The 144,179-nt window shown below is 45.5% G+C and overlaps 5 protein-coding genes across 5 annotated transcripts in view; all 5 read right to left on the reverse strand.

Annotated features, from left to right (window-relative positions):
- The window catches only part of LOC142055643 (uncharacterized), a 40,176-nt gene extending 19,433 nt beyond the window's left edge, over nucleotides 1-20,743 (reverse strand). The window contains exons 1-5 of the mRNA XM_075089760.1: nucleotides 20,657-20,743; nucleotides 17,054-17,221; nucleotides 16,727-16,872; nucleotides 2,249-2,299; nucleotides 1,105-1,254 (exon numbers count right to left, since the gene is read on the reverse strand). Coding sequence (XP_074945861.1) covers nucleotides 1,105-1,254; nucleotides 2,249-2,299; nucleotides 16,727-16,872; nucleotides 17,054-17,221; nucleotides 20,657-20,743 — 602 coding nt within the window. The remainder of the gene's footprint in view (nucleotides 1-1,104; nucleotides 1,255-2,248; nucleotides 2,300-16,726; nucleotides 16,873-17,053; nucleotides 17,222-20,656) is intronic.
- A 16,015-nt stretch (nucleotides 20,744-36,758) lies between these two features.
- On the reverse strand, nucleotides 36,759-54,773 carry LOC142055644 (syntabulin-like). Its single transcript, XM_075089761.1, is given in 8 exon segments — nucleotides 36,759-37,210; nucleotides 37,213-37,270; nucleotides 37,272-37,920; nucleotides 39,144-39,293; nucleotides 40,287-40,490; nucleotides 43,182-43,281; nucleotides 45,985-46,051; nucleotides 54,681-54,773. Coding segments are annotated over 8 exon segments (1,761 nt in total). The 3' UTR covers nucleotides 36,759-36,770.
- Nucleotides 54,774-55,602: 829 nt separating this feature from the next.
- On the reverse strand, nucleotides 55,603-109,836 carry LOC142055645 (uncharacterized). The gene is made up of 8 exons (XM_075089762.1): nucleotides 109,827-109,836; nucleotides 104,634-104,688; nucleotides 103,490-103,639; nucleotides 101,806-102,266; nucleotides 72,513-72,567; nucleotides 71,369-71,518; nucleotides 69,685-70,145; nucleotides 55,603-55,607 (listed from the first exon to the last, which is right to left on the reverse strand). The coding sequence occupies exons 1-8, from the start codon at nucleotides 109,834-109,836 to the stop codon at nucleotides 55,603-55,605; spliced, it is 1,347 nt and encodes a 448-aa protein (XP_074945863.1).
- A 6,216-nt stretch (nucleotides 109,837-116,052) lies between these two features.
- LOC142055646 (myelin and lymphocyte protein-like) lies at nucleotides 116,053-123,134 on the reverse strand. Its single transcript, XM_075089763.1, has 4 exons — nucleotides 123,048-123,134; nucleotides 119,445-119,612; nucleotides 119,129-119,263; nucleotides 116,053-116,115 (listed from the first exon to the last, which is right to left on the reverse strand). Exons 1-4 carry the CDS (start codon nucleotides 123,132-123,134, stop codon nucleotides 116,053-116,055), a joined length of 453 nt encoding a protein of 150 aa, XP_074945864.1.
- A 1,555-nt stretch (nucleotides 123,135-124,689) lies between these two features.
- LOC142055648 (syntabulin-like) overlaps nucleotides 124,690-144,179 on the reverse strand; it is a 76,125-nt gene continuing 56,635 nt past the window's right edge. The window contains 6 exon segments of the mRNA XM_075089764.1: nucleotides 124,690-124,721; nucleotides 139,318-139,608; nucleotides 139,611-139,668; nucleotides 139,670-140,318; nucleotides 141,542-141,691; nucleotides 142,685-142,888. Coding sequence (XP_074945865.1) covers nucleotides 124,690-124,721; nucleotides 139,318-139,608; nucleotides 139,611-139,668; nucleotides 139,670-140,318; nucleotides 141,542-141,691; nucleotides 142,685-142,888 — 1,384 coding nt within the window.

Here is a 144,179-nt window from a genome sequence, read left to right on the forward strand (position 1 = left end):
CCTCCATGCATCATTTGCTGCCACCTCTGAGAGAACTGGCAGAGATGTCAGCTGGCTGCCAAGACACACTGGCTGATTCCTAGCTGGAGTCATCAACCTTGCCACACAGCCAGCAGCCTTATGGGCTATGCTGTGATCCTGGACACTTTGAGGTGAAAGTGGTGGCCTCTGGGTTAGGTCCAACCAGTACAGCGCTTGACATCTCATCTACTGCCTCACCCTGGAGGAAATGACAAACAGCTGCCTGGATGTGTCCCCTGTGCCTGCCAGCAGCTCGTCACGTATAGCCAGAGCCAACAGTGGCCTCAGACAGCAGGATGGCTCAGGGCTGCAGGCACCTGGCTTGCTTTGCACCCGGCTTGCTTTGCACCCCCCCAGCCCAGCATGGATCCAGAGGCTTCTGCCTTCACTTGCAAGCAAGTGGGGAGAAAGGCCCCCTGCGTGAGATCCAGCCCTCACAGGTACAGATGTTGGGCCACCCAAAGCAGGACCAAGGGGTCCCTGGGACTCTACCTTGGGGCTCCATTCAAACAACCCGTTGTGCCAGCTTGGGTTGTGTGTGCTGGAAAGCCAGTTCTCAGAGCACAGCTTTAGTAAAAGAGAGAACATCTGTTGCTGTGTAATGTACATTGTTGCTTCTTCGCTTAGCATCCATACAAAGTGCTATTGCAAAAAAGTCCATATCTAAGCAACAAAACCACAAGCGGGCACACTAGTTTGTGTCAGAGCTTTTCTTTCATTAGGGGAAAAGGGGGACATTTGTCGTCATATTTTCTGAGTGAGGTGGAACTTTTTTTATGTATAAAAGGTCTCAGTGCTAAAGTAGGCTGGTGAAGAACTATCCTTTGAAAGTCTTCTATCGGGAAAGTTCAAAAAAAGGGAAAAAGAGACAGCCATATTTGTAACAAAAGTGCACGGTACATATTCACTGAGCACACAATGAAACCTTAAATACCTGAAAACAACCTAATCAGCCCGACCATATTTCAAATCTCTTAATGAAAACTTTACATGGTCAAGAAAAGAGTACAAATGATCAGGACTCCCATCCCTTAATGCTCCTGAATAAATCTTGTCCAGTCTTATTTCTGAAGTGAAATATACCTTTCTGTAACTTTGCACTCGGATTCCTTCAGCTTTTTTTTCAAATGCCGTATTGTAACTTCTTTCTGCTGCAGAGGAGTCAAATACCGCTCCGGATTTTCTGGCTTAGTGCTGCAATTGTGACCACAAGAAATAGATTTCCCTGATTGCCTGAAACGAAAAAAAACCATCACACCATCACATAACATCACTCCTACAGTTCTTCAGTCCTGGCAAAAAGGAACACATCCCATAGACTGATATGGCGCTTGACTCATTTTGGGCTCCTCAGTGTCCACACAAGTGACTCCCTCTGGCAAATCAAAGTACTTGAGAAAATGGCTGATTTGTGGCTATAGTACAAAATTTACTATTTATCATACTTGTTTTCAGTGCCATTACCTCAAATGAGACATTTAACTTTAAAACACCTAGCCATCTCCTCACCCAAAACGGTGCCCGAGAGCAGGCAGCTGGGCCATTGGCAAGGGCACCCAGCTGCAGACACAGCCAGGTAAGGAAGCGTACAGACTGAGTTCAGCTCCACATGTGAGTTAAGAAGCCGAGCACCCTGAAACCTACATTAATCCTGTCTAGCTTTAGGTGTGCATCTGACATGCTTGGCTGTTGAGTTGCCTGGGGTGGGAGGAAAGAGAGAGAAAGGGAGGGAGAGAAACAACAATTTCTTCTCTGCAATACGTGTCGCACGCTCCCGCAGGTATTAGTTTTCTTCCCTGTAGAGGAAACTGCACGCAGAGGTACCTAAGGCCGGGCAGGGTGAATTTTCACCCGAGCATACAATATTTTCTATACAACCCCACCCAACTCTCTCCAAAGGAGAAAGGACCTTTCTGTGAAAGAACCAGGAAAGCCACATGAGAACTGACAGCATAAAACCACGGAAAGGAGCCTGCCTTGGAGTGAAAACCAGCTACAAAGCGCTTTGACTAAAAGTAACCTTGAATTCTACAGTACTGAAACAGTAAAACTTTTACATGGGATAGAGCACACTGTTGATTGTCGAGCCACCAATATGAAGAGTCACACCCATGCTGAGGAGCAACACGACCCCTTTGGCAAGCCAGACAACCAGCTGATGCCCCATTTGCGTGCAGAGAAGGTAAGTCAGTGTGCTGAACACCAGGATGCTGAAATAAAGACTTGCCTCGTCACTTGGCTGCTGTCACTTCCTTTGTTTGAGCCTGAGTTGCTTCTGCTGGCTAAAGAAGCCCCATAATTCTGACGGGTGTTCGCAGGACTCGGCTGGTTTTTGCTCAGTGTTGACAAAGGGACCTTTTCACGGGAAGCAGGTGGGCTGGGTCTGGACTTGTTGGATAAGGATCCATTATTCTGACCATGAAGGCCACAACTGGAGGAGAACCAACATGGTTAAAGCATACTGGATTATCTTTATCACACAACTCATTATGTGTCTTATTTCACGCACAAAGTTGTCTACACACTAAAACAGGTAGATAACTGTGAGTGGCCGGGAAGAAAGTCCTGAAGTCATCAGCCACTGCACACTCTTTCACTGACTGTGGGGCTCTCAGTCTGAATTATGTGATCTAGGGAAACGGTGGCCATTTTCACGTTTCTCTGTGGCTAGCACGGTTCCCACTGACTCCACCAGATCATCCACATTCCCTGAACCTCTGACTCCATTAAGTAATGAGAGGACTGCAGCCTGGGCTAGTGCCAAAAGAACCACGCTTCAGCCTTCCCTGGCCAGACCTGCAGAGAGATGCCTGCTCGTGGAGGTTTGCTCTAAGACTGCTTTCATGCTCCTTGGCAAGCAGCCTGAGGGATCACAGTGTGTGATGAAAACAGATTTGTTTGAGCCACTGTTCCTTTCTCTCTTTGGCATAGAGGGTGCTTCTGCTGCCACTGTCAACTATTCATAGAATCATAGAAGAGAACCATAGAATCATTAAGGTTGGAAAAGACCCCTAGGATCATCAAGTCCAACTGTCAACCCAACATCACCAAGTCTCCTAAACCATGCCCTGAGGTGCCACATCTACACATCTTTTAAGTACCTCCAGGAATGGCGACTCTGCCTCCTCCCTGGGCAGCCTGTTCCAATGCCTGACCATTCATTTGCTTAGATATAGTTCAAACCCTACTGTGAGCAGGCTGAAATAGTATTAAAATAGACAAAGAAAACCACACATTTTTTTCTTCCTTCCTTCCTTCCTTCCAGTTTCCCTCATACGTATCTACCTTTCTTTTCCCACTCTTTATTAAATAACCTGACTGTCGACTGTGGGCTTGAAAGCAACTGGTATCTGTGCTGCTGGCAACTGCCAAAGGACTGAGGTGCTCTGAGCACAGCTTCCCAAGGTGGGTTCCTCGCTTGCTGACTTGGTTTGTCTTCCTGCACTGCTACACTGCTACCTACATCCTCTCATGGAATCTGTTCTTCTAAACTGTAATGAACGGGCTGGTTTCAGAAAAGAAAAAGGCAAATCCAGCCAACCAAAGAGGCTTGAACATAAAAATTTAAATACCACAGCACTATGAAGCAAGAACTCTCCTCAAGATTCCCTAACTTGGTTTCGTCCCTCCTCTGAAAATGGAACTGTTTATAAGGAAGGTGGCTGCTGCAAACCTTCATCACACTGCTGTGGTTTGGGTGATTTTATAATTATTTTACAATGAAGTGCTGGACTGTGGTTTGTGACAACACTGAGATTTTTCAGAGGAAGTTGAGTCAAACAGTTAAAAGAGAACATATCGCAAAGGAGACCTCTCCTTCCACTTCGTACAGTACAGCATCAACTCTTGGGTGAGGCAGAATTCACATAGACTGTGCGTAACGCAGCAATGCAATTGAAGGAGCATTATTACAGAGGACTTCTGTCTAATTAAGTGGGTCAGGATGCTCTAATTTAAAGTTACATTTAAATGCACAGAAATACATGCAATGATACAGAATCTTACTGCAAGTAAGGTGATTTTAGGGCTTCATATTATACTTAGTATTTTTCACACACACACACACACACCCCCCTGTCCAGTACCTTTACTGGTTAGATTTAATCTAGAGAGTGCTTAGGTAATGTTTATTTTTCTAACAGTCTCATGACACAGATAGGAAACTGCTCATTAAGCATCATTCTGCCGATCTCTGTGCACTGGGGCACACTCCGACCTCAGAGACATCTGTGTGACTTAAGCATAGAGGTATCCCACTGCCAGTCCCGGCCTACCTGCCAGCACTTCCACAAAGGGCAGGAAACCCGTCCTGTCAATCTGAACTCTTTGCACCTACTCCAACAAATGTAACCAGCAGGGATTTTGTGGGTGGAGCACAATGTGCGCTGCTCCACCCAAATGTCCTCACCCTCGCATTCACAAGCTCTCTGGATTTGCACTTCACAAATGATAGGGAGAAATCTTACAGAAATCTTTCTTGAAAGATTTGTTTAGATAGATAACTGATTTATATTTTTTTTTTTTATTTGCATATAGTTTTAGTTACAGAAAGGTTGGGCAAGGGTGTTGAATACAAAAGCATCAAAGGCAATATTGTCTACTTCTTCCTACAAAAAATAAGGTCATGACCTGGAAAGGGACATGCCAAGCTGACAGTTTATTACAAAGAGAAAACAGTGATAAGACCAAAAGGTTAAGGTTAACTTCTTAGAGGTACTGCTGTTAAGCAACATATACCCAGTTGTCTCCTCCTCCACTCCAGCTGAAGTCTTTTCTGTCTTACCTGAGGGTATCTCCCATACTTGTTATGAACAAACAACAAAAAAAATACCTGTCGGCTGATCTGGCCTACTGACATGTTTTGGTCTCAAAAAATATAGCTTTTTTTTCCCCTTTCTCATATTACAGTTCTCATCAGTGTAAGTGCTGCCCAAGAGCATAGTGTTAGCCAAATTGTTTCAAAACTCACACTAGTGGTATTTTATGTATTAGCTGCAAGGCCTTACATAGTAGTCTCTCTCTGCACTAGCAACTCTCTCACTCTTCAGGAAAAATTGCTTTGCTTACTTGTGAGAAAAAGACCTTTTGCTTCCAGCAGCCGACACACGGGCTTCAGGCACTGAGGTACAGCCTGTGTTGCTTGAAGAGCTAAAATTGGTTTTAATCCCTGGAAAAGAAAAGGGATGAGTAAAAACACAGTGGAAATCATAAGTCAAAGGCTGTTTTAAAAATCACAATGAACAACAGGCATCATCCCTTTGCCCATCCTGTGTGAATTTTAGCAGTTGCGTGAATTTTCCAACATCCCTGATGTCAAGCACGTGATTTGTTCTGGATTTGCAACATTTCTTCAGAAGTGGCACTTAAACAAGAGCAGAGAAAAACCATTTGGACACAAACCCCTCACACTAAAGAAGCCCTTTTAGGACACGGCTAGGAACATTTGTTGTGACAACCTGTTTGCTTTCTTACAGCCGTCAATACAAGAATCAGGCTGCTCACACGGCTCCTGCAGCAGCACACAACTGTAACTGCAGATTTCGCTTGCTTTAAACCATATGAAAAGACTACGCGCTGGGGGAAAAGCCGCTTCCATTTTGGTTTCTGAGACGATGTACACATACATGCATATGTACATATAAATGTGTATAGGCTAATAGGGTATATGTGTCTGCATATGTACACACATATGCAGGTTCTCGTGGCACACAGAAGGACAGTAAAGCAGCTCTAATAGCCTTAAATCAATCCAATAATCATGCGCGGCTCTCAAGTGCTTCTGGGGTGTTAAGCCATCTACCTGATTTCTGACTTTCTATGGATCACAGCTTTTATTTCCCAAGCCCTGGCATGTACAGGGAAAACTGCTTTCATTTTGCTACAATCAGTAGTAGGTAGAGCTACTAAGAAAGTCTTATCACCTGGAAAAATACCCACCCTAAAGTTAGGATTTTTTTCAGTCTGTCACTCAAATGGCAGATGTCCAAAGCCATATCTGGGCCTTACACTGCAAAGCCACAATATTGTACGATGACTTTATTCTGAGGGAATGGAAATAACTTTCCAACATCCTTTAAACAGCTGGTCAGGGGGAGCATCTCTCACCTGAGAATTTCTGGGCGCCGTCTCACGCACAGACACCCCCAGCCAGCAGCTGCAGACTTTCCATGAACCCCATTTTTGCTATATTTTCCATGATGCATCTGCAGATACCATCATCCCCCACTGGGGTGGATAAACCTTCAGCTGCACAGTCTTTCTTAAATCCTTTGCAGAACTGATGGTGATGTGCACGGCTTGTACCCCAGTTGACTAGGTTTGTCGCTGTGACAATGTGATTGCGAAAGCTCACACATCTAAGTCCCAGAACAACCCACCTAAGCAGCATTAACCATGAAAGAGGCTGCCATTTCTCAAAAACCATTTCTTTTGTCTGAACTGGCTATAACACTTGTTTTGCCCTGATCTGAGACTCCCCTGACTAAGAGGATTGTCTTACCCAACATTTCCCACAAAGGATACCACATATTGAGTCATCAGCTTAAGCGGTATCTCAGTTGAAATTCATTCATACCTATATTTCCATGCTGCAGCCACTCAGTGTCACAGTGCTGGCAGGCAAGACAACTTGGCACTATGCTCTGACGGAAACGCTCATGCCACGCGTAGTGGCATCCAACACTGAGAGGCCCGTCACTCTGGCCCCAGCCCACCTTGCAGCAGGCTACAAGCAGCAGCACACCCACTCCCTAGGAGCAGAGCTGTGCACCGCTCTGTGCAACGGGAAGAACAACACAGTGACGGCCAACAAAGTACTGCAACGTTTTCCAGGATTGCTTCTTGCCTGCAAGACACTGGAGTGAAATAGTGCAGTATCAAGTGCTGTCCCTGCACTTTATTGCTCAGTGGGCAACGGCACTGAGCTAAGAGAGTGCTGCAAACAGCATCATGCTTTCTGCACTGCCTTTTAGCCTCCTTGCTGCCCTGACAGCACCACTACAGTCACCTAGCTCTAGCTGACATGGAGGGGAGAGGGGAGCCTGCAACCCCACGACTGCATGCTGTGCTGCCCATGATGAGGAGTACAGGCAGTGCCAGCTGGCACAACCCAGGCAGAGGCAGAAAAGGCAGTGACGGTACGTCAGACGTGTGTGCACATCTGCCCCATGGGTTGGAGGACCACTGCTTAGGGAGCTAACACCGTCCTACCACAGCACTGCAATTGGCTGGGCAAGGTAGAACAGCTTAGGTATACTTGGTCTGCCAGGACAGTATGCAACCGCATCACATACGTACGTATGTATATGGAGCCAGTATATACATTTCTTACACAGGTCCACACAATAACCATACATGCATGCCTGGAGTATAGCATCCCAGTCTGCTATTTATAGCCATTAGAGATGGTTGGATACCTTGTGGCATGGTCTTCTGGCCTCAAAAGTCAAATTTTGCTTGCACTTGAGCATGTAATATTTTTCCTTCTATAAGAATAAAGCTCAAACTTTCCTGCGTGCATTTGATTGTCCATGTGCTATCTAAATGGTAAGGTTACAACATAGAAAAAAGGAAGAAGTGTCAGTAATACCTGTGACAGGAACACTGACAGCTGAGCAGAACTGGATTCCTAAAACTCAGGATGCATCTGAGTTTAGTAAATCTTTTAAGCTAATTTAGTCTTTTTGTGTAAGTCTTTCTTATTTGCAACTTCACCACTCTTTCATAGCTGCCAAAGTATAGAAACCACAGAACTACCTATCTTCTGACTCCATAAACATGACCTCTTAATATATATCTATGTGTGTGTATATATAGATATAAAAATCATTCTTGATGCTAGGTTTGCATATAGTCACCCAGTGAATCAGAGCTGTAAATGAAACAGCGCTGACAGAGACAGCTTGTCCTCAGAATGTAAAACACTTCAATTTGCTGAGCTTCCGTGCCTTCAAAAGCATCCTGTTACACAGCAAAGAGACAAAAACACAAAATAATATAAGTTCACCACTCCAGTGCAGCTGCTAGAGGAATAAGTAGCATGCTGTCCCTGTAGATAGCTTTATTTAGAGACCCCAAGGGAAGAGAGGGGGCCTGACTGCATAAGAACTTGCAGCAAAGCCATTAGAAACAGCTGGAAAAGTAGAGATAATTCAGTTGTAATGCCCTTTATTGAAAGAATCTGTATTTTTAAAAGACTAAGTTTAATTTATCTTAAAACTTTTAACTCACAGCTACATCTCCAGTTTCAATCTTTAACAGCGTAAGCAGTAATATTTCCAGGAAACATTAATGCTACTTCTTTTCTATTTAATACGGGGTTGTTCCTGCAAGATTGTTTTTGTACACCACAAGCAATCTAGGAAAGAAAACCAGACTGCTCACATGCACGAACAAATGTAAGAAAAAGAAGCTGCTCAGAAGTGATGAAGTCTTGCTTCAGCATTTCCGGCTTTTCTTCAGATAACACCCTTTAAAAAATGACCCATGTTGAGGGCAAAGGCTGCCAGCAGGGAATGTACTCAATTCACAGTGTCAAGCTCAGCTGACAGCGTGTTTTTGTTCCAGTCCCTGGCCTTTGACTTACTATGCGATTTACTATTACTATACATGAGACTCTTGCCTTGCACTTTGCTATAAATTTCACATCCAACAGTAACTGCGTAAATGCAGATATAATCCTGGGAGCAAGGATCAGGACTCTCCTCCACGTAGACTGCTCTATTCTTTGTGTGACAGAGAAGCTGCTCCCATGTGCTCTGCCTCTGCCCACGTCTGACGGATACCCTCTACTACCACGAGGTCTAAAGCCATTGGAGGAAGCTGATGATGCTCTGTAGGTTGCAGTGGTTGAGAACTCTTGTGAGAGGTGTGGATTTGAACTCCTTTGGTCTAAGGAGGGCACTGAACTCAGATCTTTTCCCCGAGCTCTACTTGCTCAGCTGCCACACAAAACAGGGTGGGTGGTAGCACCAGTGCTGGCCATAGTTCAAAGCAATGAAACGTGCTGGTTGCTGGCACTCACAGAGGTGGTCTGGCTCTGGTACAGAGGTTCAGAGTGAATGTGAGGCACGTGCATGGGTGCAAGCAGGGTACAAGTAGGTGGCCAAATCTGGGAGACGGGCACGCCTCTCTGGCCTCTCCTGTGGACTGGGAGAGGTGCGTTCCTGCCTGGCATGCTCTCTGCTGTGAATCTTGGATTGTAGTACCTAACCACCCCCTCTTATTTTATATGCAGTTTAGTCATCAAGCTCAGACTTGCAAGTTGTGCTCCCAGAATGACAGTGAGAACCTGAGCACAGCAATGCCTGGCATCAGCATCCCCTCCCCTATCCCACTGCGCTGGCCAAAGAAGCTATCGCTTGTCACTCTTGGGTGGACATCTACCTGACTGCTTGCCTGTGCTCTCTCATCAGACAGATCTGTTAATCATGTTGCAGCTGATTGCACAGCGCAGTAACAGCTGATAAATTGGCAGCTGGCAAACATGCAGTCAGAGAAGACGTGGAGCAAAACTTTCAGTGTGGGTGACCATCAACTGTTCAAACCTGCTGGGTGAGGAGACTTCCAGCTCAATACCAGGCAGAAGACTTTGGGGAAGAACTTCAACGCAGATCCTGCTTCCCTGCATTTAGATCTAAACTTGATTTTACTTGATCCCCTCAATTCATACTGCTGGTTGTGTGATCTAAACTAATTATGTATCTTGATTTTTGCTCATCTAGTTCACCTACTTTTCTTACTTTGGAAGAAAGTTTGTTATCAAATAATCAAAATTTATCTCATTAAGCAGTTTTCCAATCTCATCTAAATACTATAGCTTTGGTAGTAATCTGAACTGCATTCATGCAAAGTATAAGCACTGCAGATCTCAAAATAAATATGGAATGTGGCTTGTGCGTGCTGTGAAACCACAGTCAGTCAAGATCATCTCTAGAAACAGTCACTACAAACTAATTACTGAGATTGGCTGAGAGCCATCATGTAGACTCTGCATATCACTGTATCCTGAGCCAGCATTTTTCTTCATTGTTTTTAATTCATGGATTTGCAGAGCAGCCACGAGCAGATGTTGAAACAGACAAAGAGCATTACAAGGTGGGGTTTTTTTCCTGCTTTATATACCTTACAGAGATTCTTCGTACGGAAATTAGCCTGACCTAATTATTTTTTGTGATTCTATATGCAGTTTGAGCTCTTCTAACACCACTTTAGAACAGCTCCCAGCAATTTTCCCTTCTCATCCTGAAATGACCTTTGTTGGGGGAACACATGTTCACGGAGAAGAGAACAGTCTGGACAACTTATCGTTCTGTTCAAACCAAAAGGCTCTTTCGATCAGAGATGGAAGGATGCTACTTTGCTACTCCAACCTCATTAGAAACATTGAGACTGGAGGTTCAAGAAATACCAATAGATGTATAACATGATACTCAACTTGTATATGACAGTTTTGGAAAAACCTCCGTGATGTGTAAATCCACCTACAGACAAGTCTTTAATAAGGAAGCATGTGGTGTCACCTCAGGAGTTTTCTCATATGCCTGGCAGTACTACCTGGTCTGCTTGAATAGAAATGAATAGGCTGGTCAGAAGTACTTTTAGAAGCTGGAAAACATCATCTTTGGCAGGGATGACTTAACAGGACACAGAAAGGGAGTGAACTCCGTCATAGACTAGGTCAACATCCCAGCCGTCCCGTTATGTTGGTGGCAGAAGTTTAACAAAGGGCTTTCAGAGGCCTCTTCAACACATCTCCTAAATCTGGTTCCAATGCACAAGGAGGAGAGAGGCTGGCTGGTGCACAGCAACAAACCCCGCAGGCATGCATTCACAGCAGCAAATGCTGCAGGTATGTGTCCACAGCATATATGCAAACGCATTAAATCACATGCTAAACCTGATTCAGCTGAAAGCTTTTGCACAATCACCCTTAATATAAGGCACATGGTTTTCATTCTAATGTGCATAAAACATTTTAAATCAGTTTTACATGTTTTCAACAGGGAAGAGAAAACCACCAGAATGAGAAACATATCTGAGAGGTAACTAACTAAGCAGCCCTGCAATCCCAGGATCAAAAGCAAAATTTGTCATAAAGCTAGTCAAATATTTACTGTAACGCATACCTTGAAATTATTACAAAAAACTATTTAATAGAGATCAAGTGCCATCTACTGAAACGAACAGTAAAACCCTACCCAGTATATTGATAGGTTGCCTAAACTATATTTCTATAGTTATAAAGAAAGACAAGGTGGGTCTCAAAGCAATGAATGTCAAGTTACGACTGCTGTCATTTGCTTGTTTTTCCCCCCAGTAGCACTCTTAGCATTAAGGAACACTAAGGACAGACATGAAGCCTGTGCTTTTTCAGCCTATTAATCCTTGAGGGTTTGCGGTCACACCGTATTCTGCCAACTTGAGCAAAGACTCACAGCGTGCCAGGTGCCCAGACTTCGAAAGCCAACAACTTCCTATTACTTAGAGAATTTCAGAAGGGAGGAACAGACAACCTGTAATGAAATGCCTCAACATGGAAGCAAGACAAGGCTTGTAATCCAAATAAAATACAAAACAAACTCTGCAGAATTTTCATTTCCTTTAAACACAACTTACATAATACCGTATCTTAGGTGTACTGTTATAAGGTACATCTACTGTTTTGTTACAACACATTAAAAGTAATATATTTCAAGCTCCTTGGGGAAGCGATGTCCACCTTGCAGCGGCTGGAGCAGGATTTATGAAAGGATGCCAGGGCCCCAGCTCCACGGGGGGAATTTTGGAAGTAGCACTCTTCCTATCTGCCACCTCACTTGAGAAGTCCCGCTCTCAATCAGCAGAGTGTCTCAGCTATGTGAAACTCTTGTTTCTGGGCATGCCTAGAAGCAGGTCAGCTTTAAAAGAGCTCGGTGCCTGGCTCCTCTCCAAAGACCAGGGTGGGTGTTTCACACTACACAAAAGACATCAGGGTCCACACAAAAGCAGCCCAAGGAAAGCTCTCTTCTGCTCTCTGCTTTACTGGAGAAAGGATCCACCTGGGATTTGCAGGGCCAGATTTAGCTTTGAACTGGGAGGAGGCTGCACATCATCTCCCCATCACACCACCTGGGACACGCACTGCGTCCAGCTGTAAGAACCAGGGGAGGAGATGGGGTTCCTGTCCTCTCAGCTTATCAGGGCCTTCTCCAGCTCCTCCACAGATTCACCCAGTTTAGGGTGCCTGCACGTCTTTGTCACCCGTTGCTACATACATAGTGGAATCCAAACAGGCCTGAATTTCCCACAGCTCCCCTGCCTCCATCAGGAGACCCTGCCTAACCCCTGCACCCAACACACCTGAGAAAAGTAAGTTCTACAATCTAGAGTTTTGGGCAAAGTTGGGCAACCTCTGTCCAGTTGCTCTATCAGATGCTGGGTTTTATTTTCTTTTCATAATTGTGGTTTATTTATTGGAACAGGGACTGGGCATGCATTTCCCCCTTCTTCCAGGCTCTTCCTAATCTCGGAATCATAACGACAGGTGAGGACCAAAAGAGATTGAAGGCATCTAAAACACAGCTTCCCCAGGATTTATATAGCTAGGTACGTAAAAGCAAGCAAATGTTCAAAATGCCACCGCTATCTGCAAGGTCCTGCTTAGTTGTTTATGGCTGAGTTTCCACTGTTGAGCCCATTAACCACCAACTTCCCCAATGTCCATATACCACAGTGAAACCAAATCAGTCAGATTTGCATGGCTAAGATAAAGACATTCCCTTAGCTTTCTATGCCTGCATACAAATACAGATATATAAACAGAAGGAATATAGAGACATATCCACTCAACACTGATCAAAAAGGATTAAAAGATGTCACTCTAAAGCACAAAAAAAAAAAATTTCTGAGTGATTTGGTCACCAAAACACAAAGTTCAGAGAGCACTGAAACTATTTCTGATTTTAATTCAAACATGGCCAGATAGTGGAAAAACAGAATTTTCTACTTTCTGTCTGAAATGATGCTTTAATTTTGAGAACTGTCAAATTCCTTTCTTCTTTTAAAAAAGGGGTACAAATATTTTGATATTTTTATTGCTTTAATTTAACTAATTCCTAATTAAAACTAAATCCTTTCCGTTTTTTAATTTTTAAAAAAATTTACATTTAAAAATTAAAATTAAATAAATTAATTTAATTAAATAAATTTAAAATATAAAATTTAAAATTTAAAAATAAATTTTAAAATTATTGAATTAAATTAAGTACATTAATTAAAGCCTTAAAATATCTCTAAGCATTCTAAATATTTTAGATTGAAGATTGTCTTTGTTCAGCCTGAGAGAAAGGCTTTCTTTAATGTTTTGATTTGGTCAACAACAATGATGACAGGATTACAGGGCACTGTTTATGAAGGAAGATTAAGGGAATACAATTTGTGTATTCTAATCAGTCTGGCAACACTCTATCATGGGGAGGAGGAATACAGCTGGAAAACTGTAAAGAAAACCATTGAACAGCAACACAGGATTCTGGCTATGATGCATGTTATGTCATGAAAAATTACTTTAAATAAAAACGGATGTTTGGTGGAAGTGCTCATAGTAGAATGTAGCTGGAGGATGTTCAGAATATTTTAACCAGGGCATCAGAAAACTATTTTCAACATTGGCATAAATAATACGGATTGTAAATTACAAGCAGAGCACCAAGAAAAAAAAAAATCTCCTAAGAGAAGATTTATAATGGCCTTTCCATAGGCACAGTATTTCCTTCCGTACAGGTGAAGCGGGCTGAAAACCACGGAAAACAGCCAGAAAGAGCAGAACATTTGCTGCAGTAGATACACAAATTGCAAAGCCTGCTCCAGCTTGACCTCACACATATTTTAAAAAAAATACTTAAGAGCGTGCAGTGTGTATAGCATCGGTTTCTCTTATTTGACTCATATTCCATAACGAATGAGCAGAAGAGAGAAAAAAAGCTTCTTAAATATAAAAAAACTTTTTTTTTTTTTTACTAAAGATCACAGCTCTTGCCATCTTCCATACCTGCCTCAACTCTGACCTCTAAACCTCAGTGCCCTTCTTACGCCAGGAGCTCAGCCATCTTTTCCAGATGGAGGAGGAGCATGTCCCCACAGTCCCCAGGAGACCTGCATCTCTATCAAAAGGCATTTGGCACTAAAAGGTGAATTGGCTGGCACAGGTCTCACCTTGTCCAACAGCCCAGCGGCTGAGGCGCTCCCTGCAAAAGTCCCATATCTGCATCCCCTACTTACTCAGATTTGCAGTTGGAGCCGTGGCTTTCTCACGGACCACGTGCGAGGCTGAGCTTGAGGTTGCAGGCGTCCTGAGGCGAGAATCTCCCTTTAACAGTTGGCGTCCCACTTTCAGGAGATCTGGAGTGGTATCAGGACAATTAATGGGCCAGAGAGAGAGAGAGAGAGAGAGAGAGGAGAGTTATGGTGTGCCTGCTGGGTACTTGGCTTCAAACCCCCAGTACAAGAGTAACTAGATTATACAAAGTGGAAGAGCTTCCCTGGGAGCAGACTCCCTGCATCCCCTCAGCCTGCTCAGCGGCCTGCTACTAGGGCACTCGTCTCCTTTGTGCTCAAGTCCAGCCTCCAAAAGAGGCAAACAGACCTAAGCAGAAGTTTCTTTTCCCTTTACTGAACTAAGTAACAGGCATCTCCTTTTAATGTTCTTTTCCTTTGTGAGGAAGGACATAAGCACCTAAGTGCGCAAGATTTGTGCCCGAGACCCTGAATTGTAGGTGGCCTGTGCCACCAGCCCAGAGCTGAGCAGATCATTGCTTAGGACAGATGGGATTCAGGCTTTCGCCTTTTACTTGCCCATTCCTCCTTTGTAACTTGCTGACTTCTTTTCGGGATCCTCTATTATCTCTGTGATGTCTGGGTGCCTGCTGCAGCCCGAGAGTCTTCTGAACAAAAGGAGATATATGTCTTGAGGGGCCTCAGCCCAACCAAGCAACATCAACAATAATTTTTTAGAAAGGGTGGATCATACAATCTGTGACATTTTTCTAGAACACTTTAATTTAACAGGAACTTGCAGATTTGGGTTCAAAAATACAAAAACACTTGAAAGCCAAAACAGTCTTTGCAGGTGCTACTTTGTTTATTCTTCTTTGAAAGAAATACGTGGCCCTTTGAATATGTTATCCACACCAATTCAACTCAATTTGTTGAAATTCAAACTCTAAATCTAAAACATATAAAAATCCTAAATAAAAAACCATAGCGCTATGCTCATAATTTTTCAAAGATGCTTTTTCAGCATCTTTTGCTCAAAATATTTGTCTTCCAATTGTATTCCGTTCTTATCTCTTGGAAGTTATACAGCGCTTTTTTCACTTCAGTGCAATTCAGTTAGCTTATACCCTAAAAATTCTTCACTCCTGCTAACAAAATTCACGGTGCAACGGGAGATACAGGCTGTCCATGTGCAATGCTAGGTGCCTTGGGCAGCGGTCCTCAGAAACAGGACAAACGGACAGTGCCCAAGCCTGTGAGGGATGAACAGGAGAGGAAGAGGCATCTAATTAGACTTACTTGAAGATCCAAGCGTGATCTTCAAACACAAACTTTCTTCCACAAATGAATGTCTAAGACTGGGTTTCCTTTCTGTTAAACAAAACAAAAACAAAAACAAAAACAAAACAAAACAAAACAAAACAAAAAAAAGAAAAGAAAAAAAAAGAAAAAGAAAAGAGACAGAAACCGTACTTGGCTTCAGTAAAGGCTAACAGCAGAGCTGTCATAGACCTGATGAGGAGCACAGGAGATTGGGGTGGGATTCATCTGACTAAGCATGGATGTCTCTAATGTAGACACCCATGTCTGAGCCAGCCTCGGTCCCATATTTAGGCAACCGAGAGTTCGTCAATATAACCAGTGAGTTCAAGGTACTCCCTCACCCCCGAAACAGCTCCCACAACGGCCAGGAGAGAAATGGCAGATTCACCTGTTAAAGCTGTTCCACTTCTGACCAGCAATGGGACCAGTCACCGGAGCAGACAAGGGGGGCGCCCCCCCATCTGCAGCCCACAGCTCCTGAAGGTTGTCTAAGGAGACCCGTAGATTCGGTTTTCACCTCTTCTGAATCACAAATACCAAGGGATTTACCCCAGGCAGAGGAGCCCCAGCGGGATCCGCCGCCTGCGCTGGGTCCGTTGACCCAACTGGCAGGGACCGGTCAAAAACTGCCACAGGGGGGACCCAGGCGTTCCGATGCACGCGGAGGGGGCTGGGCTATGCAAATGAGGGAACCCCCCAGCAGCCGCTTCCCCCCTGCTGCCAGCCGCCAGACCTCACAGCACCAGCTGCTACAACACACCAAGCCTTCACAGGGTGACGCCTCTCTGTGCTCAACTCCGGGATGCAAGCTTCGAGGTTAGCGCGGGCTTCAGCCTGGGCACGGCATCCTCGCTCATGGAGGGCGACATGCGCGTGCTCATTTCCCTCTGAAAGAGTTAAAAATAACATTAGAAACCCTCAAGCTGACACAACAACATCTTCAACTCGTTTAAACTAGACACAGGAGATGTTTCTGTGATCCTAGTTTTTAAGAACAAAAATACATGCTTTTTTGAGCCTTCAGCCGTTTTAAAAACCATTAGGTGCTGCCACCTCCTGCACATCAGCCCTCCTGCATTGCTTTGCCCTCTCCTGCTGCGTTGCTTTGCCCTCTCCTTCCCCTGCTTGCCAGGCACTCACCACAGCAGCAACGTTCTCCTGGTAGACGGTCATCATCACGGCGTTGGCAGGACCAAAGCTGATATAGGTGGAGTAGGCTTCCAACACGGCCATACTGAGGTAGAACAGAGATGCTGTCTCCTGGCAGATGACAGCCTAAGAACCAAGGATGACACAGTCATTCCCAGGAGGGAGCACACTGCAAAGGGGGGAAAAAAGGAACCCACACAAGCAAGCCCCAGCCGGCAATTTGGTGTGCAGTAGCAGCAAAGGAGACCATTGTATACCAGTGGTACCAGGGAGGGGAGAGGCCCTGAGGTTTGTCCCATCCACTTACCAAGGTGACCCAGGAGCTACTGCCCCCATGTGCACCGCAGATGTAGAGGCACAGGAGGGTGATGGACATGACAAAGCAGAACACAGAGACAAACATCACCCAGCCTTGCAGCATGGGTAACTGGACCTTCGAGGATGCCACCAGGATCCAGACAAGGCCCCCAAAGATCTGCAAGTGAAAGTGGGAGAGAAAGCAAGCATGGGGTAAATCGGCTTATCCAGGGCAGAGCCAAAGGCCACGCACACCTCTGGCGCTAGCACTGCACATGGCAATAGCCCAGGGATACCTCTGAGTTCTTCCCAGCCTCCACTTGAAACTGGGTATTTAGCTGGGAGCACCTGCCTCTGATCTTGACCCAAAAAAAGCCTGCCTGTGGCCCTGCCTCCTGGTGTCACTGCCATTCATGCCCTCCCCACATCAGTGTGCTCAGGAGGCTGGTTCAGACATTTCTGAAGGCTGGTGTCAATGAACAGGGAAGCTTATCCCAGTAGGGCATGTTTGCTTCACACCCAGTGTGGCAGATACCTGAAAGGAGTGCTGTCAAAGGCAGCTCAGCTGCACAAACAGCACAGACATGGCCTTAATGAAGGCCACGTGAAAATGTTACCCTGAAAGGAGAGAGAACAAGCTGAAGAGAGAGAGGTAATACCGCCAGTTTTACTCTCTGATAGGGGAAATAAGGTTGGGGCTCCCAGCTTCTCCTGGGAAGGAGGACTTGTATTGCTGCTCCAGCTATTTGGGTCTTCCTTCGCTGGCTACACCAGAGCTGCACAATGCACCAGCTGCTGCTCCAGTAGCAGGTGGGACCCCATTCTTCTCACCCAGGCTTGGGAGTTTGCCTTGGGTTTTTTGGTGGGATGGGGAACACAAGGACAGCTACATCTAGGCTCTACCTTTTCTCCACCAGCAGATTCCTACACCAGAGGATGAGAGCACAATGTCCAATGCTGCAGAGTGTTGAGCTGCAAACGGTGTCTTTGCACTACAACACACTCAGCAGCTTTTCTCTGCCTCAAATCAGCCCAGTTGTTTCTTGAACCTGTGCAAAGTTTAGTCTATGCAGCATCCTATGATGAGGAGTTTCTCGGCTTAACGCACACTGCGTGGAGACTGGTGCTGCTGTGGGGACCTATCCCTCATCACTGGCTGGTCTTGGGCTCGCAGGCAAATCTCCAGAGGTAAGACAGCCTCACTGACTCTAAGAGCATTCTGATCGCCAGTGTATCCCAGGCCAGCCTTTGCCACCATCCAAGTGCCAACTCATACAGGTCACGGCATTTCCATTTCCTTGGAGGCTTTTTGCAAGTGGAGAAAAACGTTTCTGATTTACAATACTCAGAAAATGTTACATCATTTGTGTCACCCACATTTGTAGGAAAGTTCATTGGTTACATTACACAAATTGATACATTAAATCAAGGATGCGGTTGAGACCTTGCAAATATCTGAGTGCAAATAGGTTGTCCAAAGTGCTGCTGTTTTGCTGCCTCTAATAACAACCAAAGACTGACACTTGAAAACTAATCCAGTCCCTGTAATAAATCGTGCAATGACACCATGAGTGCGTTGCAGCTAAAGGTCCTGGAGAAAACCTCACCGCTGCTCCATTCAAATCCAACACAAGTGGGGTGAGATAAGAGGTTGGGGGAAGAAGTATCACTTCTCATTTCTTACCACTCCCCAACTCTCCTTTCTGCAGGATGCGATTTCTCACTCAGACAAGTATGTTTGCATGGTTTGATTACTGGCTTTGGTTCAGAAGAGTCATAAAACTGAGGAAAGGGTCAAGAGGCTTCCAATAAACACACAGCAGGTTGGGGACAACAGTCTAAGGAAAAAAAGTCTTTTAAATAGCCTTTACAAAGCAAACATATCTGCTTTCAGCTCGTTTCAGCTTTTCCACGTAGGCCTGGCTATCCAGATATGCAGAAGACTCTTCAAATGAAATAGATTACAAGAATGAAACCCAGCCTCACAGAATAAAAATGGTAGCTCTTAATCAGCGCACCCCGATGTGGCAATCGTATGAGCTGCGGGCAGGACCTTCTGGCTTTTTCGCATCTGTCTTAGCAATTGAAATGACAAATATTTTTGTGGTTACCATATTAGTCCACTGAAGGCAACCTTGGATTCCGCTACGGACTGAGAAACTCTTTGTCCTTCTGAATGCTGTGATATGAGGCAGCTGCCCCTTTTGTACACAGAGATAATACAGCTGGACGACCTAGAGTCATAACGCCTCCAGAGATGGAGAAATCCAGTTATGCAACATTCTTCTTTCCCAGGTGGTTCCTTAGCCTTTAGGATGCACATTTCCAGATCTTACCCAAACCAAAGGATAGGGTGCTTATTTTCGACTCATTAAGCAAGCTGCCTTGCCAAATCCCCTGGAGAAAGGGATTACAAACAGTTCAAGGCACAGCCACGACCGTAATATGCTGATGCCAACAGCATGTTCAGCACCAGGACCACCGTAACCCAGTGGTAGAGGTGGCTGGCAAGTGTCTGCCCCACCAGAACCTCCACAGGGACTTTGTACCCACCTTCATGCAGCTGCAGGAAACCTAGACCATGCTCTCAGGCCCTGGGCAGAGACCAAGTCCCCAGAGCGTATTTGGAGGAGCTGAGGCAAACTTCTCCTTATACATCAGTAACGCCTGCTTTACTCCAATTCTTCTTTGCTCGACAGCTAGGAGAATGAAGTAAGTGCTGTAAATCCCAGGAGTGTGGACTGACTTGGGTGGCAAGGAAGGATTTGGTCACAAAGGGCAAAGTTGAAGTTTTAGCATTAAGTGATCTGAGTGCCATTCTACAACCCTCAGCCAAGCCCCTCAGTGCTGGATGAAAGTACTCAGGCTTTGGAACAAGCCTCTCAAACTGTTGTGAGAAGAGCAGGCTTCATGGGCAGAAGACACAGGAAAAAGACTTTACTTGAAACTTTCCATCTTCTAGTCAGTGCTCGCAGCAACTGCTTTTAATCACCTGTGCCAAACCTATTAAGATTATGATCTTCTCCTGCTTAAGGAAACTACAATATGGGAAGAAGTTATAAGGTGTTTGTTCACTCTTTGCTCACCCACTGTTGCCCACACACCCAGGTCCAGCGCTCTGTGTCTTCAGCTCGGGAACACTGCAGCTGAGCAGAATGGCTTCAGCAGCCTTGAGTCTTTGCTGCTGTGAACAATTACTTCAGCTTGCCTTTAGCCCCTGCTTTAAGCAAACCGTTTATCTTCCGCCTGTTTCAGCTGCTAAAATCATCTTCCAATTAATTAATTGGCTCAAATTGGCAACCTAGTTTAAACCTACCAGCAACCCCTTCCATTTTGTTAGGCAGGAGATTACAAAATGTTTACAGATACACCACAAAAATCCCCTGCAGACTAAAGGAGAGCTTCAGAGCTCCCAGCTCAGGGCTTGTGCTTTTCTCTGAGAGTGATCTAGGCACCAGGGGCTGCCCTCAGACCCCTACGGCTCAGAGACCTGGCACGGGTCCTGAACCACATGCTTTGTATGAGGTCTCATCCCTCAGGCACCTGCAGCATGAAGCGTGCTGGATGCCCTGCAAACAGGATCTGCCCTCCCCAGGAAGAAGCCAGAACTCACGATTTCAGGAATGAAGAGCACATCTAGAAAAGTTGTCAGAACAGCCAGGCCGCTGGGCAAAGAAGTGGTGGAAGTTGCTGAGGACATTGTGAGCCTCTCCCACAGTGACTGTCAGCTGCTCTGGCTCTAGCTGCTGGAGGTAGCTGCCAAATGCAACCTTCTTCCCTCCCTCTTTTCCTTCCTTCTGTCCCTCCCCTTCTTCCTGCTCTTCCTCCTGCCCTCACTCCTTCCTGTTGGCAGATGAAGAAAGCTGTGAATGGCACGGGTGTGGCCAAACCCTGTGACCAGGGGCTACTTGGTGGCTGATGGGAGCCACATGGGAGGTTTTCAGGAGATGTGAGGAGCCCTGAGGCATTTTGAGCACAGCTGTCTGTACACAAGCTGAGCGTGTAGGGCAAGTCCCTGGGTGGTGGTGGGTGGCACTGCCTTATACCTGAGGGCAGTAGGGAAGACCTGTACACATCCAGACAGGCAACCTCTCATCCCCTTTATTTGCACAGTAGATCAGCTTGTCCGCCACCCACATGAGCTGTCCACAGCAGCTGCCACAAGGGCAGCTGGTGGACAGGGCAAGACAGGACATGACAGCTACTGGCAAAGAGCAGGGCTGAGAAACCTCTCGCAGATGGACATGCGTCCCAAGACAAGGGCAGCTGCATTGCAGGATGAACCACTTCTATCATCTCAGAGGGAGATTGGATATGCCAAGGTAAGAAAAATGACATAAAATAAAGAGATTTCCCAAGCCATTTGGCTTTTTCCATGACATCAATCCCTTGGCAGCCCTTTCACAACCACACCAACGCTGGGCCTCTCTGCTTGCTTTGCCATGTAAGTGGCAACCTTGCCAGAGCCCAGCAACAAAGTGGACGCTCACCTGCTAGGGCTCCAACAAATAAATGACCGGGACTGAAACCTGTTGACAGTTCATCACTGCGCAACCCTGGAAGCGTGCATCTTCTTGGTTTTTTGGGGGTATTTTAAATCAGCTTCAGTAAAATGTCTCTTAGATTTGTAAATCGTTAGGAAGAACAAACATTGCATAATGCAGGTGAAGTGCTTGGAAATGTTCTGACTTAAATGTTGTTGACATGAAAAATTGTCTGAAACCTCAAAATTGAATGTTACGGTTAAAAAAGGAGGAGAGAATTGTTGGGGTTTTCCTTGCTGAAGAGTAGTAGTGCTGTGTTAATTTTTAAGGAGAATTTCATACTGAAGGGGCTAAGATTGTAAACCTTTGAAAAGCCCACTCGTGATTTGCATTTTGGATTTGTTTTGAAATCTAAAAATTATTAATATTTTAGCGCTCTGTCTTTGCTTTTTTCTCTTGAGCTGTGGAGTTGTTTAGGACACTTGATGTAGTATATGTACATAGATCTGTCTTGTTCTTTTGTGTAATTCTTTTTGTAAGGTATTACGCTTACTTGTTACAAGTACAGTAATCAAGTACTCCATACAAAGTCTCAGATGATTTTTTTTAGCAAGGTTGATAGGCAATACCTTCTGGGTTTACAGTTTCTCTTGCAGTATATATCTGCGGTGTAATTAACTTCTGACATTTAACCTTTCGGCATAGTACTTGGCAGGCCTGCCTCTGTTCTCAGGAGACTGTAGTAAGGAACTGATCTGTAGTCTCTTAATGCTAGAAGACTGCCTCTTGGTCTACAAAATGATCTGAAGATTTCAGACAGCTAAATGGGGGACAAAGTCTCCCCAAACCCTCCGGAGTGTTAATGCTGACTGTACTCCAGCAGTGCTTATTGAGAATGAAATCCATGTGCAGAAAAAGTAAGGATCTCCCTTAGCTGCCTGTGTCTGGGTACCTATTGGTGCTCAGTTAATATCTGGAAGTGTCTTAGACTGGAATCATTTTTGTGTAGAAATGGAGGGCTGTGTTCCGTTAAGTAACAGGGAAGACTATATCCTGTGACCTTTTCTCTGGTGGCTTGGTATTTATGTGTAGCAGTTGAAATAAGCCCAATATGGCTTCCTGGAAACCAAAGCGTTCTGGAAGACAGTGCTGAGCAGTAGGCTACTAGTGCCTGCAAAGTTCCTGTAGTCTCTTTCTTCCCCACTCCCCAGCAGATTCTGGGCTGAGATGCACCCAAATTTTCCAGGCAGTGATCAACATAGTGGACGATAAAATGGGATTTTCCTTTAAACTGGATTTTCAGTTAATTGAAGTTAGTTAGAACTTGGTTGCTTCTGCAAATTGTAGATACCTATCTGCACCTTTAGACTTTCTAAATGCCAACGAATTTATTTTTTTTCCCAACAGGAACAGTCAAGCTAAATGCTCTTTGGCTGAATAAGCAGCACTGTATAAAATGTCTCGTGTGTGAAAATGTTTTTTGTACATTGTAGGGGAATAGACAGGGATCGGCGACCGGAAGATCACGGGCTGTGACGGAAAGGTAGACTCCTCCCCATAGGAGTGGCAGGAACAGGAAGCTGAAGAGCTATATAAGCGTGTGACGCAGCTAAATAAACGGACATTTTGTATCCATCATATTGATGTCTGTGCATCACTGTCCCCAGGGTGGGTAGAGCCCTGTGTCCCGGAGATATGCGGCCCAAGATAAGTTCTCCCATAGAAGCGTACAGCAACAAGTGGGGACCCCGACGTGATCGGCGGGGCGGCATGGCAAGTTCGCCGGGGGGAAAAGATAGCTTGGGGCACGCAGGGGTGGGACGGGGAGCCGCAGGACGGCGGGCGCGCCATGGAATCAGTCGTAAAGGTACTGAAGGGATTGGGGAAGGAACATGGAACTTCGATTTCGAAGGCGCCTACCTCAAAGGCCATCCAATGGATGATTACGCGGGGGCTCATACGGAGTCCCGCAGACATATTTAATAAAGATAATTGGGTGAGAATTAAAGAGGAGTCAGCCGAAAGGGCTATGATGAGAAAACGGCAGTACATACAGCTCTGAGAAAGATACACCGGTTACTATTGAAAGCTCGGGATGATCAGGAGACGTGGCGGCAGGCGCGGCTGTGCCTGCACGGTGCTACAGGCGACAGTAGCCCGGAAATAGACCCAGGATCGGCAGTGGGGACGCAGACAGGGGCAAGCATCGCGGGGGATGCGGAAGAAGCGGAGAGTTCGGACGGAGTAGCCTGGCCAACTACTCAGTCTGAGGCTCCCAAAGAGGTGGATCGGGAAGCGGCGGTGTTCCCTGTTGAGCCAGCAGGACCTTTGGAATGCCCCCCGCCCCCCGCATACCCCTGGGACGATTTGGCACAGGCGCGGGGAGGGTGACGTGCCAGCGGACGCAGCGGGAGTGACGGAGCGGAAGGAGAAAGATGACCAGCGCCGGAAGCAGCGCCGGCAGCGGCACCGCCCTCTGCCCGACCCTCGAGACTGGCTGCCGGGGCAACCCTTGAGATGGGAGTCGGACGAGGAGGAGGATTGGGGTGCCTGGAGGGGAGGACGGGGGGGGTATAGATCAACCTCGAGTAGCAGCGAATGAGAAGTTGGGGGAGAAACCGATGCCCACATGTGGGAAGACGGGGCAGATCGCCTGCAGCGCGCAAAAAAGAGGCATAAGGCAGCGGGGCCTCGGAGGACCAATCAGAAGGAGGGAAGAGAGGGACCGCCAAAAGGGGAGGTCCGGAGCGCTGCAGCTCCGGAGGGGTCCGCGGAGGACGTGCTGCGGCCGCTGCAGCAGGCTATGCGCGCACTAGGGGAAGTAACTGGGAGGCAGACAGGACTCTTAACGAAGGGGGCGCCCCAGCGACAGTCGAGTTACCTAACTGGCGGCTGATAGCCAGAGATTGTAGCCTCGATGGAGTAAGGAAAGAGATGCCCGGGATATTCCCTGTCCGGATAGCTCCTGGAGGAGGGGCAGGGAGCTGCAAGCGGTAACGGAGAGTTCCCGCAGAGCGTATAGCAAAGTGGGCAGGTATGAAAAAAAAGCGGAACCTTGGCAAAAGATACAGCAAGGACTAGCAGAGCCATTTACAACGTTTTGTGACAGGTTGCAGAAGGCTATTATAGAATCAGAATTGCCACAAGCAGCCAAGGAGGCAGTCCTTATGGATTGCCTCCGAAATCAAGCAAATCCGCAAACACAAGATGTCCTCCGCACCCTGGCGGTGGGGGCATCATTGGGTCAAACCATCAGGCATGTCTTGCGCCAGGAGGCGTTGAATCAGCATGGCGGTGTGGGAGCGCACATCTGCCAGAACCCTGACTGTGGAAGCGAATAAAGGGTGATGGTGCAAGCGGCCGGGGTGGGGCCGAGATGTCACTTGTGTGGACAGCAAGGGCACTTTAAAGCTGGGTGCCTGCTAGCGGAAAGGGGGGGACGTAATGGAGGAGGAGCGCGCCCAGTAGGGAGGTGCTGGGTGTGTGGGAAGCCAGGACATCTGGCAAGAGATTGTCCAACTACAAAGCCGGGAAACGGCCAAAGGAGGGCGAAGCAAGGGGGATTCGCGCCTCCTGTGAGTCAAATGGCCCCCATCATGGTGCCAGTGCCAGGAGCTTGGCCCACCGTAGCGGGCCAAGGGGGAGTGAACCTTCAGGCAGAGGAGCAGAACCAGCAAGATTTGCAGGTTGCAGCCCCCGCGTGGCCTTGGTCATAGGCTGTGACGAGAGACCCATGGCGGAGGTGATGATTACCCCGCAAGAGCCGAGTTGCCCGGCACGGATATGCCTGGGAATGTTAATGGATACCGGGGCAGATGTCACAGTGATGCCACTCGAACGGTGGCCACCAACTTGGCCCCTTGCCATGGGAAAACGTATAATAGGGGTAGGAGGAGAACAACAGACGAGGACTAGTACTTGCCCGGTAAAATTCGAAGTCATGGACGAGGAGGCAGGGAAGCTCCTCACGGCCGTAGTGACCATACTAGTAGCAGATGGGGTAGCAAGCCCCTTGTTGGGGCAAGACGCCCTTGCCCAGATGGGGATCGGGTTGAAAAATTTAGCATAAGGGCCACTGCCTCAGAGGGGCTTCGTCACCGCAGGTTAGTGTGGAAAACCGAACAGCCCGTCTGGGTGGAGCAGTGGCCCCTGACAACAGAGAAAACAGAGGCTGTAAGAGCTATAGTAAAACGAGAGCATGAAGCAGGGCACCTAGAGCCCTCGATGAGCCCGTGGAACGCCCCTATATTTGCTATAAAAAAGAAAGATAAAAACCAATGGAGGATGCTGCATGACCTTAGAGCAGTAAATCAGCAAATGGAGGACATGGGGCCTCTCCAACCTGGCCTACCAGATCTGAGTGCTGTCCCGAAAGGATGGCGAGTCATTGTTTTAGATCTCAAAGACTGCTTCTTCAGTATTGCACTACATCCAGATGATAGAAAGAGATTTGCCTTTACTCTGCCCGCGGTGAACCGCGCAGAACCAGGTAGTAGATGGCAGTGGAGAGTACTTTCGCAGGGGATGAAAAATTCTCCAGCGATCTGCCAGAGGTATGTGGCTTCTGCATTGCAGCAAGTAAGGCAACAGTATCAGGAGAGAATCTACATGATCCACTACATGGATGACGTCCTCATAGCTGTGCCCACCGAGGCATTGTGTGAACAAGTCTTTTCAGACACCCAAAGGGGCCTTGCGGGACAGGGCCTCAAGGTAGCTGAGGCAAAGGTACAGCGAGGACCAGTGTGTGGATTTCTGGGTGCTAGAATACAAGGTGATTGCATACAAGCTCAGCCTATTAAACTTACACCTAAGGTTAAAAATTTACACGATGTACAGAAGCTGGTAGGAGCACTGCAGGGGTTGCGGACATTCGTGCGCATCACCGGTGAGGAGATGCAACCTTTCTATGCGTTGCTGAAAGGGACCGACCCATGGGAGCCCAGGAGTTTAGACCCTGAGGCAGTCGAGCAGTTGCAGGTGATAGAACGTCGAATGCAAAAGGAAGGAGTATGGCGGTGGGACCCTCAGGAGGAATTAATTGCAGGTTGGATTCTGACCACCGGTGGAGGATTAGGATTGCTATATCAAATACGGACAGGGGAAGAAAAGCCACTGCGATGGGTATATCAGAAGGTTCCCAAGGATGCGTTCTCCACAAAAGTCAAGGTAGCCGGGGGAATGATTTGGCGTCTGCGACGGGAAAGCAAGGGAATCTTTGGGAAGGAGCCAGATAAGCTCACAGTGCCATGGAATGGGGAGAAATGGCAGAAGGTGGTAGAGAGTGAAGAGGATATACAATTGGCAGTATACTCATACCCAGGGAAAATCGTCACAGGCACGGTACAGAGGTGGGCCGAGACAGCCAAAGTGGTGGATTTGAGTGTGGATAGTAGAGTTTTGGATACCCCTCACCCAGGACCAACATATTTCACAGCCGCTTCCTCGAAGACGAACAGAGCGGCGGTAGCATGGAAAGAAGAGAATAGTTGGATGCGCCAGACGTATGAGGAGCAGGGTAAAAGTGTGCAGTGGCTAGAAGCGAAAGCGCTAGAGATGGCCCTGCGAAAGGATATAGATCGGCATATAAATGTGTGCACGGACTCCTTATATGTGTATAAACTATTCATGTCCATGAAACAAGAGGGTGTACCACACACGGAAATTGCCTTGATGCTAGAGGTTGCTTTATCGCAGTGAGGAGCAACTGTGACAGTAATTCACATTCGCAGTCATCAGACGGGGCCTGGACCACTGATTGAGGGGAATCGCATGGCTGATGAGGCAGCCGCGGGAGTCTGGACATTGACGGAGGCAAAGAAACTGCATGAAAAACTGCACCTGGGTGCTAAAGCCTTGGCAAAGGAGTGTGGCATCTCAATAAGAGCAGCAAGAGAAGTAGTAGCCACCTGTCCTTACTGTCAGCACTCGCCATTGTGGGAGGCAGGAGTCAACCCTCGAGGACTGGAAGCAAATGCTATCTGGCAGACTGACTTTACTGAATGTCCACAGTTGGCCCCCGGACGGCACCTGGCGATTACAATTGATACATATAGTGGAGTCATCATGGCTACTCAGCATCGGAAGCAGACCGCAACGCAGTTGACTGCGCGTTGGACCATGGTAATGGCGTGGCTTGGAAAGCCCACCGAGATAAAAACAGACAATGGACCACGCTTTTGGGCTTGAAGTACCGAAGAATGGTGTAAAGCTTGGAATATTGTATTAAAACACGGCATTGCTTACAATAGCACGGGGCAGGCAATAGTTGAATGCGCTCATCGCACCTTGAAAGCAAAAATAATACAGCTTGGGGAGGGGGAGGGGATTAAGGGAGCTATACCCATAGCAGCTCAGCAAACTATTTTAATGCGTGCATCATATTCGCTTAATCATTTTATACGTGGGCAGGAACAAGTTACAGCAGTGGAGAAGCACTTTGGCAAAGCTCAAGCAGGCGAGCGCTATCCGCAGGTACGAGTAAGGTTCCCAGGCAGTGAGCAATGGGAGAGAGGATGGAAACTGAGATGCCTGGGGAGGGGCTACGCCGCGGTTGAGAATGAAGGGCGCATAGAATGGGTGCCTGCAAAGTGTGTGAAAGCAGAACTGTGCAAGGATGTACAATGAATAATCCCTTTCTGAGTTGTCTCTTTGCAGGGTCTGCAGACATGGATCCTCATGCTAGCCGTACCATTGGGAAAAGAAATGAGCTCCTTGACAAGATCGCAAGCAATATTGCAACGAGAGCGACACTGGGAAAGGGCGGCAAAAGAGAGATATGAACTGGGACTGGATAGTAATAATTGGGGGGATCTTGTTGTGTGTAGTAACCATGGTTACTTGTGGGCTGCCATTGTTATGCTGTGTTATAAGACAAATCAAAGAGCGCCTGCAAGAGTTACATGAATATAGACCTGACCGCAATATGTATCCGCTTACGCAAGTAGCTTTGTAGAACTTTTAGCAGCATGGGGAGGGGGAGATGTAGGGGAATAGACAGGGATCGGCGACCGGAAGATCACGGGCTGTGACGGAAAGGTAGACTCCTCCCCATAGGAGTGGCAGGAACAGGAAGCTGAAGAGCTATATAAGCGTGTGACGCAGCTAAATAAACGGACATTTTGTATCCATCATATTGATGTCTGTGCATCACTGCCCCAGGGTGGGTAGAGCCCTGTGCCCCGGAGATATGCGGCCCAAGATAAGTTCTCCCATAGAAGCGTACAGCAACAGTACATTTATAATCGTGTTGAAGTAAAAGAATAGTATGAAGTCGTTCTTCTTACAGTTATTCAGTAGGTCTACAGTAAGTAAAAACAGGCTGGAATAAGAAGGTCTGCTAACAGTGTGCTAACAGTGATTATAATTAGTGTTCTGTTAACCAATGAGTTGGGTTTTTCCGGACATAAATTGTGTTAGGAATGCAAAGCAAGGCTGACATCAGGAATGAATACTTCCCTGGTTTAAACAGCTTGCATCATTCCATCCAAACTCCGCTCAAATTCTTGCTTTGGAACCCAGAAAGAATGAGTCACATGTCGCTGAAGTTCATCATAGGTGCCTCTTTATTGAGAAACGAAACCTTTTCTGAGCCTGAAAGGTCGTAGCTTTATGTTGAATACGCATAGGAAGTTTGGAATAGAGATCAATGTTTGGAATAATGACCAAGTAAAAGAGCAGTGAAAAGGTAATCACTTTGTGGTTGTATTTATTGCTTGTATTTATTTTTCAGTGACTTCAGTTCCTTGTCTGAGGTAATGTGAAGGTCTCCTCTCATTTGGATGCTACTGGAGTCCAATAAAATTACTCAGCCAGCGGAGTGCATGGAAACCACCTCTCTGTGCAGAGGAGTTGTGTGTTGTGCAGTTTATAGGGTGGGGCAGAAACATGATCTGCTGTGACTGTCCTCGCTTCAGAATTGCAAATGAATAGCAGCACTGCTTAACGCCTCATGTGGCTTTTTGGAATACCGCTGCCTTTACATGCAGGCTAGTGCGCATATACCGTCTTCCTTTCTGCATCAGTTCAGAGGTGCAGGGAACATACAAAAATCTGCTACTGTAAAGTGGCAAACATTATTACTCTGCATATGCTAGACTGACAGCACTGTCACCTATCTGGCCTTCTGGTGGAATGTACAACAGTGGGTCATCACCTCAAAAACACCGTTGGGAATTCCGTTAACTTGGGAGGTAGATCCTGATGCAAATTACTAATTTCATTCTTCCATGACAGACAGCAGAGCAGCTTAACAGAGCATAGGGAAACTTCTGGCCATTAATAATCAATGAAGGGAAACCGTGAAGGTACTGAATAAGTGCAGTCCCTCTCCTGTCCTGCCCAGTCCAAAGATAACATGAAGCCTTTGTACCTCAAATACTTCTAAGTTTTGTGTGCCCAGTTTGTCCATAGTTGGCATCTACCATACACGGCTGCATCCAATGATGACAGCTTTTAATTCTCTGCATTTTACACACTTATGTGGATGCGCACGGGTAGTTTAGGCATGTTGAAAGTTAACTCCTTACGGCCTTGTCAATGAGAATTCTTGATTCTCTTTTAATAAGCACATCTTTATTCGTACCGAATCTGTGTTAAATTTCACCTTTTCAAACTAATGAAGCTTCATTTTTATTTTTAAGCCCTCTTGCAAGCAGCTTGACAGATTTTTCTAATCTAATAAACTGAACGCAAAGCCAGAGCAACCTCCTAACATCATTCTGTTACTACTTATGCAATCGAGGAGAGAGCTGCAACGTGCCACTTGGAGTATGGATCCAGTTGTTGCCCCGGCGCCACTCAGTGATGTGTTCTAGCTGAAGTGGGGAATAAAACAAGTGGATTTGGGGGTTACTTTTTTCCTTTGCTCTAGTCAGCCATGTATTTGTTGAAATTAGAAACCTATTTCTGTCGACAGATTCTCTGAGCTAGAAGGTAGTGATGTCTGGGGTTTTATAGCAGTGATAATTTTTAATTTTTTAATTTTTTTTTTTTCCTTAAAGGCTATTGTTTCTATCTGTACTGAGCAATAGAATACAACACAGATGCTGAATACATGAAAAGGAACATTAGAAGTTGTCACCTCATCTGATCATGAAGAAAATGTTTGTAGTACTTGCATTACAAAGAGGATAGCTTCTGATGCCTCTGCTGAGGGGAAGGAGGGACACAAGCCAATGTCCTAGGCAAGTCAAATTGTTTTGGTCTGATTTTGAAAAAGACAGCTAGTATTGTTACTTGAAGCATTAGATTTGTCTAAATAGCTCTGGGCCTTACAACTGTCCTACGTTCTCCCTGACACACTGAATCCTTGAGAACTGAGTGGCTTTTAGATTGTAAAATATTTGGGCAAATTATTAATTATAACCCATTTCTGACAGGAACTTAAAGTATGCTGAAAATTGGACTCGTGTTCTTTAGCAGTTCACATTTTCTTTAATTGCAGACAACAACAGGAAGCAGAAAGGGAAAAAAAAAAAGAGAAGCAGCGCAGCAACGAAAGAAAATGGGGGAAGAAGCCCAAAGGCTAATGAAAGAAGAAGAAAACAAAACTGATGTAGAAGTGTCCGGACACAAGCCAGGCATCAGTGGCACAGTGCCAATGAAAAAGAGAATTTCAGCTCTACAACATACATATTGGTATTGATTGAAGTATTTCTAGGGCTGCAGCATTTCTAGGACTCCAACCGTTTGGTTTCAGTACATTCTTCAGGGCATCTTGGAAGGCAGGGTTCTCTCCGAATATCTTCAACGACTAGTAGGTGGTTATTAAAGGAGAAAAAAAGCCCACAGAAAATCATGCCTTGATGGAATGAAGTTTCCTGCAATAGTCCTATTCCAGCACCCTTCTTTGCAGCAAAAGTGATTGAGCAAGGATGTTGACTGAAAGACATCCTTAATGAATAGTTCAAGCCTAGAGAAAAGAATGGAAATACCTAAGAGTGTGGTAAATCTCCTGTATTGTCTATGCTTACCTGAAACATGTAATTAAACAGTTTTAAAGAACCCTTTGCTTCCTGCCTGATCGAGAATGTCTGCTTTTGCCTTTCCATAAAGGTATTTATAAATGTTTCACATTTTTCCATGGGAGATAATATTGACGCGTGCAGAAGAAAATTACTTGTTAAAGGTGACCCACGACTCTCAACGTACTCCTGGTAGAGTACGCTCTGGTAGAGCACAAGTTACAGCTAAACACAAAAGTGGATTTCTTGTCACTTTGTCACTTGCAGCCCCTGTGCTACCATGCCCCTTTACAACACTACAGTGGTTAACAGCAGGGGCATCGCTACACAGCAGTGGTGTGTGCTGCTCCTTTCTTACGAAGGCTAATGTTGTGAACGTAGGGGAGCAATTCAATCGCTTACTTGTATTGGTAAATTTGTATTTCTAGCAGAAATTCTTCTACTTCCTACATTAAGGGGGAAAAAAATCTCACGCTGTATACTTGTTGCATAGGTAGTACAACTGAAAAAAAGGTGTCCTCCTGTGAATACATCTAAGTGTGAAAATTCTCAGTTCAGTTAACAGCACTTCTCAGGTTCCATTTTTGTACACTTACTGTATGTATTTACAGTGGGATTCCTGTCAGAAAAGCGTGCAAGGTAAATAGGCAGTAGAAGACAACAGTAGTTTAATGAAGAAGAAAAGTTAATGTCTGCTGGAGGGCAAGGTGTGTGGGAGGAGGAGGGTCCATGTGGTTATTAGGTGCAGCTCAGAACTTCAGTGAATACCTCCTGCATCTTCTGCTGTGCGGATGCTATTATCCCTGAATTCATGGGCTGTCTTGTGGCAGATGAGTGAGGACAGCAAATCCTGTGCCTGAGACGGGTTCCCTGTGTATCCAGGGTCCTGTGAAGTTGTAACAGAATGGGAAGGGGCGGGGGGACTAGATCACCTCTGCCTCGAAAAATAGAATTTTTAACTAAGTTGTAAGACAGAAGTTCTGCTTAAAAGAGAAGTACTTGAGAAAGTAAAGACAGTAAGACTTACTCTGAATGGCCTTTGTCATGGAGAAAAGTTTTAAAAAATATTTAGTATGCTTGTCATGCTGCTTAAAATCTTGCACAGACCAACTGATTTGACAGCAATTTTTAGACATTAAAGAAGTCATTGAGAAATGTGAAATTTTAAAATACCTTTTAGAAAGCAACAATATACACTTTTGTGTGTATCTTCTGCGCAAGTGTTCTGGCTGGAATAGAATCGATGACTGCAGTCTGTCCAGACTGAACAGCAGTATGGCAAGCAAATCTGCTCCTAGTACACACCTCTAAAGTATCTGATGGTGGATTGGAGATAAGAAGAAAGTCTGTGAATAAGCTTTAATAGCAATCCGCGTCTGTCCTTTTAACCACACCGATGAAGCAAGGAGGCTCATGTCGTAATTCTTTCCCTATTGCTGACACAGGGCAGGGAAACCTAATACCTGTTGCCTAGTTTAGGTTGGAAGCGACATCGCATCTTTCTAAAAAAATTAGTTTAGTGCTTACTATTGCTGTTTCTGAGACAATGTAAAATAGGTGCAACTAGATGTTATTTATTAAAAATAACAAAACATTGGCTAGTTAAGAAGTTAGAAACAAAGCCCCTGACTGCGTCATGAGAATGCTCGTGTTTTTTGAGCCTTCAGCCGTTTTAAAAATGATTAGGTGCTGCCACCTCCTGCACATCAGCCCTCCTGCGTTGCTTTGCCCTCTCCTGCTGCGTACTCACACTGTTTTGCTGTTCTTCCCTCCATTTCCCTGCCTGTACTTGAGCACAACTGCTCTAGGAATTGCTCCCATCTACTCTACCAAGTCCTGACATAATGCCAGAAAGGGTACAGTGCTCTCGTAGCTAGTAGTCTGTATGTCAAAACAGCATGCATTGGTTTCATATGTTTTCCTGCGCTATAGTTGCTTGTGTTTGCAATGCCCCATGTTCATTTGTCTGAAGGGTTTTGGAGGAAAATGCTCCCCTGTTCTGCTCATGTAGGACATAAATAAAACAGTGGTTCAATTTTAGCGCATTTCTAGCGGTTGGGATTTAGGTGAGGTAGTTGATTTGGGGGGGGAAAGAAGGCAAAATGAGGAAGGGATCAGAAGTGAAGAAGAGCCTTGTGAGTGGGTGGACCTAAGTAAGCATGCAGGTGAATCTCTGGTGAGGCGGTGGGCAGTGCCTGTGCCTCGGTGTTTTCAGCAGCTGAGAGGCATGTTGGGTACCTCTTCAGCTGAATATTAAAGAAAGGCTTCTTTGAGCCTGGATTAGAAAGAGAAATGCATAATGGGATTATCAATAGGTGTTGCTTCAACCAGGGAAGGAGCCGCCTTGGTTCCTATGCTACCCTGTAAGCATGAATTCAAGCAGCCACCTGCTACCTGACCCTTAACCTATGCCCTGCTTGTCCTCCCCACCTGCACACTTTGAGACAAGACTTCAATTCTTGCCTCAGTATGGTATGAACAATTTCTCAACTCAGAAAAAGGAGGAGGTTTTATTGAACTCTTTGGAGGCTAATGGTCCTCCCCTAGCTGCTCCATACAGCAGCAGCAGGATCCAGGTGAATCATGGGTAAGAGTAAAGCCAAATAGTAGATGGGGAAAAATCAAGATGGTACATTTGTCACAACAACTGGGATAGCCTCTGTGGATCGGGGAGCAAAGGCCAGTCCCACAAAGTCTGGGACTGGAGCATTTATCGTGGTACTTCAGGCCTCTTCTTACAAAGGGTACCTTGAGCTGTCTACATGTTTGCAGGATGGAGGAGGAAAGGTGGCAGCTTGGAAGCGAGCTGTATTTCAGGTAGAGATCAGAGCACGGACTTCTATCAGGAATGTGACGGGAACTCTCTTGCTGAGCATAGTTAAATAACTTATGAGAGTTGAGCGGACAGAAGATTTTTAAGGGCAAGAAGCAATTTTGACGTTATTCTGGTGTTAGCGCCTTGTGTCTTAAACATGGACCACGTCCAAAACATGGTTTGAAATGAGTTCAGCCTATTGACATTTTAAATGTAAGTGTAGGTTCATACTGCTTTGTTGCCTGCTTGCTGCAAAAGACACCCACGTAGTCACAGGTGAATCTCTCTCCTAGAACTGAAGATCTAAACTAGTCCTCTAAACTATGCTCTATTTCACCACCACTCAAAGCAAAGATCACTTAAACAATAGTGGCTGTTAAAGAGAAACCCAAAATTGTGATAAAGATGGTAAAATCACATATAAAATATTGCAAGCTCTCAGCCTTGAACAGACATGCTTTGAAGTAGCAATAAGGCATGTTGTGTCATGTGTTCCAGTCCCATCCCCTCCACCCGCCAACCTATTAATTTTGGCCCTTGTGCCCAGGTACTTAAAAGAAAAGCTTTTGAAAGTGACTTTGCAGCAACTATGTATTGCAGTAGTGTCATAAGGCAAGTCAAGTGGCCTGCAGGAACCCAACAAGGTAGGTGAGCGTGGAAGAGGAAGTTGCTGGCAGAGGAAGCAAGGCGCTCTCGTGTTCTCATCTTTGTGAACTCTTGGAGCCTGTGTTACATCAACATGCCTGTTCGATTCCTCTTCCTTAGTGAAATGCTTAATGAACACTAGAGAATCTGTTGCAAACACAAGTAATTCAGAACCCAGGCATTACAAGGATGCAAAAGGTCTCTGAATTGCCTCTGTAAGCATTGGTGCACGTCACCCTCTTGAGTGTTGCAAATGCTCCCCACATGCTGGCCAACTATTCCTCCTTCCTTGTGGCTAATAACTCCATTCTTCCCCAAAGCGGCAGGGCAGTGCATGGCGTTGTCTGGCTTCACTAGGCTTCTTCTGCTCTGGGTTGCACAGAGAAATATTACACTTGCTTTGCTGGAAGCCAGTGAGGTTTAACCGGCCAGAGGTGTTGTTGAAAGGTTGGGTGGAGGCAGGCAAACACCGCTATGTCGCCTGTTGGTTAGCATTGCCCTCCTCTGAACTATGCACGGATTTCAAGTTTTGGACAGGAAGAATTTCTGGTTTGATGGTCACAGTGGCATCTCAGCGGGCACACTGAGACTGCATGGCTCTCAGATTAATTAAACAAGGTATTCTGGACTTCTGTTAAATGCCGGGAAGACTGACACTCTCCTGGCAGCACAGAAATGAGCAGTTACAAGCTTCTGGAAGATTGCATTGAATTAAAGATTAGGCACTTGCATTTGTTAACTCAGCATGGGTGCAGTCATGCAGGTGGCATGTGTGTCCACCGACCAACTGGAGCCTTTTTCTCTGCCTGAGTGCTTATGCTTGGAGCTGTAATGAAGTTTTTCTCAGCAGAATTCTCTTCTTTGGGTCCTGATGGTTCCTTATGCCCTGATACAGTGCCTCTGCCAGCTCTGCCTGTGCCCAATAGCTCAGCTGAGACCGGCTATTTTATATGGCTTTGCTACAATAAAACACTCACACATTTACCATTTCTAACAGGCTTCATTGAACTTGTGATTATAAAGGTAATTTACAATGAAAGAATTAAATAAACAATAAGCTAAAGCACAATACATTTCAAAGGGCTCATATGACTACAACATTCCAACACATTAAAACTTTAAAACAACATTAACACTCAAATTGTACCTACACCTATACTTATCTTTCTAACACGTTTCAAGACTCTCAACAAAGTACCTTTTTGGTTACAGTCCCTGTAAACACACAAGACCAGTGAAACACTCAAGCAATTGTACAACTGAGAAGAACACTACACAAGACAGGAACAAACAATGTGCTGGAAACTGCCTGGGGAATAGGGGGTTTACCTCTAAATTGAACTGACTCTTTGGACAACGAATGGATAACACTAGCATGCTCTCTGGAATACATGTGTGACATCCTTAGCGGGAACAAGCCTCCGTGTCACTCAACACTGTAATTTCACAAAAGCTTTAGGTTAGTGCTGCCTAAAGAAATAGCCCACCTTTCTCTGGCCGTTTGCTCCCGTGCACGTCTCACGCTACTCTTGAGCCAGTGCAAAGTGCTGGTATATTTGCGCAGTGAAGCAGCCAGGGAAACTCATTGAGCTTAACAAACAACAAATTAACATTCAGCAACCAAACATGAAAGAGAACTCACTGTATTCTCCTTGATCTCCCTGGTCATGTTCACTGTGCAGATATGTTGGCACCAGAAAGACACCAGCGCGGTGGGGTGGGGGGGTGGGGAACATGGTGACTGGGAGCAGGAGGACTATTTCTGTAGGCAGCAGTACTCTCAAAAAACACCAGTTACAAACATCCTGTAGAAAGGCTTTACCTTTTCCATTCTGAAACAAGTAACATGTTTTCAAACCGATTTATAGGGCAAATCAAATAGTCAAGAGCAAAACGGTGGACTAGGACAGAACTGCAAAACAACGCTCTAGTACTGTAAATGAGATCTGTTCCTGCTCCATGAGTACTGAAAGGCCGCATGATAGTTGGTACAACAGGGGCTGCTACAGCCAGATCGCTGGCGAGTCTGCTGCTCCAGTATCTCTTCTTTATTCCTGTCTGAGAAACAGTATTGACGTACCCAAAGACTTCATCATCATGAGGTTCTGTAAAATCAAGTTCTTCCACAAAATGGTTTTCATTAACTCCGTGCTCCACCTTCCTGCATGGAGGTGTCACAGGAGACAAAAGGATGGTAGAGTTTGGCTCACCTGGAGTTAAGTCCACTACGATACCAGAATCACTGAGGCTTTCAAGAGAAATTGACCCAATTCCTTCAGTGAAGAAGGCGGGCTTAGAGGACAGGCATCTTGAGCTCTGAGCTCTGAACATGTTTTGAATGAACTGCTCCCCTTCTAGGCTATATGGCACCACATCAGTCTGGATGGTCTGCTCCACCATCATGTTTCTGACTTTCTCCTCCTCCTCCTGGGAAAAAGTTAGTTTTTCATCCAGAACATTTTCAAGCATCTCTTGATTCACAGTAGAATTGGAGGGAGCTGGCTCACTCGACTCAGGGGTTGTGGTGGTCAAACTCTCTTCAAATAAATCAGTCCCGTTAGCTGTGTCCTCATGAAGAAACAGCCCACTATCTGCCAGCTCCTCCAGAGCTTGGTCCTCTGTGGTGGGGCTGTCTGGCATCGTAGTACACAACGGCTTCCCCTCAGAGTCACACGTGTACTCCGGGCGCTGCTCATCTCTCACAGAGCTGTTCAGGGCCATCTCCATGCTCGACACCAAAGATTCCAGTTTCTTGTTTTCAATGCTTATTTCTAGGAAGTATTTCTGAAATTTTTTGTCTTTCTCAGCCAAGCTGTTCTTCATGCTCTCAATAACTTGCTTGAGTTCTTTAATTTCCCTCCTTGCTTCCAAGAGGCTCAGCTCCATCTCCACATGATTACACTCGTCTTCGATCCAGTCTTCCTTCATACGTTCCACCTGAGCTTTGAGCTTTTCGATTTCTCTTTCCCTGGAGCAAAATAAAAATATCGTAACACTTCTGGTGACTGCCTAGTTAAAGAGTCAACGTGAGGCTCCACCTCACTGGGGTGGCTATGCTGCAAAGATGCTCCAAGGAAGAAGCAAATTCCTCCATGCATCATTTGCTGCCACCTCTGGGAGAACTGGCAGAGATGTCAGCTGGCTGCCAAGACACACTGGCTGATTCCTAGCTGGAGTCACCAACCTTGCCACACAGCCAGCAGCCTTGTGGGCTATGCTGTGATCGTGGACACTTTGAGGTGAAAGTGGTGGCCTCTGGGTTAGGTCCAACCAGTACAGCGCTTAACATCTCATCTACTGCCTCACCCTGGAGGAAATGACAAACAGCTGCCTGGATGTGTCCCCTGTGCCTGCCAGCAGCTCGTCACGTATAGCCAGAGCCAACAGTGGCCTCAGACAGCAGGATGGCTCAGGGCTGCAGGCACCTGGCTTGCTTTGCACCCGGCTTGCTTTGCACCCCCCCAGCCCAGCATGGATCCAGAGGCTTCTGCCTTCACTTGCAAGCAAGTGGGGAGAAGGGCCCCCTGCGTGAGATCCAGCCCTCACAGGTACAGATGTTGGGCCACCCAAAGCAGGACCAAGGGGTCCCTGGGACTCTACCTTGGGGCTCCATTCAAACAACCCGTTGTGCCCGCTTGGGTTGTGTGTGCTGGAAAGCCAGTTCTCAGAGCACAGCTTTAGTAAAAGAGAGAACATCTGTTGCTGTGTAATGTACATTGTTGCTTCTTCGCTTAGCATCCATACAAAGTGCTATTGCAAAAAAGTCCATATCTAAGCAACAAAACCACAAGCGGGCACACTAGCTTGTGTCAGAGCTTTTCTTTCATTAGGGGAAAAGGGGGACATTTTTGGTCGTATTTTCTGAGTGAGGTGGAACTTTTTTTATGTATAAAAGGTCTCAGTGCTAAAGTAGGCTGGTGAAGAACTATCCTTTGAAAGTCTTCTATCGGGAAAGTTCAAAAAAAGGGAAAAAGAGACAGCCATATTTGTAACAAAAGTGCACGGTACATATTCACTGAGCACACAATGAAACCTTAAATACCTGAAAACAACCTAATCAGCCCGATCATATTTCAAATCTCTTAATGAAAACTTTACATGGTCAAGAAAAGAGTACAAATGATCAGGACTCCCATCCCTTAATGCTCCTGAATAAATCTTGTCCAGTCTTATTTCTGAAGTGAAATATACCTTTCTGTAACTTTGCACTCGGATTCCTTCAGCTTTTTTTTCAAATGCCGTATTGTAACTTCTTTCTGCTGCAGAGGAGTCAAATACCGCTCCGGATTTTCTGGCTTAGTGCTGCAATTGTGACCACAAGAAATAGATTTCCCTGATCGCCTGAAAAGAAAAAAACCATCACACCATCACATAACATCACTCCTACAGTTCTTCAGTCCTGGCAAAAAGGAACACATCCCATAGACTGATATGGCGCTTGACTCATTTTGGGCTCCTCAGTGTCCACACAAGTGACTCCCTCTGGCAAATCAAAGTACTTGAGAAAATGGCTGATTTGTGGCTATAGTACAAAATTTACTATTTATCATACTTGTTTTCAGTGCCATTACCTCAAATGAGACATTTAACTTTAAAACACCTAGCCATCTCCTCACCCAAAACGGTGCCCAAGAGCAGGCAGCTGGGCCATTGGCAAGGGCACCCAGCTGCAGACACAGCCAGGTAAGGAAGCGTACAGACTGAGTTCAGCTCCACATGTGAGTTAAGAAGCTGAGCACCCTGAAACCTACATTAATCCTGTCTAGCTTTAGGTGTGTATCTGACATGCTTGGCTGTTGAGTTGCCTGGGGTGGGAGGAAAGAGAGAGAAAGGGAGGGAGAGAAACAACAATTTCTTCTCTGCAATACGTGTTGCACGCTCCCGCAGGTATTAGTTTTCTTCCCTGTAGAGGAAACTGCACGCAGAGGTACCTAAGGCCGGGCAGGGTGAATTTTCACCCGAGCATACAATATTTTCTATACAACCCCACCCAACTCTCTCCAAAGGAGAAAGGACCTTTCTGTGAAAGAACCAGGAAAGCCACATGAGAACTGACAGCATAAAACCACGGAAAGGAGCCTGCCTTGGAGTGAAAACCAGCTACAAAGCGCTTTGACTAAAAGTAACCTTGAATTTTACAGTACTGAAACAGTCAAACTTTTACATGGGATAGAGCACACTGTTGATTGTCGAGCCACCAATATGAAGAGTCACACCCATGCTGAGGAGCAACACGACCCCTTTGGCAAGCCAGACAACCAGCTGATGCCGCATTTGCGTGCAGAGAAGGTAAGTCAGTGTGCTGAACACCAGGATGCTGAAATAAAGACTTGCCTCGTCACTTGGCTGCTGTCACTTCCTTTGTTTGAGCCTGAGTTGCTTCTGCTGGCTAAAGAAGCCCCATAATTCTGACGGGTGTTCGCAGGACTCAGCTGGTTTTTGCTCAGTGTTGACAAAGGGACCTTTTCACGGGAAGCAGGTGGGCTGGGTCTGGACTTGTTGGATAAGGATCCATTATTCTGACCATGAAGGCCACAACTGGAGGAGAACCAACATGGTTAAAGCATACTGGATTATCTTTATCACACAACTCATTATGTGTCTTATTTCACGCACAAAGTTGTCTACACACTAAAACAGGTAGATAACTGTGAGTGGCCGGGAAGAAAGTCCTGAAGTCATCAGCCACTGCACACTCTTTCACTGACTGTGGGGCTCTCAGTCTGAATTATGTGATCTAGGGAAACGGTGGCCATTTTCACGTTTCTCTGTGGCTAGCACGGTTCCCACTGACTCCACCAGATCATCCACATTCCCTGAACCTCTGACTCCATTAAGTAATGAGAGGACTGCAGCCTGGGCTAGTGCCAAAAGAACCACGCTTCAGCCTTCCCTGGCCAGACCTGCAGAGAGATGCCTGCTCGTGGAGGTTTGCTCTAAGACTGCTTTCATGCTCCTTGGCAAGCAGCCTGAGGGATCACAGTGTGTGATGAAAACAGATTTGTTTGAGCCACTGTTCCTTTCTCTCTTTGGCATAGAGGGTGCTTAAGCTGCCACTGTCAACTATTCATAGAATCATAGAAGAGAACCATAGAATCATTAAGGTTGGAAAAGACCCCTAGGATCATCAAGTCCAACTGTCAACCCAACATCACCAAGTCTCCTAAACCATGCCCTGAGGTGCCACATCTACACATCTTTTAAGTACCTCCAGGAATGGCGACTCTACCACCTCCCTGGGCAGCCTGTTCCAATGCCTGACCATTCATTTGCTTAGATATAGTTCAAACCCTACTGTGAGCAGGCTGAAATAGTATTAAAATAGACAAAGAAAACCACAGATTTTTTTCTTCCTTCCTTCCTTCCTTCCTTCCTTCCTTCCTTCCTTCCTTCCTTCCTTCCTTCCTTCCTTCCTTCCAGTTTCCCTCATACGTATCTACCTTTCTTTTCCCACTCTTTATTAAATAACCTGACTGTCGACTGTGGGCTTGAAAGCAACTGGTATCTGTGCTGCTGGCAACTGCCAAAGGACTGAGGTGCTCTGAGCACAGCTTCCCAAGGTGGGTTCCTCGCTTGCTCACTTGGTTTGTCTTCCTGCACTGCTACACTGCTACCTACATCCTCTCATGGAATTGGTTCTTCTAAACTGTAATGAACGGGCTGGTTTCAGAAAAGAAGAAGGCAAATCCAGCCAACCAAAGAGGCTTGAACATAAAAATTTAAATACCACAGCACTATGAAGCAAGAACTCTCCTCAAGATTCCCTAACTTGGTTTCGTCCCTCCTCTGAAAATGGAACAGTTTATAAGGAAGGTGGCTGCTGCAAACCTTCATCACACTGCTGTGGTTTGGGTGATTTTATAATTATTTTACAATGAAGTGCTGGACTGTGGTTTGTGACAACACTGAGATTTTTCAGAGGAAGTTGAGTCAAACAGTTAAAAGAGAACATATCGCAAAGGAGACCTCTCCTTCCACTTCGTACAGTACAGCATCAACTCTTGGGTGAGGCAGAATTCACATAGACTGTGCGTAACGCAGCAATGCAATTGAAGGAGCATTATTACAGAGGCCTTCTGTCTAATTAAGTGGGTCAGGATGCTCTAATTTAAAGTTACATTTAAATGCACAGAAATACATGCAATGATACAGAATCTTACTGCAAGTAAGGTGATTTTAGGGCTTCATATTATACTTAGTATTTTTCACACACACACACACACACACACCCCTGTCCAGTACCTTTACTGGTTAGATTTAATCTAGAGAGTGCTTAGGTAATGTTTATTTTTCTAACAGTCTCATGACACAGATAGGAAACTGCTCATTAAGCATCATTCTGCCGATCTCTGTGCACTGGGGCACACTCCGACCTCAGAGACATCTGTGTGACTTAAGCATAGAGGTATCCCACTGCCAGTCCCGGCCTGGCCTACCTGCCAGCACTTCCACAAAGGGCAGGAAACCCGTCCTGTCAATCTGAACTCTTTGCACCTACTCCAACAAATGTAACCAGCAGGGATTTTGTGGGTGGAGCACAATGTGCGCTGCTCCACCCAAATGTCCTCACCCTTGCATTCACAAGCTCTCTGGATTTGCACTTCACAAATGATAGGGAGAAATCTTACAGAAATCTTTCTTGAAAGATTTGTTTAGATAGATAACTGATCTATATATTTTTTTTTTTATTTGCGTATAGTTTTAGTCACAGAAAGGTTGGGCAAGGGTGTTGAATACAAAAGCATCAAAGGCAATATTGTCTACTTCTTCCTACAAAAAATAAGGTCATGACCTGGAAAGGGACATGCCAAGCTGACAGTTTATTACAAAGAGAAAACAGTGATAAGACCAAAAGGTTAAGGTTAACTTCTTAGAGGTACTGCTGTTAAGCAACATATACCCAGTTGTCTCCTCCTCCACTCCAGCTGAAGTCTTTTCTGTCTTACCTGAGGGTATCTCCCATACTTGTTATGAACAAACAACAAAAAAATACCTGTCGGCTGATCTGGCCTACTGACATGTTTTGGTCTCAAAAAATATAGCTTTTTTTTCCCCTTTCTCATATTACAGTTCTCATCAGTGTAAGTGCTGCCCAAGAGCATAGTGTTAGCCAAATTGTTTCAAAACTCACACTAGTGGTATTTTATGTATTAGCTGCAAGGCCTTACATAGTAGTCTCTCTCTGCACTAGCAACTCTCTCACTCTTCAGGAAAAATTGCTTTGCTTACTTGTGAGAAAAAGACCTTTTGCTTCCAGCAGCCGACACACGGGCTTCAGGCACTGAGGTACAGCCTGTGTTGCTTGAAGAGCTAAAATTGGTTTTAACCCCTGGAAAAGAAAAGGGATGAGTAAAAACACAGTGGAAATCATAAGTCAAAGGCTGTTTTAAAAATCACAATGAACAACAGGCATCATCCCTTTGCCCATCCTGTGTGAATTTTAGCAGTTGCGTGAATTTTCCAACATCCCTGATGTCAAGCACGTGATTTGTTCTGGATTTGCAACATTTCTTCAGAAGTGGCACTTAAACAAGAGCAGAGAAAAACCATTTGGACACAAACCCCTCACACTAAAGAAGCCCTTTTAGGACACGGCTAGGAACATTTGTTGTGACAACCTGTTTGCTTTCTTACAGCCGTCAATACAAGAATCAGGCTGCTCACACGGCTCCTGCAGCAGCACACAACTGTAACTGTAGATTTCGCTTGCTTTAAACCATATGGAAACACTACGCGCTGGGGGAAAAGCCGCTTCCATTTTGGTTTCTGAGACGATGTACACATACATGCATATGTACATATAAATGTGTATAGGCTAATAGGGTATATGTGTCTGCGTATGTACACACATATGCAGGTTCTCGTGGCACACAGAAGGACAGTAAAGCAGTTCTAATAGCCTTAAATCAATCCAATAATCACGCGTGGCTCTCAAGTGCTTCTGGGGTGTTAAGCCATCTACCTGATTTCTGACTTTCTATGGATCACAGCTTTTATTTCCCAAGCCCTGGCATGTACAGGGAAAACCGCTTTCATTTTGCTACAATCAGTAGTAGGTAGAGCTACTAAGAAAGTCTTATCACCTGGAAAAATACCCACCCTAAAGTTAGGATCTTTTTCAGTCTGTCACTCAAATGGCAGATGTCCAAAACCATATCTGGGCCTTACACTGCAAAGCCACAATATTGTACGATGACTTTAAGCTGAGGGAATGGAAATAACTTTCCAACATCCTTTAAACAGCTGGTCGGGGCGAGCATCTCTCACCTGAGAATTTCTGGGCGCCATCTCACGCACAGACACCCCCAGCCAGCAGCTGCAGACTTACCATGAACCCCATTTTTGCTATATTTTCCATGATGCATCTGCAGATACCATCATCCCCCACTGGGGTGGATAAACCTTCAGCTGCACAGTCTTTCTTAAATCCTTTGCAGAACTGATGGTGATGTGCACGGCTTGTACCCCAGTTGACTAGGTTTGTCACTGTGACAATGTGATTGCGAAAGCTCACACCTAAGCAGCATTAACCATGAAAGAGGCTGCCATTTCTCAAAAACCATTTCTTTTGTCTGAACTGGCTATAACACTTGTTTTGCCCTGATCTGAGACTCCCCTGACTAAGAGGATTGTCTTTACCCACCATTTCCCACAAAGGATACCACATATTGAATCATCAGCTTAAGCGGTATCTCAGTTGAAATTCATTCATACATATATTTCCATGCTGCAGCCACTCAGTGTCACAGTGCTGGCAGGCAAGACAACTTGGCACTATGCTCTGACGGAAACGCTCATGCCACGCGTAGTGGCATCCAACACTGAGAGGCCCGTCACTCTGGCCCCAGCCCACCTTGCAGCAGGCTACAAGCAGCAGCACACCCACTCCCTAGGAGCAGAGCTGTGCACCGCTCTGTGCAACGGGAAGAACAACACAGTGACGGCCAACAAAGTACTGCAACGTTTTCCAGGATTGCTTCTTGCCTGCAAGACACTGGAGTGAAATAGTGCAGTATCAAGTGCTGTCCCTGCACTTTATTGCTCAGTGGGCAACGGCACTGAGCTAAGAGAGTGCTGCAAACAGCATCATGCTTTCTGCACTGCCTTTTAGCCTCCTTGCTGCCCTGACAGCACCACTACAGTCACCTAGCTCTAGCTGACATGGAGGGGAGAGGGGAGCCTGCAACCCCACGACTGCATGCTGTGCTGCCCATGATGAGGAGTACAGGCAGTGCCAGCTGGCACAACCCAGGCAGAGGCAGAAAAGGCAGTGACGGTACGTCAGACGTGTGTGCACATCTGCCCCATGGGTTGGAGGACCACTGCTTAGGGAGCTAACACCGTCCTACCACAGCACTGCAATTGGCTGGGCAAGGTAGAACAGCTTAGGTATACTTGGTCTGCCAGGACAGTATGCAACCGCATCACATACGTACGTATGTATATGGAGCCAGTATATACATTTCTTACACAGGTCCACACAATAACCATACATGCATGCCTGGAGTATAGCATCCCAGTCTGCTATTTATAGCCATTAGAGATGGTTGGATACCTTGTGGCATGGTCTTCTGGCCTCAAAAGTCAAATTTTGCTTGCACTTGAGCATGTAATATTTTTCCTTCTATAAGAATAAAGCTCAAACTTTCCTGCGTGCATTTGATTGTCCATGTGCTATCTAAATGGTAAGGTTACAACATAGAAAAAAGGAAGAAGTGTCAGTAATACCTGTGACAGGAACACTGACAGCTGAGCAGAACTGGATTCCTAAAACTCAGGATGCATCTGAGTTTAGTAAATCTTTTAAGCTAATTTAGTCTTTTTGTGTAAGTCTTTCTTATATGCAACTTCACCACTCTTTCATAGCTGCCAAAATATAGAAACCACAGAACTACCTATCTTCTGACTCCATAAACATGACCTCTTAATATATATCTATGTGTGTGTATATATAGATATAAAAATCATTCTTGATGCTAGGTTTGCATATAGTCACCCAGTGAATCAGCGCTGTAAATGAAACAGCGCTGACAGAGACAGCTTGTCCTCAGAGTGTAAAGCATTTCAATTTGCTGAGCTTCCGTGCCTTCAAAAGCATCCTGTTACACAGCAAAGAGACGAAAACACAAAATAATATAAGTTCACCACTCCAGTGCAGCTGTTAGAGGAATAAGTAGCATGCTGTCCCTGTAGATAGCTTTATTTAGAGACCCCAAGGGAAGAGAGGGGGCCTGACTGCATAAGAACTTCCAGCAAAGCCATTAGAAACAGCTGGAAAAGTAGAGATAATTCAGTTGTAATGCCCTTTATTGAAAGAATCTGTATTTTTAAAAGACTAAGTTTAATTTATCTTAAAACTTTTAACTCACAGCTACATCTCCAGTTTCAATCTTTCACAGCGTAAGCAGTAATATTTCCAGGAAACATTAATGCTACTTCTTTTCTATTTAATACGGGGTTGTTCCTGCAAGATTGTTTTTGTACACCACAAGCAATCTAGGAAAGAAAACCAGACTGCTCACATGCACGAACAAATGTAAGAAAAAGAAGCTGCACAGAAGTGATGAAGTCTTGCTTCAGCATTTCCGGCTTTTCTTCAGATAACACCCTTTAAAAAATGACCCATGTTGAGGGCAAAGGCTGCCAGCAGGGAATGTACTCAATTCACAGTGTCAAGCTCAGCCGACAGCGTGATTTTATTCCAGTCCCTGGCCTTTGACTTACCATGCGATTTACTATTACTATACATGAGACTCTTGCCTTGCACTTTGCTATAAATTTCACATTCAACAGTAACTGCGTAAATGCAGATATAATCCTGGGAGCAAGGATCAGGACTCTCCTCCACGTAGACTGCTCTATTCTTTGTGTGACAGAGAAGCTGCTCCCACGTGCTCTGCCGCTGCCCATGTCCGACAGATACCCTCTACTACCACGAGGTCTAAAGCCATTGGAGGAAGCTGATGATGCTCTGTAGGTTGCAGTGGTTGAGAACTCTTGTGAGAGGTGTGGATTTGAACTCCTTTGGTCTAAGGAGGGCACTGAACTCAGATCTTTTCCCCGAGCTCTACTTGCTCAGCTGCCACACAAAACAGGGTGGGTGGTAGCACCAGTGCTGGCCATAGTTCAAAGCAATGAAACGTGCTGGTTGCTGGCACTCACAGAGGTGGTCTGGCTCTGGTACAGAGGTTCAGAGTGAATGTGAGGCACGTGCATGGGCGCAAGCAGGGTACAAGTAGGTGGCCAAATCTGGGAGACGGGCACGCCTCTCTGGCCTCTCCTGTGGACTGGGAGAGGTGCGTTCCTGCCTGGCATGCTCTCTGCTGTGAATCTTGGATTGTAGTACCTAACCACCCCCTCTTATTTTATATGCAGTTTAGTCATCAAGCTCAGACTTGCAAGTTGTGCTCCCAGAATGACAGTGAGAACCTGAGCACAGCAATGCCTGGCATCAGCATCCCCTCCCCTATCCCACTGCGCTGGCCAAAGAAGCTATCACTTATCACTCTTGGGTGGACATCTACCTGACTGCTTGCCTGTGCTCTCTCATCAGACAGATCTGTTAATCATGTTGCAGCTGATTGCACAGCGCAGTAACAGCTGATAAATTGGCAGCTGGCAAACATGCAGTCAGAGAAGACGTGGAGCAAAACTTTCAGTGTGGGTGACCATCAACTGTTCAAACCTGCTGGGTGAGGAGACTTCCAGCTCAATACCAGGCAGAAGACTTTGGGGAAGAACTTCAACGCAGATCCTGCTTCCCTGCATTTAGAACTAAACTTGATTTTACTTGAACCCCTCAGTTCATACTGCTGGTTGTGTGATCTAAACTAATTATGTATCTTGATTTTTGCTCATCTAGGTCACCTGCTTTTCTTACTTTGGAAGAAAGTTTGTTATCAAATAATCAAAATTTATCTCATTAAGCAGTTTTCCAATCTCATCTAAATACTATAGCTTTGGTAGTGATCTGAACTGCATTCATGCAAAGTATAAGCACTGCAGATCTCAAAATAAATATGGAATGTGGCTTGTGCATGCTGTGAAACCGCAGTCAGTCAAGCTCATCTCTAAAAACAGTCACTACAAACTAATTACTGAGATTGGCTGAGAGCCATCATGTAGACTCTGCATATCACTGTATCCTGAGCCAGCATTTTTCTTCATTGTTTTTAATTCATGGATTTGCAGAGCAGCCACGAGCAGATGTTGGAACAGACAAAGAGCATTACAAGGTGGGGTTTTTTTCCTGCTTTATATACCTTACAGAGATTCTTCATACGGAAATTAGCCTGACCTAATTATTTTTTGTGATTCTATATGCAGTTTGAGCTCTTCTAACACCACTTTAGAACAGCTCCCAGCAATTTTCCCTTCTCATCCCGAAATGACCTTTGTTGGGGGAACACATGTTCACGGAGAAGAGAACAGTCTGGACAACTTATCTTTCTGTTCAAACCAAAAGGCTCTTTCGGTCAGAGATGGAAGGATGCTACTTTGCTACTCCAACCTCATTAGAAACATTGAGACTGGAGGTTCAAGAAATACCAATAGATGTATAACATGATACTCAACTTGTGTATGACAGTTTTGGAAAAACCTCTGTGATGTGTAAATCCACCTACGGACAAGTCTTTAATAAGGAAGCATGTGGTGTCACCTCAGGAGTTTTCTCATATGCCTGGCAGTACTACCTGGTGTGCTTGAATAGAAATGAATAGGCTGGTCAGAAGTACTTTTAGAAGCTGGAAAACATCATCTTTGGCAGGGATGACTTAACAGGACACAGAAAGGGAGTGAACTCCGTCATAGACTAGGTCAACATCCCAGCCGTCCCGTTATGTTGGCGGCAGAAGTTTAACAAAGGGCTTTCAGAGGCCTCTTCAACACATCTCCTAAATCTGGTTCCAATGCACAAGGAGGAGAGAGGCTGGCTGGTGCACAGCAACAAACCCCGCAGGCATGCATTCACAGCAGCAAATGCTGCAGGTATGTGTCCACAGCATATATGCAAACGCATGAAATCACATGCTAAACCTGATTCAGCTGAAAGCTTTTGCACAATCACCCTTAATATAAGGCACATGGTTTTCATTATAATGTGCATAAAACTTTTTAAATCAGTTTTACATGTTTTCAACAGGGAAGAGAAAACCGCACACCTTGAAATTATTACAAAAAACTAATAGAGATCAAGTGCCATCTACTGAAACGAACAGTAAAACCCTACCCAGTATATTGATAGGTTGCCTAAACTATATTTCTATAGTTATAAAGAAAGACAAGGTGGGTCTCAAAGCAATGAATGTCAAGTTACGACTGCTGTCATTTGCTTGTTTTTCCCCCCAGTAGCACTCTTAGCATTAAGGAACACTAAGGACAGACATGAAGCCTGTGCTTTTTCAGCCTATTAATCCTTGAGGGTTTGCGGTCACACCGTATTCTGCCAACTTGAGCAAAGACTCACAGCGTGCCAGGTGCCCAGACTTCGAAAGCCAACAACTTCCTATTACTTAGAGAATTTCAGAAGGGAGGAACAGACGACCTGTAATGAAATGCCTCAACATGGAAGCAAGACGAGGCTTGTAATCCAAATAAAATACAAAACAAACTCTGCAGAATTTTCATTTCCTTTAAACACAGCTTACATAACAGTACACCTAAGATACGGTATTATAAGGTACATCTACTGTTTTGTTACAACACATTAAAAGTAATATATTTCAAGCTCCTTGGGGAAGCGATGTCCACCTTGCAGCGGCTGGAGCAGGATTTATGAAAGGATGCCAGGGCCCCAGCTCCACGGGGGGAATTTTGGAAGTAGCGCTCTCCCTATCTGCCACCTCACTTGAGAAATCCCACTCTCAATCAGCAGAGTGTCTCAGCTATGTGAAACTCTTGTTTCTGGGCATGCCTAGAAGCAGGTCAGCTTTAAAAGAGCTCGGTGCCTGGCTCCTCTCCAAAGACCAGGGTGGGTGTTTCACACTACACAAAAGACATCAGGGTCCACACAAAAGCAGCCCAAGGAAAGCTCTCTTCTGCTCTCTGCTTTACTGGAGAAAGGATCCACCTGGGATTTGCAGGGCCAGATTTAGCTTTGAACTGGGAGGAGGCTGCACATCATCTCCCCATCACACCACCTGGGACACGCACTGCGTCCAGCTGTAAGAACCAGGGGAGGAGATGGGGTTCCTGTCCTCTCAGCTTATCAGGGCCTTCTCCAGCTCCTCCACAGATTCACCCAGTTTAGGGTGCCTGCACGTCTTTGTCACCCGTTGCTACATACATAGTGGAATCCAAACAGGCCTGAATTTCCCACAGCTCCCCTGCCTCCATCAGGAGACCCTGCCTAACCCCTGCACCCAACACACCTGAGAAAAGTAAGTTCTACAATCTAGAGTTTTGGGCAAAGTTGGGCAACCTCTGTCTAGTTGCTCTATCAGATGCTGGCTTTTATTTTCTTTTCATAATTGTGGTTTATTTATTGGAACAGGGACTGGGCATGCATTTCCCCCTTCTTCCAGGCTCTTCCTAATCTCGGAATCATAACGACAGGTGAGGACCAAAAGAGATTGAAGGCATCTAAAACACAGCTTCCCCAGGATTTATATAGCTAGGTACGTAAAAGCAAGCAAATGTTCAAAATGCCACCGCTATCTGCAAGGTCCTGCTTAGTTGTTTATGGCTGAGTTTCCACTGTTGAGCCCATTAACCACCAACTTCCCCAATGTCCATATACCACAGTGAAACCAAATCAGTCAGATTTGCATGGCTAAGATAAAGACGTTCCCTTAGCTTTCTATGCCTGCATACAAATACAGATGTATAAACAGAAGGAATATAGAGACATATCCACTCAATACTGATCAAAAAGGATTAAAAGATGTCACTCTAAAGCACACAAAAAAAAATTTCTGAGTGATTTGGTCACCAAAAAACAAAGTTCAGAGAGCACTGAAACTATTTCTGATTTTAATTCAAACATGGCCAGATAATGGAAAAACAGAATTTTCTACTTTCTGTCTGAAATGATGCTTTAATTTTGAAAACTGTCAAATTCCTTTCTTCTTTTAAAAAAGGGGTACAAGTCTTTTGATATTTTTATTGCTTTAATTTAACTAATTCCTAATTAAAACTAAATCCTTTCCGTTTTTTAATTTTAAAAAAATTACATTTAAAAAATAAAATTAAATAAATTGATTTAATTAAATAAATTTAAAATATAAATTTTAAAATTTAAAAATAAATTTAAAATTTATTGAATTAAATTAAGTACATTAATTAAAGCCTTAAAATATCTCTAAGCATTCTAAATATTTTAGATTGAAGATTGTCTTTGTTCAGCCTGAGAGAAAGGCTTTCTTTAATGTTTTGATTTGGTCAACAACAATGATGACAGGATTACAGGGCACTGTTTATGAAGGAAGATTAAGGGAATACAATTTGTGTATTCTAATCAGTCTGGCAACACTCTATCATGGGGAGGAGGAATACAGCTGGAAAACTGTAAAGAAAACCATTGAACAGCAACACAGGATTCTGGCTATGATGCATGTTATGTCATGAAAAATTACTTTAAATAAAAACTGATGTTTGGTGGAAGTGCTCATAGTAGAATGTAGCTGGAGGATGTTCAGAATATTTTAACCAGGGCATCAGAAAACTATTTTCAACATTGGCATAAATAATACAGATTGTAAATTACAAGCAGAGCACCAAGAAAAAAAAAAAATCTCCTAAGAGAAGATTTATAATGGCCTTTCCATAGGCACAGTATTTCCTTCCGTACAGGTGAAGCGGGCTGAAAACCACGGAAAAAAGCCAGAAAGAGCAGAACATTTGCTGCAGTAGATACACAAATTGCAAAGCCTGCTCCAGCTTGACCTCACACATATTTTAAAACAGATACTTAAGAGCGTGCAGTGTGTGTAGCATCGGTTTCTCTTATTTGACTCATATTCCATAACGAATGAGCAGAAGAGAGAAAAAAAGCTTCTTAAATATAAAAAAGACTTTTTTTTTTTTTACTAAAGATCACAGCTCTTGCCATCTTCCATACCTGCCTCAACTCTGACCTCTAAACCTCAGTGCCCTTCTTACGCCAGGAGCTCAGCCATCTTTTCCAGATGGAGGAGGAGCATGTCCCCACAGTCCCCAGGAGACCTGCATCTCTATCAAAAGGCATTTGGCACTAAAAGGTGAATTGGCTGGCACAGGTCTCACCTTGTCCAACAGCCCAGCAGCTGAGGCGCTCCCTGCAAAAGTCCCATATCTGCATCCCCTACTTACTCAGATTTGCAGTTGGAGCCGTGGCTTCCTCATGGACCACGCGCGAGGCTGAGCTTGAGGTTGCAGGCGTCCTGAGGCGAGAATCTCCCTTTAACAGTTGGCGTCCCACTTTCAGGAGATCTGGAGTGGTATCAGGACAATTAATGGGCCAGAGAGAGAGAGAGAGAGAGAGAGAAGAGTTATGGTGTGCCTGCTGGGTACTTGGCTTCAAACCCCCAGTACAAGAGTAACTAGATTATACAAAGTGGAAGAGCTTCCCTGGGAGCAGACTCCCTGCATCCCCTCAGCCTGCTCAGCGGCCTGCTACTAGGGCACTTGTCTCCTTTGTGCTCAAGTCCAGCCTCCAAAAGAGGCAAACAGACCTAAGGAGAAGTTTCTTTTCCCTTTACTGAACTAAGTAACAGGCATCTCCTTTTAATGTTCTTTTCCTTTGTGAGGAAGGACATAAGCACCTAAGTGCGCAAGATTTGTGCCCGAGACCCTGAATTGTAGGTGGCCTGTGCCACCAGCCCAGAGCTGAGCAGATCATTGCTTAGGACAGATGGGATTCAGGCTTTCGCCTTTTACTTGCCCATTCCTCCTTTGTAACTTGCTGACTTCTTTTCGGGATCCTCTATTATCTCTGTGATGTCTGGGTGCCTGCTGCAGCCCGAGAGTCTTCTGAACAAAAGGAGATATATGTCTTGAGGGGCCTCAGCCCAACCACGTCCCTACTAAGCAACATCAACAATAATTTTTTAGAAAGGGTGGATCATACAATCTGTGACATTTTTCTAGAACACTTTAATTTAACAGGAACTTGCAGATTTGGGTTCAAAAATACAAAACACTTGAAAGCCAAAACAGTCTTTGTAGGTGCTACTTTGTTTATTCTTCTTTGAAAGAAATACGTGGCCCTTTGAATGTGTTATCCACACCAATTCAACTCAATTTGTTGAAATTCAAACTCTAAATCTAAAACATATAAAAATCCTAAATAAAAAACGATAGCGCTATGCTCATAATTTTTCAAAGATGCTTTTTCAGCATCTTTTGCTAAAAATATTTGTCTTCCAATTATATTCCGTTCTTATCTCTTGGAAGTTATACAGCACTTTTTTCACTTCAGTGCAATTCAGTTAGCTTATACCCTAAAAATTCTTCACTCCTGCTAACAAAATTCACGGTGCAACGGGAGATACAGGCTGTCCATGTGCAATGCTAGGTGCCTTGGGCAGCGGTCCTCAGAAACAGGACAAACGGACAGTGCCCAAGCCTGTGAGGGATGAACAGGAGAGGAAGAGGCATCTAATTAGACTTACTTGAAGATCCAAGCGTGATCTTCAAACACAAACTTTCTTCCGCAAATGAATGTCTAAGACTGGGTTTCCTTTCTATTAAACAAAACAACAACAACAACAAAAAAAAAAAAAAAAAAAAAAAAAAAAAGAAAAGAGACAGAAACCGTACTTGGCTTCAGTAAAGGCTAACAGCAGAGCTGTCATAGACCTGATGAGGAACACAGGAGATTGGGGTGGGATTCATCTGACTAAGCATGGATGTCTCTAATGTAGACACCCATGTCTGAGCCAGCCTCGGTCCCATATTTAGGCAACCAAGAGTTCGTCAATATAACCAGTGAGTTCAAGGTACTCCCTCACCCCCGAAACAGCTCCCACAACGGCCAGGAGAGAAATGGCAGATTCACCTGTTCAAGCTGTTCCACTTCTGATCAGCAATGGGACCAGTCACTGGAGCAGACAAGGGGGGCGCCCCCCCATCTGCAGCCCACAGCTCCTGAAGGTTGTCTAAGGAGACCCGTAGATTCGGTTTTCACCTCTTCTGAATCACAAATACCGAGGGATTTACCCCAGGCAGAGGAGCCCCAGCGGGATCCGCCGCCTGCGCTGGGTCCGTTGACCCAACTGGCAGGGACCGGTCAAAAACTGCCACAGGGGGGACCCAGGCGTTCCGATGCACGCGGAGGGGGCTGGGCTATGCAAATGAGGGAACCCCCCAGCAGCCGCTTCCCCCCTGCTGCCAGCCGCCAGACCTCACAGCACCAGCTGCTACAACACACCAAGCCTTCACAGGGTGACGCCTCTCTGTGCTCAACTCCGGGATGCAAGCTTCGAGGTTAGCGCGGGCTTCAGCCTGGGCACGGCATCCTCGCTCACGGAGGGCGACATGTGCGTGCTCATTTCCCTCTGAAAGAGTTAAAAATAACATTAGAAACCCTCAAGCTGACACAACAACATCTTCAACTCGTTTAAACTAGACACAGGAGATGTTTCTGTGATCCTAGTTTTTAAGAACAAAAATACATGCTTTTTTGAGCCTTCAGCCGTTTTAAAAACCATTAGGTGCTGCCACCTCCTGCACATCAGCCCTCCCGCATTGCTTTGCCCTCTCCTGCTGCGTTGCTTTGCCCTCTCCTTCCCCTGCTTGCCAGGCACTCACCACAGCAGCAACGTTCTCCTGGTAGACGGTCATCATCACGGCGTTGGCAGGACCAAAGCTGATATAGGTGGAGTAGGCTTCCAACACGGCCATACTGAGGTAGAACAGAGATGCTGTCTCCTGGCAGATGACAGCCTAAGAACCAAGGATGACACAGTCATTCCCAGGAGGGAGCACACTGCAAAGGGGGGAAAAAAGGAACCCACACAAGCAAGCCCCAGCCGGCAATTTGGTGTGCAGTAGCAGCAAAGGAGACCATTGTATACCAGTGGTACCAGGGAGGGGAGAGGCCCTGAGGTTTGTCCCATCCACTTACCAAGGTGACCCAGGAGCTACTGCCCCCATGTGCACCGCAGATGATGTAGAGGCACAGGAGGGTGATGGACATGACAAAGCAGAACACAGAGACAAACATCACCCAGCCTTGCAGCATGGGTAACTGGACCTTCGAGGATGCCACCAGGATCCAGACAAGGCCCCCAAAGATCTGCAAGTGAAAGTGGGAGAGAAAGCAAGCATGGGGCAAATCGGCTTATCCAGGGCAGAGCCAAAGGCCACGCACACCTCTGGCGCTAGCACTGCACATGGCAATAGCCCAGGGATACCTCTGAGTTCTTCCCAGCCTCCACTTGAAACTGGGTATTTAGCTGGGAGCACCTGCCTCTGATCTTGACTCAAAAAAAGCCTGCCTGTGGCCCTGCCTCCTGGTGTCACTGCCATTCATGCCCTCCCCACATCAGTGTGCTCAGGAGGCTGGTTCAGACATTTCTGAAGGCTGGTGTCGATGAACAGGGAAGCTTATCCCAGTAGGGCATGTTTGCTTCACACCCAGTGTGGCAGATACCTGAAAGGAGTGCTGTCAAAGGCAGCTCAGCTGCACAAACAGCACAGACATGGCCTTAATGAAGGTCACGTGAAAATGTTACCCTGAAAGGAGAGAGAACAAGCTGAAGAGAGGCAATACCGCCAGTTTTACTCTCTGATAGGGGAAATAAGGTTGGGGCTCCCAGCTTCTCCTGGGAAGGAGGACTTGTATTGCTGCTCCAGCTATTTGGGTCTTCCTTCGCTGGCTACACCAGAGCTGCACAATGCACCAGCTGCTGCTCCAGTAGCAGGTGGGACCCCATTCTTCTCACCCAGGCTTGGGAGTTTGCCTTGGGTTTTTTGGTGGGATGGGGAACACAAGGACAGCTACATCTAGGCTCTACCTTTTCTCCACCAGCAGATTCCTACACCAGAGGATGAGAGCACAATGTCCAATGCTGCAGAGTGTTGAGCTGCAAACGGTGTCTGCACTACAACACACTCAGCAGCTTTTCTCTGCCTCAAATCAGCCCAGTTGTTTCTTGGACCTGTGCAAAGTTTAGTCTATGCAGCATCCTATGATGAGGAGTTTCTCGGCTGAACGCACACTGCGTGGAGACTGGTGCTGCTGTGGGGACCTATCCCTCATCACTGGCTGGTCTTGGGCTCGCAGGCAAATCTCCAGAGGTAAGACAGCCTCACTGACTCTAAGAGCATTCTGATCGCCAGTGTATCCCAGGCCAGCCTTTGCCACCATCCAAGTGCCAACTCATACAGATCACGGCATTTCCATTTCCTTGGAGGCTTTTTGCAAGTGGAGAAAAACGTTTCTGATTTACAATACTCAGAAAATGTTACATCATTTGTGCCACCCACATTTGTAGGAAAGTTCATTGGTTACATTACACAAATTGATACATTAAATCAAGGATGCGGTTGAGACCTTGCAAATATCTGAGTGCAAATAGGTTGTCCAAAGTGCTGCTGTTTTGCTGCCTCTAATAACAACCAAAGACTGACACTTGAAAACTAATCCAGTCCCTGTAATAAATCGTGCAATGACACCATGAGTGCGTTGCAGCTAAAGGTCCTGGAGAAAACCTCACCGCTGCTCCATTCAAATCCAACACAAGTGGGGTGAGATAAGAGGTTGGGGGAAGAAGTATCACTTCTCATTTCTTACCACTCCCCAACTCTCCTTTCTGCAGGATGCGATTTCTCACTCAGACAAGTATGTTTGCGTGGTTTGATTACTGGCTTTGGTTCAGAAGAGTCATAAAACTGAGGAAAGGGTCAAGAGGCTTCCAATAAACACACAGCAGGTTGGGGACAACAGTCTGAGGAAAAAAAGTCTTTTAAATAGCCTTTACAAAGCAAACATATCTGCTTTCAGCTCATTTCAGCTTTTCCACCTAGGCCTGGCTATCCAGATATGCAGAAGACTCTTCAAATGAAATAGATTACAAGAATGAAACCCAGCCTCACAGAATAAAAATGGTAGCTCTTAATCAGCACACCCCGATGTGGCAATCGTATGAGCTGCGGGCAGGACCTTCTGGCTTTTTTGCATCTGTCTTAGCATTTGAAATGACAAATATTTTTGTGGTTACCATATTAGTCCACTGCAGGCAACCTTGGATTCCGCTACGGACTGAGAAACTCTTTGTCCTTCTGAATGCTGTGATATGAGGCAGCTGCCCCTTTTGTACACAGAGATAATACAGCTGGACGACCTAGAGTCATAACGCCTCCAGAGATGGAGAAATCCAGTTATGCAACATTCTTCTTTCCCAGGTGGTTCCTTAGCCTTTAGGATGCACATTTCCAGATCTTACCCAAACCAGAGGATAGGGTGCTTATTTTCGTCTCATTAAGCAAGCTGCCTTGCCAAATCCCCTGGAGAAAGGGATTACAAACAGTTCAAGGCACAGCCACGACCGTAATATGCTGATGCCAACAGCATGTTCAGCACCAGGACCACCGTAACCCAGTGGTAGAGGTGGCTGGCAAGTGTCTGCCCCACCAGAACCTCCACAGGGACTTTGTACCCACCTTCATGCAGCTGCAGGAAACCTAGACCATGCTCTCAGGCCCTGGGCAGAGACCAAGTCCCCAGAGCGTATTTGGAGGAGCTGAGGCAAACTTCTCCTTATACATCAGTAACGCCTGCTTTACTCCAATTCTTCTTTGCTCGACAGCTAGGAGAATGAAGTAAGTGCTGTAAATCCCAGGAGTGTGGACTGACTTGGGTGGCAAGGAAGGATTTGGTCACAAAGGGCAAAGTTGAAGTTTTAGCATTAAGTGATCTGAGTGCCATTCTACAACCCTCAGCCAAGCCCCTCAGTGCTGGATGAAAGTACTCAGGCTTTGGAACAAGCCTCTCAAACTGTTGTGAGAAGAGCAGGCTTCATGGGCAGAAGACACAGGAAAAAGACTTTAGTTGAAACTTTCCATCTTCTAGTCAGTGCTCGCAGCAACTGCTTTTAATCACCTGTGCCAAACCTATTAAGATTATGATCTTCTCCTGCTTAAGGAAACTACAATATGGGAAGAAGTTATAAGGTGTTTGTTCACTCTTTGCTCACCCACTGTTGCCCACGCACCCAGGTCCAGCGCTCTGTGTCTTCAGCTCGGGAACATTGCAGCTGAGCAGAACGGCTTCAGCAGCCTTGAGTCTTTGCTGCTGTGAACAATTACTTCAGCTTGCCTTTAGCCCCTGCTTTAAGCAAACCGTTTATCTTCTGCCTGTTTCAGCTGCTAAAATCATCTTCCAATTAATTAATCGGCTCAAATTGGCAACCTAGTTTAAACCTACCAGCAACCCCTTCCATTTTGTTAGGCAGGAGATTACAAAATGTTTACAGATACACCACAAAAATCCCCTGCAGACTAAAGGAGAGCTTCAGAGCTCCCAGCTCAGGGCTTGTGCTTTTCTCTGAGAGTGAGCTAGGCACCAGGGGCTGCCCTCAGACCCCTATGGCTCAGAGACCTGGCACGGGTCCTGAACCACATGCTTTGTATGAGGTCTCATCCCTCAGGCACCTGCAGCATGAAGCGTGCTGGATGCCCTGCAAACAGGATCTGCCCTCCCCAGGAAGAAGCCAGAACTCACGATTTCAGGAATGAAGAGCACATCTGGAAAAGTTGTCAGAACAGCCAGGCCGCTGGGCAAAGAAGTGGTGGAAGTTGCTGAGGACATTGTGAGCCTCTCCCACGGTGACTGTCAGCTGCTCTGGCTCTAGCTGCTGGAGGTAGCTGCCAAATGCAACCTTCTTCCCTCCCTCTTTTCCTTCCTTCTGTCCCTCCCCTTCTTCCTGCTCTTCCTCCTGCCCTCACTCCTTCCTGTTGGCAGATGAAGAAAGCTGTGAATGGCACGGGTTTGGCCAAACCCTGTGACCAGGGGCTACTTGGTGGCTGATGGGAGCCACATGGGAGGTTTTCAGGAGATGTGAGGAGCCCTGAGGCATTTTGAGCACAGCTGTCTGTACACAAGCTGAGCGTGTAGGGCAAGTCCCTGGGTGGTGGTGGGTGGCACTGCCTTATACCTGAGGGCAGTAGGGAAGACCTGTACACATCCAGACAGGCAACCTCTCATCCCCTTTATTTGCACAGTAAATCAGCTTGTCCGCCACCCACATGAGCTGTCCACAGCAGCTGCCACAAGGGCAGCTGGTGGACAGGGCAAGACAGGACATGACAGCTACTGGCAAAGAGCAGGGCTGAGAAACCTCTCGCAGATGGACATGCGTCCCAAGTGAAGGGCAGCTGCATTGCAGGATGAACCACTTCTATCATCTCAGAGGGAGATTGGATATGCCAAGGTAAGAAAAATGACATAAAATAATGAGATTTCCCAAGCCATTTGGCTTTTTCCATGACATCAATCCCTTGGCAGCCCTTTCACAACCACACCAACGCTGGGCCTCTCTGCTTGCTTTGCCATGTAAGTGGCAACCTTGCCAGAGCCCAGCAACAAAGTGGACGCTCACCTGCTAGGGCTCCAACAAATAAATGACCGGGACTGAAACCTGTTGACAGTTCATCACTGCGAAACCCTGGAAGCGTGCATCTTCTTGGTTTTTTGGGGGTATTTTAAATCAGCTTCAGTAAAATGTCTCTTAGATTTGTAAATCGTTAGGAAGAACAAACATTGCATAATGCAGGTGAAGTGCTTGGAAATGTTCTGACTTAAATGTTGTTGACATGTAAAATTGTCTGAAACCTCAAAATTGCATGTTACGGTTAAAAAAGGAGGAGAGAATTGTTGGGGTTTTTCTTGCTGAAGAGTAGTAGTGCTGTGTTAATTTTTAAGGACAATTTCATACTGAAGGGGCTAAGATTGTAAACCTTTGAAAAGCCCACTCGTGATTTGCATTTTGGATTTGTTTTGAAATCTAAAAATTATTAATATTTTAGCGCTCTGTCTTTGCTTTTTTCTCTTGAGCTGTGGAGTTATTTAGGACACTTGACGTAGTATATGTACATAGATCTGTCTTGTTCTTTTGTGTAATTCTTTTTGTAAGGTATTACGCTTACTTGTTACAAGTACAGTAATCAAGTACTCCATACAAAGTCTCAGATGATTTTTTTAGCAAGGTTGATAGGCAATACCTTCTGGGTTTACAGTTTCTCTTGCAGTATATATCTGTGGTGTAATTAACTTCTGACATTTAACATTTTGGCATAGTACTTGGCAGGCCTGCCTCTGTTCTCAGCAGACGGTAGTAAGGAACTGATCTGTAGTCTCTTAATGCTAGAAGACTGCCTCTTGGTCTACAAAATGATCTGAAGATTTCAGACAGCTAAATGGGGGACAAAGTCTCCCCAAACCCTCCGGAGTGTTAATGCTGACTGTACTCCAGCAGTGCTTATTGAGAATGAAATCCATGTGCAGAAAAAGTAAGGATCTCCCTTAGCTGCCTGTGTCTGGGTACCTATTGGTGCTCAGTTAATATCTGGAAGTGTCTTAGACTGGAATCATTTTTGTGTAGAAATGGAGGGCTGTGTTCCGTTAAGTAACAGGGAAGACTATATCCTGTGACCTTTTCTCTGGTGGCTTGGTATTTATGTGTAGCAGTTGAAATAAGCCCAATATGGCTTCCTGGAAACCAAAGCATTCTGGAAGACAGTGCTGAGCAGTAGGCTACTAGTGCCTGCAAAGTTCCTGTAGTCTCTTTCTTCCCCACTCCCCAGCAGATTCTGGGCTGAGATGCACCCAAATTTTCCAGGCAGTGATCAACATAGTGGACGATAAAATGGATTTTCCTTTAAACTGGATTTTCAGTTAATTGAAGTTAGTTAGAACTTGGTTGCTTCTGCAAATTGTAGATACCTATCTGCACCTTTAGACTTTCTAAATGCCAACGAATTTATTTTTTTTCCCAACAGGAACAGTCAAGCTAAATGCTCTTTGGCTGAATAAGCAGCACTGTATAAAATGTCTCATGTGTGAAAATGTTTTTTGTACATTTATAATCGTGTTGAAGTAAAAGAATAGTATGAAGTCGTTCTTCTTACAGTTATTCAGTAGGTCTACAGTAAGTAAAAACACGCTGGAATAAGAAGGTCTGCTAAGAGTGTGCTAACAGTGATTATAATTAGTGTTCTGTTAACCAGTGAGTTGGGTTTTTCCGGGCATAAATTGTGTTAGGAATGCAAAGCAAGGCTGACATCAGGAATGAATACTTCCCTGGTTTAAACAGCTTGCATCATTCCATCCAAACTCCGCTCAAATTCTTGCTTTGGAACCCAGAAAGAATGAGTCACCTGTGGCTGTAGTTCATCATAGGTGCCTCTTTATTGAGAAACGAAACCTTTTCTGAGCCTGAAAGGTCGTAGCTTTATGTTGAATACGCATAGGAAGTTTGGAATAGAGATCAATGTTTGGAATAATGACCAAGTAAAAGAGCAGTGAAAAGGTAATCACTTTGTGGTTGTATTTATTGCTTGTATTTATTTTTCAGTGACTTCAGTTCCTCTGTCTGAGGTAATGTGAAGGTCTCCTCTCATTTGGATGCTACTGGAGTCCAATAAAATTACTCAGCCAGCGGAGTGCATGGAAACCACCTCTCTGTGCAGAGGAGTTGTGTGTTGTGCAGTTTATAGGGTGGGGCAGAAACATGATCTGCTGTGACTGTCCTCGCTTCAGAATTGCAAATGAATAGCAGCACTGCTTAACGCCTCATGTGGCTTTTTGGAATACCGCTGCCTTTACATGCAGGCTAGTGCGCATATACCATCTTCCTTTCTGCATCAGTTCAGAGGTGCAGGGAACATACAAAAATCTGCTACTGTAAAGTGGCAAACATTATTTCTCTGCATATGCTAGACTGACAGCACTGTCACCTACCTGGCCTTCTGGTGGAATGTACAACAGTGGGACATCACCTCAAAAACACCGTTGGGAATTCCGTTAACTTGGGAGGTAGATCCTGATGCAAATTACTAATTTCATTCTTCCATGACAGACAGCAGAGCAGCTTAACAGAGCATAGGGAAACTTCTGGCCATTAATAATCAATGAAGGGAAACCGTGAAGGTACTGAATAAGTGCAGTCCCTCTCCTGTCCTGCCCAGTCCAAAGATAATATGAAGCCTTTGTACCTCAAATACTTCTAAGTTTTGTGTGCCCAGTTTGTCCATAGTTGGCATCTACCAGACACGGCTGCATCCAATGATGACAGCTTTTAATTCTCTGCATTTTACACACTTATGTGGATGCACACGGGTAGTTTAGGCATGTTGAAAGTTAACTCCTTACGGCCTTGTCAATGAGAATTCTTGATTCTCTTTTAATAAGCACATCTTTATTCTTACGGAATCTGTGTTAAATTTCACCTTTTCAAACTAATGAAGCTTCATTTTTATTTTTAAGCCCTCTTGCAAGCAGCTTGACAGATTTTTCTAATCTAATAAACTGAATGCGAAGCCGGAGCGACCTCCTAACATCATTCTGTTACTACTTATGCAATCGAGGAGAGAGCTGTAACGTGCCACTTGGAGTATGGATCCAGTTGTTGCCCCAGCGCCACTCAGTGATGTGTTCTAGCTGAAGTGGGGAATAAAACAAGTGGATTTGGGGGTTACTTTTTTCCTTTGCTCTAGTCAGCCATGTATTTGTTGAAATTAGAAACCTATTTCTGTCGACAGATTCTCTGAGCTAGCAGGTAATGATGTCTGGGGTTTTATAGCAGTGATAAGAAATAATGCTAAAAGGATACACAACTGTAGACTTTAATTTTTTTTTCCTTAAAGGCTATTGTTTCTATCTGTACTGAGCAATAGAATACAACACAGATGCTGAATACATGAAAAGGAACATTAGAAGTTGTCACCTCATCTGATCATGAAGAAAATGTTTGTAGTACTTGCATTACAAAGAGGATAGCTTCTGATGCCTCTGCTGAGGGGAAGGAGGGACACAAGCCAATGTCCTAGGCAAGTCAAATTGTTTTGGTCTGATTTTGAAAAAGACAGCTAGTATTGTTGCTTGAAGCATTAGATTTGTCTAAATAGCTCTGGGCCTTACAACTGTCCTACGTTCTCCCTGACACACTGAATCCTTGAGAACTGAGTGGCTTTTAGATTGCAAAATATTTGGGCAAATTATTAATTATAACCCATTTCTGACAGGAACTTAAAGTATGCTGAAAATTGGACTCGTGTTCTTTAGCAGTTCACATTTTCTTTAATTGCAGACAACAACAGGTAGCAGAAAGGGAGAAAAATAAAAGAGAAGCAGCGCAGCAACGAAAGAAAATGGGGGAAGAAGCCCAAAGGCTAATGAAAGAAGAAGAAAACAAAACTGATGTAGAAGTGTCCGGACACAAGCCAGGCATCAGTGGCACAGTGCCAATGAAAAAGAGAATTTCAGCTCTACAACATACATATTGGTATTGATTTAAGTATTTCTAGGGCTGCAGCATTTCTAGGACTCCAACCGTTTGGTGTCAGTACATTCTTCAGGGCATCTTGGAAGGCAGGGTTCTCTCCGAATATCTTCAACGACTAGTAGGTGGTTATTAAAGGAGAAAAAAAGCCCACAGAAAATCATGCCTTGATGGAATGAAGTTTCCTGCAATAGTCCTATTCCAGCACCCTTCTTTGCAGCAAAAGTGATTGAGCAAGGATGTTGACTGAAAGACATCCTTAATGAATAGTTCAAGCCTAGAGAAAAGAATGGAAATACCTAAGAGTGTGGTAAATCTCCTGTATTGTCTATGCTTACCTGAAACATGTAATTAAACAGTTTTAAAGAACCCTTTGCTTCCTGCCTGATCGAGAATGTCTGCTTTTACCTTTCCATAAAGGTATTTATAAATGTTTCACATTTTTCCATGGGAGATAATATTGACGCGTGCAGAAGAAAATTACTTGTTAAAGGTGACCTACGGCTCTCAACGTACTCCTGGTAGAGTACGCTCTGGTAGAGCACAAGTTACAGCTGAACACAAAAGTGGATTTCTTGTCACTTTGTCACTTGCAGCCCCTGTGCTACCATGCCCCTTTACAACACTACAGTGGTTAACAGCAGGGGCATCGCTACACAGCAGTGGTGCGTGCTGCTCCTTTCTTATGAAGGCTAATGTTGTGAACGTAGGGGAGCAATTCAATCACTTACTTGTATTGGTAAATTTGTATTTCTAGCAGAAATTCTTCTAGTTCCTACATTAAGGGGAAAAAAAAGTCTCACGCTGTATACTTGTTGCATAGGTAGTACAACTGAAAAAAAGGTGTCCTCCTGTGAATACATCTAAGTGTGAAAATTCTCAGTTCAGTTAACAGCACTTCTCAGGTTCCATTTTTGTACACTTACTGTATGTATTTACAGTGGAATTCCTCTCAGAAAAGCGTGCAAGGTAAATAGGCAGTAGAAGACAACAGTAGTTTAATGAAGAAGAAAAGTTAATGTCTGCTGGAGGGCAAGGTGTGTGGGAGGAGGAGGGTCCATGTGGTTATTAGGTGCAGCTCAGAAGTTCAGTGAATACCTCCTGCATCTTCTGCTGTGCGGATGCTATTATCCCTGAATTCATGGGCTGTCTTGTGGCAGATGAGTGAGGACAGCAAATCCTGTGCCTGAGACGGGTTCCCTGTGTATCCAGGGTCCTGTGAAGTTGTAACAGAATGGGAAGGGGCGGGGGGACTAGATCACCTCTGCCTCGAAAAATAGAATTTTTAACTAAGTTGTAAGACACAAGTTCTGCTTAAAAGAGAAGTACTTGAGAAAGTAAAGACAGTAAGACTTACTCTGAATGGCCTTTGTCATGGAGAAAAGTTTTAAAAAATACTTAGTATGCTTGTCATGCTGCTTAAAACCTTGCACAGACCAACTGATTTGACAGCAATTTTTAGACATTAAAGAAGTCATTGAGAAATGTGAAATTTTAAAATACCTTTTAGAAAGCAACAATATGCACTTTTGTGTGTATCTTCTGCGCAAGTGTTCTGGCTGGAGTAGAATCGATGACTACAGTCTGTCCAGACTGAACAGCAGTATGGCAAGCAAATCTGCTCCTAGTACACACCTCTAAAGTATCTGATGGTGGATTGGAGATAAGAAGAAAGTCTGTGAATAAGCTTTAATAGCAATCCGCGTCTGTCCTTTTAACCACACCGATGAAGCAAGGAGGCACATGTCGTAATTCTTTCCCTATTGCTGACACAGGGCAGGGAAACCTAATACCTGTTGCCTAGTTTAGGTTGGAAGCGACATCGCATCTTTCTAAAACAATTAGTTTAGTGCTTACTATTGCTATTTTTGAGACAATGTAAAATAGGTGCAACTAGATGTTATTTATTAAAAATAACAAAACATTGGCTAGTTAAGAAGTTAGAAACAAAGCCCCTGACTGCGTCATGAGAATGCTCGTGTTTTTTGAGCCTTCAGCCGTTTTAAAAACGATTAGGTGCTGCCACCTCCTGCACATCAGCCCTCCTGCGTTGCTTTGCCCTCTCCTGCTGCGTACTCACACTGTTTTGCTGTTCTTCCCTCCATTTCCCTGCCTGTATTTGAGCACAACTGCTCTAGGAATTGCTCCCATCTACTCTACCAAGTCCTGACATAATGCCAGAAAGGGTACAGTGCTCTCGTAGGTAGTAGTCTGTATGTCAAAACAGCATGCATTGGTTTCATATGTTTTCCTGCGCTATAGTTGCTTGTGTCTGCAATGCCCCATGTTCATTTGTCTGAAGGGTTTTGGAGGAAAATGCTCCCCTGTTCTGCTCATGTAGGACATAAATAAAACAGTGGTTCAATTTTAGCGCATTTCTAGCGGTTGGGATTTAGGTGAGGTAGTTGATTTGGGGGGGGAAAGAAGGCAAAATGAGGAAGGGATCAGAAGTGAAGAAGAGCCTTGTGAGTGGGTGGACCTAAGTAAGCATGCAGGTGAATCTCTGGTGAGGCGGTGGGCAGTGCCTGTGCCTCAGTGTTTTCAGCAGCTGAGAGGCATGTTGGGTACCTCTTCAGCTGAATATTAAAGAAAGGCTTCTTTGAGCCTGGATTAGAAAGAGAAATGCATAATGGGATTATCAATAGGTGTTGCTTCAACCAGGGAAGGAGCCGCCTTGGTTCCTATGCTACCCTGTAAGCATGAATTCAAGCAGCCACCTGCTACCTGACCCTTAACCTATGCCCTGCTTGTCCTCCCCGCCTGCACACTTTGAGGCAAGACTTCAATTCTTGCCTCAGTATGGTATGAACAATTTCTCAACTCAGAAAAAGGAGGAGGTTTTATTGAACTCTTTGGAGGCTAATGGTCCTCCCCTAGCTGCTCCATACAGCAGCAGCAGGATCCAGGTGAATCATGGCTAAGAGTAAAGCCAAATATTAGATGGGGAAAAATCAAGGTGGTACATTTGTCACAACAACTGGGATATCCTCTGTGGATCGGGGAGCAAAGGCCAGCCCCACAAAGTCTGGGACTGGAGCATTTATCGTGGTACTTCAGGCCTCTTCTTTCAAAGGGTACCTTGAGCTGTCTGCATACTTGCAGGATGGAGGAGGAAAGGCGGCAGCTTGGAAGCGAGCTGTATTTCAGGTAGAGATCAGAGCACGGACTTCTATCAGGAATGTGACGGGAACTCTCTTGCTGAGCATAGTTAAATAACTTATGAGAGTTGAGCGGACAGAAGATTTTTAAGGGCAAGAAGCAATTTTGACGTTATTCTGGTGTTAGCGCCTTGTGTCTTAAACATGGACCACGTCCAAAACATGGTTTGAAATGAGTTCAGCCTATTGACATTTTAAATGTAAGTGTAGGTTCATACTGCTTTGTTGCCTGCTTGCTGCAAAAGACACCCACGTAGTCACAGGTGAATCTCTCTCCTAGAACTGAAGATCTAAACTAGTCCTCTAAACTATGCTCCATTTCACCACCACTCAAAGCAAAGATCACTTAAACAATAGTGGCTGTTAAAGAGAAACCCAAAATTGTGATAAAGATGGTAAAATCCCATATAAAATATTGCAAGCTCTCAGCCTTGAACAGACATGCTTTGAAGTAGCAATAAGGCATGTTGTGTCATGTGTTCCAGTCCCATCCCCTCCACCCGCCAACCTATTAATTTTGGCCCTTGTGCCCAGGTACTTAAAAGAAAAGCTTTTGAAAGTGACTTTGCAGCAACTATGTATTGCAGTAGTGTCATAAGGCAAGTCAAGTGGCCTGCAGGAACCCAACAAGGTAGGTGAGCGTGGAAGAGGAAGTTGCTGGCAGAGGAAGCAAGGCGCTCTCGTGTTCTCATCTTTGTGAACTCTTGGAGCCTGTGTTACATCAACATGCCTGTTCGATTCCTCTTCCTTAGTGAAATGCTTAATGAACACTAGGGAATCTGTTGCAAACACAAGTAATTCAGAACCCAGGCATTACAAGGATGCAAAAGGTCTCTGAATTGCCTCTGTAAGCATTGGTGCATGTCACCCTCTTGAGTGTTGCAAATGCTCCCCACATGCTGGCCAACTATTCCTCCTTCCTTGTGGCTAATAACTCCATTCTTCCCCAAAGTGGCAGGGCAGTGCATGGCATTGTCTGGCTTCACTAGGCTTCTTCTGCTCTGGGTTGCACAGAGAAATATTACACTTGCTTTGCTGGAGGGGAGAACAGGAAGCCAGTGAGGTTTAACCGGCCAGAGGTGTTGTTGAAAGGTTGGGTGGAGGCAGGCAAACACCGCTATGTCGCCTGTTGGTTAGCATTGCCCTCCTCTGAACTATGCATGGATTTCAAGTTTTGGACAGGAAGAATTTCTGGTTTGATGGTCACAGTGGCATCTCGGTGGGCACACTGAGACTGCATGGCTCTCAGATTAATTAAACAAGGTATTCTGGACTTCTGTTAAATGCCAGGAAGACTGACACTCTCCTGGCAGCACAGAAATGAGCAGTTACAAGCTTCTGGAAGATTGCATTGAATTAAAGATTAGGCACTTGCATTTGTTAACTCAGCATGGGTGCAGTCATGCAGGTGGCATGTGTGTCCACCGACCAACTGGAGCCATTTTCTCTGCCTGAGTGCTTATGCTTGGAGCTGTAATGAAGTTTTTCTCAGCAGAATTCTCTTCTTTGGGTCCTTATGGTTCCTTATGCCCTGATACAGTGCCTCCGCCAGCTCTGCCTGTGCCCAATAGCTCAGCTGAGACCGGCTATTTTATATGGCTTTGCTACAATAAAACACTCACACATTTACCATTTCTAACAGGCTTCATTGAACTTGTGATTATAAAGGTAATTTACAATGAAACAATTAAATAAACAATAAGCTAAAGCACAATACATTTCAAAGGGCTCATATGACTACAACATTCCAACACATTAAAACTTTAAAACAACATTAACACTCAAATTGTACCTACACCTATACTTATCTTTCTAACACGTTTCAAGACTCTCAACAAAGTACCTTTTTGGTTACAGTCCCTGTAAACACACAAGACCAGTGAAACACTCAAGCAATTGTACAACTGAGAAGAACACTACACAAGACAGGAACAAACAATGTGCTGGAAACTGCCTGGGGAATAGGGGGTTTACCTCTAAATTGAACTGACTCTTTGGACAACGAATGGATAACACTAGCATGCTCTCTGGAATACATGTGTGATATCCTTAGCGGGAACAAGCCTCCGTGTCACTCAACACTGTAATTTCACAAAAGCTTTAGGTTAGTGCTGCCTAAAGAAATAGCCCACCTTTCTCTGGCCGTTTGCTCCCGTGCACGTCTCACGCTACTCTTGAGCCAGTGCAAAGTGCTGGTATATTTGCCCAGTGAAGCAGCCAGGGAAACTCATTGAGCTTAACAAACAACAAATTAACATTCAGCAAACAAACATGAAAGAGAACTCACTGTATTCTCCTTGATCTCCCTGGTCATGTTCACTGTGCAGATATGTTGGCACCAGAAAGACACCAGCGCGGTGGGTTGGGGGGGGTGGGGAACATGGTGACTGGGAGCAGGAGGACTATTTCTGTAGGCAGCAGTACTCTCAAAAAACGCCAGTTACAAACATCCTGTAGAAAGGCTTTACCTTTTCCATTCTGAAACAAGTAACATGTTTTCAAACCGATTTATAGGGCAAATCAAATAGTCAAGAGCAAAACGGTGGACTAGGACAGAACTGCAAAACAACGCTCTAGTACTGTAAATGAGATCTGTTCCTGCTCCATGAGTACTGAAAGGCCGCATGATAGTTGGTACAACAGGGGCTGCTACAGCCAGATCGCTGGCGAGTCTGCTGCTCCAGTATCTCTTCTTTATTCCTGTCTGAGAAACAGTATTGACGTACCCAAAGACTTCATCATCATGAGGTTCTGTAAAATCAAGTTCTTTCACAAAATGGTTTTCATTAACTCCGTGCTCCACCTTCCTGCATGGAGGTGTCACAGGAGACAAAAGGATGGTCGAGTTTGGCTCACCTGGAGTTAAGTCCACAATGATACCAGAATCACTGAGGCTTTCAAGAGAAATTGACCCAATTCCTTCAGTGAAGAAGGCAGGCTTAGAGGACAGGCATCTTGAGCTCTGAGCTCTGAACATGTTTTGAATGAACTGCTCCCCTTCTAGGCTATATGGCACCACATCAGTCTGGATGGTCTGCTCCACCATCATGTTTCTGACTTTCTCCTCCTCCTCCTGGGAAAAAGTTAGTTTTTCATCCAGAACATTTTCAAGCATCTCTTGATTCACAGTAGAATTGGAGGGAGCTGGCTCACTCAACTCAGAGGTTGTGGTGGTCAAACTCTCTTCAAATAAATCAGTCCCGTTAGCTGTGTCCTCATGAAGAAACAGCCCACTATCTGCCAGCTCCTCCAGAGCTTGGTCCTCTGTGGTGGGGCTGTCTGGCATAGTGGTACACAACGGCTTGCCCTCAGAGTCACATGTGTACTCCGGGCGCTGCTCATCTCTCACAGAGCTCTTCAGGGCCATCTCCATGCTCGACACCAAAGATTCCAGTTTCTTGTTCTCAATGCTTATTTCTAGGAAGTATTTCTGAAATTTTTTGTCTTTCTCAGCCAAGCTGTTCTTCATGCTCTCAATAACTTGCTTGAGTTCTTTAATTTCCCTCCTTGCTTCCAAGAGGCTCAGCTCCATCTCCACATGATTACACTCGTCTTCGATCCAGTCTTCCTTCATACGTTCCACCTGAGCTTTGAGCTTTTCGATTTCTCTTTCCCTGGAGCAAAATAAAAATATCGTAACACTTGTGGTGACTGCCTAGTTAAAGAGTCAACGTGAGGCTCCACCTCACTGGGGTGGCTATGCTGCAAAGATGCTCCAAGGAAGAAGCAAATTCCTCCATGCATCGTTTGCTGCCACCTCTGAGAGAACTGGCAGAGATGTCAGCTGGCTGCCAAGACACACTGGCTGATTCCTAGCTGGAGTCACCAACCTTGCCACACAGCCAGCAGCCTTGTGGGCTATGCTGTGATCCTGGACACTTTGAGGTGAAAGTGGTGGCCTCTGGGTTAGGTCCAACCAGTACAGCGCTTGACATCTCATCTACTGCCTCACCCTGGAGGAAATGACAAACAGCTGCCTGGATGTGTCCCCTGTGCCTGCCAGCAGCTCGTCACGTATAGCCAGAGCCAACAGTGGCCTCAGACAGCAGGATGGCTCAGGGCTGCAGGCACCTGGCTTGCTTTGCACCCGGCTTGCTTTGCACCCCCCCAGCCCAGCATGGATCCAGAGGCTTCTGCCTTCACTTGCAAGCAAGTGGGGAGAAAGGCCCCCTGCGTGAGATCCAGCCCTCACAGGTACAGATGTTGGGCCACCCAAAGCAGGACCAAGGGGTCCCTGGGACTCTACCTTGGGGCTCCATTCAAACAACCCGTTGTGCCCGCTTGGGTTGTGTGTGCTGGAAAGCCAGTTCTCAGAGCACAGTTTTAATAAAAGAGAGAACATCTGTTGCTGTGTAATGTACATTGTTGCTTCTTCGCTTAGCATCCATACAAAGTGCTATTGCAAAAAAGTCCATATCTAAGCAACAAAACCACAAGCGGGCACACTAGTTTGTGTCAGAGCTTTTCCTTCATTAGGGGAAAAGGGGGACATTTTTGGTCGTATTTTCTGAGTGAGGTGGAATTTTTTTTATGTATAAAAGGTCTCAGTGCTAAAGTAGGCTGGTGAAGAACTATCCTTTGAAAGTCTTCTATCGGGAAAGTTCAAAAAAAGGGAAAAAGAGACAGCCATATTTGTAACGAAAGTGCACGGTACATATTCACTGAGCACACAATGAAACCTTAAATACCTGAAAACAACCTAATCAGCCCAATCATATTTCAAATCTCTTAATGAAAACTTTACATGGTCAAGAAAAGAGTACAAATGATCAGGACTCCCATCCCTTAATGCTCCTGAATAAATCTTGTCCAGTCTTATTTCTGAAGTGAAATATACCTTTCTGTAACTTTGCACTCGGATTCCTTCAGCTTTTTTTTCAAATGCCGTATTGTAACTTCTTTCTGCTGCAGAGGAGTCAAATACCGCTCCGGATTTTCTGGCTTAGTGCTGCAATTGTGACCACAAGAAATAGATTTCCCTGATTGCCTGAAACGAAAAAAAACCATCACACCATCACATAACATCACTCCTACAGTTCTTCAGTCCTGGCAAAAAGGAACACATCCCATAGACTGATATGGCGCTTGACTCATTTTGGGCTCCTCAGTGTCCACACAAGTGACTCCCTCTGGCAAATCAAAGTACTTGAGAAAATGGCTGATTTGTGGCTATAGTACAAAATTTACTATTTATCATACTTGTTTTCAGTGCCATTACCTCAAATGAGACATTTAACTTTAAAACACCTAGCCATCTCCTCACCCAAAACGGTGCCCAAGAGCAGGCAGCTGGGCCATTGGCAAGGGCACCCAGCTGCAGACACAGCCAGGTAAGGAAGCGTACAGACTGAGTTCAGCTCCACATGTGAGTTAAGAAGCCGAGCACCCTGAAACCTACATTAATCCTGTCTAGCTTTAGGTGTGTATCTGACATGCTTGGCTGTTGAGTTGCCTGGGGTGGGAGGAAAGAGAGAGAAAGGGAGGGAGAGAAACAACAATTTCTTCTCTGCAATATGTGTCGCACGCTCCCGCAGGTATTAGTTTTCTTCCCTGTAGAGGAAACTGCACACAGAGGTACCTAAGGCCGGGCAGGGTGAATTTTCACCCGAGCATACAATATTTTCTATACAACCCCACCCAACTCTCTCCAAAGGAGAAAGGATCTTTCTGTGAAAGAACCAGGAAAGCCACATGAGAACTGACAGCATAAAACCACGGAAAGGAGCCTGCCTTGGAGTGAAAATCAGCTACAAAGTGCTTTGACTAAAAGTAACCTTGAATTTTACAGTACTGAAACAGTAAAACTTCTACATGGGATAGAGCACACTGTTGATTGTCGAGCCACCAATATGAAGAGTCACACCCATGCTGAGGAGCAACACGACCCCTTTGGCAAGCCAGACAACCAGCTGATGCCCCATTTGAGTGCAGAGAAGGTAAGTCAGTGTGCTGAACACCAGGATGCTGAAATAAAGACTTGCCTCGTCACTTGGCTGCTGTCACTTCCTTTGTTTGAGCCTGAGTTGCTTCTGCTGGCTAAAGAAGCCCCATAATTCTGACGGGTGTTCGCAGGACTCGGCTGGTTTTTGCTCAGTGTTGACAAAGGGGCCTTTTCACGGGAAGCAGGTGGGCTGGGTCTGGACTTGTTGGATAAGGATCCATTATTCTGACCATGAAGGCCACAACTGGAGGAGAACCAACATGGTTAAAGCATACTGGATTATCTTTATCACACAACTCATTATGTGTCTTATTTCACGCACAAAGTTGTCTACACACTAAAACAGGTAGATAACTGTGAGTGGCCGGGAAGAAAGTCCTGAAGTCATCAGCCACTGCACACTCTTTCACTGACTGTGGGGCTCTCAGTCTGAATTATGTGATCTAGGGAAACGGTGGCCATTTTCACGTTTCTCTGTGGCTAGCACGGTTCCCACTGACTCCACCAGATCATCCACATTCCCTGAACCTCTGACTCCATTAAGTAATGAGAGGACTGCAGCCTGGGCTAGTGCCAAAAGAACCACGCTTCAGCCTTCCCTGGCCAGACCTGCAGAGAGATGCCTGCTCGTGGAGGTTTGCTCTAAGACTGCTTTCATGCTCCTTGGCAAGCAGCCTGAGGGATCACAGTGTGTGATGAAAACCGATTTGTTTGAGCCACTGTTCCTTTCTCTCTTTGGCATAGAGGGTGCTTCTGCTGCCACTGTCAACTATTCATAGAATCATAGAAGAGAACCATAGAATCATTAAGGTTGGAAAAGACCCCTAGGATCATCAAGTCCAACTGTCAACCCAACATCACCAAGTCTCCTAAACCATGCCCTGAGGTGCCACATCTACACATCTTTTAAGTACCTCCAGGAATGGCGACTCTGCCTCCTCCCTGGGCAGCCTGTTCCAATGCCTGACCATTCATTTGCTTAGATATAGTTCAAACCCTACTGTGAGCAGGCTGAAATAGTATTAAAATAGACAAAGAAAACCACACATTTTTTTCTTCCTTCCTTCCTTCCTTCCAGTTTCCCTCATACGTATCTACCTTTCTTTTCCCACTCTTTATTAAATAACCTGACTGTCGACTGTGGGCTTGAAAGCAACTGGTATCTGTGCTGCTGGCAACTGCCAAAGGACTGAGGTGCTCTGAGCACAGCTTCCCAAGGTGGGTTCCTCGCTTGCTCACTTGGTTTGTCTTCCTGCACTGCTACACTGCTACCTACATCCTCTCATGGAATCTGTTCTTCTAAACTGTAATGAACGGGCTGGTTTCAGAAAAGAAAAAGGCAAATCCAGCCAACCAAAGAGGCTTGAACATAAAAATTTAAATACCACAGCACTATGAAGCAAGAACTCTCCTCAAGATTCCCTAACTTGGTTTCGTCCCTCCTCTGAAAATGGAACAGTTTATAAGGAAGGTGGCTGCTGCAAACCTTCATCACACTGCTGTGGTTTGGGTGATTTTATAATTATTTTACAATGAAGTGCTGGACTGTGGTTTGTGACAACACTGAGATTTTTCAGAGGAAGTTGAGTCAAACAGTTAAAAGAGAACATATCGCAAAGGAGACCTCTCCTTCCACTTCGTACAGTACAGCATCAACTCTTGGGTGAGGCAGAATTCACATAGACTGTTGTGCTGGTTTTGGCTGAGAAGGGGTTAATTCTCCTCACTGTGGGGGTCAGCTACCTTTCCAGCTTCCCGCGCTCTGCCGCGTGGCGTGGCAGGGGGGGCTGGGAGGGGCAGGGCCATGGTGGGGGCGGCTGACCCCGACTGGCCAATGGCAGGTTCATTCCATACCATGTGACACCATGACCAGTATATTGAGGGGGGGCAGTGGCAGCGCGCGGGCGGCGCGGCGTCGGGGCGGCGGGCGGCGAGCGGCTGCGGCGCGTGCGGTTTGTTCCGGCGGTTCGTTCCCCCTCTCCCCTCCCCTCCCTTCCCCCCTCCCCCGGGGCTTTGCGCCTCTCATTGTTCTCCTTCACATTGCATTTCTACTGTTGTTTCTTTTAATTTTCATTATTAAACTGTTCTTATCCCAACCCACGAGCGTTACCCTTCTGATTCTCTCCCCCATCTACCGGTGGGGGAGTGAGCGAGCGACTGTGTGGGGCTGAGCTGCCGCTAAACCACGACAGTCTTTTTGGCGCCCAACGTGGGGCACGAGGGTTGGAGATAACAACAGCTGCTGGTCACAGCACCATGTTGTCCTTTTTGCAGTGGGTGTTAAAAATCGGTGTTGGTTGTTTGAGTCTGCTGTGTTCTGCTGTGATTAGTAATGTTTTGCCTACAAGATTTGTTATACAAACACTCGTTTTCAGCTTTACCTGGTATTTGGGGTTTTTGCTGAAACCGTTGCTGTACTTCGGATACCACCTTGTTGAGGCAATTAGCAATTATACCTCCTCCTCTGAGAGATTTTATATGGAGGAAATACAGAATAATACCTTTGCAACTTTGTTCTATGATGTCTGTGCCTTTGTTACAACAACGTTTTTGTATCTTGAACATCCTTGGGTGGTTAAGGTGCAGTCATTGTTAGTTTTTGGGCATGTTGTTTTGGTTTTGACTAAGCAACTTAAGAATATCACCCAGAAATCTGCCCCGAGGCTTGATAGTTACGAGTGGCAGGGCATGTGGGATAGCATGGGCAAATACCTAGGGCAGTGGGCACCCCCAGTGTTTTGGAGTTTCACCCCCGAGCAAGTGCAGAATCCTAAAAAACTAGTAGAATATTTGGAAAAAGTATGTTGTTACGCTGGGAACTCCAGAGAGACACAGATAACTGCAACGTGCTGGGGTCTGGCCCATGCATACCGAGCCCTGCTCAACAGTATTCAGTGCCCCCAGGGGGAAGAGAATGTCTCTGGATTGAAATGCAAAGTGACTGGCACTGTAGACAATCCAGCCCTGACAACAGGCACTGCAGCCACTCAAACCCCCACAACAAGTACCGGAGCTAGCTCAGAAAATAAACCCGTACCAGTATCAGTTGCCCCCATACATAAGACGAAATATTGGAAGCGGACATCAACTCGTTTAGAACGGGATGATGAAGAACCAGGGCCATCGCGGGGAGAGGAGGGAGAAGTAATAAATGAAATAGAGACCACCCGATCCCTGTCCTTAAGCGAGTTGCGAGATATGCGAAAAGATTATAGCCGTCGTTCAGGTGAGCACATTGCCACCTGGCTGCTCCGATGCTGGGATAATGGGGCCAGTAGCCTGGAACTAGAGGGAAAAGAAGCCAAACAATTGGGATCCCTTTCTGGGGAAGGGGGCGTTGACAAAGCAATTGGAAAAAAACCACAAGCCCTCAGCCTCTGGAGGCGACTCCTGTCTGGAGTGAAGGAAAGGTATCCCTTTAAAGAAGATGTTACATATCGCCCAGGAAAATGGACAACTATGGAGAAAGGCATCCAGTATCTCAGGGAATTAGCTGTGTTTGAGGTGATTTATGGTGACCTGGATGATCAACGGTCATCCAAAGATCCAGATGAAGCCGAGTGCACACGACCCATGTGGCGGAAGTTTGTACGGAGCGCACCATCTTCGCATGCAAACTCATTGGCAGTGATGTCCTGGAAAGATGACGAGACACCAACGGTGGCAGAGGTGATAGATAGGCTCCGGGATTATGACACAAATATCTCTTCCTCGCTTGTCTCTGCTGTGGAGAAACTATCCCAAGAGGTCCAGCAACTCAAAGAAGATCTGTCCTACTCCCCACCTCGACAGAGCAGTGTCTCAGCTGTTAGGAATAAGCGTCCTTTGGCTCAAAGAAGGGGATACACACCACGGGCCACCCTATGGTTCTACCTGCGTGACCACGGAGAGGACATGATGAGGTGGGATGGCAAGCCTACTTCGACCCTACAGGCACGAGTACATGAACTGCAAGGAAGAACAGTCACTCAGGGAGGCTCTTCCAGGAAAGCTGCTGCTCCAGTTTCCAGCGAGCAAGTCCCCAGACAGAGGAGTAGAAGCGCAGATTTTATTTCTAAGTGTAATAGAGGGACTCCTGATTCACATTTACAGGAAGTGAGTTGTGACTGCCATGATCAGGACTAGAGGGGCCCTGCCTCCAGCCGGGTGGAGGAAAGGGATAACCGGGCTTACTGGACTGTGTGGATCCGATGGCCTGGCACGTCCGACCCACAGGAGTATAAAGCTTTAGTGGACACCGGCGCACAGTGCACCTTAATGCCATCAAACTATATAGGGGCAGAACCCATCAGCATTGCTGGAGTGACAGGGGGATCCCAAGAGCTAACTGTATTGGAGGCCGAAGTGAGCCTAACTGGCAATGAGTGGCAGAAGCACCCCATTGTGACTGGCCCAGAGGCTCCGTGCATCCTTGGTATAGACTACCTCAGGAGAGGGTATTTCAAGGACCCAAAAGGTTACAAGTGGGCTTTTGGTGTAGCTGCCTTGGAGACGGAGGAAACTGAACAGCTGTCTACCTTGCCCGGTCTCTCAAAGGACCCTTCTGTGGTGGGGTTGCTGAAGGTCAAAGAACAACAGGTGCCAATCGCCACCACAACAGTGCACCGGCGGCAATATCGCACCAACAGAGACTCTCTGATCCCCATCCATAAACTCATTCACCAACTGAGGAGCCAAGGAGTCATCAGTAAGACCCACTCACCCTTTAACAGTCCCATATGGCCAGTCCGGAAGTCTAATGGAGAGTGGAGACTAACAGTAGACTATCGTGGCCTGAATGAAGTCACTCCACCATTGAGTGCTGCTGTGCCAGACATGCTAGAACTTCAATACGAACTGGAGTCAAAGGCGGCCAAGTGGTATGCCACAATTGATATTGCTAATGCATTCTTCTCAATCCCTCTGGCAGCAGAGTGCAGGCCACAGTTTGCTTTCACATGGAGGGGCGTCCAGTACACCTGGAATCGACTGCCCCAGGGGTGGAAACACAGTCCTACCATTTGCCATGGACTGATTCAGACTGTACTGGAACAGGGAGAAGCTCCAGAACACCTTCAATACATTGATGACATCATTGTGTGGGGCAGCACAGCAGAAGAAGTTTTTGAGAAAGGTGAGAAAATAGTCCAAATCCTTCTGAAAGCTGGTTTTGCCATAAAACAAAGTAAGGTGAAGGGACCTGCACGAGAAATCCAGTTCTTAGGAATTAAATGGCAAGACGGTCGTCGTCAGATTCCAATGGATGTGATCAACAAAATAGCAGCCATGTCTCCACCAACTAGCAAAAAGGAAACACAAGCTTTCTTGGGCGTTGTGGGTTTTTGGAGAATGCATATTCCAAATTACAGTCTGATCGTGAGCCCTCTCTATCAAGTGACCCGGAAAAAGAATGATTTCAAATGGGGCCCTGAGCAACGACAAGCCTTTGAACAGATTAAACGAGAAATAGTCCATGCAGTAGCTCTTGGGCCAGTCCGGGCAGGACAAGATGTAAAAAATGTGCTCTACACTGCAGCCGGGGAGAATGGCCCTACCTGGAGTCTCTGGCAGAAAGCACCTGGGGAGACCCGGGGTCGACCCCTAGGGTTTTGGAGTCGGGGATACAGAGGGTCTGAAGCCCGCTATACTCCAACTGAAAAAGAGATATTGGCAGCATATGAAGGGGTTCGAGCTGCTTCAGAAGTGGTTGGTACTGAAGCACAGTTGCTCCTGGCACCCCGACTGCCAGTGCTGGGCTGGATGTTCAAAGGAAACATCCCCTCTACACACCATGCAACTGATGCTACGTGGAGTAAATGGGTTGCACTGATCACCCAGCGGGCTCGAGTAGGAAACCCCAGTCGCCCAGGAATCTTGGAAGTGATTATGGACTGGCCAGAAGGCAAAGATTTTGGATTATCACCAGAGGAGGAGGTGACACGTGCTGAAGAAGCCCCACTGTATAACAAACTGCCAGAAGATGAGAAGCAATATGCCCTGTTCACTGATGGGTCCTGTCGCCTTGTGGGAAAGCACCGGAGATGGAAGGCTGCTGTATGGAGTCCTACACGACAAGTAGCAGAAACTGCTGAAGGAGAAGGTGAATCGAGCCAGTTTGCAGAGGTAAAGGCCATCCAGCTGGCCTTAGACATCGCTGAACGGGAAAAGTGGCCAGTGCTCTATCTCTATACTGACTCCTGGATGGTGGCAAATGCCCTGTGGGGCTGGCTGCAGCAATGGAAGCAAAGCAACTGGCAGCGCAGAGGCAAACCCATCTGGGCTGCCACATTGTGGCAAGATATTGCTGCCCGGGTAGAGAAACTGGTTGTAAAGGTACGGCATGTGGATGCTCACGTCCCCAAGAGTCGGGCCACTGAAGAACATCGAAACAACCAGCAGGTAGATCGGGCTGCCAAGATTGAAGTGGCTGAGGTGGATCTGGACTGGCAGCATAAGGGTGAACTATTTCTAGCTCGGTGGGCCCATGACACCTCAGGCCATCAAGGGAGAGATGCAACATACAGGTGGGCTCGTGATCGAGGGGTGGACTTGACCATGGGTATTATTGCACAGGTTATCCACGAATGTGACACATGCGCTGCAATCAAGCAAGCGAAGCGGGTAAAGCCTCTGTGGTATGGGGGACGATGGCTGAAATATAAATATGGGGAGGCCTGGCAAATTGACTATATCACACTCCCACAGACCCGCCAAGGCAAGCGCCATGTGCTTACAATGGTAGAAACAACGACTGGCTGGCTGGAAACATATCCTGTCCCCCATGCCACTGCCCGGAACACTATCCTGGGTCTTGAGAAACAAGTCCTGTGGCGACATGGCACCCCAGAGAGGATTGAGTCAGACAATGGGACTCATTTCCGAAATAGCCTCATAGACACCTGGGCCAAAGAGCACGGCATTGAGTGGGTGTATCACATCCCCTATCACGCACCAGCCTCTGGGAAAATTGAAAGGTACAATGGACTGTTAAAAACCACACTGAGAGCAATGGGGGGTGGGACATTCAAGCACTGGGATACACATTTAGCAAAAGCCACGTGGTTAGTCAACACGAGGGGATCTGCCAACCGAGCTGGCCCTGCCCAGTCAGAAATCCTACATACTGTGGAAGGGGATAGAGTCCCTGTAGTGCACACAAAAAGTATGCTGGGCAAAACAGTCTGGGTTCTTCCTGCCTCTGGCAAAGGCAAACCCATTCGTGGGATTGTTTTTGCTCGAGGACCTGGGTGCACTTGGTGGGTGATGCGGGAGGATGGAGAAATCCGATGTGTGCCTCAAGGGGATTTGATTTTGGGTGAAAACAGTCAATGAACTGAATGGCACAATGTGAACTGCTATATAATATTGTGTGTCACCTCTGTGTTGTATCAATGATATCAGAGTACGAGCCTCCCAACCCATGGAAGATCAACTATGAAACAAGCCGTGCAGCAGTGATGGAACGATGACTGACTCGGTATGCAGCAACCCAACGCCACACACCATCTCTCCCACCCGGAAAGACTGATACAACAGATGGAGCCCAGAGTCATGGACTGCGTGAACTCAATGGACATTTTAATGGACATTTTACAGGGAAGATCCATGAACTAAGGGAATGATGTCTGTGTATTATGTTAAAGGATGGGAAGGGGAGGGGTGGTGGTTGGTACGGTTGTATTGCATCATATGGGACCTGGGCATGGTGTAAGTGGTATGGAATAAGGGGTGGAGAATGTGCTGGTTTTGGCTGAGAAGGGGTTAATTCTCCTCACTGTGGGGGTCAGCTACCTTTCCAGCTTCCCGCGCTCTGCCGCGTGGCGGGGGGGCTGGGAGGGGCAGGGCCGTGGTGGGGGCGGCTGACCCCGACTGGCCAATGGCAGGTTCATTCCATACCATGTGACACCATGACCAGTATATTGAGGGGGGGCAGTGGCAGCGCGCGGGCGGCGCGGCGTCGGGTCGGCGGGCGGCGAGCGGCTGCGGCGCGTGCGGTTTGTTCCGGCGGTTCGTTCCCCCTCTCCCCTCCCCTCCCTTCCCCCCTCCCCCGGGGCTTTGCGCCTCTCATTGTTCTCCTTCACATTGCATTTCTACTGTTGTTTCTTTTAATTTTCATTATTAAACTGTTCTTATCCCAACCCACGAGCGTTACCCTTCTGATTCTCTCCCCCATCTACCGGTGGGGGAGTGAGCGAGCGACTGTGTGGGGCTGAGCTGCCGCTAAACCACGACAACTGTGCGTAACGCAGCAATGCAATTGAAGGAGCATTATTACAGAGGACTTCTGTCTAATTAAGTGGGTCAGGATGCTCTAATTTAAAGTTACATTTAAATGCACAGAAATACATGCAATGATACAGAATCTTACTGCAAGTAAGGTGATTTTAGGGCTTCATATTATACTTAGTATTTTTCACACACACACACACACACCCCCCTGTCCAGTACCTTTACTGGTTAGATTTAATCTAGAGAGTGCTTAGGTAATGTTTATTTTTCTAACAGTCTCATGACACAGATAGGAAACTGCTCATTAAGCATCATTCTGCCGATCTCTGTGCACTGGGGCACACTCCGACCTCAGAGACATCTGTGTGACTTAAGCATAGAGGTATCCCACTGCCAGTCCCGGCCTACCTGCCAGCACTTCCACAAAGGGCAGGAAACCCGTCCTGTCAATCTGAACTCTTTGCACCTACTCCAACAAATGTAACCAGCAGGGATTTTGTGGGTGGAGCACAATGTGCGCTGCTCCACCCAAATGTCCTCACCCTCGCATTCACAAGCTCTCTGGATTTGCACTTCACAAATGATAGGGAGAAATCTTACAGAAATCTTTCTTGAAAGATTTGTTTAGATAGATAACTGATTTATATTTTTTTTTTTTATTTGCATATAGTTTTAGTTACAGAAAGGTTGGGCAAGGGTGTTGAATACAAAAGCATCAAAGGCAATATTGTCTACTTCTTCCTACAAAAAATAAGGTCATGACCTGGAAAGGGACATGCCAAGCTGACAGTTTATTACAAAGAGAAAACAGTGATAAGACCAAAAGGTTAAGGTTAACTTCTTAGAGGTACTGCTGTTAAGCAACATATACCCAGTTGTCTCCTCCTCCACTCCAGCTGAAGTCTTTTCTGTCTTACCTGAGGGTATCTCCCATACTTGTTATGAACAAACAACAAAAAAAATACCTGTCGGCTGATCTGGCCTACTGACATGTTTTGGTCTCAAAAAATATAGCTTTTTTTTCCCCTTTCTCATATTACAGTTCTCATCAGTGTAAGTGCTGCCCAAGAGCATAGTGTTAGCCAAATTGTTTCAAAACTCACACTAGTGGTATTTTATGTATTAGCTGCAAGGCCTTACATAGTAGTCTCTCTCTGCACTAGCAACTCTCTCACTCTTCAGGAAAAATTGCTTTGCTTACTTGTGAGAAAAAGACCTTTTGCTTCCAGCAGCCGACACACGGGCTTCAGGCACTGAGGTACAGCCTGTGTTGCTTGAAGAGCTAAAATTGGTTTTAATCCCTGGAAAAGAAAAGGGATGAGTAAAAACACAGTGGAAATCATAAGTCAAAGGCTGTTTTAAAAATCACAATGAACAACAGGCATCATCCCTTTGCCCATCCTGTGTGAATTTTAGCAGTTGCGTGAATTTTCCAACATCCCTGATGTCAAGCACGTGATTTGTTCTGGATTTGCAACATTTCTTCAGAAGTGGCACTTAAACAAGAGCAGAGAAAAACCATTTGGACACAAACCCCTCACACTAAAGAAGCCCTTTTAGGACACGGCTAGGAACATTTGTTGTGACAACCTGTTTGCTTTCTTACAGCCGTCAATACAAGAATCAGGCTGCTCACATGGCTCCTGCAGCAGCACACAACTGTAACTGTAGATTTCGCTTGCTTTAAACCATATGAAAACACTACATGCTGGGGGAAAAGCCGCTTCCATTTTGGTTTCTGAGACGATGTACACATACATGCATATGTACATATAAATGTGTATAGGCTAATAGGGTATATGTGTCTGCATATGTACACACATATGCAGGTTCTCGTGGCAAACAGAAGGACAGTAAAGCAGCTCTAATAGCCTTAAATCAATCCAATAATCATGCGCGGCTCTCAAGTGCTTCTGGGGTGTTAAGCCATCTACCTGATTTCTGACTTTCTATGGATCACAGCTTTTATTTCCCAAGCCCTGGCATGTACAGGGAAAACTGCTTTCATTTTGCTACAATCAGTAGTAGGTAGAGCTACTAAGAAAGTCTTATCACCTGGAAAAATACCCACCCTAAAGTTAGGATTTTTTTCAGTCTGTCACTCAAATGGCAGATGTCCAAAGCCATATCTGGGCCTTACACTGCAAAGCCACAATATTGTACGATGACTTTATTCTGAGGGAATGGAAATAACTTTCCAACATCCTTTAAACAGCTGGTCAGGGGGAGCATCTCTCACCTGAGAATTTCTGGGCGCCGTCTCACGCACAGACACCCCCAGCCAGCAGCTGCAGACTTTCCATGAACCCCATTTTTGCTATATTTTCCATGATGCATCTGCAGATACCATCATCCCCCACTGGGGTGGATAAACCTTCAGCTGCACAGTCTTTCTTAAATCCTTTGCAGAACTGATGGTGATGTGCACGGCTTGTACCCCAGTTGACTAGGTTTGTCGCTGTGACAATGTGATTGCGAAAGCTCACACATCTAAGTCCCAGAACAACCCACCTAAGCAGCATTAACCATGAAAGAGGCTGCCATTTCTCAAAAACCATTTCTTTTGTCTGAACTGGCTATAACACTTGTTTTGCCCTGATCTGAGACTCCCCTGACTAAGAGGATTGTCTTACCCAACATTTCCCACAAAGGATACCACATATTGAGTCATCAGCTTAAGCGGTATCTCAGTTGAAATTCATTCATACATATATTTCCATGCTGCAGCCACTCAGTGTCACAGTGCTGGCAGGCAAGACAACTTGGCACTATGCTCTGACGGAAACGCTCATGCCACGCGTAGTGGCATCCAACACTGAGAGGCCCGTCACTCTGGCCCCAGCCCACCTTGCAGCAGGCTACAAGCAGCAGCACACCCACTCCCTAGGAGCAGAGCTGTGCACCGCTCTGTGCAACGGGAAGAACAACACAGTGATGGCCAACAAAGTACTGCAACGTTTTCCAGGATTGCTTCTTGCCTGCAAGACACTGGAGTGAAATAGTGCAGTATCAAGTGCTGTCCCTGCACTTTATTGCTCAGTGGGCAACGGCACTGAGCTAAGAGAGTGCTGCAAACAGCATCATGCTTTCTGCACTGCCTTTTAGCCTCCTTGCTGCCCTGACAGCACCACTACAGTCACCTAGCTCTAGCTGACAAGGAGGGGAGAGGGGAGCCTGCAACCCCACGACTGCATGCTGTGCTGCCCATGATGAGGAGTGCAGGCAGTGCCAGCTGGCACAACCCAGGCAGAGGCAGAAAAGGCAGTGACGGTACCTCAGATGTGTGTACACATCTGCCCCATGGGTTGGAGGACCACTGCTTAGGGAGCTAACACCGTCCTGCCACAGCACTGCAATTGGCTGGGCAAGGTAGAACAGCTTAGGTATACTTGGTCTGCCAGGACAGTATGCAACCGCATCACATACGTACGTATGTATATGGAGCCAGTATATACATTTCTTACACAGATCCACACAATAACCATACACCACAAGCAATCTAGAAAAGAAAACCAGACTGCTCACATGCACGAACAAATGTAAGAAAAAGAAGCTGCTCAGAAGTGATGAAGTCTTGCTTCAGCATTTCCGGCTTTTCTTCAGATAACACCCTTTAAAAAATGACCCATGTTGAGGGCAAAGGCTGCCAGCAGGGAATGTACTCAATTCACAGTGTCAAGCTCAGCTGACAGCGTGTTTTTGTTCCAGTCCCTGGCCTTTGACTTACTATGCGATTTACTATTACTATACATGAGACTCTTGCCTTGCACTTTGCTATAAATTTCACATCCAACAGTAACTGCGTAAATGCAGATATAATCCTGGGAGCAAGGACCAGGACTCTCCTCCACGTAGACTGCTCTATTCTTTGTGTGACAGAGAAGTTGCTCCCATGTGCTCTGCCTCTGCCCACGTCTGACAGATACCCTCTACTACCACGAGGTCTAAAGCCAGTGGAGGAAGCTGATGATGCTCTGTAGGTTGCAGTGGTTGAGAACTCTTGTGAGAGGTGTGGATTTGAACTCCTTTGGTCTAAGGAGGGCACTGAACTCAGATCTTTTCCCCGAGCTCTACTTGCTCAGCTGCCACACAAAACAGGGTGGGTGGTAGCACCAGTGCTGGCCATAGTTCAAAGCAATGAAACGTGCTGGTTGCTGGCACTCACAGAGGTGGTCTGGCTCTGGTACAGAGGTTCAGAGTGAATGTGAGGCACGTGCATGGGCGCAAGCAGGGTACAAGTAGGTGGCCAAATCTGGGAGACGGGCACGCCTCTCTGGCCTCTCCTGTGGACTGGGAGAGGTGCGTTCCTGCCTGGCATGCTCTCTGCTGTGAATCTTGGATTGTAGTACCTAACCACCCCCTCTTATTTTATATGCAGTTTAGTCATCAAGCTCAGACTTGCAAGTTGTGCTCCCAGAATGACAGTGAGAACCTGAGCACAGCAATGCCTGGCATCAGCATCCCCTTCCCTATCCCACTGCGCTGGCCAAAGAAGCTATCACTTATCACTCTTGGGTGGACATCTACCTGACTGCTTGCCTGTGCTCTCTCATCAGACAGATCTGTTAATCATGTTGCAGCTGATTGCACAGCGCAGTAACAGCTGACAAATTGGCAGCTGGCAAACATGCAGTCAGAGAAGACGTGGAGCAAAACTTTCAGTGTGGGTGACCATCAACTGTTCAAACCTGCTGGGTGAGGAGACTTCCAGCTCAATACCAGGCAGAAGACTTTGGGGAAGAACTTCAACGCAGATCCTGCTTCCCTGCATTTAGATCTAAACTTGATTTTACTTGATCCCCTCAATTCATACTGCTGGTTGTGTGATCTAAACTAATTATGTATCTTGATTTTTGCTCATCTAGTTCACCTACTTTTCTTACTTTGGAAGAAAGTTTGTTATCAAATAATCAAAATTTATCTCATTAAGCAGTTTTCCAATCTCATCTAAATACTATAACTTTGGTAGTAATCTGAACTGCATTCATGCAAATTATAAGCACTGCAGATCTCAAAATAAATATGGAATGTGGCTTGTGCGTGCTGTGAAACCACAGTCAGTCAAGCTCATCTCTAGAAACAGTCACTACAAACTAATTACTGAGATTGGCTGAGAGCCATCATGTAGACTCTGCATATCACTGTATCCTGAGCCAGCATTTTTCTTCATTGTTTTTAATTCATGGATTTGCAGAGCAGCCACGAGCAGATGTTGGAACAGACAAAGAGCATTACAAGGTGGGGTTTTTTTCCTGCTTTATATACCTTACAGAGATTCTTCGTACGGAAATTAGCCTGACCTAATTATTTTTTGTGATTCTATATGCAGTTTGAGCTCTTCTAACACCACTTTAGAACAGCTCCCAGCAATTTTCCCTTCTCATCCCGAAATGACCTTTGTTGGGGGAACACATGTTCACGGAGAAGAGAACAGTCTGGACAACTTATGTTTCTGTTCAAACCAAAAGGCTCTTTCGATCAGAGATGGAAGGATGCTACTTTGCTACTCCAACCTCATTAGAAACATTGAGACTGGAGGTTCAAGAAATACCAATAGATGTATAACATGATACTCAACTTGTATATGACAGTTTTGGAAAAACCTCCGTGATGTGTAAATCCACTTACGGACAAGTCTTTAATAAGGAAGCATGTGGTGTCACCTCAGGATTTTTCTCATATGCCTGGCAGTACTACCTGGTCTGCTTGAATAGAAATGAATAGGCTGGTCAGAAGTACTTTTAGAAGCTGGAAAACATCATCTTTGGCAGGGATGACTTAACAGGACACAGAAAGGGAGTGAACTCATAGTTCACTATGACCTAGTCATAGACTAGGTCAACATCCCAGCCGTCCCGTTATGTTGGCGGCAGAAGTTTAACAAAGGGCTTTCAGAGGCCTCTTCAACACATCTCCTAAATCTGGTTCCAATGCACAAGGAGGAGAGAGGCTGGCTGGTGCACAGCAACAAACCCCGCAGGCATGCATTCACAGCAGCAAATGCTGCAGGTATGTGTCCACAGCATATATGCAAACGCATTAAATCACATGCTCAACCTGATTCAGCTGAAAGCTTTTGCACAATCACCCTTAATATAAGGCACATGGTTTTCATTCTAATGTGCATAAAACATTTTAAATCAGTTTTACATGTTTTCAACAGGGAAGAGAAAACCACCAGAATGAGAAACATATCTGAGAGGTAACTAACTAAGCAGCCCTGCAATCCCAGGATCAAAAGCAAAATTTGTCATAAAGCTAGTCAAACATTTACTGTAACGCACACCTTGAAATTATTACAAAAAACTAATAGAGATCAAGTGCCATCTACTGAAACGAACAGTAAAACCCTACCCAGTATATCGATTGGTTGCCTAAACTATGTTTCTATAGTTATAAAGAAAGACAAGGTGGGTCTCAAAGCAATGAATGTCAAGTTACGACTGCTGTCATTTGCTTGTTTTTCCCCCCAGTAGCACTCTTAGCATTAAGGAACACTAAGGACAGACATGAAGCCTGTGCTTTTTCAGCCTATTAATCCTTGAGGGTTTGCGGTCACACCGTATTCTGCCAACTTGAGCAAAGACTCACAGCGTGCCAGGTGCCCAGACTTCGAAAGCCAACAACTTCCTGTTACTTAGAGAATTTCAGAAGGGAGGAACAGACGACCTGTAATGAAATGCCTCAACATGGAAGCAAGACAAGGCTTGTAATCCAAATAAAATACAAAACAAACTCTGCAGAATTTTCATTTCCTTTAAACACAACTTACATAACAGTACACCTAAGATACGGTATTATAAGGTACATCTACTGTTTTGTTACAACACATTAAAAGTAATATATTTCAAGCTCCTTGGGGAAGCGATGTCCACCTTGCAGCGGCTGGAGCAGGATTTATGAAAGGATGCCAGGGCCCCAGCTCCACGGGGGGAATTTTGGAAGTAGCGCTCTCCCTATCTGCCACCTCACTTGAGAAATCCCACTCTCAATCAGCAGAGTGTCTCAGCTATGTGAAACTCTTGTTTCTGGGCATGCCTAGAAGCAGGTCAGCTTTAAAGGAGCTCGGTGCCTGGCTCCTCTCTAAAGACCAGGGTGGGTGTTTCACACTACACAAAAGACATCAGGGTCCACACAAAAGCAGCCCAAGGAAAGCTCTCTTCTGCTCTCTGCTTTACTGGAGAAAGGATCCACCTGGGATTTGCAGGGCCAGATTTAGCTTTGAACTGGGAGGAGGCTGCACATCATCTCCCCATCACACCACCTGGGACACGCACTGCGTCCAGCTGTAAGAACCAGGGGAGGAGATGGGGTTCCTGTCCTCTCAGCTTATCAGGGCCTTCTCCAGCTCCTCCACAGATTCACCCAGTTTAGGGTGCCTGCACGTCTTTGTCACCCGTTGCTACATACATAGTGGAATCCAAACAGGCCTGAATTTCCCACAGCTCCCCTGCCTCCATCAGGAGACCCTGCCTAACCCCTGCACCCAACACACCTGAGAAAAGTAAGTTCTACAATCTAGAGTTTTGGGCAAAGTTGGGCAACCTCTGTCCAGTTGCTCTATCAGATGCTGGGTTTTATTTTCTTTTCATAATTGTGGTTTATTTATTGGAACAGGGACTGGGCATGCATTTCCCCCTTCTTCCAGGCTCTTCCTAATCTCGGAATCATAACGACAGGTGAGGACCAAAAGAGATTGAAGGCATCTAAAACACAGCTTCCCCAGGATTTATATAGCTAGGTACGTAAAAGCAAGCAAATGTTCAAAATGCCACCGCTATCTGCAAGGTCCTGCTTAGTTGTTTATGGCTGAGTTTCCACTGTTGAGCCCATTAACCACCAACTTCCCCAATGTCCATATACCACAGTGAAACCAAATCAGTCAGATTTGCATGGCTAAGATAAAGACGTTCCCTTAGCTTTCTATGCCTGCATACAAATACAGATATATAAACAGAAGGAATATAGAGACATATCCACTCAACACTGCTCAAAAAGGATTAAAAGATGTCACTGTAAAGCACAAAAAAAAAATTTCTGAGTGATTTGGTCACCAAAATACAAAGTTCAGAGAGCACTGAAACTATTTCTGATTTTAATTCAAACATGGCCAGATAATGGAAAAACAGAATTTTCTACTTTCTGTCTGAAATGATGCTTTAATTTTGAAAACTGTCAAATTCCTTTCTTCTTTTAAAAAAGGGGTACAAATATTTTGATATTTTTATTGCTTTAATTTAACTAATTCCTAATTAAAACTAAATCCTTTCCGTTTTTTAATTTTTAAAATTTTACATTTAAAATATAAAATTAAATAAATTAATTTAATTAAATAAATTTAAAATATAAAATTTAAAATTTAAAAATAAATTTTAAAATTATTGAATTAAATTAAGTACATTAATTAAAGCCTTAAAATATCTCTAAGCATTCTAAATATTTTAGATTGAAGATTGTCTTTGTTCAGCCTGAGAGAAAGGCTTTCTTTAATGTTTTGATTTGGTCAACAACAATGATGACAGGATTACAGGGCACTGTTTATGAAGGAAGATTAAGGGAATACAATTTGTGTATTCTAATCAGTCTGGCAACACTCTATCATGGGGAGGAGGAATACAGCTGGAAAACTGTAAAGAAAACCATTGAACAGCAACACAGGATTCTGGCTATGATGCATGTTATGTCATGAAAAATTACTTTAAATAAAAACTGATGTTTGGTGGAAGTGCTCATAGTAGAATGTAGCTGGAGGATGTTCAGAATATTTTAACCAGGGCATCAGAAAACTATTTTCAACATTGGCATAAATAATACAGATTGTAAATTACAAGCAGAGCACCAAGAAAAAAAAAAAATCTCCTAAGAGAAGATTTATAATGGCCTTTCCATAGGCACAGTATTTCCTTCCGTACAGGTGAAGCGGGCTGAAAACCACGGAAAAAAGCCAGAAAGAGCAGAACATTTGCTGCAGTAGATACACAAACTGCAAAGCCTGCTCCAGCTTGACCTCACACATATTTTAAAACAGATACTTAAGAGCGTGCAGTGTGTATAACATCGGTTTCTCTTATTTGACTCATATTCCATAACGAATGAGCAGAAGAGAGAAAAAGGCTTCTTAAATATAAAAAAGACTTTTTTTTTTTTTTACTAAAGATCACAGCTCTTGCCATCTTCCATACCTGCCTCAACTCTGACCTCTAAACCTCAGTGCCCTTCTTACGCCAGGAGCTCAGCCATCTTTTCCAGATGGAGGAGGAGCATGTCCCCACAGTCCCCAGGAGACCTGCATCTCTATCAAAAGGCATTTGGCACTAAAAGGTGAATTGGCTGGCACAGGTCTCACCTTGTCCAACAGCCCAGCGGCTGAGGTGCTCCCTGCAATAGTCCCATATCTGCATCCCCTACTTACTCAGATTTGCAGTTGGAGCCGTGGCTTTCTCATGGACCACGCGCGAGGCTGAGCTTGAGGTTGCAGGCATCCTGAGGCGAGAATCTCCCTTTAACAGTTGGCGTCCCACTTTCAGGAGATCTGGAGTGGTATCAGGACAATTAATGGGCCAGAGAGAGAGAGAGAGAGAGAGAGAAGAGTTATGGTGTGCCTGCTGGGTACTTGGCTTCAAACCCCCAGTACAAGAGTAACTAGATTATACAAAGTGGAAGAGCTTCCCTGGGAGCAGACTCCCTGCATCCCCTCAGCCTGCTCAGCGGCCTGCTACTAGGGCACTCGTCTCCTTTGTGCTCAAGTCCAGCCTCCAAAAGAGGCAAACAGACCTAAGCAGAAGTTTCTTTTCCCTTTACTGAACTAAGTAACAGGCATCTCCTTTTAATGTTCTTTTCCTTTGTGAGGAAGGACATAAGCACCTAAGTGCGCAAGATTTGTGCCCGAGACCCTGAATTTTAGGTGGCCTGTGCCACCAGCCCAGAGCTGAGCAGATCATTGCTTAGGACAGATGGGATTCAGGCTTTCGCCTTTTACTTGCCCATTCCTCCTTTGTAACTTGCTGACTTCTTTTCGGGATCCTCTATTATCTCTGTGATGTCTGGGTGCCTGCTGCAGCCCGAGAGTCTTCTGAACAAAAGGAGATATATGTCTTGAGGGGCCTCAGCCCAACCAAGCAACATCAACAATAATTTTTTAGAAAGGGTGGATCATACAATCTGTGACATTTTTCTAGAACACTTTAATTTAACAGGAACTTGCAGATTTGGGTTCAAAAATACAAAAACACTTGAAAGCCAAAACAGTCTTTGCAGGTGCTACTTTGTTTATTCTTCTTTGAAAGAAATACGTGGCCCTTTGAATATGTTATCCACACCAATTCAACTCAATTTGTTGAAATTCAAACTCTAAATCTAAAACATATAAAAATCCTAAATAAAAAACCATAGCGCTATGCTCATAATTTTTCAAAGATGCTTTTTCAGCATCTTTTGCTCAAAATATTTGTCTTCCAATTATATTCCGTTCTTATCTCTTGGAAGTTATACAGCGCTTTTTTCACTTCAGTGCAATTCAGTTAGCTTATACCCTAAAAATTCTTCACTCCTGCTAACACAATTCACGGTGCAACGGGAGATACAGGCTGTCCATGTGCAATGCTAGGTGCCTTGGGCAGCGGTCCTCAGAAACAGGACAAACGGACAGTGCCCAAGCCTGTGAGGGATGAACAGGAGAGGAAGAGGCATCTAATTAGACTTACTTGAAGATCCAAGCGTGATCTTCAAACACAAACTTTCTTCCACAAATGAATGTCTAAGACTGGGTTTCCTTTCTGTTAAACAAAACAAAAACAAAAACAAAAACAAAACAAAACAAAACAAAACAAAAAAAAGAAAAGAAAAAAAAAGAAAAAGAAAAGAGACAGAAACCGTACTTGGCTTCAGTAAAGGCTAACAGCAGAGCTGTCATAGACCTGATGAGGAACACAGGAGATTGGGGTGGGATTCATCTGACTAAGCATGGATGTCTCTAATGTAGACACCCATGTCTGAGCCAGCCTCGGTCCCATATTTAGGCAACCAAGAGTTCGTCAATATAACCAGTGAGTTCAAGGTACTCCCTCACCCCCGAAACAGCTCCCACAACGGCCAGGAGAGAAATGGCAGATTCACCTGTTCAAGCTGTTCCACTTCTGATCAGCGATGGGACCAGTCACTGGAGCAGACAAGGGGGGCGCCCCCCCATCTGCAGCCCACAGCTCCTGAAGGTTGTCTAAGGAGACCCGTAGATTTGGTTTTCACCTCTTCTGAATCACAAATACCAAGGGATTTACCCCAGGCAGAGGAGCCCCAGCGGGATCCGCCGCCTGCGCTGGGTCCGTTGACCCAACTGGCAGGGACCGGTCAAAAACTGCCACAGGGGGGACCCAGGCGTTCCGATGCACGCGGAGGGGGCTGGGCTATGCAAATGAGGGAACCCCCCAGCAGCCGCTTCCCCCCTGCTGCCAGCCGCCAGACCTCACAGCACCAGCTGCTACAACACACCAAGCCTTCACAGGGTGACGCCTCTCTGTGCTCAACTCCGGGATGCAAGCTTCGAGGTTAGCGCGGGCTTCAGCCTGGGCACGGCATCCTCGCTCACGGAGGGCGACATGTGCGTGCTCATTTCCCTCTGAAAGAGTTAAAAATAACATTAGAAACCCTCAAGCTGACACAACAACATCTTCAACTCGTTTAGACTAGACACAGGAGATGTTTCTGTGATCCTAGTTTTTAAGAACAAAAATACATGCTTTTTTGAGCCTTCAGCCGTTTTAATGCTGACTGTACTCCAGCAGTGCTTATTGAGAATGAAATCCATGTGCAGAAAAAGTAAGGATCTCCCTTAGCTGCCTGTGTCTGGGTACCTATTGGTGCTCAGTTAATATCTGGAAGTTTCTTAGACTGGAATCATTTTTGTGTAGTAATGGAGGGCTGTGTTCCGTTAAGTAACAGGGAAGACTATATCCTGTGACCTTTTCTCTGGTGGCTTGGTATTTATGTGTAGCAGTTGAAATAAGCCCAATATGGCTTCCTGGAAACCAAAGCGTTCTGGAAGACAGTGCTGAGCAGTAGGCTACTAGTGCCTGCAAAGTTCCTGTAGTCTCTTTCTTCCCCACTCCCCAGCAGATTCTGGGCTGAGATGCACCCAAATTTTCCAGGCAGTGATCAACATAGTGGACGATAAAATGGATTTTCCTTTAAACTGGATTTTCAGTTAATTGAAGTTAGTTAGAACTTGGTTGCTTCTGCAAATTGTAGATACCTATCTGCACCTTTAGACTTTCTAAATGCCAACGAATTTATTTTTTTTCCCAACAGGAACAGTCAAGCTAAATGCTCTTTGGCTGAATAAGCAGCACTGTATAAAATGTCTCGTGTGTGAAAATGTTTTTTGTGCATTTATAATCGTGTTGAAGTAAAAGAATAGTATGAAGTCGTTCTTCTTACAGTTATTCAGTAGGTCTACAGTAAGTAAAAACACGCTGGAATAAGAAGGTCTGCTAAGAGTGTGCTAACAGTGATTATAATTAGTGTTCTGTTAACCAGTGAGTTGGGTTTTTCCGGGCATAAATTGTGTTAGGAATGCAAAGCAAGGCTGACATCAGGAATGAATACTTCCCTGGTTTAAACAGCTTGCATCATTCCATCCAAACTCCGCTCAAATTCTTGCTTTGGAACCCAGAAAGAATGAGTCACCTGTGGCTGTAGTTCATCATAGGTGCCTCTTTATTGAGAAACGAAACCTTTTCTGAGCCTGAAAGGTCGTAGCTTTATGTTGAATACGCATAGGAAGTTTGGAATAGAGATCAATGTTTGGAATAATGACCAAGTAAAAGAGCAGTGAAAAGGTAATCACTTTGTGGTTGTATTTATTGCTTGTATTTATTTTTCAGTGACTTCAGTTCCTCTGTCTGAGGTAATGTGAAGGTCTCCTCTCATTTGGATGCTACTGGAGTCCAATAAAATTACTCAGCCAGCGGAGTGCATGGAAACCACCTCTCTGTGCAGAGGAGTTGTGTGTTGTGCAGTTTATAGGGTGGGGCAGAAACATGATCTGCTGTGACTGTCCTCGCTTCAGAATTGCAAATGAATAGCAGCACTGCTTAACGCCTCATGTGGCTTTTTGGAATACCGCTGCCTTTACATGCAGGCTAGTGCGCATATACCGTCTTCCTTTCTGCATCAGTTCAGAGGTGCAGGGAACATACAAAAATCTGCTACTGTAAAGTGGCAAACATTATTACTCTGCATATGCTAGACTGACAGCACTGTCACCTACCTGGCCTTCTGGTGGAATGTACAACAGTGGGACATCACCTCAAAAACACCGTTGGGAATTCCGTTAACTTGGGAGGTAGATCCTGATGCAAATTACTAATTTCATTCTTCCATGACAGACAGCAGAGCAGCTTAACAGAGCATAGGGAAACTTCTGGCCATTAATAATCAATGAAGGGAAACCGTGAAGGTACTGAATAAGTGCAGTCCCTCTCCTGTCCTGCCCAGTCCAAAGATAACATGAAGCCTTTGTACCTCAAATACTTCTAAGTTTTGTGTGCCCAGTTTGTCCATAGTTGGCATCTACCAGACACGGCTGCATCCAATGATGACAGCTTTTAATTCTCTGCATTTTACACACTTATGTGGATGCGCACGGGTAGTTTAGGCATGTTGAAAGTTAACTCCTTACGGCCTTGTCAATGAGAATTCTTGATTCTCTTTTAATAAGCACATCTTTATTCTTACGGAATCTGTGTTAAATTTCACCTTTTCAAACTAATGAAGCTTCATTTTTATTTTTAAGCCCTCTTGCAAGCAGCTTGACAGATTTTTCTAATCTAATAAACTGAATGCGAAGCCGGAGCGACCTCCTAACATCATTCTGTTACTACTTATGCAATCGAGGAGAGAGCTGTAACGTGCCACTTGGAGTATGGATCCAGTTGTTGCCCCAGCGCCACTCAGTGATGTGTTCTAGCTGAAGTGGGGAATAAAACAAGTGGATTTGGGGGTTACTTTTTTCCTTTGCTCTAGTCAGCCATGTATTTGTTGAAATTAGAAACCTATTTCTGTCGACAGATTCTCTGAGCTAGCAGGTAATGATGTCTGGGGTTTTATAGCAGTGATAAGAAATAATGCTAAAAGGATACACAACTGTAGACTTTAATTTTTTTTTCCTTAAAGGCTATTGTTTCTATCTGTACTGAGCAATAGAATACAACACAGATGCTGAATACATGAAAAGGAACATTAGAAGTTGTCACCTCATCTGATCATGAAGAAAATGTTTGTAGTACTTGCATTACAAAGAGGATAGCTTCTGATGCCTCTGCTGAGGGGAAGGAGGGACACAAGCCAATGTCCTAGGCAAGTCAAATTGTTTTGGTCTGATTTTGAAAAAGACAGCTAGTATTGTTGCTTGAAGCATTAGATTTGTCTAAATAGCTCTGGGCCTTACAACTGTCCTACGTTCTCCCTGACACACTGAATCCTTGAGAACTGAGTGGCTTTTAGATTGCAAAATATTTGGGCAAATTATTAATTATAACCCATTTCTGACAGGAACTTAAAGTATGCTGAAAATTGGACTCGTGTTCTTTAGCAGTTCACATTTTCTTTAATTGCAGACAACAACAGGTAGCAGAAAGGGAGAAAAATAAAAGAGAAGCAGCGCAGCAACGAAAGAAAATGGGGGAAGAAGACCAAAGGCTAATGAAAGAAGAAGAAAACAAAACTGATGTAGAAGTGTCCGGACACAAGCCAGGCATCAGTGGCACAGTGCCAATGAAAAAGAGAATTTCAGCTCTACAACATACATATTGGTATTGATTGAAGTATTTCTAGGGCTTCAGCATTTCTAGGACTCCAACCGTTTGGTTTCAGTACATTCTTCAGGGCATCTTGGAAGGCAGGGTTCTCTCCGAATATCTTCAACAACTAGTAGGTGGTTATTAAAGGAGAAAAAAAGCCCACAGAAAATCATGCCTTGATGGAATGAAGTTTCCTGCAATAGTCCTATTCCAGCACCCTTCTTTGCAGCAAAAGTGATTGAGCAAGGATGTTGACTGAAAGACATCCTTAATGAATAGTTCAAGCCTAGAGAAAAGAATGGAAATACCTAAGAGTGTGGTAAATCTCCTGTATTGTCTATGCTTACCCGAAACATGTAATTAAACAGTTTTAAAGAACCCTTTGCTTCCTGCCTGATCGAGAATGTCTGCTTTTGCCTTTCCATAAAGGTATTTATAAATGTTTCACATTTTTCCATGGGAGATAATATTGACGCGTGCAGAAGAAAATTACTTGTTAAAGGTGACCCACGACTCTCAACGTACTCCTGGTAGAGTACGCTCTGGTAGAGCACAAGTTACAGCTGAACACAAAAGTGGATTTCTTGTCACTTTGTCACTTGCAGCCCCTGTGCTACCATGCCCCTTTACAACACTACAGTGGTTAACAGCAGGGGCATCGCTACACAGCAGTGGTGCGTGCTGCTCCTTTCTTATGAAGGCTAATGTTGTGAACGTAGGGGAGCAATTCAATTGCTTACTTGTATTGGTAAATTTGTATTTCTAGCAGAAATTCTTCTACTTCCTACATTACGGGGAAAAAAAAGTCTCACGCTGTATACTTGTTGCATAGGTAGTACAACTGAAAAAAAGGTGTCCTCCTGTGAATACATCTAAGTGTGAAAATTCTCAGTTCAGTTAACAGCACTTCTCAGGTTCCATTTTTGTACACTTACTGTATGTATTTACAGTGGAATTCCTCTCAGAAAAGCGTGCAAGGTAAATAGGCAGTAGAAGACAACAGTAGTTTAATGAAGAAGAAAAGTTAATGTCTGCTGGAGGGCAAGGTGTGTGGGAGGAGGAGGGTCCATGTGGTTATTAGGTGCAGCTCAGAACTTCAGTGAATACCTCCTGCATCTTCTGCTGTGCGGATGCTATTATCCCTGAATTCATGGGCTGTCTTGTGGCAGATGAGTGAGGACAGCAAATCCTGTGCCTGAGGCGGGTTCCCTGTGTATCCAGGGTCCTGTGAAGTTGTAACAGAATGGGAAGGGGCGGGGGGACTAGATCACCTCTGCCTCGAAAAATAGAATTTTTAACTAAGTTGTAAGACACAAGTTCTGCTTAAAAGAGAAGTACTTGAGAAAGTAAAGACAGTAAGACTTACTCTGAATGGCCTTTGTCATGGAGAAAAGTTTTAAAAAATACTTAGTATGCTTGTCATGCTGCTTAAAACCTTGCACAGACCAACTGATTTGACAGCAATTTTTAGACATTAAAGAAGTCATTGAGAAATGTGAAATTTTAAAATACCTTTTAGAAAGCAACAATATGCACTTTTGTGTGTATCTTCTGCGCAAGTGTTCTGGCTGGAGTAGAATCGATGACTACAGTCTGTCCAGACTGAACAGCAGTATGGCAAGCAAATCTGCTCCTAGTACACACCTCTAAAGTATCTGATGGTGGATTGGAGATAAGAAGAAAGTCTGTGAATAAGCTTTAATAGCAATCCGTGTCTGTCCTTTTAACCACACCGATGAAGCAAGGAGGCACATGTCATAATTCTTTCCCTATTGCTGACACAGGGCAGGGAAACCTAATACCTGTTGCCTAGTTTAGGTTGGAAGCGACACCGCATCTTTCTAAAAAAATTAGTTTAGTGCTTACTATTGCTATTTTTGAGACAATGTAAAATAGGTGCAACTAGATGTTATTTATTAAAAATAACAAAACATTGGCTAGTTAAGAAGTTAGAAACAAAGCCCCTGACTGCGTCATGAGAATGCTCGTGTTTTTTGAGCCTTCAGCCGTTTTAAAAACGATTAGGTGCTGCCACCTCCTGCACATCAGCCCTCCTGCGTTGCTTTGCCCTCTCCTGCTGCGTACTCACACTGTTTTGCTGTTCTTCCCTCCATTTCCCTGCCTGTACTTGAGCACAACTGCTCTAGGAATTGCTCCCATCTACTCTACCAAGTCCTGACATAATGCCAGAAAGGGTACAGTGCTCTCGTAGCTAGTAGTCTGTATGTCAAAACAGCATGCATTAGTTTCATATGTTTTCCTGCGCTATAGTTGCTTGTGTCTGCAATGCCCCATGTTCATTTGTCTGAAGGGTTTTGGAGGAAAATGCTCCCCTGTTCTGCTCATGTAGGACATAAATAAAACAGTGGTTCAATTTTAGCGCATTTCTAGCGGTTGGGATTTAGGTGAGGTAGTTGATTTGGGGGGGGAAAGAAGGCAAAATGAGGAAGGGATCAGAAGTGAAGAAGAGCCTTGTGAGTGGGTGGACCTAAGTAAGCATGCAGGTGAATCTCTGGTGAGGCGGTGGGCAGTGCCTGTGCCTCGGTGTTTTCAGCAGCTGAGAGGCATGTTGGGTACCTCTTCAGCTGAATATTAAAGAAAGGCTTCTTTGAGCCTGGATTAGAAAGAGAAATAGAGAAATGCGTAATGGGATTATCAATAGGTGTTGCTTCAACCAGGGAAGGAGCCGCCTTGGTTCCTATGCTACCCTGTAAGCATGAATTCAAGCAGCCACCTGCTACCTGACCCTTAACCTATGCCCTGCTTGTCCTCCCCACCTGCACACTTTGAGGCAAGACTTCAATTCTTGCCTCAGTATGGTATGAACAATTTCTCAACTCAGAAAAAGGAGGAGGTTTTATTGAACTCTTTGGAGGCTAATGGTCCTCCCCTAGCTGCTCCATACAGCAGCAGCAGGATCCAGGTGAATCATGGCTAAGAGTAAAGCCAAATATTAGATGGGGAAAAATCAAGGTGGTACATTTGTCACAACAGCTGGGATAGCCTCTGTGGATCGGGGAGCAAAGGCCAGCCCCACAAAGTCTGGGACTGGAGCATTTATCGTGGTACTTCAGGCCTCTTCTTTCAAAGGGTACCTTGAGCTGTCTGCATACTTGCAGGATGGAGGAGGAAAGGCGGCAGCTTGGAAGCGAGCTGTATTTCAGGTAGAGATCAGAGCACGGACTTCTATCAGGAATGTGACGGGAACTCTCTTGCTGAGCATAGTTAAATAACTTATGAGAGTTGAGCGGACAGAAGATTTTTAAGGGCAAGAAGCAATTTTGACGTTATTCTGGTGTTAGCGCCTTGTGTCTTAAACATGGACCACGTCCAAAACATGGTTTGAAATGAGTTCAGCCTATTGACATTTTAAATGTAAGTGTAGGTTCATACTGCTTTGTTGCCTGCTTGCTGCAAAAGACACCCACGTAGTCACAGGTGAATCTCTCTCCTAGAACTGAAGATCTAAACTAGTCCTCTAAACTATGCTCCATTTCACCACCACTCAAAGCAAAGATCACTTAAACAATAGTGGCTGTTAAAGAGAAACCCAAAATTGTGATAAAGATGGTAAAATCCCATATAAAATATTGCGCTCTCAGCCTTGAACAGACATGCTTTGAAGTAGCAATAAGGCATGTTGTGTCATGTGTTCCAGTCCCATCCCCTCCACCCGCCAACCTATTAATTTTGGCCCTTGTGCCCAGGTACTTAAAAGAAAAGCTTTTGAAAGTGACTTTGCAGCAACTATGTATTGCAGTAGTGTCATAAGGCAAGTCAAGTGGCCTGCAGGAACCCAACAAGGTAGGTGAGCGTGGAAGAGGAAGTTGCTGGCAGAGGAAGCAAGGCGCTCTCGTGTTCTCATCTTTGTGAACTCTTGGAGCCTGTGTTACATCAACATGCCTGTTTGATTCCTCTTCCTCAGTGAAATGCTTAATGAACACTAGGGAATCTGTTGCAAACACAAGTAATTCAGAACCCAGGCATTACAAGGATGCAAAAGGTCTCTGAATTGCCTCTGTAAGCATTGGTGCATGTGACCCTCTTGAGTGTTGCAAATGCTCCCCACATGCTGGCCAACTATTCCTCCTTCCTTGTGGCTAATAACTCCATTCTTCCCCAAAGCGGCAGGGCAGTGCATGGCGTTGTCTGGCTTCACCAGGCTTCTTCTGCTCTGGGTTGCACAGAGAAATATTACACTTGCTTTGCTGGAGGGGAGAACAGGAAGCCAGTGAGGTTTAACCGGCCAGAGGTGTTGTTGAAAGGTTGGTTGGGTGGAGGCAGGCAAACACCGCTATGTCGCCTGTTGGTTAGCATTGCCCTCCTCTGAACTATGCATGGATTTCAAGTTTTGGACAGGAAGAATTTCTGGTTTGATGGTCACAGTGGCATCTCGGTGGGCACACTGAGACTGCATGGCTCTCAGGTTAATTAAACAAGGTATTCTGGACTTCTGTTAAATGCCGGGAAGACTGACACTCTCCTGGCAGCACAGAAATGAGCAGTTACAAGCTTCTGGAAGATTGCATTGAATTAAAGATTAGGCACTTGCATTTGTTAACTCAGCATGGGTGCAGTCATGCAGGTGGCATGTGTGTCCACAGACCACCTGGAGCCTTTTTCTCTGCCTGAGTGCTTATGCTTGGAGCTGTAATGAAGTTTTTCTCAGCAGAATTCTCTTCTTTGGGTCCTGATGGTTCCTTATGCCCTGATACAGTGCCTCCGCCAGCTCTGCCTGTGCCCAATAGCTCAGCTGAGACCGGCTATTTTATATGGCTTTGCTACAATAAAACACTCACACATTTACCATTTCTAACAGGCTTCATTGAACTTGTGATTATAAAGGTAATTTACAATGAAACAATTAAATAAACAATAAGCTAAAGCACAATACATTTCAAAGGGCTCATATGACTACAACATTCCAACACATTAAAACTTTAAAACAACATTAACACTCAAATTGTACCTACACCTATACTTATCTTTCTAACACGTTTCAAGACTCTCAACAAAGTACCTTTTTGGTTACAGTCCCTGTAAACACACAAGACCAGTGAAACACTCAAGCAATTGTACAACTGAGAAGAACACTACACAAGACAGGAACAAACAATGTGCTGGAAACTGCCTGGGGAATAGGGGGTTTACCTCTAAATTGAACTGACTCTTTGGACAACGAATGGATAACACTAGCATGCTCTCTGGAATACATGTGTGATATCCTTAGCGGGAACAAGCCTCCGTGTCACTCAACACTGTAATTTCACAAAAGCTTTAGGTTAGTGCTGCCTAAAGAAATAGCCCACCTTTCTCTGGCCGTTTGCTCCCGTGCACGTCTCACGCTACTCTTGAGCCAGTGCAAAGTGCTGGTATATTTGCCCAGTGAAGCAGCCAGGGAAACTCATTGAGCTTAACAAACAACAAATTAACATTCAGCAAACAAACATGAAAGAGAACTCACTGTATTCTCCTTGATCTCCCTGGTCATGTTCACTGTGCAGATATGTTGGCACCAGAAAGACACCAGCGCGGTGGGTTGGGGGGGGTGGGGAACATGGTGACTGGGAGCAGGAGGACTATTTCTGTAGGCAGCAGTACTCTCAAAAAACGCCAGTTACAAACATCCTGTAGAAAGGCTTTACCTTTTCCATTCTGAAACAAGTAACATGTTTTCAAACCGATTTATAGGGCAAATCAAATAGTCAAGAGCAAAACGGTGGACTAGGACAGAACTGCAAAACAACGCTCTAGTACTGTAAATGAGATCTGTTCCTGCTCCATGAGTACTGAAAGGCCGCATGATAGTTGGTACAACAGGGGCTGCTACAGCCAGATCGCTGGCGAGTCTGCTGCTCCAGTATCTCTTCTTTATTCCTGTCTGAGAAACAGTATTGACGTACCCAAAGACTTCATCATCATCAGGTTCTGTAAAATCAAGTTCTTTCACAAAATGGTTTTCATTAACTCCGTGCTCCACCTTCCTGCATGGAGGTGTCACAGGAGACAAAAGGATGGTCGAGTTTGGCTCACCTGGAGTTAAGTCCACAATGATACCAGAATCACTGAGGCTTTCAAGAGAAATTGACCCAATTCCTTCAGTGAAGAAGGCAGGCTTAGAGGACAGGCATCTTGAGCTCTGAGCTCTGAACATGTTTTGAATGAACTGCTCCCCTTCTAGGCTATATGGCACCACATCAGTCTGGATGGTCTGCTCCACCATCATGTTTCTGACTTTCTCCTCCTCCTCCTGGGAAAAAGTTAGTTTTTCATCCAGAACATTTTCAAGCATCTCTTGATTCACAGTAGAATTGGAGGGAGCTGGCTCACTCAACTCAGAGGTTGTGGTGGTCAAACTCTCTTCAAATAAATCAGTCCCGTTAGCTGTGTCCTCATGAAGAAACAGCCCACTATCTGCCAGCTCCTCCAGAGCTTGGTCCTCTGTGGTGGGGCTGTCTGGCATAGTGGTACACAACGGCTTGCCCTCAGAGTCACATGTGTACTCCGGGCGCTGCTCATCTCTCACAGAGCTCTTCAGGGCCATCTCCATGCTCGACACCAAAGATTCCAGTTTCTTGTTCTCAATGCTTATTTCTAGGAAGTATTTCTGAAATTTTTTGTCTTTCTCAGCCAAGCTGTTCTTCATGCTCTCAATAACTTGCTTGAGTTCTTTAATTTCCCTCCTTGCTTCCAAGAGGCTCAGCTCCATCTCCACATGATTACACTCGTCTTCGATCCAGTCTTCCTTCATACGTTCCACCTGAGCTTTGAGCTTTTCGATTTCTCTTTCCCTGGAGCAAAATAAAAATATCGTAACACTTCTGGTGACTGCCTAGTTAAAGAGTCAACGTGAGGCTCCACCTCACTGGGGTGGCTATGCTGCAAAGATGCTCCAAGGAAGAAGCAAATTCCTCCATGCATCGTTTGCTGCCACCTCTGAGAGAACTGGCAGAGATGTCAGCTGGCTGCCAAGACACACTGGCTGATTCCTAGCTGGAGTCACCAACCTTGCCACACAGCCAGCAGCCTTGTGGGCTATGCTGTGATCCTGGACACTTTGAGGTGAAAGTGGTGGCCTCTGGGTTAGGTCCAACCAGTACAGCGCTTGACATCTCATCTACTGCCTCACCCTGGAGGAAATGACAAACAGCTGCCTGGATGTGTCCCCTGTGCCTGCCAGCAGCTCGTCACGTATAGCCAGAGCCAACAGTGGCCTCAGACAGCAGGATGGCTCAGGGCTGCAGGCACCTGGCTTGCTTTGCACCCGGCTTGCTTTGCACCCCCCCAGCCCAGCATGGATCCAGAGGCTTCTGCCTTCACTTGCAAGCAAGTGGGGAGAAAGGCCCCCTGCGTGAGATCCAGCCCTCACAGGTACAGATGTTGGGCCACCCAAAGCAGGACCAAGGGGTCCCTGGGACTCTACCTTGGGGCTCCATTCAAACAACCCGTTGTGCCCGCTTGGGTTGTGTGTGCTGGAAAGCCAGTTCTCAGAGCACAGCTTTAGTAAAAGAGAGAACATCTGTTGCTGTGTAATGTACATTGTTGCTTCTTCGCTTAGCATCCATACAAAGTGCTATTGCAAAAAAGTCCATATCTAAGCAACAAAACCACAAGCGGGCACACTAGTTTGTGTCAGAGCTTTTCCTTCATTAGGGGAAAAGGGGGACATTTGTCGTCATATTTTCTGAGTGAGGTGGAACTTTTTTTATGTATAAAAGGTCTCAGTGCTAAAGTAGGCTGGTGAAGAACTATCCTTTGAAAGTCTTCTATCGGGAAAGTTCAAAAAAAGGGAAAAAGAGACAGCCATATTTGTAACAAAAGTGCACGGTACATATTCACTGAGCACACAATGAAACCTTAAATACCTGAAAACAACCTAATCAGCCCGACCATATTTCAAATCTCTTAATGAAAACTTTACATGGTCAAGAAAAGAGTACAAATGATCAGGACTCCCATCCCTTAATGCTCCTGAATAAATCTTGTCCAGTCTTATTTCTGAAGTGAAATATACCTTTCTGTAACTTTGCACTCGGATTCCTTCAGCTTTTTTTTCAAATGCCGTATTGTAACTTCTTTCTGCTGCAGAGGAGTCAAATACCGCTCCGGATTTTCTGGCTTAGTGCTGCAATTGTGACCACAAGAAATAGATTTCCCTGATTGCCTGAAACGAAAAAAAACCATCACACCATCACATAACATCACTCCTACAGTTCTTCAGTCCTGGCAAAAAGGAACACATCCCATAGACTGATATGGCGCTTGACTCATTTTGGGCTCCTCAGTGTCCACACAAGTGACTCCCTCTGGCAAATCAAAGTACTTGAGAAAATGGCTGATTTGTGGCTATAGTACAAAATTTACTATTTATCATACTTGTTTTCAGTGCCATTACCTCAAATGAGACATTTAACTTTAAAACACCTAGCCATCTCCTCACCCAAAACGGTGCCCAAGAGCAGGCAGCTGGGCCATTGGCAAGGGCACCCAGCTGCAGACACAGCCAGGTAAGGAAGCGTACAGACTGAGTTCAGCTCCACATGTGAGTTAAGAAGCCGAGCACCCTGAAACCTACATTAATCCTGTCTAGCTTTAGGTGTGTGTCTGACATGCTTGGCTGTTGAGTTGCCTGGGGTGGGAGGAAAGAGAGAGAAAGGGAGGGAGAGAAACAACAATTTCTTCTCTGCAATATGTGTCGCACGCTCCCGCAGGTATTAGTTTTCTTCCCTGTAGAGGAAACTGCACGCAGAGGTACCTAAGGCCGGGCAGGGTGAATTTTCACCCGAGCATACAATATTTTCTATACAACCCCACCCAACTCTCTCCAAAGGAGAAAGGACCTTTCTGTGAAAGAACCAGGAAAGCCACGTGAGAACTGACAGCATAAAACCACGGAAAGGAGCCTGCCTTGGAGTGAAAATCAGCTACAAAGTGCTTTGACTAAAAGTAACCTTGAATTTTACAGTACTGAAACAGTAAAACTTCTACATGGGATAGAGCACACTGTTGATTGTCGAGCCACCAATATGAAGAGTCACACCCATGCTGAGGAGCAACACGACCCCTTTGGCAAGCCAGACAACCAGCTGATGCCCCATTTGAGTGCAGAGAAGGTAAGTCAGTGTGCTGAACACCAGGATGCTGAAATAAAGACTTGCCTCGTCACTTGGCTGCTGTCACTTCCTTTGTTTGAGCCTGAGTTGCTTCTGCTGGCTAAAGAAGCCCCATAATTCTGACGGGTGTTCGCAGGACTCGGCTGGTTTTTGCTCAGTGTTGACAAAGGGACCTTTTCACGGGAAGCAGGTGGGCTGGGTCTGGACTTGTTGGATAAGGATCCATTATTCTGACCATGAAGGCCACAACTGGAGGAGAACCAACATGGTTAAAGCATACTGGATTATCTTTATCACACAACTCATTATGTGTCTTATTTCACGCACAAAGTTGTCTACACACTAAAACAGGTAGATAACTGTGAGTGGCCGGGAAGAAAGTCCTGAAGTCATCAGCCACTGCACACTCTTTCACTGACTGTGGGGCTCTCAGTCTGAATTATGTGATCTAGGGAAATGGTGGCCATTTTCACATTTCTCTGTGGCTAGCACGGTCCCCACTGACTCCACCAGATCATCCACATTCCCTGAACCTCTGACTCCATTAAGTAATGAGAGGACTGCAGCCTGGGCTAGTGCCAAAAGAACCACGCTTCAGCCTTCCCTGGCCAGACCTGCAGAGAGATGCCTGCTCGTGGAGGTTTGCTCTAAGACTGCTTTCATGCTCCTTGGCAAGCAGCCTGAGGGATCACAGTGTGTGATGAAAACCGATTTGTTTGAGCCACTGTTCCTTTCTCTCTTTGGCATAGAGGGTGCTTCTGCTGCCACTGTCAACTATTCATAGAATCATAGAAGAGAACCATAGAATCATTAAGGTTGGAAAAGACCCCTAGGATCATCAAGTCCAACTGTCAACCCAACATCACCAAGTCTCCTAAACCATGCCCTGAGGTGCCACATCTACACATCTTTTAAGTACCTCCAGGAATGGCGACTCTGCCTCCTCCCTGGGCAGCCTGTTCCAATGCCTGACCATTCATTTGCTTAGATATAGTTCAAACCCTACTGTGAGCAGGCTGAAATAGTATTAAAATAGACAAAGAAAACCACACATTTTTTTCTTCCTTCCTTCCTTCCTTCCAGTTTCCCTCATACGTATCTACCTTTCTTTTCCCACTCTTTATTAAATAACCTGACTGTCGACTGTGGGCTTGAAAGCAACTGGTATCTGTGCTGCTGGCAACTGCCAAAGGACTGAGGTGCTCTGAGCACAGCTTCCCAAGGTGGGTTCCTCGCTTGCTCACTTGGTTTGTCTTCCTGCACTGCTACACTGCTACCTACATCCTCTCATGGAATCTGTTCTTCTAAACTGTAATGAACGGGCTGGTTTCAGAAAAGAAAAAGGCAAATCCAGCCAACCAAAGAGGCTTGAACATAAAAATTTAAATACCACAGCACTATGAAGCAAGAACTCTCCTCAAGATTCCCTAACTTGGTTTCGTCCCTCCTCTGAAAATGGAACAGTTTATAAGGAAGGTGGCTGCTGCAAACCTTCATCACACTGCTGTGGTTTGGGTGATTTTATAATTATTTTACAATGAAGTGCTGGACTGTGGTTTGTGACAACACTGAGATTTTTCAGAGGAAGTTGAGTCAAACAGTTAAAAGAGAACATATCGCAAAGGAGACCTCTCCTTCCACTTCGTACAGTACAGCATCAACTCTTGGGTGAGGCAGAATTCACATAGACTGTGCGTAACGCAGCAATGCAATTGAAGGAGCATTATTACAGAGGCCTTCTGTCTAATTAAGTGGGTCAGGATGCTCTAATTTAAAGTTACATTTAAATGCACAGAAATACATGCAATGATACAGAATCTTACTGCAAGTAAGGTGATTTTAGGGCTTCATATTATACTTAGTATTTTTCACACACACACACACACACCCCCCGGCCAGTACCTTTACTGGTTAGATTTAATCTAGAGAGTGCTTAGGTAATGTTTATTTTTCTAACAGTCTCATGACACAGATAGGAAACTGCTCATCAAGCATCATTCTGCCAATCTCTGTGCACTGGGGCACACTCCGACCTCAGAGACATCTGTGTGACTTAAGCATAGAGGTATCCCACTGCCAGTCCCGGCCTGGCCTACCTGCCAGCACTTCCACAAAGGGCAGGAAACCCGTCCTGTCAATCTGAACTCTTTGCACCTACTCCAACAAATGTAACCAGCAGGGATTTTGTGGGTGGAGCACAATGTGCGCTGCTCCACCCAAATGTCCTCACCCTTGCATTCACAAGCTCTCTGGATTTGCACTTCACAAATGATAGGGAGAAATCTTACAGAAATCTTTCTTGAAAGATTTGTTTAGATAGATAACTGATCTATATTTTTTTTTTTTTATTTGCATATAGTTTTAGTTACAGAAAGGTTGGGCAAGGGTGTTGAATACAAAAGCATCAAAGGCAATATTGTCTACTTCTTCCTACAAAAAATAAGGTCATGACCTGGAAAGGGACATGCCAAGCTGACAGTTTATTACAAAGAGAAAACAGTGATAAGACCAAAAGGTTAAGGTTAACTTCTTAGAGGTACTGCTGTTAAGCAACATATACCCAGTTGTCTCCTCCTCCACTCCAGCTGAAGTCTTTTCTGTCTTACCTGAGGGTATCTCCCATACTTGTTATGAACAAACAACAAAAAAATACCTGTCGGCTGATCTGGCCTACTGACATGTTTTGGTCTCAAAAAATATAGCTTTTTTTTCCCCTTTCTCATATTACAGTTCTCATCAGCGTAAGTGCTGCCCAAGAGCATAGTGTTAGCCAAATTGTTTCAAAACTCACACTAGTGGTATTTTATGTATTAGCTGCAAGGCCTTACATAGTAGTCTCTCTCTGCACTAGCAACTCTCTCACTCTTCAGGAAAAATTGCTTTGCTTACTTGTGAGAAAAAGACCTTTTGCTTCCAGCAGCCGACACATGGGCTTCAGGCACTGAGGTACAGCCTGTGTTGCTTGAAGAGCTAAAATTGGTTTTAACCCCTGGAAAAGAAAAGGGACGAGTAAAAACACAGTGGAAATCATAACTCAAAGGCTGTTTTAAAAATCACAATGAACAACAGGCATCATCCCTTTGCCCATCCTGTGTGAATTTTAGCAGTTGCGTGAATTTTCCAACATCCCTGATGTCAAGCACGTGATTTGTTCTGGATTTGCAACATTTCTTCAGAAGTGGCACTTAAACAAGAGCAGAGAAAAACCATTTGGACACAAACCCCTCACACTAAAGAAGCCCTTTTAGGACACGGCTAGGAACATTTGTTGTGACAACCTGTTTGCTTTCTTACAGCCGTCAATACAAGAATCAGGCTGCTCACACAGCTCCTGCAGCAGCACACAACTGTAACTGCAGATTTCGCTTGCTTTAAACCATATGAAAAGACTACGCGCTGGGGGAAAAGCCGCTTCCATTTTGGTTTCTGAGACGATGTACACATACATGCATATGTACATATAAATGTGTATAGGCTAATAGGGTATATGTGTCTGCATATGTACACACATATGCAGGTTCTCGTGGCACACAGAAGGACAGTAAAGCAGCTCTAATAGCCTTAAATCAATCCAATAATCACGCGTGGCTCTCAAGTGCTTCTGGGGTGTTAAGCCATCTACCTGATTTCTGACTTTCTATGGATCACAGCTTTTATTTCCCAAGCCCTGGCATGTACAGGGAAAACCGCTTTCATTTTGCTACAAACAGTAGTAGGTAGAGCTACTAAGAAAGTCTTATCACCTGGAAAAATACCCACCCTAAAGTTAGGATTTTTTTCAGTCTGTCACTCAAATGGCAGATGTCCAAAGCCATATCTGGGCCTTACACTGCAAAGCCACAATATTGTACGATGACTTTAAGCTGAGGGAATGGAAATAACTTTCCAACATCCTTTAAACAGCTGGTCGGGGCGAGCATCTCTCACCTGAGAATTTCTGGGCGCCGTCTCACGCACAGACACCCCCAGCCAGCAGCTGCAGACTTACCATGAACCCCATTTTTGCTATATTTTCCATGATGCATCTGCAGATACCATCATCCCCCACTGGGGTGGATAAACCTTCAGCTGCACAGTCTTTCTTAAATCCTTTGCAGAACTGATGGTGATGTGCACGGCTTGTACCCCAGTTGACTAGGTTTGTCGCTGTGACAATGTGATTGCGAAAGCTCACACATCTAAGTCCCAGAACAACCCACCTAAGCAGCATTAACCATGAAAGAGGCTGCCATTCCTCAAAAACCATTTCTTTTGTCTGAACTGGCTATAACACTTGTTTTGCCCTGATCTGAGACTCCCCTGACTAAGAGGATTGTCTTTACCCACCATTTCCCACAAAGGATACCACATATTGAATCATCAGCTTAAGCGGTATCTCAGTTGAAATTCATTCATACATATATTTCCATGCTGCAGCCACTCAGTGTCACAGTGCTGGCAGGCAAGACAACTTGGCACTATGCTCTGACGGAAACGCTCATGCCACGCGTAGTGGCATCCAACACTGAGAGGCCCGTCACTCTGGCCCCAGCCCACCTTGCAGCAGGCTACAAGCAGCAGCACACCCACTCCCTAGGAGCAGAGCTGTGCACTGCTCTGTGCAACGGGAAGAACAACACAGTGACGGCCAACAAAGTACTGCAACGTTTTCCAGGATTGCTTCTTGCCTGCAAGACACTGGAGTGAAATAGTGCAGTATCAAGTGCTGTCCCTGCACTTTATTGCTCAGTGGGCAATGGCACTGAGCTAAGAGAGTGCTGCAAACAGCATCATGCTTTCTGCACTGCCTTTTAGCCTCCTTGCTGCCCTGACAGCACCACTACAGTCACCTAGCTCTAGCTGACAGGGAGGGGAGAGGGGAGCCTGCAACCCCACGACTGCATGCTGTGCTGCCCATGACGAGGAGTGCAGGCAGTGCCAGCTGGCACAACCCAGGCAGAGGCAGAAAAGGCAGTGACGGTACGTCAGACGTGTGTGCACATCTGCCCCATGGGTTGGAGGACCACTGCTTAGGGAGCTAACACCGTCCTACCACAGCACTGCAATTGGCTGGGCAAGGTAGAACAGCTTAGGTATACTTGGTCTGCCAGGACAGTATGCAACCGCATCACATACGTACTTATGTATATGGAGCCAGTATGTACATTTCTTACACAGGTCCACACAATAACCATACATGCATGCCTGGAGTATAGCATCCCAGTCTGCTATTTATAGCCATTACAGATGGTTGGATACCTTGTGGCATGGTCTTCTGGCCTCAAAAGTCAAATTTTGCTTGCACTTGAGCATGTAATATTTTTCCTTCTATAAGAATAAAGCTCAAACTTTCCTGCGTGCATTTGATTGTCCATGTGCTATCTAAATGGTAAGGTTACAACATAGAAAAAAGGAAGAAGTGTCAGTAATACCTGTGACAGGAACACTGACAGCTGAGCAGAACTGGATTCCTAAAACTCAGGATGCATCTGAGTTTAGTAAATCTTTTAAGCTAATTTAGTCTTTTTGTGTAAGTCTTTCTTATTTGCAACTTCACCACTCTTTCATAGCTGCCAAAGTATAGAAACCACAGAACTACCTATCTTCTGACTCCATAAACATGACCTCTTAATATATATCTATGTGTGTGTATATATAGATATAAAAATCATTCTTGATGCTAGGTTTGCATATAGTCACCCAGTGAATCAGAGCTGTAAATGAAACAGCGCTGACAGAGACAGCTTGTCCTCAGAATGTAAAACACTTCAATTTGCTGAGCTTCCGTGCCTTCAAAAGCATCCTGTTACACAGCAAAGAGACAAAAACACAAAATAATATAAGTTCACCACTCCAGTGCAGCTGCTAGAGGAATAAGTAGCATGCTGTCCCTGTAGATAGCTTTATTTAGAGACCCCAAGGGAAGAGAGGGGGCCTGACTGCATAAGAACTTGCAGCAAAGCCATTAGAAACAGCTGGAAAAGTAGAGATAATTCAGTTGTAATGCCCTTTATTGAAAGAATCTGTATTTTTAAAAGACTAAGTTTAATTTATCTTAAAACTTTTAACTCACAGCTACATCTCCAGTTTCAATCTTTAACAGCGTAAGCAGTAATATTTCCAGGAAACATTAATGCTACTTCTTTTCTATTTAATACGGGGTTGTTCCTGCAAGATTGTTTTTGTACACCACAAGCAATCTAGGAAAGAAAACCAGACTGCTCACATGCACGAACAAATGTAAGAAAAAGAAGCTGCTCAGAAGTGATGAAGTCTTGCTTCAGCATTTCCGGCTTTTCTTCAGATAACACCCTTTAAAAAATGACCCATGTTGAGGGCAAAGGCTCCCAGCAGGGAATGTACTCAATTCACAGTGTCAAGCTCAGCTGACAGCGTGTTTTTGTTCCAGTCCCTGGCCTTTGACTTACTATGCGATTTACTATTACTATACATGAGACTCTTGCCTTGCACTTTGCTATAAATTTCACATCCAACAGTAACTGCGTAAATGCAGATATAATCCTGGGAGCAAGGATCAGGACTCTCCTCCACGTAGACTGCTCTATTCTTTGTGTGACAGAGAAGCTGCTCCCATGTGCTCTGCCTCTGCCCACGTCTGACGGATACCCTCTACTACCACGAGGTCTAAAGCCATTGGAGGAAGCTGATGATGCTCTGTAGGTTGCAGTGGTTGAGAACTCTTGTGAGAGGTGTGGATTTGAACTCCTTTGGTCTAAGGAGGGCACTGAACTCAGATCTTTTCCCCGAGCTCTACTTGCTCAGCTGCCACACAAAACAGGGTGGGTGGTAGCACCAGTGCTGGCCATAGTTCAAAGCAATGAAACGTGCTGGTTGCTGGCACTCACAGAGGTGGTCTGGCTCTGGTACAGAGGTTCAGAGTGAATGTGAGGCACGTGCATGGGTGCAAGCAGGGTACAAGTAGGTGGCCAAATCTGGGAGACGGGCACGCCTCTCTGGCCTCTCCTGTGGACTGGGAGAGGTGCGTTCCTGCCTGGCATGCTCTCTGCTGTGAATCTTGGATTGTAGTACCTAACCACCCCCTCTTATTTTATATGCAGTTTAGTCATCAAGCTCAGACTTGCAAGTTGTGCTCCCAGAATGACAGTGAGAACCTGAGCACAGCAATGCCTGGCATCAGCATCCCCTCCCCTATCCCACTGCGCTGGCCAAAGAAGCTATCGCTTGTCACTCTTGGGTGGACATCTACCTGACTGCTTGCCTGTGCTCTCTCATCAGACAGATCTGTTAATCATGTTGCAGCTGATTGCACAGCGCAGTAACAGCTGATAAATTGGCAGCTGGCAAACATGCAGTCAGAGAAGACGTGGAGCAAAACTTTCAGTGTGGGTGACCATCAACTGTTCAAACCTGCTGGGTGAGGAGACTTCCAGCTCAATACCAGGCAGAAGACTTTGGGGAAGAACTTCAACGCAGATCCTGCTTCCCTGCATTTAGATCTAAACTTGATTTTACTTGATCCCCTCAATTCATACTGCTGGTTGTGTGATCTAAACTAATTATGTATCTTGATTTTTGCTCATCTAGTTCACCTACTTTTCTTACTTTGGAAGAAAGTTTGTTATCAAATAATCAAAATTTATCTCATTAAGCAGTTTTCCAATCTCATCTAAATACTATAGCTTTGGTAGTAATATGAACTGCATTCATGCAAAGTATAAGCACTGCAGATCTCAAAATAAATATGGAATGTGGCTTGTGCGTGCTGTGAAACCACAGTCAGTCAAGATCATCTCTAAAAACAGTCACTACAAACTAATTACTGAGATTGGCTGAGAGCCATCATGTAGACTCTGCATATCACTGTATCCTGAGCCAGCATTTTTCTTCATTGTTTTTAATTCATGGATTTGCAGAGCAGCCACGAGCAGATGTTGAAACAGACAAAGAGCATTACAAGGTGGGGTTTTTTTCCTGCTTTATATACCTTACAGAGATTCTTCGTACGGAAATTAGCCTGACCTAATTATTTTTTGTGATTCTATATGCAGTTTGAGCTCTTCTAACACCACTTTAGAACAGCTCCCAGCAATTTTCCCTTCTCATCCCGAAATGACCTTTGTTGGGGGAACACATGTTCACGGAGAAGAGAACAGTCTGGACAACTTATCGTTCTGTTCAAACCAAAAGGCTCTTTCGATCAGAGATGGAAGGATGCTACTTTGCTACTCCAACCTCATTAGAAACATTGAGACTGGAGGTTCAAGAAATACCAATAGATGTATAACATGATACTCAACTTGTATATGACAGTTTTGGAAAAACCTCCGTGATGTGTAAATCCACCTACAGACAAGTCTTTAATAAGGAAGCATGTGGTGTCACCTCAGGAGTTTTCTCATATGCCTGGCAGTACTACCTGGTGTGCTTGAATAGAAATGAATAGGCTGGTCAGAAGTACTTTTAGAAGCTGGAAAACATCATCTTTGGCAGGGATGACTTAACAGGACACAGAAAGGGAGTGAACTCCGTCATAGACTAGGTCAACATCCCAGCCGTCCCGTTATGTTGGTGGCAGAAGTTTAACAAAGGGCTTTCAGAGGCCTCTTCAACACATCTCCTAAATCTGGTTCCAATGCACAAGGAGGAGAGAGGCTGGCTGGTGCACAGCAACAAACCCCGCAGGCATGCATTCACAGCAGCAAATGCTGCAGGTATGTGTCCACAGCATATATGCAAACGCATTAAATCACATGCTAAACCTGATTCAGCTGAAAGCTTTTGCACAATCACCCTTAATATAAGGCACATGGTTTTCATTCTAATGTGCATAAAACATTTTAAATCAGTTTTACATGTTTTCAACAGGGAAGAGAAAACCACCAGAATGAGAAACATATCTGAGAGGCAACTAACTAAGCAGCCCTGCAATCCCAGGATCAAAAGCAAAATTTGTCATAAAGCTAGTCAAATATTTACTGTAACGCATACCTTGAAATTATTACAAAAAACTATTTAATAGAGATCAAGTGCCATCTACTGAAACGAACAGTAAAACCCTACCCAGTATATTGATAGGTTGCCTAAACTGTATTTCTATAGTTATAAAGAAAGACAAGGTGGGTCTCAAAGCAATGAATGTCAAGTTACGACTGCTGTCATTTGCTTGTTTTTCCCCCCAGTAGCACTCTTAGCATTAAGGAACACTAAGGACAGACATGAAGCCTGTGCTTTTTCAGCCTATTAATCCTTGAGGGTTTGCGGTCACACCGTATTCTGCCAACTTGAGCAAAGACTCACAGCGTGCCAGGTGCCCAGACTTCGAAAGCCAACAACTTCCTATTACTTAGAGAATTTCAGAAGGGAGGAACAGACAACCTGTAATGAAATGCCTCAACATGGAAGCAAGACAAGGCTTGTAATCCAAATAAAATACAAAACAAACTCTGCAGAATTTTCATTTCCTTTAAACACAGCTTACATAACAGTACACCTAAGATACGGTATTATAAGGTACATCTACTGTTTTGTTACAACACATTAAAAGTAATATATTTCAAGCTCCTTGGGGAAGCGATGTCCACCTTGCAGCGGCTGGAGCAGGATTTATGAAAGGATGCCAGGGCCCCAGCTCCACGGGGGGAATTTTGGAAGTAGCACTCTTCCTATCTGCCACCTCACTTGAGAAGTCCCGCTCTCAATCAGCAGAGTGTCTCAGCTATGTGAAACTCTTGTTTCTGGGCATGCCTAGAAGCAGGTCAGCTTTAAAAGAGCTCGGTGCCTGGCTCCTCTCCAAAGACCAGGGTGGGTGTTTCACACTACACAAAAGACATCAGGGTCCACACAAAAGCAGCCCAAGGAAAGCTCTCTTCTGCTCTCTGCTTTACTGGAGAAAGGATCCACCTGGGATTTGCAGGGCCAGATTTTAGCTTTGAACTGGGAGGAGGCTGCACATCATCTCCCCATCACACCACCTGGGACACGCACTGCGTCCAGCTGTAAGAACCAGGGGAGGAGATGGGGTTCCTGTCCTCTCAGCTTATCAGGGCCTTCTCCAGCTCCTCCACAGATTCACCCAGTTTAGGGTGCCTGCACGTCTTTGTCACCCGTTGCTACATACATAGTGGAATCCAAACAGGCCTGAATTTCCCACAGCTCCCCTGCCTCCATCAGGAGACCCTGCCTAACCCCTGCACCCAACACACCTGAGAAAAGTAAGTTCTACAATCTAGAGTTTTGGGCAAAGTTGGGCAACCTCTGTCCAGTTGCTCTATCAGATGCTGGGTTTTATTTTCTTTTCATAATTGTGGTTTATTTATTGGAACAGGGACTGGGCATGCATTTCCCCCTTCTTCCAGGCTCTTCCTAATCTCGGAATCATAACGACAGGTGAGGACCAAAAGAGATTGAAGGCATCTAAAACACAGCTTCCCCAGGATTTATATAGCTAGGTACGTAAAAGCAAGCAAATGTTCAAAATGCCACCGCTATCTGCAAGGTCCTGCTTAGTTGTTTATGGCTGAGTTTCCACTGTTGAGCCCATTAACCACCAACTTCCCCAATGTCCATATACCACAGTGAAACCAAATCAGTCAGATTTGCATGGCTAAGATAAAGACGTTCCCTTAGCTTTCTATGCCTGCATACAAATACAGATATATAAACAGAAGGAATATAGAGACATATCCACTCAACACTGCTCAAAAAGGATTAAAAGATGTCACTGTAAAGCACAAAAAAAAAAAATTTCTGAGTGATTTGGTCACCAAAACACAAAGTTCAGAGAGCACTGAAACTATTTCTGATTTTAATTCAAACATGGCCAGATAGTGGAAAAACAGAATTTTCTACTTTCTGTCTGAAATGATGCTTTAATTTTGATAACTGTCAAATTCCTTTCTTCTTTTAAAAAAGGGGTACAAATATTTTGATATTTTTATTGCTTTAATTTAACTAATTCCTAATTAAAACTAAATCCTTTCCGTTTTTTAATTTTTAAAAAAATTTACATTTAAAAATTAAAATTAAATAAATTAATTTAATTAAATAAATTTAAAATATAAAATTTAAAATTTAAAAATAAATTTTAAAATTATTGAATTAAATTAAGTACATTAATTAAAGCCTTAAAATATCTCTAAGCATTCTAAATATTTTAGATTGAAGATTGTCTTTGTTCAGCCTGAGAGAAAGGCTTTCTTTAATGTTTTGATTTGGTCAACAACAATGATGACAGGATTACAGGGCACTGTTTATGAAGGAAGATTAAGGGAATACAATTTGTGTATTCTAATCAGTCTGGCAACACTCTATCATGGGGAGGAGGAATACAGCTGGAAAACTGTAAAGAAAACCATTGAACAGCAACACAGGATTCTGGCTATGATGCATGTTATGTCATGAAAAATTACTTTAAATAAAAACGGATGTTTGGTGGAAGTGCTCATAGTAGAATGTAGCTGGAGTATGTTCAGAATATTTTAGCCAGGGCATCAGAAAACTATTTTCAACATTGGCATAAATAATACAGATTGTAAATTACAAGCAGAGCACCAAGAAAAAAAAAAATCTCCTAAGAGAAGATTTATAATGGCCTTTCCATAGGCACAGTATTTCCTTCCGTACAGGTGAAGCGGGCTGAAAACCACGGAAAACAGCCAGAAAGAGCAGAACATTTGCTGCAGTAGATACACAAATTGCAAAGCCTGCTCCAGCTTGACCTCACACATATTTTAAAAAAAATACTTAAGAGCGTGCAGTGTGTATAGCATCGGTTTCTCTTATTTGACTCATATTCCATAACGAATGAGCAGAAGAGAGAAAAAAAGCTTCTTAAATATAAAAAAACTTTTTTTTTTTTTTACTAAAGATCACAGCTCTTGCCATCTTCCATACCTGCCTCAACTCTGACCTCTAAACCTCAGTGCCCTTCTTACGCCAGGAGCTCAGCCATCTTTTCCAGATGGAGGAGGAGCATGTCCCCACAGTCCCCAGGAGACCTGCATCTCTATCAAAAGGCATTTGGCACTAAAAGGTGAATTGGCTGGCACAGGTCTCACCTTGTCCAACAGCCCAGCGGCTGAGGTGCTCCCTGCAAAAGTCCCATATCTGCATCCCCTACTTACTCAGATTTGCAGTTGGAGCCGTGGCTTTCTCACGGACCACGTGCGAGGCTGAGCTTGAGGTTGCAGGCGTCCTGAGGCGAGAATCTCCCTTTAACAGTTGGCGTCCCACTTTCAGGAGATCTGGAGTGGTATCAGGACAATTAATGGGCCAGAGAGAGAGAGAGAGAGAGAGAGAGGAGAGTTATGGTGTGCCTGCTGGGTACTTGGCTTCAAACCCCCAGTACAAGAGTAACTAGATTATACAAAGTGGAAGAGCTTCCCTGGGAGCAGACTCCCTGCATCCCCTCAGCCTGCTCAGCGGCCTGCTACTAGGGCACTCGTCTCCTTTGTGCTCAAGTCCAGCCTCCAAAAGAGGCAAACAGACCTAAGCAGAAGTTTCTTTTCCCTTTACTGAACTAAGTAACAGGCATCTCCTTTTAATGTTCTTTTCCTTTGTGAGGAAGGACATAAGCACCTAAGTGCGCAAGATTTGTGCCCGAGACCCTGAATTGTAGGTGGCCTGTGCCACCAGCCCAGAGCTGAGCAGATCATTGCTTAGGACAGATGGGATTCAGGCTTTCGCCTTTTACTTGCCCATTCCTCCTTTGTAACTTGCTGACTTCTTTTCGGGATCCTCTATTATCTCTGTGATGTCTGGGTGCCTGCTGCAGCCCGAGAGTCTTCTGAACAAAAGGAGATATATGTCTTGAGGGGCCTCAGCCCAACCAAGCAACATCAACAATAATTTTTTAGAAAGGGTGGATCATACAATCTGTGACATTTTTCTAGAACACTTTAATTTAACAGGAACTTGCAGATTTGGGTTCAAAAATACAAAAACACTTGAAAGCCAAAACAGTCTTTGCAGGTGCTACTTTGTTTATTCTTCTTTGAAAGAAATACGTGGCCCTTTGAATATGTTATCCACACCAATTCAACTCAATTTGTTGAAATTCAAACTCTAAATCTAAAACATATAAAAATCCTAAATAAAAAACCATAGCGCTATGCTCATAATTTTTCAAAGATGCTTTTTCAGCATCTTTTGCTCAAAATATTTGTCTTCCAATTGTATTCCGTTCTTATCTCTTGGAAGTTATACAGCGCTTTTTTCACTTCAGTGCAATTCAGTTAGCTTATACCCTAAAAATTCTTCACTCCTGCTAACAAAATTCACGGTGCAACGGGAGATACAGGCTGTCCATGTGCAATGCTAGGTGCCTTGGGCAGCGGTCCTCAGAAACAGGACAAACGGACAGTGCCCAAGCCTGTGAGGGATGAACAGGAGAGGAAGAGGCATCTAATTAGACTTACTTGAAGATCCAAGCGTGATCTTCAAACACAAACTTTCTTCCACAAATGAATGTCTAAGACTGGGTTTCCTTTCTGTTAAACAAAACAAAAACAAAAACAAAAACAAAACAAAACAAAACAAAACAAAAAAAAGAAAAGAAAAAAAAAGAAAAAGAAAAGAGACAGAAACCGTACTTGGCTTCAGTAAAGGCTAACAGCAGAGCTGTCATAGACCTGATGAGGAGCACAGGAGATTGGGGTGGGATTCATCTGACTAAGCATGGATGTCTCTAATGTAGACACCCATGTCTGAGCCAGCCTCGGTCCCATATTTAGGCAACCGAGAGTTCGTCAATATAACCAGTGAGTTCAAGGTACTCCCTCACCCCCGAAACAGCTCCCACAACGGCCAGGAGAGAAATGGCAGATTCACCTGTTCAAGCTGTTCCACTTCTGACCAGCAATGGGACCAGTCACTGGAGCAGACAAGGGGGGCGCCCCCCCATCTGCAGCCCACAGCTCCTGAAGGTTGTCTAAGGAGACCCGTAGATTCGGTTTTCACCTCTTCTGAATCACAAATACCAAGGGATTTACCCCAGGCAGAGGAGCCCCAGCGGGATCCGCCGCCTGCGCTGGGTCCGTTGACCCAACTGGCAGGGACCGGTCAAAAACTGCCACAGGGGGGACCCAGGCGTTCCGATGCACGCGGAGGGGGCTGGGCTATGCAAATGAGGGAACCCCCCAGCAGCCGCTTCCCCCCTGCTGCCAGCCGCCAGACCTCACAGCACCAGCTGCTACAACACACCAAGCCTTCACAGGGTGACGCCTCTCTGTGCTCAACTCCGGGATGCAAGCTTCGAGGTTAGCGCGGGCTTCAGCCTGGGCACGGCATCCTCGCTCATGGAGGGCGACATGCGCGTGCTCATTTCCCTCTGAAAGAGTTAAAAATAACATTAGAAACCCTCAAGCTGACACAACAACATCTTCAACTCGTTTAAACTAGACACAGGAGATGTTTCTGTGATCCTAGTTTTTAAGAACAAAAATACATGCTTTTTTGAGCCTTCAGCCGTTTTAAAAACCATTAGGTGCTGCCACCTCCTGCACATCAGCCCTCCTGCATTGCTTTGCCCTCTCCTGCTGCGTTGCTTTGCCCTCTCCTTCCCCTGCTTGCCAGGCACTCACCACAGCAGCAACGTTCTCCTGGTAGACGGTCATCATCACGGCGTTGGCAGGACCAAAGCTGATATAGGTGGAGTAGGCTTCCAACACGGCCATACTGAGGTAGAACAGAGATGCTGTCTCCTGGCAGATGACAGCCTAAGAACCAAGGATGACACAGTCATTCCCAGGAGGGAGCACACTGCAAAGGGGGGAAAAAAGGAACCCACACAAGCAAGCCCCAGCCGGCAATTTGGTGTGCAGTAGCAGCAAAGGAGACCATTGTATACCAGTGGTACCAGGGAGGGGAGAGGCCCTGAGGTTTGTCCCATCCACTTACCAAGGTGACCCAGGAGCTACTGCCCCCATGTGCACCGCAGATGTAGAGGCACAGGAGGGTGATGGACATGACAAAGCAGAACACAGAGACAAACATCACCCAGCCTTGCAGCATGGGTAACTGGACCTTCGAGGATGCCACCAGGATCCAGACAAGGCCCCCAAAGATCTGCAAGTGAAAGTGGGAGAGAAAGCAAGCATGGGATAAATCGGCTTATCCAGGGCAGAGCCAAAGGCCACGCACACCTCTGGCGCTAGCACTGCACATGGCAATAGCCCAGGGATACCTCTGAGTTCTTCCCAGCCTCCACTTGAAACTGGGTATTTAGCTGGGAGCACCTGCCTCTGATCTTGACCCAAAAAAAGCCTGCCTGTGGCCCTGCCTCCTGGTGTCACTGCCATTCATGCCCTCCCCACATCAGTGTGCTCAGGAGGCTGGTTCAGACATTTCTGAAGGCTGGTGTCGATGAACAGGGAAGCTTATCCCAGTAGGGCATGTTTGCTTCACACCCAGTGTGGCAGATACCTGAAAGGAGTGCTGTCAAAGGCAGCTCAGCTGCACAAACAGCACAGACATGGCCTTAATGAAGGCCACGTGAAAATGTTACCCTGAAAGGAGAGAGAACAAGCTGAAGAGAGAGAGGTAATACCGCCAGTTTTACTCTCTGATAGGGGAAATAAGGTTGGGGCTCCCAGCTTCTCCTGGGAAGGAGGACTTGTATTGCTGCTCCAGCTATTTGGGTCTTCCTTCGCTGGCTACACCAGAGCTGCACAATGCACCAGCTGCTGCTCCAGTAGCAGGTGGGACCCCATTCTTCTCACCCAGGCTTGGGAGTTTGCCTTGGGTTTTTTGGTGGGATGGGGAACACAAGGACAGCTACATCTAGGCTCTACCTTTTCTCCACCAGCAGATTCCTACACCAGAGGATGAGAGCACAATGTCCAATGCTGCAGAGTGTTGAGCTGCAAACGGTGTCTTTGCACTACAACACACTCAGCAGCTTTTCTCTGCCTCAAATCAGCCCAGTTGTTTCTTGAACCTGTGCAAAGTTTAGTCTATGCAGCATCCTATGATGAGGAGTTTCTCGGCTTAACGCACACTGCGTGGAGACTGGTGCTGCTGTGGGGACCTATCCCTCATCACTGGCTGGTCTTGGGCTCGCAGGCAAATCTCCAGAGGTAAGACAGCCTCACTGACTCTAAGAGCATTCTGATCGCCAGTGTATCCCAGGCCAGCCTTTGCCACCATCCAAGTGCCAACTCATACAGGTCACGGCATTTCCATTTCCTTGGAGGCTTTTTGCAAGTGGAGAAAAACGTTTCTGATTTACAATACTCAGAAAATGTTACATCATTTGTGTCACCCACATTTGTAGGAAAGTTCATTGGTTACATTACACAAATTGATACATTAAATCAAGGATGCGGTTGAGACCTTGCAAATATCTGAGTGCAAATAGGTTGTCCAAAGTGCTGCTGTTTTGCTGCCTCTAATAACAACCAAAGACTGACACTTGAAAACTAATCCAGTCCCTGTAATAAATCGTGCAATGACACCATGAGTGCGTTGCAGCTAAAGGTCCTGGAGAAAACCTCACCGCTGCTCCATTCAAATCCAACACAAGTGGGGTGAGATAAGAGGTTGGGGGAAGAAGTATCACTTCTCATTTCTTACCACTCCCCAACTCTCCTTTCTGCAGGATGCGATTTCTCACTCAGACAAGTATGTTTGCGTGGTTTGATTACTGGCTTTGGTTCAGAAGAGTCATAAAACTGAGGAAAGGGTCAAGAGGCTTCCAATAAACACACAGCAGGTTGGGGACAACAGTCTAAGGAAAAAAAGTCTTTTAAATAGCCTTTACAAAGCAAACATATCTGCTTTCAGCTCGTTTCAGCTTTTCCACGTAGGCCTGGCTATCCAGATATGCAGAAGACTCTTCAAATGAAATAGATTACAAGAATGAAACCCAGCCTCACAGAATAAAAATGGTAGCTCTTAATCAGCGCACCCCGATGTGGCAATCGTATGAGCTGCGGGCAGGACCTTCTGGCTTTTTCGCATCTGTCTTAGCAATTGAAATGACAAATATTTTTGTGGTTACCATATTAGTCCACTGAAGGCAACCTTGGATTCCGCTACGGACTGAGAAACTCTTTGTCCTTCTGAATGCTGTGATATGAGGCAGCTGCCCCTTTTGTACACAGAGATAATACAGCTGGACGACCTAGAGTCATAACGCCTCCAGAGATGGAGAAATCCAGTTATGCAACATTCTTCTTTCCCAGGTGGTTCCTTAGCCTTTAGGATGCACATTTCCAGATCTTACCCAAACCAAAGGATAGGGTGCTTATTTTCGACTCATTAAGCAAGCTGCCTTGCCAAATCCCCTGGAGAAAGGGATTACAAACAGTTCAAGGCACAGCCACGACCGTAATATGCTGATGCCAACAGCATGTTCAGCACCAGGACCACCGTAACCCAGTGGTAGAGGTGGCTGGCAAGTGTCTGCCCCACCAGAACCTCCACAGGGACTTTGTACCCACCTTCATGCAGCTGCAGGAAACCTAGACCATGCTCTCAGGCCCTGGGCAGAGACCAAGTCCCCAGAGCGTATTTGGAGGAGCTGAGGCAAACTTCTCCTTATACATCAGTAACGCCTGCTTTACTCCAATTCTTCTTTGCTCGACAGCTAGGAGAATGAAGTAAGTGCTGTAAATCCCAGGAGTGTGGACTGACTTGGGTGGCAAGGAAGGATTTGGTCACAAAGGGCAAAGTTGAAGTTTTAGCATTAAGTGATCTGAGTGCCATTCTACAACCCTCAGCCAAGCCCCTCAGTGCTGGATGAAAGTACTCAGGCTTTGGAACAAGCCTCTCAAACTGTTGTGAGAAGAGCAGGCTTCATGGGCAGAAGACACAGGAAAAAGACTTTAGTTGAAACTTTCCATCTTCTAGTCAGTGCTCGCAGCAACTGCTTTTAATCACCTGTGCCAAACCTATTAAGATTATGATCTTCTCCTGCTTAAGGAAACTACAATATGGGAAGAAGTTATAAGGTGTTTGTTCACTCTTTGCTCACCCACTGTTGCCCACACACCCAGGTCCAGCGCTCTGTGTCTTCAGCTCGGGAACACTGCAGCTGAGCAGAATGGCTTCAGCAGCCTTGAGTCTTTGCTGCTGTGAACAATTACTTCAGCTTGCCTTTAGCCCCTGCTTTAAGCAAACCGTTTATCTTCCGCCTGTTTCAGCTGCTAAAATCATCTTCCAATTAATTAATTGGCTCAAATTGGCAACCTAGTTTAAACCTACCAGCAACCCCTTCCATTTTGTTAGGCAGGAGATTACAAAATGTTTACAGATACACCACAAAAATCCCCTGCAGACTAAAGGAGAGCTTCAGAGCTCCCAGCTCAGGGCTTGTGCTTTTCTCTGAGAGTGATCTAGGCACCAGGGGCTGCCCTCAGACCCCTACGTCTCAGAGACCTGGCACGGGTCCTGAACCACATGCTTTGTATGAGGTCTCATCCCTCAGGCACCTGCAGCATGAAGCGTGCTGGATGCCCTGCAAACAGGATCTGCCCTCCCCAGGAAGAAGCCAGAACTCACGATTTCAGGAATGAAGAGCACATCTAGAAAAGTTGTCAGAACAGCCAGGCCGCTGGGCAAAGAAGTGGTGGAAGTTGCTGAGGACATTGTGAGCCTCTCCCACGGTGACTGTCAGCTGCTCTGGCTCTAGCTGCTGGAGGTAGCTGCCAAATGCAACCTTCTTCCCTCCCTCTTTTCCTTCCTTCTGTCCCTCCCCTTCTTCCTGCTCTTCCTCCTGCCCTCACTCCTTCCTGTTGGCAGATGAAGAAAGCTGTGAATGGCACGGGTGTGGCCAAACCCTGTGACCAGGGGCTACTTGGTGGCTGATGGGAGCCACATGGGAGGTTTTCAGGAGATGTGAGGAGCCCTGAGGCATTTTGAGCACAGCTGTCTGTACACAAGCTGAGCGTGTAGGGCAAGTCCCTGGGTGGTGGTGGGTGGCACTGCCTTATACCTGAGGGCAGTAGGGAAGACCTGTACACATCCAGACAGGCAACCTCTCATCCCCTTTATTTGCACAGTAGATCAGCTTGTCCGCCACCCACATGAGCTGTCCACAGCAGCTGCCACAAGGGCAGCTGGTGGACAGGGCAAGACAGGACATGACAGCTACTGGCAAAGAGCAGGGCTGAGAAACCTCTCGCAGATGGACATGCGTCCCAAGACAAGGGCAGCTGCATTGCAGGATGAACCACTTCTATCATCTCAGAGGGAGATTGGATATGCCAAGGTAAGAAAAATGACATAAAATAAAGAGATTTCCCAAGCCATTTGGCTTTTTCCATGACATCAATCCCTTGGCAGCCCTTTCACAACCACACCAACGCTGGGCCTCTCTGCTTGCTTTGCCATGTAAGTGGCAACCTTGCCAGAGCCCAGCAACAAAGTGGACGCTCACCTGCTAGGGCTCCAACAAATAAATGACCGGGACTGAAACCTGTTGACAGTTCATCACTGCGCAACCCTGGAAGCGTGCATCTTCTTGGTTTTTTGGGGGTATTTTAAATCAGCTTCAGTAAAATGTCTCTTAGATTTGTAAATCGTTAGGAAGAACAAACATTGCATAATGCAGGTGAAGTGCTTGGAAATGTTCTGACTTAAATGTTGTTGACATGAAAAATTGTCTGAAACCTCAAAATTGAATGTTACGGTTAAAAAAGGAGGAGAGAATTGTTGGGGTTTTCCTTGCTGAAGAGTAGTAGTGCTGTGTTAATTTTTAAGGAGAATTTCATACTGAAGGGGCTAAGATTGTAAACCTTTGAAAAGCCCACTCGTGATTTGCATTTTGGATTTGTTTTGAAATCTAAAAATTATTAATATTTTAGCGCTCTGTCTTTGCTTTTTTCTCTTGAGCTGTGGAGTTGTTTAGGACACTTGATGTAGTATATGTACATAGATCTGTCTTGTTCTTTTGTGTAATTCTTTTTGTAAGGTATTACGCTTACTTGTTACAAGTACAGTAATCAAGTACTCCATACAAAGTCTCAGATGATTTTTTTTAGCAAGGTTGATAGGCAATACCTTCTGGGTTTACAGTTTCTCTTGCAGTATATATCTGCGGTGTAATTAACTTCTGACATTTAACCTTTCGGCATAGTACTTGGCAGGCCTGCCTCTGTTCTCAGGAGACTGTAGTAAGGAACTGATCTGTAGTCTCTTAATGCTAGAAGACTGCCTCTTGGTCTACAAAATGATCTGAAGATTTCAGACAGCTAAATGGGGGACAAAGTCTCCCCAAACCCTCCGGAGTGTTAATGCTGACTGTACTCCAGCAGTGCTTATTGAGAATGAAATCCATGTGCAGAAAAAGTAAGGATCTCCCTTAGCTGCCTGTGTCTGGGTACCTATTGGTGCTCAGTTAATATCTGGAAGTGTCTTAGACTGGAATCATTTTTGTGTAGAAATGGAGGGCTGTGTTCCGTTAAGTAACAGGGAAGACTATATCCTGTGACCTTTTCTCTGGTGGCTTGGTATTTATGTGTAGCAGTTGAAATAAGCCCAATATGGCTTCCTGGAAACCAAAGCGTTCTGGAAGACAGTGCTGAGCAGTAGGCTACTAGTGCCTGCAAAGTTCCTGTAGTCTCTTTCTTCCCCACTCCCCAGCAGATTCTGGGCTGAGATGCACCCAAATTTTCCAGGCAGTGATCAACATAGTGGACGATAAAATGGGATTTTCCTTTAAACTGGATTTTCAGTTAATTGAAGTTAGTTAGAACTTGGTTGCTTCTGCAAATTGTAGATACCTATCTGCACCTTTAGACTTTCTAAATGCCAACGAATTTATTTTTTTTCCCAACAGGAACAGTCAAGCTAAATGCTCTTTGGCTGAATAAGCAGCACTGTATAAAATGTCTCGTGTGTGAAAATGTTTTTTGTACATTGTAGGGGAATAGACAGGGATCGGCGACCGGAAGATCACGGGCTGTGACGGAAAGGTAGACTCCTCCCCATAGGAGTGGCAGGAACAGGAAGCTGAAGAGCTATATAAGCGTGTGACGCAGCTAAATAAACGGACATTTTGTATCCATCATATTGATGTCTGTGCATCACTATCCCCAGGGTGGGTAGAGCCCTGTGTCCCGGAGATATGCGGCCCAAGATAAGTTCTCCCATAGAAGCGTACAGCAACAAGTGGGGACCCCGACGTGATCGGCGGGGCGGCATGGCAAGTTCGCCGGGGGGAAAAGATAGCTTGGGGCACGCAGGGGTGGGACGGGGAGCCGCAGGACGGCGGGCGCGCCATGGAATCAGTCGTAAAGGTACTGAAGGGATTGGGGAAGGAACATGGAACTTCGATTTCGAAGGCGCCTACCTCAAAGGCCATCCAATGGATGATTACGCGGGGGCTCATACGGAGTCCCGCAGACATATTTAATAAAGATAATTGGGTGAGAATTAAAGAGGAGTCAGCCGAAAGGGCTATGATGAGAAAACGGCAGTACATACAGCTCTGAGAAAGATACACCGGTTACTATTGAAAGCTCGGGATGATCAGGAGACGTGGCGGCAGGCGCGGCTGTGCCTGCACGGTGCTACAGGCGACAGTAGCCCGGAAATAGACCCAGGATCGGCAGTGGGGACGCAGACAGGGGCAAGCATCGCGGGGGATGCGGAAGAAGCGGAGAGTTCGGACGGAGTAGCCTGGCCAACTACTCAGTCTGAGGCTCCCAAAGAGGTGGATCGGGAAGCGGCGGTGTTCCCTGTTGAGCCAGCAGGACCTTTGGAATGCCCCCCGCCCCCCGCATACCCCTGGGACGATTTGGCACAGGCGCGGGGAGGGTGACGTGCCAGCGGACGCAGCGGGAGTGACGGAGCGGAAGGAGAAAGGTGACCAGCGCCGGAAGCAGCGCCGGCAGCGGCACCGCCCTCTGCCCGACCCTCGAGACTGGCTGCCGGGGCAACCCTTGAGATGGGAGTCGGACGAGGAGGAGGATTGGGGTGCCTGGAGGGGAGGACGGGGGGGGTATAGATCAACCTCGAGTAGCAGCGAATGAGAAGTTGGGGGAGAAACCGATGCCCACATGTGGGAAGACGGGGCAGATCGCCTGCAGCGCGCAAAAAAGAGGCATAAGGCAGCGGGGCCTCGGAGGACCAATCAGAAGGAGGGAAGAGAGGGACCGCCAAAAGGGGAGGTCCGGAGCGCTGCAGCTCCGGAGGGGTCCGCGGAGGACGTGCTGCGGCCGCTGCAGCAGGCTATGCGCGCACTAGGGGAAGTAACTGGGAGGCAGACAGGACTCTTAACGAAGGGGGCGCCCCAGCGACAGTCGAGTTACCTAACTGGCGGCTGATAGCCAGAGATTGTAGCCTCGATGGAGTAAGGAAAGAGATGCCCGGGATATTCCCTGTCCGGATAGCTCCTGGAGGAGGGGCAGGGAGCTGCAAGCGGTAACGGAGAGTTCCCGCAGAGCGTATAGCAAAGTGGGCAGGTATGAAAAAAAAGCGGAACCTTGGCAAAAGATACAGCAAGGACTAGCAGAGCCATTTACAACGTTTTGTGACAGGTTGCAGAAGGCTATTATAGAATCAGAATTGCCACAAGCAGCCAAGGAGGCAGTCCTTATGGATTGCCTCCGAAATCAAGCAAATCCGCAAACACAAGATGTCCTCCGCACCCTGGCGGTGGGGGCATCATTGGGTCAAACCATCAGGCATGTCTTGCGCCAGGAGGCGTTGAATCAGCATGGCGGTGTGGGAGCGCACATCTGCCAGAACCCTGACTGTGGAAGCGAATAAAGGGTGATGGTGCAAGCGGCCGGGGTGGGGCCGAGATGTCACTTGTGTGGACAGCAAGGGCACTTTAAAGCTGGGTGCCTGCTAGCGGAAAGGGGGGGACGTAATGGAGGAGGAGCGCGCCCAGTAGGGAGGTGCTGGGTGTGTGGGAAGCCAGGACATCTGGCAAGAGATTGTCCAACTACAAAGCCGGGAAACGGCCAAAGGAGGGCGAAGCAAGGGGGATTCGCGCCTCCTGTGAGTCAAATGGCCCCCATCATGGTGCCAGTGCCAGGAGCTTGGCCCACCGTAGCGGGCCAAGGGGGAGTGAACCTTCAGGCAGAGGAGCAGAACCAGCAAGATTTGCAGGTTGCAGCCCCCGCGTGGCCTTGGTCATAGGCTGTGACGAGAGACCCATGGCGGAGGTGATGATTACCCCGCAAGAGCCGAGTTGCCCGGCACGGATATGCCTGGGAATGTTAATGGATACCGGGGCAGATGTCACAGTGATGCCACTCGAACGGTGGCCACCAACTTGGCCCCTTGCCATGGGAAAACGTATAATAGGGGTAGGAGGAGAACAACAGACGAGGACTAGTACTTGCCCGGTAAAATTCGAAGTCATGGACGAGGAGGCAGGGAAGCTCCTCACGGCCGTAGTGACCATACTAGTAGCAGATGGGGTAGCAAGCCCCTTGTTGGGGCAAGACGCCCTTGCCCAGATGGGGATCGGGTTGAAAAATTTAGCATAAGGGCCACTGCCTCAGAGGGGCTTCGTCACCGCAGGTTAGTGTGGAAAACCGAACAGCCCGTCTGGGTGGAGCAGTGGCCCCTGACAACAGAGAAAACAGAGGCTGTAAGAGCTATAGTAAAACGAGAGCATGAAGCAGGGCACCTAGAGCCCTCGATGAGCCCGTGGAACGCCCCTATATTTGCTATAAAAAAGAAAGATAAAAACCAATGGAGGATGCTGCATGACCTTAGAGCAGTAAATCAGCAAATGGAGGACATGGGGCCTCTCCAACCTGGCCTACCAGATCTGAGTGCTGTCCCGAAAGGATGGCGAGTCATTGTTTTAGATCTCAAAGACTGCTTCTTCAGTATTGCACTACATCCAGATGATAGAAAGAGATTTGCCTTTACTCTGCCCGCGGTGAACCGCGCAGAACCAGGTAGTAGATGGCAGTGGAGAGTACTTTCGCAGGGGATGAAAAATTCTCCAGCGATCTGCCAGAGGTATGTGGCTTCTGCATTGCAGCAAGTAAGGCAACAGTATCAGGAGAGAATCTACATGATCCACTACATGGATGACGTCCTCATAGCTGTGCCCACCGAGGCATTGTGTGAACAAGTCTTTTCAGACACCCAAAGGGGCCTTGCGGGACAGGGCCTCAAGGTAGCTGAGGCAAAGGTACAGCGAGGACCAGTGTGTGGATTTCTGGGTGCTAGAATACAAGGTGATTGCATACAAGCTCAGCCTATTAAACTTACACCTAAGGTTAAAAATTTACACGATGTACAGAAGCTGGTAGGAGCACTGCAGGGGTTGCGGACATTCGTGCGCATCACCGGTGAGGAGATGCAACCTTTCTATGCGTTGCTGAAAGGGACCGACCCATGGGAGCCCAGGAGTTTAGACCCTGAGGCAGTCGAGCAGTTGCAGGTGATAGAACGTCGAATGCAAAAGGAAGGAGTATGGCGGTGGGACCCTCAGGAGGAATTAATTGCAGGTTGGATTCTGACCACCGGTGGAGGATTAGGATTGCTATATCAAATACGGACAGGGGAAGAAAAGCCACTGCGATGGGTATATCAGAAGGTTCCCAAGGATGCGTTCTCCACAAAAGTCAAGGTAGCCGGGGGAATGATTTGGCGTCTGCGACGGGAAAGCAAGGGAATCTTTGGGAAGGAGCCAGATAAGCTCACAGTGCCATGGAATGGGGAGAAATGGCAGAAGGTGGTAGAGAGTGAAGAGGATATACAATTGGCAGTATACTCATACCCAGGGAAAATCGTCACAGCCACGGTACAGAGGTGGGCCGAGACAGCCAAAGTGGTGGATTTGAGTGTGGATAGTAGAGTTTTGGATACCCCTCACCCAGGACCAACATATTTCACAGCCGCTTCCTCGAAGACGAACAGAGCGGCGGTAGCATGGAAAGAAGAGAATAGTTGGATGCGCCAGACGTATGAGGAGCAGGGTAAAAGTGTGCAGTGGCTAGAAGCGAAAGCGCTAGAGATGGCCCTGCGAAAGGATATAGATCGGCATATAAATGTGTGCACGGACTCCTTATATGTGTATAAACTATTCATGTCCATGAAACAAGAGGGTGTACCACACACGGAAATTGCCTTGATGCTAGAGGTTGCTTTATCGCAGTGAGGAGCAACTGTGACAGTAATTCACATTCGCAGTCATCAGACGGGGCCTGGACCACTGATTGAGGGGAATCGCATGGCTGATGAGGCAGCCGCGGGAGTCTGGACATTGACGGAGGCAAAGAAACTGCATGAAAAACTGCACCTGGGTGCTAAAGCCTTGGCAAAGGAGTGTGGCATCTCAATAAGAGCAGCAAGAGAAGTAGTAGCCACCTGTCCTTACTGTCAGCACTCGCCATTGTGGGAGGCAGGAGTCAACCCTCGAGGACTGGAAGCAAATGCTATCTGGCAGACTGACTTTACTGAATGTCCACAGTTGGCCCCCGGACGGCACCTGGCGATTACAATTGATACATATAGTGGAGTCATCATGGCTACTCAGCATCGGAAGCAGACCGCAACGCAGTTGACTGCGCGTTGGACCATGGTAATGGCGTGGCTTGGAAAGCCCACCGAGATAAAAACAGACAATGGACCACGCTTTTGGGCTTGAAGTACCGAAGAATGGTGTAAAGCTTGGAATATTGTATTAAAACACGGCATTGCTTACAATAGCACGGGGCAGGCAATAGTTGAATGCGCTCATCGCACCTTGAAAGCAAAAATAATACAGCTTGGGGAGGGGGAGGGGATTAAGGGAGCTATACCCATAGCAGCTCAGCAAACTATTTTAATGCGTGCATCATATTCGCTTAATCATTTTATACGCGGGCAGGAACAAGTTACAGCAGTGGAGAAGCACTTTGGCAAAGCTCAAGCAGGCGAGCGCTATCCGCAGGTACGAGTAAGGTTCCCAGGCAGTGAGCAATGGGAGAGAGGATGGAAACTGAGATGCCTGGGGAGGGGCTACGCCGCGGTTGAGAATGAAGGGCGCATAGAATGGGTGCCTGCAAAGTGTGTGAAAGCAGAACTGTGCAAGGATGTACAATGAATAATCCCTTTCTGAGTTGTCTCTTTGCAGGGTCTGCAGACATGGATCCTCATGCTAGCCGTACCATTGGGAAAAGAAATGAGCTCCTTGACAAGATCGCAAGCAATATTGCAACGAGAGCGACACTGGGAAAGGGCGGCAAAAGAGAGATATGAACTGGGACTGGATAGTAATAATTGGGGGGATCTTGTTGTGTGTAGTAACCATGGTTACTTGTGGGCTGCCATTGTTATGCTGTGTTATAAGACAAATCAAAGAGCGCCTGCAAGAGTTACATGAATATAGACCTGACCGCAATATGTATCCGCTTACGCAAGTAGCTTTGTAGAACTTTTAGCAGCATGGGGAGGGGGAGATGTAGGGGAATAGACAGGGATCGGCGACCGGAAGATCACGGGCTGTGACGGAAAGGTAGACTCCTCCCCATAGGAGTGGCAGGAACAGGAAGCTGAAGAGCTATATAAGCGTGTGACGCAGCTAAATAAACGGACATTTTGTATCCATCATATTGATGTCTGTGCATCACTGTCCCCAGGGTGGGTAGAGCCCTGTGTCCCGGAGATATGCGGCCCAAGATAAGTTCTCCCATAGAAGCGTACAGCAACAGTACATTTATAATCGTGTTGAAGTAAAAGAATAGTATGAAGTCGTTCTTCTTACAGTTATTCAGTAGGTCTACAGTAAGTAAAAACAGGCTGGAATAAGAAGGTCTGCTAAGAGTGTGCTAACAGTGATTATAATTAGTGTTCTGTTAACCAATGAGTTGGGTTTTTCCGGGCATAAATTGTGTTAGGAATGCAAAGCAAGGCTGACATCAGGAATGAATACTTCCCTGGTTTAAACAGCTTGCATCATTCCATCCAAACTCCGCTCAAATTCTTGCTTTGGAACCCAGAAAGAATGAGTCACATGTCGCTGAAGTTCATCATAGGTGCCTCTTTATTGAGAAACGAAACCTTTTCTGAGCCTGAAAGGTCGTAGCTTTATGTTGAATACGCATAGGAAGTTTGGAATAGAGATCAATGTTTGGAATAATGACCAAGTAAAAGAGCAGTGAAAAGGTAATCACTTTGTGGTTGTATTTATTGCTTGTATTTATTTTTCAGTGACTTCAGTTCCTCTGTCTGAGGTAATGTGAAGGTCTCCTCTCATTTGGATGCTACTGGAGTCCAATAAAATTACTCAGCCAGCGGAGTGCATGGAAACCACCTCTCTGTGCAGAGGAGTTGTGTGTTGTGCAGTTTATAGGGTGGGGCAGAAACATGATCTGCTGTGACTGTCCTCGCTTCAGAATTGCAAATGAATAGCAGCACTGCTTAACGCCTCATGTGGCTTTTTGGAATACCGCTGCCTTTACATGCAGGCTAGTGCGCATATACCGTCTTCCTTTCTGCATCAGTTCAGAGGTGCAGGGAACATACAAAAATCTGCTACTGTAAAGTGGCAAACATTATTACTCTGCATATGCTAGACTGACAGCACTGTCACCTATCTGGCCTTCTGGTGGAATGTACAACAGTGGGTCATCACCTCAAAAACACCGTTGGGAATTCCGTTAACTTGGGAGGTAGATCCTGATGCAAATTACTAATTTCATTCTTCCATGACAGACAGCAGAGCAGCTTAACAGAGCATAGGGAAACTTCTGGCCATTAATAATCAATGAAGGGAAACCGTGAAGGTACTGAATAAGTGCAGTCCCTCTCCTGTCCTGCCCAGTCCAAAGATAACATGAAGCCTTTGTACCTCAAATACTTCTAAGTTTTGTGTGCCCAGTTTGTCCATAGTTGGCATCTACCAGACACGGCTGCATCCAATGATGACAGCTTTTAATTCTCTGCATTTTACACACTTATGTGGATGCGCACGGGTAGTTTAGGCATGTTGAAAGTTAACTCCTTACGGCCTTGTCAATGAGAATTCTTGATTCTCTTTTAATAAGCACATCTTTATTCGTACCGAATCTGTGTTAAATTTCACCTTTTCAAACTAATGAAGCTTCATTTTTATTTTTAAGCCCTCTTGCAAGCAGCTTGACAGATTTTTCTAATCTAATAAACTGAACGCAAAGCCAGAGCAACCTCCTAACATCATTCTGTTACTACTTATGCAATCGAGGAGAGAGCTGCAACGTGCCACTTGGAGTATGGATCCAGTTGTTGCCCCGGCGCCACTCAGTGATGTGTTCTAGCTGAAGTGGGGAATAAAACAAGTGGATTTGGGGGTTACTTTTTTCCTTTGCTCTAGTCAGCCATGTATTTGTTGAAATTAGAAACCTATTTCTGTCGACAGATTCTCTGAGCTAGAAGGTAGTGATGTCTGGGGTTTTATAGCAGTGATAATTTTTAATTTTTTAATTTTTTTTTTTTCCTTAAAGGCTATTGTTTCTATCTGTACTGAGCAATAGAATACAACACAGATGCTGAATACATGAAAAGGAACATTAGAAGTTGTCACCTCATCTGATCATGAAGAAAATGTTTGTAGTACTTGCATTACAAAGAGGATAGCTTCTGATGCCTCTGCTGAGGGGAAGGAGGGACACAAGCCAATGTCCTAGGCAAGTCAAATTGTTTTGGTCTGATTTTGAAAAAGACAGCTAGTATTGTTACTTGAAGCATTAGATTTGTCTAAATAGCTCTGGGCCTTACAACTGTCCTACGTTCTCCCTGACACACTGAATCCTTGAGAACTGAGTGGCTTTTAGATTGTAAAATATTTGGGCAAATTATTAATTATAACCCATTTCTGACAGGAACTTAAAGTATGCTGAAAATTGGACTCGTGTTCTTTAGCAGTTCACATTTTCTTTAATTGCAGACAACAACAGGAAGCAGAAAGGGAAAAAAAAAAAGAGAAGCAGCGCAGCAACAAAAGAAAATGGGGGAAGAAGCCCAAAGGCTAATGAAAGAAGAAGAAAACAAAACTGATGTAGAAGTGTCCGGACACAAGCCAGGCATCAGTGGCACAGTGCCAATGAAAAAGAGAATTTCAGCTCTACAACATACATATTGGTATTGATTGAAGTATTTCTAGGGCTGCAGCATTTCTAGGACTCCAACCGTTTGGTTTCAGTACATTCTTCAGGGCATCTTGGAAGGCAGGGTTCTCTCCGAATATCTTCAACGACTAGTAGGTGGTTATTAAAGGAGAAAAAAAGCCCACAGAAAATCATGCCTTGATGGAATGAAGTTTCCTGCAATAGTCCTATTCCAGCACCCTTCTTTGCAGCAAAAGTGATTGAGCAAGGATGTTGACTGAAAGACATCCTTAATGAATAGTTCAAGCCTAGAGAAAAGAATGGAAATACCTAAGAGTGTGGTAAATCTCCTGTATTGTCTATGCTTACCCGAAACATGTAATTAAACAGTTTTAAAGAACCCTTTGCTTCCTGCCTGATCGAGAATGTCTGCTTTTGCCTTTCCATAAAGGTATTTATAAATGTTTCACATTTTTCCATGGGAGATAATATTGACGCGTGCAGAAGAAAATTACTTGTTAAAGGTGACCCACGACTCTCAACGTACTCCTGGTAGAGTACGCTCTGGTAGAGCACAAGTTACAGCTGAACACAAAAGTGGATTTCTTGTCACTTTGTCACTTGCAGCCCCTGTGCTACCATGCCCCTTTACAACACTACAGTGGTTAACAGCAGGGGCATCGCTACACAGCAGTGGTGCGTGCTGCTCCTTTCTTACGAAGGCTAATGTTGTGAACGTAGGGGAGCAATTCAATTGCTTACTTGTATTGGTAAATTTGTATTTCTAGCAGAAATTCTTCTAGTTCCTACATTAAGGGGAAAAAAAAGTCTCACGCTGTATACTTGTTGCATAGGTAGTACAACTGAAAAAAAGGTGTCCTCCTGTGAATACATCTAAGTGTGAAAATTCTCAGTTCAGTTAACAGCACTTCTCAGGTTCCATTTTTGTACACTTACTGTATGTATTTACAGTGGGATTCCTGTCAGAAAAGCGTGCAAGGTAAATAGGCAGTAGAAGACAACAGTAGTTTAATGAAGAAGAAAAGTTAATGTCTGCTGGAGGGCAAGGTGTGTGGGAGGAGGAGGGTCCATGTGGTTATTAGGTGCAGCTCAGAACTTCAGTGAATACCTCCTGCATCTTCTGCTGTGCGGATGCTATTATCCCTGAATTCATGGGCTGTCTTGTGGCAGATGAGTGAGGACAGCAAATCCTGTGCCTGAGGCGGGTTCCCTGTGTATCCAGGGTCCTGTGAAGTTGTAACAGAATGGGAAGGGGCGGGGGGACTAGATCACCTCTGCCTCGAAAAATAGAATTTTTAACTAAGTTGTAAGACACAAGTTCTGCTTAAAAGAGAAGTACTTGAGAAAGTAAAGACAGTAAGACTTACTCTGAATGGCCTTTGTCATGGAGAAAAGTTTTAAAAAATATTTAGTATGCTTGTCATGCTGCTTAAAACCTTGCACAGACCAACTGATTTGACAGCAATTTTTAGACATTAAAGAAGTCATTGAGAAATGTGAAATTTTAAAATACCTTTTAGAAAGCAACAATATGCACTTTTGTGTGTATCTTCTGCGCAAGTGTTCTGGCTGGAGTAGAATCGATGACTACAGTCTGTCCAGACTGAACAGCAGTATGGCAAGCAAATCTGCTCCTAGTACACACCTCTAAAGTATCTGATGGTGGATTGGACATAAGAAGAAAGTCTGTGAATAAGCTTTAATAGCAATCCGCGTCTGTCCTTTTAACCACACCGATGAAGCAAGGAGGCACATGTCGTAATTCTTTCCCTATTGCTGACACAGGGCAGGGAAACCTAATACCTGTTGCCTAGTTTAGGTTGGAAGCGACACCGCATCTTTCTAAAAAAATTAGTTTAGTGCTTACTATTGCTATTTTTGAGACAATGTAAAATAGGTGCAACTAGATGTTATTTATTAAAAATAACAAAACATTGGCTAGTTAAGAAGTTAGAAACAAAGCCCCTGACTGCGTCATGAGAATGCTCGTGTTTTTTGAGCCTTCAGCCGTTTTAAAAATGATTAGGTGCTGCCACCTCCTGCACATCAGCCCTCCTGCGTTGCTTTGCCCTCTCCTGCTGCGTACTCACACTGTTTTGCTGTTCTTCCCTCCATTTCCCTGCCTGTACTTGAGCACAACTGCTCTAGGAATTGCTCCCATCTACTCTACCAAGTCCTGACATAATGCCAGAAAGGGTACAGTGCTCTCGTAGCTAGTAGTCTGTATGTCAAAACAGCATGCATTGGTTTCATATGTTTTCCTGCGCTATAGTTGCTTGTGTTTGCAATGCCCCATGTTCATTTGTCTGAAGGGTTTTGGAGGAAAATGCTCCCCTGTTCTGCTCATGTAGGACATAAATAAAACAGTGGTTCAATTTTAGCGCATTTCTAGCGGTTGGGATTTAGGTGAGGTAGTTGATTTGGGGGGGGAAAGAAGGCAAAATGAGGAAGGGATCAGAAGTGAAGAAGAGCCTTGTGAGTGGGTGGACCTAAGTAAGCATGCAGGTGAATCTCTGGTGAGGCGGTGGGCAGTGCCTGTGCCTCGGTGTTTTCAGCAGCTGAGAGGCATGTTGGGTACCTCTTCAGCTGAATATTAAAGAAAGGCTTCTTTGAGCCTGGATTAGAAAGAGAAATGCATAATGGGATTATCAATAGGTGTTGCTTCAACCAGGGAAGGAGCCGCCTTGGTTCCTGTGCTACCCTGTAAGCATGAATTCAAGCAGCCACCTGCTACCTGACCCTTAACCTATGCCCTGCTTGTCCTCCCCACCTGCACACTTTGAGGCAAGACTTCAATTCTTGCCTCAGTATGGTATGAACAATTTCTCAACTCAGAAAAAGGAGGAGGTTTTATTGAACTCTTTGGAGGCTAATGGTCCTCCCCTAGCTGCTCCATACAGCAGCAGCAGGATCCAGGTGAATCATGACTAAGAGTAAAGCCAAATAGTAGATGGGGAAAAATCAAGATGGTACATTTGTCACAACAACTGGGATAGCCTCTGTGGATCGGGGAGCAAAGGCCAGTCCCACAAAGTCTGGGACTGGAGCATTTATCGTGGTACTTCAGGCCTCTTCTTACAAAGGGTACCTTGAGCTGTCTACATGTTTGCAGGATGGAGGAGGAAAGGTGGCAGCTTGGAAGCGAGCTGTATTTCAGGTAGAGATCAGAGCACGGACTTCTATCAGGAATGTGACGGGAACTCTCTTGCTGAGCATAGTTAAATAACTTACGAGAGTTGAGCGGACAGAAGATTTTTAAGGGCAAGAAGCAATTTTGACGTTATTCTGGTGTTAGCGCCTTGTGTCTTAAACATGGACCACGTCCAAAACATGGTTTGAAATGAGTTCAGCCTATTGACATTTTAAATGTAAGTGTAGGTTCATACTGCTTTGTTGCCTGCTTGCTGCAAAAGACACCCACGTAGTCACAGGTGAATCTCTCTCCTAGAACTGAAGATCTAAACTAGTCCTCTAAACTATGCTCTATTTCACCACCACTCAAAGCAAAGATCACTTAAACAATAGTGGCTGTTAAAGAGAAACCCAAAATTGTGATAAAGATGGTAAAATCACATATAAAATATTGCAAGCTCTCAGCCTTGAACAGACATGCTTTGAAGTAGCAATAAGGCATGTTGTGTCATGTGTTCCAGTCCCATCCCCTCCACCCGCCAACCTATTAATTTTGGCCCTTGTGCCCAGGTACTTAAAAGAAAAGCTTTTGAAAGTGACTTTGCAGCAACTATGTATTGCAGTAGTGTCATAAGGCAAGTCAAGTGGCCTGCAGGAACCCAACAAGGTAGGTGAGCGTGGAAGAGGAAGTTGCTGGCAGAGGAAGCAAGGCGCTCTCGTGTTCTCATCTTTGTGAACTCTTGGAGCCTGTGTTACATCAACATGCCTGTTTGATTCCTCTTCCTTAGTGAAATGCTTAATGAACACTAGGGAATCTGTTGCAAACACAAGTAATTCAGAACCCAGGCATTACAAGGATGCAAAACGTCTCTGAATTGCCTCTGTAAGCATTGGTGCACGTCACCCTCTTGAGTGTTGCAAATGCTCCCCACATGCTGGCCAACTATTCCTCCTTCCTTGTGGCTAATAACTCCATTCTTCCCCAAAGCGGCAGGGCAGTGCATGGCGTTGTCTGGCTTCACTAGGCTTCTTCTGCTCTGGGTTGCACAGAGAAATATTACACTTGCTTTGCTGGAAGCCAGTGAGGTTTAACCGGCCAGAGGTGTTGTTGAAAGGTTGGTTGGGTGGAGGCAGGCAAACACCGCTATGTCGCCTGTTGGTTAGCATTGCCCTCCTCTGAACTATGCACGGATTTCAAGTTTTGGACAGGAAGAATTTCTGGTTTGATGGTCACAGTGGCATCTCAGCGGGCACACTGAGACTGCATGGCTCTCAGATTAATTAAACAAGGTATTCTGGACTTCTGTTAAATGCCGGGAAGACTGACACTCTCCTGGCAGCACAGAAATGAGCAGTTACAAGCTTCTGGAAGATTGCATTGAATTAAAGATTAGGCACTTGCATTTGTTAACTCAGCATGGGTGCAGTCATGCAGGTGGCATGTGTGTCCACCGACCAACTGGAGCCTTTTTCTCTGCCTGAGTGCTTATGCTTGGAGCTGTAATGAAGTTTTTCTCAGCAGAATTCTCTTCTTTGGGTCCTGATGGTTCCTTATGCCCTGATACAGTGCCTCTGCCAGCTCTGCCTGTGCCCAATAGCTCAGCTGAGACCGGCTATTTTATATGGCTTTGCTACAATAAAACACTCACACATTTACCATTTCTAACAGGCTTCATTGAACTTGTGATTATAAAGGTAATTTACAATGAAAGAATTAAATAAACAATAAGCTAAAGCACAATACATTTCAAAGGGCTCATATGACTACAACATTCCAACACATTAAAACTTTAAAACAACATTAACACTCAAATTGTACCTACACCTATACTTATCTTTCTAACACGTTTCAAGACTCTCAACAAAGTACCTTTTTGGTTACAGTCCCTGTAAACACACAAGACCAGTGAAACACTCAAGCAATTGTACAACTGAGAAGAACACTACACAAGACAGGAACAAACAATGTGCTGGAAACTGCCTGGGGAATAGGGGGTTTACCTCTAAATTGAACTGACTCTTTGGACAACGAATGGATAACACTAGCATGCTCTCTGGAATACATGTGTGACATCCTTAGCGGGAACAAGCCTCCGTGTCACTCAACACTGTAATTTCACAAAAGTTTTAGGTTAGTGCTGCCTAAAGAAATAGCCCACCTTTCTCTGGCCGTTTGCTCCCGTGCACGTCTCACGCTACTCTTGAGCCAGTGCAAAGTGCTGGTATATTTGCCCAGTGAAGCAGCCAGGGAAACTCATTGAGCTTAACAAACAACAAATTAACATTCAGCAACCAAACATGAAAGAGAACTCACTGTATTCTCCTTGATCTCCCTGGTCATGTTCACTGTGCAGATATGTTGGCACCAGAAAGACACCAGCGCGGTGGGGTGGGGGGGTGGGGAACATGGTGACTGGGAGCAGGAGGACTATTTCTGTAGGCAGCAGTACTCTCAAAAAACACCAGTTACAAACATCCTGTAGAAAGGCTTTACCTTTTCCATTCTGAAACAAGTAACATGTTTTCAAACCGATTTATAGGGCAAATCAAATAGTCAAGAGCAAAACGGTGGACTAGGACAGAACTGCAAAACAATGGTCTAGTACTGTAAATGAGATCTGTTCCTGCTCCATGAGTACTGAAAGGCCGCATGATAGTTGGTACAACAGGGGCTGCTACAGCCAGATCGCTGGCGAGTCTGCTGCTCCAGTATCTCTTCTTTATTCCTGTCTGAGAAACAGTATTGACGTACCCAAAGACTTCATCATCATGAGGTTCTGTAAAATCAAGTTCTTCCACAAAATGGTTTTCATTAACTCCGTGCTCCACCTTCCTGCATGGAGGTGTCACAGGAGACAAAAGGATGGTCGAGTTTGGCTCACCTGGAGTTAAGTCCGCTACGATACCAGAATCACTGAGGCTTTCAAGAGAAATTGACCCAATTCCTTCAGTGAAGAAGGCGGGCTTAGAGGACAGGCATCTTGAGCTCTGAGCTCTGAACATGTTTTGAATGAACTGCTCCCCTTCTAGGCTATATGGCACCACATCAGTGTGGATGGTCTGCTCCACCATCATGTTTCTGACTTTCTCCTCCTCCTCCCAGGAAAAAGTTAGTTTTTCATCCAGAACATTTTCAAGCATCTCTTGATTCACAGTAGAATTGGAGGGAGCTGGCTCACTCGACTCAGGGGTTGTGGTGGTCAAACTCTCTTCAAATAAATCAGTCCCGTTAGCTGTGTCCTCATGAAGAAACAGCCCACTATCTGCCAGCTCCTCCAGAGCTTGGTCCTCTGTGGTGGGGCTGTCTGGCATCGTAGTACACAACGGCTTCCCCTCAGAGTCACACGTGTACTCCGGGCGCTGCTCATCTCTCACAGAGCTGTTCAGGGCCATCTCCATGCTCGACACCAAAGATTCCAGTTTCTTGTTTTCAATGCTTATTTCTAGGAAGTATTTCTGAAATTTTTTGTCTTTCTCAGCCAAGCTGTTCTTCATGCTCTCAATAACTTGCTTGAGTTCTTTAATTTCCCTCCTTGCTTCCAAGAGGCTCAGCTCCATCTCCACATGATTACACTCGTCTTCGATCCAGTCTTCCTTCATACGTTCCACCTGAGCTTTGAGCTTTTCGATTTCTCTTTCCCTGGAGCAAAATAAAAATATCGTAACACTTCTGGTGACTGCCTAGTTAAAGAGTCAACGTGAGGCTCCACCTCACTGGGGTGGCTATGCTGCAAAGATGCTCCAAGGAAGAAGCAAATTCCTCCATGCATCATTTGCTGCCACCTCTGGGAGAACTGGCAGAGATGTCAGCTGGCTGCCAAGACACACTGGCTGATTCCTAGCTGGAGTCACCAACCTTGCCACACAGCCAGCAGCCTTGTGGGCTATGCTGTGATCCTGGACACTTTGAGGTGAAAGTGGTGGCCTCTGGGTTAGGTCCAACCAGTACAGCGCTTAACATCTCATCTACTGCCTCACCCTGGAGGAAATGACAAACAGCTGCCTGGATGTGTCCCCTGTGCCTGCCAGCAGCTCGTCACGTATAGCCAGAGCCAACAGTGGCCTCAGACAGCAGGATGGCTCAGGGCTGCAGGCACCTGGCTTGCTTTGCACCCGGCTTGCTTTGCACCCCCCCAGCCCAGCATGGATCCAGAGGCTTCTGCCTTCACTTGCAAGCAAGTGGGGAGAAGGGCCCCCTGCGTGAGATCCAGCCCTCACAGGTACAGATGTTGGGCCACCCAAAGCAGGACCAAGGGGTCCCTGGGACTCTACCTTGGGGCTCCATTCAAACAACCCGTTGTGCCCGCTTGGGTTGTGTGTGCTGGAAAGCCAGTTCTCAGAGCACAGCTTTAGTAAAAGAGAGAACATCTGTTGCTGTGTAATGTACATTGTTGCTTCTTCGCTTAGCATCCATACAAAGTGCTATTGCAAAAAAGTCCATATCTAAGCAACAAAACCACAAGCGGGCACACTAGCTTGTGTCAGAGCTTTTCTTTCATTAGGGGAAAAGGGGGACATTTTTGGTCGTATTTTCTGAGTGAGGTGGAACTTTTTTTATGTATAAAAGGTCTCAGTGCTAAAGTAGGCTGGTGAAGAACTATCCTTTGAAAGTCTTCTATCGGGAAAGTTCAAAAAAAGGGAAAAAGAGACAGCCATATTTGTAACAAAAGTGCACGGTACATATTCACTGAGCACACAATGAAACCTTAAATACCTGAAAACAACCTAATCAGCCCGATCATATTTCAAATCTCTTAATGAAAACTTTACATGGTCAAGAAAAGAGTACAAATGATCAGGACTCCCATCCCTTAATGCTCCTGAATAAATCTTGTCCAGTCTTATTTCTGAAGTGAAATATACCTTTCTGTAACTTTGCACTCGGATTCCTTCAGCTTTTTTTTCAAATGCCGTATTGTAACTTCTTTCTGCTGCAGAGGAGTCAAATACCGCTCCGGATTTTCTGGCTTAGTGCTGCAATTGTGACCACAAGAAATAGATTTCCCTGATCGCCTGAAAAGAAAAAAACCATCACACCATCACATAACATCACTCCTACAGTTCTTCAGTCCTGGCAAAAAGGAACACATCCCATAGACTGATATGGCGCTTGACTCATTTTGGGCTCCTCAGTGTCCACACAAGTGACTCCCTCTGGCAAACCAAAGTACTTGAGAAAATGGCTGATTTGTGGCTATAGTACAAAATTTACTATTTATCATACTTGTTTTCAGTGCCATTACCTCAAATGAGACATTTAACTTTAAAACACCTAGCCATCTCCTCACCCAAAACGGTGCCCAAGAGCAGGCAGCTGGGCCATTGGCAAGGGCACCCAGCTGCAGACACAGCCAGGTAAGGAAGCGTACAGACTGAGTTCAGCTCCACATGTGAGTTAAGAAGCTGAGCACCCTGAAACCTACATTAATCCTGTCTAGCTTTAGGTGTGTATCTGACATGCTTGGCTGTTGAGTTGCCTGGGGTGGGAGGAAAGAGAGAGAAAGGGAGGGAGAGAAACAACAATTTCTTCTCTGCAATACGTGTTGCACGCTCCCGCAGGTATTAGTTTTCTTCCCTGTAGAGGAAACTGCACGCAGAGGTACCTAAGGCCGGGCAGGGTGAATTTTCACCCGAGCATACAATATTTTCTATACAACCCCACCCAACTCTCTCCAAAGTTGAAAGGACCTTTCTGTGAAAGAACCAGGAAAGCCACATGAGAACTGACAGCATAAAACCACGGAAAGGAGCCTGCCTTGGAGTGAAAACCAGCTACAAAGCGCTTTGACTAAAAGTAACCTTGAATTTTACAGTACTGAAACAGTCAAACTTTTACATGGGATAGAGCACACTGTTGATTGTCGAGCCACCAATATGAAGAGTCACACCCATGCTGAGGAGCAACACGACCCCTTTGGCAAGCCAGACAACCAGCTGATGCCGCATTTGCGTGCAGAGAAGGTAAGTCAGTGTGCTGAACACCAGGATGCTGAAATAAAGACTTGCCTCGTCACTTGGCTGCTGTCACTTCCTTTGTTTGAGCCTGAGTTGCTTCTGCTGGCTAAAGAAGCCCCATAATTCTGACGGGTGTTCGCAGGACTCAGCTGGTTTTTGCTCAGTGTTGACAAAGGGACCTTTTCACGGGAAGCAGGTGGGCTGGGTCTGGACTTGTTGGATAAGGATCCATTATTCTGACCATGAAGGCCACAACTGGAGGAGAACCAACATGGTTAAAGCATACTGGATTATCTTTATCACACAACTCATTATGTGTCTTATTTCACGCACAAAGTTGTCTACACACTAAAACAGGTAGATAACTGTGAGTGGCCGGGAAGAAAGTCCTGAAGTCATCAGCCACTGCACACTCTTTCACTGACTGTGGGGCTCTCAGTCTGAATTATGTGATCTAGGGAAACGGTGGCCATTTTCACGTTTCTCTGTGGCTAGCACGGTTCCCACTGACTCCACCAGATCATCCACATTCCCTGAACCTCTGACTCCATTAAGTAATGAGAGGACTGCAGCCTGGGCTAGTGCCAAAAGAACCACGCTTCAGCCTTCCCTGGCCAGACCTGCAGAGAGATGCCTGCTCGTGGAGGTTTGCTCTAAGACTGCTTTCATGCTCCTTGGCAAGCAGCCTGAGGGATCACAGTGTGTGATGAAAACAGATTTGTTTGAGCCACTGTTCCTTTCTCTCTTTGGCATAGAGGGTGCTTCAGCTGCCACTGTCAACTATTCATAGAATCATAGAAGAGAACCATAGAATCATTAAGGTTGGAAAAGACCCCTAGGATCATCAAGTCCAACTGTCAACCCAACATCACCAAGTCTCCTAAACCATGCCCTGAGGTGCCACATCTACACATCTTTTAAGTACCTCCAGGAATGGCGACTCTACCACCTCCCTGGGCAGCCTGTTCCAATGCCTGACCATTCATTTGCTTAGATATAGTTCAAACCCTACTGTGAGCAGGCTGAAATAGTATTAAAATAGACAAAGAAAACCACAGATTTTTTTCTTCCTTCCTTCCTTCCTTCCTTCCTTCCTTCCTTCCTTCCTTCCAGTTTCCCTCATACGTATCTACCTTTCTTTTCCCACTCTTTATTAAATAACCTGACTGTCGACTGTGGGCTTGAAAGCAACTGGTATCTGTGCTGCTGGCAACTGCCAAAGGACTGAGGTGCTCTGAGCACAGCTTCCCAAGGTGGGTTCCTCGCTTGCTCACTTGGTTTGTCTTCCTGCACTGCTACACTGCTACCTACATCCTCTCATGGAATTGGTTCTTCTAAACTGTAATGAACGGGCTGGTTTCAGAAAAGAAGAAGGCAAATCCAGCCAACCAAAGAGGCTTGAACATAAAAATTTAAATACCACAGCACTATGAAGCAAGAACTCTCCTCAAGATTCCCTAACTTGGTTTCGTCCCTCCTCTGAAAATGGAACAGTTTATAAGGAAGGTGGCTGCTGCAAACCTTCATCACACTGCTGTGGTTTGGG

The sequence above is a fragment of the Phalacrocorax aristotelis genome, chromosome 3 (genome assembly GCF_949628215.1).
Source record: "Phalacrocorax aristotelis chromosome 3, bGulAri2.1, whole genome shotgun sequence".
NCBI lineage: Eukaryota > Metazoa > Chordata > Aves > Suliformes > Phalacrocoracidae > Phalacrocorax > Phalacrocorax aristotelis.

Excerpts from the sequence above, each read along its gene's own strand:
- LOC142055645 (XM_075089762.1), bottom strand. Across the intron at positions 71,519-72,512 it reads GACAGCAGCCAAGTGACGAG|GCAATCAGGGAAATCTATTT; the intron begins GCAAGTCTTTAT and ends TTTTCGTTTCAG. Across the intron at positions 70,146-71,368 it reads GAGTGCAAAGTTACAGAAAG|GGAAAGAGAAATCGAAAAGC; the intron begins GTATATTTCACT and ends ATTTTGCTCCAG.
- LOC142055646 (XM_075089763.1), bottom strand. The coding sequence starts at position 123,134 with ATGTCCTCAGCAACTTCCACCACTTCTTTGCCCAGCGGCCTGGCTGTT. Across the intron at positions 119,613-123,047 it reads TGCTCTTCATTCCTGAAATC|ATCTTTGGGGGCCTTGTCTG; the intron begins GTGAGTTCTGGC and ends TTTCACTTGCAG. Across the intron at positions 116,116-119,128 it reads AGGAGAACGTTGCTGCTGTG|ATTTTTTTTTTTCTTGGTGC; the intron begins GTGAGTGCCTGG and ends TTCTCTTAGGAG.